Source organism: Geotrypetes seraphini, chromosome 7 (genome assembly GCF_902459505.1).
Source record: "Geotrypetes seraphini chromosome 7, aGeoSer1.1, whole genome shotgun sequence".
In the NCBI taxonomy this organism is placed as follows: domain Eukaryota; kingdom Metazoa; phylum Chordata; class Amphibia; order Gymnophiona; family Dermophiidae; genus Geotrypetes; species Geotrypetes seraphini.
Genome location: NC_047090.1, coordinates 177458452 through 177602630, shown reverse-complemented (window position 1 = coordinate 177602630; position 144179 = coordinate 177458452). Strand labels below are relative to the sequence as shown.

The following is a 144179-nucleotide window of genomic DNA, read 5'->3' as shown; positions in this document are numbered from 1 at the left end:
GTCTATTGCATAGGTTTTTATTATCGAATTGCATTTTTGTGTCTTTGTGCATTGTATTACTGTATTTATTTTTATAAACTAATACAATTGCAAGGAACAAATGTTGGCTCTTTTCATGCGCGTGCGTTGAGAGCAACGTCCAAAAAAGGCAAAAGCCGCCGTGGGTGAGAGACTCCGCCCCCACTCCCGCGCTTTCCCCGGCGCCCCGCCTCCTCGAGCCTTTCTGTCCCAAGGCGGGCGCCGTCCGATGACGCGTTTCCGGCGCCGCAGAGGGTTTTACCGGCGTACGTCGTAGAGGATGGTGAGTGAGTGAGCGGTTTTCGGGCTCTCTGGGCCCCGTCACTCCTCTTTCGTACCCCTGGGGGGAAGCGGCGCTTCTTGTTGACTCGGGCCCGGGTCAGCGGAGTTTGGGGAGGGGAGATGGGTCCGCGGAAGGCGCAGAGCCGAAAGTCGCGCACTCTGGGAGCGAATTTTGGCCCCGGTGAAGCTGTTCGGGCGGAGCCAACGTTTCAGAATGATTTTTTTTTTTTTTTTGGGGGGGGGGAAGCGATTCTCCTTGGACACCGTCGGTATTGGGGGAGGGGGGTGCCCGGAATTGGTTCCTATGCTGGGACTCCCCAGCCAGACAGTGACATTTGGAGGGAGATTTGCTCGTTGGGGATATTCTGGGGAGCCCCGGGGACAGGTTTGGGAACCGCAGTTGGACTATAGTGGACCTAGGATTCAGCTCATCTTAGCTTGATGGCGTAGATCAGTGGTTCTCAACCCTGTCCTGGGGGACCCCTAGCCAGTCGGGTTTTCAAGATATCCCTAATGAATATGCATGAGAGAGATTTGCATACCTGTCACTTCCATTATATGCAAATCTCTCTCATGCATATTCATTAGAGATATCTTGAAAACCCGACTGGCTAGGGGTGCCCCCCAGGACAAGGTTGAGAACCACTGGTGTAGATGCTTCAAACAGGGGTCTCAAATCCAGTCGGGTTTTCAGGATTTCCCCAATGAATATGCATTGAAAGCAGCGCATGCACATAGATCTCATGCATATTTATTGAGGAAATCCTGAAAACCCGACTGGATTGCGGCCCTCAAGGAGGGACTTCGAGACCCCTGTGTTAGTGTATCAGAAATTATCATATCAAGTGGTTCCTAAGGTCACAATGATCTACTGAAACTTTAATTTCAAATGGTCTAGACCAGGGGTGTCAAAGTCCCTCCTCGAGGGCCGCAATCCAGTCGGGTTTTCAGGATTTCCCCAAGAAATATGTGTGAGATCTATGTGCATGCACTGGCCTGGATTCCGGCCCTTGAGGACCGGAGTTGCCCACCCCTCCACTAGCCTCACAGAGCAGCAGTGGGATTAAAACAGGGTCTTAAAGTCCCTCCTCGAGGGCCGCAATCCAGTCGGGTTTTCCCCAAGGAATATGCATGAGATCTATGTGCATGCACTGCTTTCAATGCATATTCATTGGGGAAATCCTGAAAACCCGACTGGATTGCGGCCCTCGAGGAGGGGCTTTGAGATCCTTGCTTCAGGACATGCAGATATTTTGGGTCTGGTGCCTAAACTCAATTCCTGCAAAGGAACTGTAAGGTCTAGTAACCAGATTCAGTGGTACATATTCTCTCCGTGTACTTTTGGCTTGTTTCTGTTATAAAACAGTATACAGCTTGGTGCCTACCTATCTAGTTGATCATTTCAGATTTGCAGATCAAAAACATCATTGTGTAATAATGCTTTATTTTCATTCCCCAGTCAAAGGTTGTACTTATAAGCGCTATTTTCAGAGCCTTAGCCTAACAAGCAGCATGCTGGGAGAATTGCTTTAGTAAGTTGGCATCAGGTTCTATCTAGTTCTTATCAGGTTTTCAGAAAGAAGTTGAAGATGCATTTATTTGATACATATAAGTGAGCTTGTAATTCACTGTGTATGTACAGTTTCCTTGACTCTTGTAAATCGCTTAGAACTGAAAGGCATTGCGGTATATAAGTGGATTGTTATATTACACCTGCTGGATCAAAATCAATAACCTGATGAAGCTAGCCTAGCACGTTACTTTCAGGAAAAGATTAGGATAGGCAGTCACTTACACATACAGCAGACCCTCAATATTTGACAAAGCCGGTCCGCGAATAGGGAAAATCACAAATAATTTTTTGGGCCACCCCCTCCTGCGTCCCCCACCTTACCTGGTGGTCTAACGGTGACACGGGGCAGGAGTGATTTTCTTACTCTCCTGCCCCGTGCAGAGCTGTCATCAAAATAGCTGCCTTGAGTTCCCATTGTAGTCTCAAGACTTTGGGAACTCATAGCAGCCATTTTGATGATGGCTCTGCACGGGGCAGGAATGTAGGAAGATCGTTCCTGCCCCGCTAGACCACTAGATAAGCGTTTCTGCATTAAAAAACAAGAGACAAAAATCGTGAATAACAGAATTCGGGAGTAGGGAAACCGTGACTCGGGAGGGGGAGCTGTACTTTGGGAAACTACCTGATTAGATTTTTTTAGGTAATAGTAAGATTGAAGGAATACCAGCTGACAGATACTGGAAGGAATTATGTCGCCTCACAAGAAATATCTAATTTGCTGAGGAAACTCTCAAAAAAATTTAGTTGGCTTGGATATCTGTCTAGCTAATATGCTGAAACACACTCCACTTGATTTTTTGTTATGGTTGACAGACTTTCAGTCTCATTTTCAAAAAGGATAGACATCCAAAGGAAAGCATAAACTGCTACTTTGACATCCTACTAATCAAAAAACGTCCAAGTGGGCATTCTCAAGACTGACTTTATGAATATCTTTCTGGTTGTTTTGTCTCCAGCGCATCTAAATTTTAAGGGGGGGGTGTTAATAGGAATGTTTGGGGTGGGATTAGGGCAGGCTTAGCACTTGGACTTTCAGCAGGGATAATCAATCCTTGCACTTAGTTGTTATTAAAACAGGTCTAGCCCCAAACGTCTAACTTGTGCCCTGGACATATTCAAAAGGCAGAAAAACATTCAGGTGAACAGCATAGATATCGATCTAGAATATAGGTTTCAAAAATAGCAAATTGGAAAGTTGTGTTGAGAAAAATGTCTTAGCTGCTCCTTTATGCCACTTTTTGGACATTTATCTTTTCTGAAAATGAGCCCCAAAATGTATTGTCAGTAAGCCTGCATTTTGCATTTCCTAATGTTTCACATACATTGAGGCTAGTAATCTGTTCAGGATGACAGTTGTCTTGTACAGAACAGCCTGGTATTCCAGATGTGGTTTAACAGCTTTCCTATCTCTGCTGCCCAGAAGACATTTTAATACTCAGTTGACGTTTTCTTCTTTCAGGGTCAAAGTCAGAGTGGAGGACATGGTCCTGGAGGAGGCAAAAAGGATGATAAGGTATGTTCCTGCATGGTATCTGGTGAACTATAACCTGTTGTGGGGATAGAATTTGAATGAAGAAAACGTTCTTGTTCACATGCCTAACACTTTGCTTAAACAGTTTTAAATCCGGTTATCTTATAACTTGCTTTGAGGTCAGTTGTAAGATAGAAAGCTCAGTAAATAAATACTTCTGCTTGTGACTCTGGGCAAGTCACTTAATCCTCCGCTGCCTCAGGTGCATTAGATAGACTGTGAGTCCACCGGGACAGAGAAAATGCTTGAAGTACCTGTATGTAAACCACTTTGAATGTGGTTGTATAACTACAAAAAAGGTGGTATACACATCCCTATCACGTATCCTTTAATGGCCTGATCCATCTTTTACATAAATAAACTAAAACAATAGTATTGACGTGCACTATTAAACAGATGTACAGAGATTAGATACCGGTAATAATAGTATCTGCTGTACAAATGTGTTTTAATGTATTTTTAAATGACTCAGCAAGAAGACAGTTCTCTGCAGTAGAAATGCGTGTGCTCGGAAACACGTTTGAGAGCACACAAGCCTTGTAGCTTTAAAACAGTAACACTTCCATCGTTGGTTTTGTAACAAATAACTTTCACTCTATACATTTCGAACTTATTTTTTAAAGATAAAGAAATTTTCGGGCTCTGATTTAAACAATGTTCACTTTGTATTTTTTCCAACCCAAAGGGGTAGAAGATAGTTTTAAGTTTACGTTTTATTTAATGTTTGATATACCGTGTTAAAAAAAAATTGTCTAAGCAGTGTACAAAATCATAACTATTAAAATCAAAAGGGAAGACATATGACAAGACTTCGATGATGTACAGGATACAAGTGGGTTGAGGGAGAAATACAATTTATGATAGTAAAGAAAGACATAGAAGGTTAATACACAGGGAAAGGGATATGCTCTTCCTTCCAATGAGATCAGGCGTCTACTTATTGCAGGTGTCTTTGAAAAGGAAGGTCTTTAACCCCCCCACCCTCTTTTATGAAACTGCGATAGCAGTTTCTAGCGTGGGGAGCTGCACTCAATGGCCTGCGCTGCTCCCGACGCTCATAGGAACTCAAAGAGTGTTGGGAGCAGCATGGGCCATTCGGCGGGGCTTCTGAAGTTTTACTTGCAAGGGCAAGAACCAAGAGAGGCCAATCTTATCCTTTAAAATAAAAAAATACAGATTTTTTTAAAATTGTATTTTGATCAGCTTTCAAGAACTGTGCTCTCTTCAGCAAGTCGGAGAAGAATGTAGGGATGGAGATCTGATAAGTTCTGATCCAGGGCATCAGAACACAGGCAGGGCACACAGGCGGTTCTGAACACAGGCCAGGTCGGCACACTGACCTATGCCATGTGTGTGGATCTAGGCCTGTGTTTGGATCTGAGGCCCTGTTTCTCATTCCCTCTCCCTCCTGTCACGTATACATTCTAAGCAAGGACAAGGTTTGCACCTTGTGACAGAATGCTGAGGCATTCCTCCTCCCTTCCTGTCGCATATTAACCTGACACACATTTACCCTTATTCCTTATCTTGTTTAAGCATTCCTTATATGGGCAACAATCAGACTTTGCCTATGTGCCAAAGCAGACCCTGACTTAAGGCTAATCAAGAAAGCTTAAGAAGCATGCATTATAACCTTTGGACTGTAACATGCTATAGTAAGATTTGAGACATATCAGAAATGTACACATTGGGAATCACTTTATTGTAACTGTTAAGTATTCATATATCACACGAGATAGTAACTTTGAGAATCACATGAAATATGTAAACAATGTATTGACTTGGTCTAATCCTCACTGTAAATGCATTATGACATTATAACCTTGTAGAGCATTAGCTAAGTAATTAATGGAACTATGATTCTCAATAAAAGGGGGAGAGACCATCCATTTAGGTTGCCTTATCCCACTCTGAGCCTTGTGTGTGCAGCATCATTCCTACAGAAGAAAACTACGGCCAATGAATGCTTGAATAATGGAGAAGAAATGGAGTAGCCGTGGAAGTTTTCCTTGTTAGATTAGTTAAGGTAAAATTTTGTGCAAACAAAGGCATAGGTTAAAAGTTTATAACAGCCACTGAAATGTTCTCATACTTAGCACTAGCTAGCATAGTCCTTTCCTTTGTATTACCCTGGTGACGACAATTACTGTTAAAGGAAACAGCAACAAACTATGTGGTGTCCATTTGCTTTTAAAGGATAAAAAGAAGAAATACGAGCCTCCTGTTCCAACCAGAGTTGGGAAGAAGAAGAAGAAAACAAAGGGACCAGATGCTGCCAGTAAACTTCCTCTGGGTATGTACATCTGTAAAGACTTTGGAGCAGTACCATCTGCAACCTAAATTGAACCACTCAGACGGCAGGGTAAACCTTTCTGCTGCCTTTTCCACTGGTAAATTAGCCGGGGTGTAAACTCATTGGTGCATGTCAGTCTGGAATATGGATATGGGAACTTTAGTACTTTGCAGGTGTCAGCATGACATAGCGGTTGTATGGCTGTCAGCGTAGGAAGGTAATGTCCTGGCTGCTCATCAGGCAGGTCCATAGAGACTTTTCTTACGCTGAAGTCTATAATTCTTTTTATCCTGCTAGACTAGGCCTGCATTTCGGTGAAAATCTTTAATCGTGATTAGAGGACCAATAGCTCCCTCTTACCTGCCTCCAGGTCCAACATTTTATTTATTCAATTTTCAATATCATTCTCCCAAGGGAGCTAAGAACGGTTTACATTAATTTATTCAAGCATTTTTCCCTGTCTGTCCCGGTGGGCTCACAATCTATCTAATGTACCTGGGGCAATGTGGGGATTAAGTGACTTGCCCAGGGTCACAAGGAGCAGCGTGGTTTTGAAGCCACAACCTCAGGGTGTGGAGGCTGTACTTTTAACCACTGCATCACATTCTCCCCTTCTCTTTCCTTCCACCCTCTCATTGTCCAGCATCTCCTTTCTTCCCAGGTCCCTTCTTTCTCTCTTCTCTCCCATCTACCTCCCCCCTCCTCCAAAGTCTAATATCTCCCTCTTTCTTCCCTCACTCCCCTCCCACACTGCCTGCCTGGCTACTATTGAGATGCCAGGAACTCAAGCCACCCTGCTAGGCTCTGTGACCAATTGCGCTGAGGACAATGTCCCTGACCAAGCTGCCTGTATTGCTCAAGCTCTTGCAGAGCATCTCTTGCCACCTGAAGCTGCTGGCCAGCAAGTGCACCCCGGAGTGCTTTGCCAAAGAGCAGTTCAAGATGAGGGTGTGGTGCCAGGGCACCAGCTCAAGGCAAGCCTTGAGGAACTGAGCTATGACCGCAGCAATGCTCTCTCACTGCCTGCAGCCTGCTGTGAAGCTTTCCCTCTGATCTGCTTGCCCTGAGGAATGGCAGGCGTGTCGGAGGAAAAACTTCAGACCAGACCGTTCCTTTTTCTGAGTGGTCAAAGGGGTTGTGTCCAATACTTCCTCTAAGGGGCGTGCAAATGTTTTCTCATGTGAGCGAGAAAAGTCTAAAATAATTTTTTAATGTGAGCAACAAGTTCTGAAAACCAACAATTTTCCGGATTTGCTAGTATTTTTTTGTGAGCGACCAGGTAAAATCTGTGAGTGAACCTCCTAAAATGTATGAGCAATTTCTCACGTGCTCAGCTTATGTGACAACTTGTGTCCATAACAATACTGACAAAAGCATAAAATTAGCTGTCTTTATAGCAGGCCTGGGAAAATGCTTAGTGATGTCACAGAGCACCTGTGCTGTGCCCTGACTGAAATTTAGAAAGCCTTGCTTTTAAAAAATAAAAGCTAGTTCTAATTATTATATCACATGCTCCAATGTATAATATCTGAAATGATATACTGCCAGCTTTTACTGTGCATTTTCCAAAAAGTCTTTACAAATGGTTTTTGACACATAACCAATATATTCAAATAGTTTATAAACTAAACATAGAAACATAGAAGATGACGGCAGAAAAGGGCTACAGCCCATCAAGTCTGCCCACTCTGCTTACCCACCCCCCCTGTCTATGCTCTAATGACCCAATTTCCTTATCTTGACCCTCGTAGGGATCCCACATGGGTATCCCATTTATTCTTAAAAGTCTGGCACACTGTCTGCCTCGATCACCTGCACTGGAAGCTTGTTCCAATGATCAACACTCTCTCCTCCTCTCCCTATTGGCTAAGGCTCTTAACATTTGCATCTCCTCTTCCTATAGGCTAAGGCTCTTTACACCTGCATTGTGATGTCATAGAACTTTCTGATTATAGAAACATAGAAACATGATGGCAGATAAAGGCCAAATGACCCATCATAGAAACATAGAAGATGATGGCAGAAAAGGGCTACAGCCCATCAAGTCTGCCCACCCTGCTTACCCACCCCCTGTCTATGCCCTAATAACCCAATTTCCTTATCTTGACCCTCGTAGGGATCCCACATGGGTATCCCATTTATTCTTAAAGTCTGGCACGCTGTCTGCCTCGATCACCTGCACTGGAAGCTTGTTCCAATGATCAACACTCTCTCCTCCTCTCCCTATTGGCTAAGGCTCTTAACATTTGCATCTCCTCTTCCTATAGGCTAAGGCTCTTTACACCTGCATTGTGATGTCATAGAACTTTCTGATTATAGAAACATAGAAACATGATGGCAGATAAAGGCCAAATGACCCATCATAGAAACATAGATGACGGCAGAAAAGGGCTACAGCCCATCAAGTCTGCCCACCCTGCTTACCCACCCCCTGTCTATGCCCTAATGACCCAATTTCCTTATCTTGACCCTCGTAGGGATCCCACATGGGTATCCCATTTATTCTTAAAGTCTGGCACGCTGTCTGCCTCGATCACCTGCACTGGAAGCTTGTTCCAATGATCAACACTCTCTCCTCCTCTCCCTATTGGCTAAGGCTCTTAACATTTGCATCTCCTCTTCCTATAGGCTAAGGCTCTTTACACCTGCATTGTGATGTCATAGAACTTTCTGATTATAGAAACATAGAAACATGATGGCAGATAAAGGCCAAATGACCCATCATAGAAACATAGAAGATGACGGCAGAAAAGGGCTACAGCCCATCAAGTCTGCCCACTCTGCTTACCCACCCCCTGTCTATGCCCTAATAACCCAATTTCCTTATCTTGACCCTCGTAGGGATCCCACATGGGTATCCCATTTATTCTTAAAGTCTGGCACGTTGTCTGCCTCGATCACCTGCACTGGAAGCTTGTTCCAATGATCAACACTCTCTCCTCCTCTCCCTATTGGCTAAGGCTCTTAACATTAGCATCTCCTCTTCCTATAGGCTAAGGCTCTTTACACCTGCATTGTGATGTCATAGAACTTTCTGATTATAGAAACATAGAAACATGATGGCAGATAAAGACCAAATGACCCATCATAGAAACATAGAAACATAGAAGATGACGGCAGAAAAGGGCTACAGCCCATCAAGTCTGCCCACTCTGCTTACCCCCCCCTGTCTATGCCCTAATGACCCAATTTCCTTATCTTGACCCTTGTAGGGATCCCACATGGGTATCTCATTTATTCTTAAAGCCTGACACGCTGTCTGCCTCAATCACCTGCGCTGGAAGCTTGTTCCAATGATCAACCACTCTCTCTGTGAAGAAATACTTTCTGGTGTCGCCATGAAATTTTCCGCCCCTGAGTTTGAGCGGGTGCCGTCTTGTGGCCGAGGGTCCCTTGAGAAAGAAAATATCATCTTCCACTTCGACACGTCCCGTGAGGTACTTAAATGTTTCGATCATGTCTCCCCTCTCCCTACGTTCCTCGAGAGTGTAGAGCTGCCATTTGTTCAGTCTCTCTTCGTACGAGAGACCCTTGAGCCCCGAGATCATCCTGGTGGCCGTCCGCTGAACCGATTCAATTCTGCGCACATCTTTACTGTAATGTGGCCTCCAGAATTGCACACAGTACTCCAGATGAGGTCTCATTGTAAGGTTGTTGTTTTTTGTTTTCTTTTTAAAGATGTGTTTATTCATCTCGCTTCATTTACATTTCTGTTAACGTAGGTGTTGTCAATGCATTTTAACATCAGGTGCACTGCCAGCCCAGACTGAGATGTTGGACACAAAGCAGCATTTATGTGTGCTCATGCAGACTACTACTATTTATTATTTCTAAAGCGCTGAAAGGCGTAGGCAGGGCAGTATATTTTAGCATACAATAGACAGTCCCTGCTCAGAAGAGCTTACAATCTAATTTAGGCAGGACATTTCGGGGTTGGGGAGATTATACAGTAAAGGAAATGATACAGTGGGTCTAGGTATCTGACATTTTAACATACAATAGACAGTCCCTGCTCAGAAGAGCTTACAATCTAATTTAGGCAGGACATTTCGGGGTTGGGGAGATTATACAGTAAAGGAAATGATACAGTGGGTCTAGGTATCTGACATTTTAACATACAATAGACAGTCCCTGCTCAGAAGAGCTTACAATCTAATTTAGGCAGGACATTTCGGGATTGGGGAGATTATACAGTAAAGGAAATGATACAGTGGGTATAGGTATCTGACAGAACAAAAGAATTGCCACTGCTGGGTCAGACCAGTGGTCCATCGTGCCCAGCAGTCCGCTCATGCGGCGGCCCTCCGGTCAAAGACCAGTGCCCTAACTGAGACTATCCCTACCTGTGTACATTCTGGTTCAGCAGGAACTTGTCTAACTTTCTCTTGAGTGGGAGTTAAGAGTTGAAAGCAGTTTCAAAAAAGTGGGCCTTTGGCTTGGATTTGAACAGTGCCAGGGGTGGAGCACGACGTATTGATTCAGGCAGCCTGTTCCAGGCATACGGTGCTGCAAGAAAGAAGGGACGGAGTCTGGAGTTGGCAGTGGAAGAGAAGGGTGCAGATAAGAGGGTCTTGCCCGATGAACGGAGATCACGGGGAGGAGCATAGGGGGAGATAAGTGAAGAGAGATGTTGGGGGGCTTCAGAATAAATGCACTTGTAAGTTAGCAAGAGGAGTTTAAACTTAAGCCAGTAACAGTCAAGAAACTTGCTGCTTCATATTTCCAAGAAATCTGGGCCCTTTTCAGGGATTGAGTTCTCCTGAAGTGGTCCATGAGCTCAGACGACTGGTAGAGATGCCTGCTACATGTGATAGTATTTAATTCTGCCAGGAATGGAAGACTGAGTTGAGATGGAAAGTGAATTGGATCTCCCGTTAAGCAGTTGATCCAATTCTGAGAAACTAGTCAGCTTCAGCATCCCCTGCTTCCCTCTGTCACTGGGAGAACTGGGTTTAATTCCCACTGCAGCTCCTTCTGACTGGGCAAGTCACTTAACCCTCCAGTATCTCATGTTCACAATAAGTACCTGTATAGAAAGGCAGTTTATTAAATCGCATCCCCTTTCCCCTTGAATGCTTTTTGTTTGGTTTTTACCTCTGGGGGGTAATGGTGGTGAAATCTGTTTTCTCAGTTACGCCTCACACGCAGTGCAGACTGAAGTTACTGAAATTAGAGCGAATTAAAGATTATTTGCTGATGGAAGAAGAGTTTATCAGAAATCAAGAACAAATGAAGCCACTAGAAGAAAAGCAAGAGGTGAGTTAATTGGAAATATTACCACTAGAATGAAGTAATAGCAGTTAGATGTTTCAGATCTTAACACGGTTTCAGGGCAGCAGGCAGTATGTACAGTATATATATATTTTTTAATGAATGTTTACAGATTTACAGCTTGTAGCTCGGTTTGACCAGGTGACTCCGTAGTTGGTAGAAAATAATATCTCGGGAATTTTTTTTAAAAGCCCTATTCTGTATAGATCTTGTTTCACTCTTCTAATTAAATCAGTGATTAGATGGGCTTTGTTCAGTGAGCTGGATTGATGGCGACCATCTTTTGTTCATTGTGAGGGCCAATTTTAATAGGACATCTAAGCCCGACTGAACATTTCCCGCAAAATGTCCAAAGTCGGAGGTTTTCTATTTTAATATTAATTGTTTTACATATTACATATATTTACATGTATTACATAATATTCAAGATATTACAGAATATGAATATAGAATGATATGTTGTATTTTAAATGTTACATTAAGGAAAATCAAGTGTGTATTTATAAGATCATATGTCTTTTTCTGTTACACATGTTGTAATATGTAAAAATGAATAAAAATTTAAAAACCAAAGTTGGAGGCAGAGAAATGACCATTTTTAAATGGGATGTTTTTTTTCTTACCAAACAAAAACTTGAAAAGGAGGAAATGGGGGTATAGTCTTTTTAAAAAAAATTATTTATTCATTTTTAAATCTTACATCAAGTGTACAGACATTAAATCAATACAATTAAACACATCACTTGACAATCTTTCTATTTTATCTTATAATAAATAAAATTACTACCCTCCTCCATCACACCCTCTATTTTTTCCCCAAATATGAATATTAATATATAACCCCCTCTTCCTAACATTAAACGGTGTATATTTCAATACAAATGGTATTTATTCATTACAGTAAGAAGTTAATGGCTCCCAAATTTTATTAAAATTCTTATAATTCCCTTGTTGTATAGCTATTGTTCTTTCCATTTTTAAATGGGGGTATAGTCAATCTAAATACCATTTACAAAATCTCCCCTGAAAAACACAGTGCATCAAACAGTTTCCTGCTATGTGAGCCTTTGCAGCCCTGAAGAAGTGACATGTCGACCACGAAGCAATCGTAGGCTGGCTGCATATAGAGTTTGTAGTTGCTGCTAGGACAGTTTTGCACAGTGGAATTAGAAATAGGATTGATTTCTCATGGTTTTCTTTTGGCACTTCTCTAGATATATATAGTAGCCACAAAAGTGTTTTTCTGCCTATGATGGATGGATGGTTGGGTGTTTTTCTCCCCCCCCCCCCCCCCGTATAACTGAGGCTTTTTTCTTTCATTGGCTTTCATATAATAATAACTTTATTCTTCTATACCGCCATAGTCGTGAGACTTCTAGGTGGTTCACACTGAAGAGAGCTGGACAGTCAGCGAGTTACAATATGTAGAAATCCGGGATACAGTATTTAGAAAACTTACAAAAAAGCACATAGAATCTTACAAAAGGTCCGAGATACAGTATATAGAATCTTACAAAGAGCATATAGAGTCTTACAGAAAGGTAGAGAGGTACAACATAACAAAAAGCAGTGAAATTAATGTTAGGCATTTCAGACTTATAAACAGGAGTGGATATATGTAGTGTTAGGTGTAGATACTTTTTTAGGTGATGATTCTGTTGAATAAGGCAGTTTTTATGGCTTTTCTAAAGGCCTTACATGTCAAGTCTTGCTCCATTTATGTAGTTGTCTAACCAGTGTTGTTGTTTGTTAGCTTGGTACCTAAAAGTTCTATCCAGGAAGGTTTTGTATCTGCAGCCGGTAATGCTTGGGTATGCAAATAGGTTGCTGTTTCTGGTTTGTCTCGTAGGGCTGTATAGAGTGAAGTGAGGTAGCAGGTATCAGAGTTCAGTGCTTGTGGCTGGATCTCTTGTTTGTTTGTTTTTTAAATCCCCTACTTGGACGTTTTGGCCTCCAAAATGTCTAGGCCACCAGGACATTTAACTTTATTCGCCATTTTGGACCAGAAAAACATCCATGTTTAGAAACGTCCACATCAACACCATTTAGATGTGGGAGGGTCCATCATTGTAATGCACTGGCCACATAGACATCCCAATAGAGCACCTTAGAAGGAACTGTTGTGAACGTCACATAAAGGGTGTCAGATATACATATCAACATAACCCCCTTATAATTTATGGTGGTCCCTCCAAAACTACCGCAATAGCCCTTATGGCTGCAGGTGGCACTTATATGGCAGTATAGTAGGATTTAGGAGGACTCGCACCCCCGAAAATATAAATAAAACAGTACATACCCATCTCTAGCACACACCATCTGGTATGGGAAAGGTTAGTAGAGCATCACAGAGGTGTCTTAATGAGCCATAGAGAGGAGGACCCAGGCTCTTAAGACACTCTAACCACTACATTTATGGTGGAAAGTGTGAGGCCACCAAAATCCTACTATACTGCCATATAAATGCCACCTACAGCCATAAGGGCTGTTGAGGTGGGAGACAGGTAGGTATAGTAGGTTTTGGAGGGATCACCATAAATTATAAGAGGGTTATAGTGAGATGTATATCTGGCACCCTTTAGGTGAAGTTCACAGCAGTGCCCTCTAAGGTGTTCCACTGCTCTATTGGGATGTCTGTGTGGCCAGTCCATTACAATGCTGGCCTCTCCCACAGCCACCAAAATCTCTTAATATTCCAATATGTATTCCTACTTTTTGTAAAAAAAATTCATAAAGATTTTATTATTTCTCTCTGTATTGTGGTAACAATGCTGCCATGGTAAATTCACCAAAGCCAATTTAATTCCTATGGACTTCAGTGCGTTTACCACGGCAGCATCACTACTGCAGCTTTGGAAAAGGGGCCCAAAATGAAGTAAGAAAGTTTAGAAAATATTTATGGCCTGGTAAGACTGTGTCTGAATTCAAGAAAGCATGGGACAGGCACATAGTAGATACTGCGGATGGGCAGACTGGATGGGCCATTTGACCTTTATCTGCCATCATGTTTCTATAACCATAAAGCTCTGTGACCTCACAATGCAGGTGTAAAGAGCCTTAGCCAATAGGGAGAGGAGATGCAAATGTTAAGAGCCTTAGCCAATAGGGAGAGGAGGAGACAGGTGATGCTGTAGATGGGCAGACTGGATGGGCCTTTGTCTGCCATCATGTTTCTGTGTAAGAACATAAGCTGTGTCAGATCAGGCATTGAGTCCAGCATCCTGTCACAACCACCTGGCAAATTCCAAAAAAGTAGATCTATTTCTCATAGTTATTTACAGTGATGAGTAGAGATTTGGGAGAACCATCTGCCTAATAATTTGTGGACTTTTCCCAATTTTAATACACATGTGGATTTGGGATGGGGGGATTCTTGGTTTTCCACTAATAATATATTTATGAATGACATAAGATATTATTTTCATGTGGTATATTTTAGTTGTATATGAATTTGGGAGGAGGGTGGGAGTTAAATCTTCTTGTTGTATGATATTGTAGATTTTCAAGTGATGTTGTACTATATTTACTGTACACTTGTTGTAAGTTATAAAATGAATAAAGAAATTAAAAAAAAATAAAATAAGAGGATAAAAAAAAATAAATTTGTGGACTTTTTTATCTAGGAATTTGTCTAAATCTTTGTTTGAATCTTGTAGTGCTAGTCACAAATGTGCACTGCTTTTAGGTTTGTAGAATGCTCTTTTGATTTAATGGTTTTAAAAAGGTTAAACAACCATCCTTTTATAATCTCTTTTTCAGGATAGTTAATTGTTCTTTCTCTGCTTTACAGGAAGAGAGGTCCAAGGTGGATGACCTTAGAGGAACCCCTATGTCCGTGGGTACATTGGAGGAGATTATTGATGACAATCACGCTATTGTGTCTACCTCTGTGGGATCAGAGCACTATGTCAGTATTTTGTCTTTTGTGGATAAGGATCTTCTGGAACCAGGTTGCTCTGTTTTGCTGAATCACAAAGTAAGTTGTTTTTTGTTTTTATTTTAACTTGAAGTTTGATTTGAAACAACACACGGAACCAACTTGCATAGCAAGTGGTAACAATCATAATTTACATATCAATTCCAAAAGCTTTTAAACCTTGTACTCGATAACAATTGAATAATTTATCATTTATAATATTACAAAAGTATAAAATGAAAATCAATATGAGATTAACACCTTCCTCCCCTCACCCCCTCTGCATCAAATTTTTTAAAGAATGAGCTCTTTTGTAACCAAAGATGCAATTAGCAGGGAAGAAATGCTCCATAGAATAGCACTTGGTCACTTTACTGTGAAGTATTCAAAGGCAAGAAAATAATACTCGAAATGAAGATCAGACATGTCAAAGCACTCATTTCTCAGTTGTCAATTATGGATGCAAAAGCTGGACACTACGGAAACAAGACAGAAAGAAGACTGACTTATTTGAGTTTTGGTGTTGGAGAAGGATTTTATTCGTGCCATGGACCACGAGAAGAATTAACAAATTGATTTTGGAAGAGATCAAACCAGCTATGTCACTAGAAGCCCAAATGATGAAGTTATGACTTGTCTTATTATGGTTACACCATCAGAAGAGAGAGATCACTAGGAAAGGATGACATGGTTAGGAAGCACGAAGGAACCAGACAAAAAGGGTGATCTGAAATCAGATGAAAGCAACCATGGGGATGACTCTGGAGGACCTTTCTGGACTACCACAAAACCAATTTCATTTTAGATCTGTAATTCATCAAGTCGCTAGGACTTGAGCACAAGTTGATGGCATCTAAAGAAGAGCTGCACATTGGGAAGAATAACCTGAATCACAGTTACCGAATGCTAGCACCCAAGAAAAGGATCTGGGTGTCATAGACAATACAATGAAACCTTCTACTCAATGTGTGGCGGCGGCCAAAAAAGCAAACAGAATGTTAGGAATTACATTACATTAGGGATTTCTATTCCGCCATTACCTTGCAATTCAAGGCGGATTACAAAAGAATTATCCAAGATGTATTACAACAAGAACTTACAAAAAAAAAAAATTGGTCATTTTCAAAAAGAGTGAGAAATGGGTAAGGTTATTTGTTTGGGGTAGTTGGCTTTAGTGAGAGGTAGAGTTTGAGACTTGTGGTATTATTTCTTTTTTCAGAGTTTTCTTGAAGAGTATGGTCTTTATTTCTTTTCTAAAAGTCTTGTAGTCGAGGGATGCCATCAGTAGATTGGCAATTTGGTTGTCTAGTTTGGCTGCTTGAGTGGCCAGGAGGCCATCATATAGTTTTTTTCCGTTTGACCTCCTTATGAGAATGGGGTGTGAGTTTTCCTATGTCTGGTTGCGGTGTTGTGGATGAAGCGGTTATTCAGATAGTTTGGACTGTCTCCATATAAAGTCTTATATAGTAGGCAGTAGAATTTAAATTGTATTCTTGCTGGGATCGGAAGCCAATGCAATTGGAGATATGGTTCTGTAATGTGATCATGTTTCTTTAATGAGTAGATGAGTCTTAGTACTGTGTTTTGGATAGTTTGTAGTTGTTTTGTTATGGTTGTAGGGCATGGGAGGTAGAGGATATTACAGTAGTCAAGTAGGCCTAGTATTAAGGACTGAACTATGAGCTGGAATTGAGTTTTCTTGAAGAATTTCCGAACTTGTCTTAAGTTTCTCATGATTAAGAATGACTTTTGTATTGTTTTATTGATTTGCGGTTGCATGGTGCAGCATCTGTCGATAGTTATTCCTAGCAGTTTTAGGGTGGTTTGTATGGGGTAGTTGATTGCGTTGATTTCAATGTTGGTTATGGTTGGTATTTTGTTGTTTTCTAGGAGGATGAATTTCATTTTATCTGGGTTCAATTTCAGTTTGTGATCTTTCATCCAGGTTGCTATTGATTTTAGTGTTTGGTATATTGTGTTCGTCATGGAGAGTTCAGGTTGATCGAAGGGTATGAGAATGGTAATGTCATCGGCATAGCTGTAGGAGGTTATGCCTTGTTTGTCCAGGTGAGAGCTGAGGGAGGCTGTATAGAGATTAAAGAGAGTCGGGGATAGAGGGGATCTTTGGGGAACTCCGCAAGAGTTTGACCAAGGTTCAGATTTTTGTTTGTCTGATTTTACTCTATAGGTTCTTGATTTAAGGAATCCTTCAAACCATGTGTATACTTTATCTGTGATACCTATTGTATCCAGGATTTGTAGTAGAATGTTATGGTCCAACAAGTCGAATGCAGCAGTGAGGTCTAGTTGTATGAGCATCATTTTTTTTCCGGTGCTGAGATGTTGTCTGGCTGTGTCCAAGAGAGATCCTAGTAGTTTTTCCGTGCTGAAGTTGTTTCTAAAGCTGGATTGTGTGGGATGGAGAATGTTATGGTTTTCTAGGTAATTGGAGAGGAATTTGGCAACTAGTCCTTCTATTATTTTGACGTAGAGTGGAATAGAGGCAATGGGTCTGTAGTTGGCTGTTTGGTGTATCGGTCCATTGGGGTCTTTGAGGATCGGGGTGATGATGATTTCGCTGAGGTTGGTAGGGTAGTGGCCATTTATTAGCAAGATTTGTATCCAGTTTAGAAGAAGAGCGCGGAATTTTGTGCTGGATGTTTTTAGGAGATATGGTGGACAGTTGTTGAGGTCACAGGATGCATGGCTGTATTTTTTGTAGTATGTGTTGAATTCAGGCCATTGTATGTTGGGGAATTGAGACCATATTCTATCTGCTGCAGTAGAATCTCTATCTATGGGAAGAATTGTGAATTCGTTAGGATTGGTAGAGGTGTCATTGAGGGTAGCTCTTCCATTGGTAATTTTATTTTGGAAGTGTTCTGCTAATAGAGTGGCTGAGGGGGGGGGGTAGTATTGTTAGTGGTCAGGTAGGGTTTGGTGTTGGTTAGGGTTTTTAGAATTTGGAATAGTTTTTTGGTGTCTTGGGTTTCAGTGCCTATTAGGTTGGTGTAGTGTGCTTTTTTCTTGTCCTTTAATTGTGATTTGTATTGTTTGATTTTTTTTCCAGGCAGATTTTGTATGATCCGAGTTCGATTTTCTCTCTAGTCGTCTACATTGTCTTTTGAGTTGTAGCAGTTCGGAGTCGAACCATTTATCTGATCTCCTGCTGGGTCTGGATTTGGTTTGCAGTGGGGCTAAATCATCAAGGGTGTTGGAGCAAAGTCTTTCCCAGTGTAAGATGAAGTCCTCGGGGTTGTTTTCTAGAATAGTTTCATCTATTTTAGACCAGAATATGGAGGGTTCGATGTGTTTGCGTGAGGTGTATGTTACTTTATTGAGTTTTGGTATAGTTTTTTTGTTGTTTTTGGTCCAGTTGATGTTGATAGTGTAGGTGTAGTGGTCTGACCAGATGGATCTGGACCATGTTCTGTTAGATGTATGAATTTCTGTTAAGGATGGTTGGTGGGTCATGAAGGCTGCAATATCAAGTTGGTGGCCTTTTTCATTAGTTGTTTGTGGATTTAGCATTTGGAAGGATAAGGCTTTGAGAAATGAGAGAAAGTTGTCTACTTGTTTGGATGATTGATCATCTAGGTGTAGATTTAGGTCTCCTAGGAGTAGATTGTAGGTTGCTATTAGTGAGTTTTGGTATATGAAGTCTTCCACTTCGGTTCTTGCTAAAGACCAGTTTCCCGGCGCTATGTAGCGGAGCATGCAGTTTAGTGTGTATTTTAGTGTGGTGCTTGAGAGTTGGCAAGCTAAAAGGTCCATGTACAGGTTAGATGTTTTCTCAATTATATTAAGGGTTAGATCTTGTTTGATTAAGATTGCTAGGCTTCCGCCTCTTTTTTTTTTTCTCTGCAGACCACTGTAATTTTGTATCCTTGTGGGCAGACTTCAGTTATTCTGGGGTCTGAGTCGGAGGTTAGCCAAGTTTCTGTGAGGAAAAGACAGTCCAGGTTTTCTTGTGTTATCCAGGTTTTTATAAGCTCTGTTTTTGGACCTAGCGCTCTGATATTTAAGTAGGCGCATTTGAGTGTGGATATCTCTGTGTGATAGTTGTGGATTGTGTTTGGATATATAAGTGATTTGGTGTGCCGGTGTGGTTTAGTCTTAGTGTATGTTGGTCTTCTTCCCCATGCTGTGGTAATGGAGTGTAGAGTGTTAGATTGTAGGTTTGAGTTTCTGTCACTTGATGTTCTCTTATTTTGGAAGAGAGATTTATTTATATCTGTAGCGGGTGTAGGGAGGAGGTTATTTGCTGCTGTCTTCCCGCTGGTTAAAAGAAGGATTAACAGTATGAAGTGCTGGGCTTGTGAGGTTAGCTTCATTTTGGGGGGTTTTTTTTTGTTTGTTTGGTGGTTGGTGGTTGGTGAAAGGTGGTAGAAGGGTCTTTGGTGGTTTGGCTTCTGTTTTTCGGTTGGTTTTACGTTTGGTAGTGTTGTGGGGGTCAATCGCTTCTTGGTCACTTCACAAAGGTGCTATGAGATATTCATATGAGCTATGAATTATTAAAAAAGGGATGATTAACAAGACTAAGAATATTATAATGGCCCTGTATTGCTCCATGGTGCGACCTCATCTAGCGTATTGCGTTCAATTCTGGTCTCCTTATCTCAAGAAAGATATAGTGGCGCTAGAAAAGGTTCAAAGAAGAGCGACCAAGATGGTAAAGGGGATGAAACTCCTCTTGTAAGACTAAAACGGTTAAGGCTCTTCAGCTTGGAAAAGAGACAGCTGAGGGGGAAATAGGATTGAAGCCTACAAAATCCTGAGTGGAGGAGAACGGGTACAAGTGGATCAATTTTTCACTGTCAAAATGACAAAGACTAGGGGACACTCGATGAAGTTACAGGGAAATGCATTTATGTTCAAGCAATCATAACAATAATTATGTTCAAACAATAGCATAACAATCATAAACAGACTTAACATATCAAAGTCGAGCAAGAGACAATGGTACATCTACAACAGCAGTGAGAAACAGTCGTCAGTTTTTATACATAATATGCAAACATCACCTATCCAGCTATTCCCCACTAACAGTCCTGGGTCCAGAAACAGAAACATAGCACACCAGGGCTCTGGACTCTTATGAGCCCTAGAGTAGGCCATCCATCAGCCCTCCCCCCTACTCTGACAGGAAAACTGTTATAGCAGATGCAGAATATACAAAAAGAACACCCCTCCCCCCAATAAAGAAAGAACACCCTCTCCCCACCCAAATAGCACAGTTTCATAGCCAAATCAAAATGGACCATCATCCACTAGAACTATCCCCCCCAGGTACTCTCCACCCAGTCAACTGCGAACAGCCCAGATTAGGACAACCACATTAGTATTGCACTACGGCCTTTGGGATGCAAGGACTGTAAGTAGGGTTCCCAGGTGCTCATAAACAAAAGCTTCCTTGACCCCATGGCATCCCTTGCCTCCCAGATGACAACTGATGCAGCTGGTTCCGCCAATGCCAGAACGCCGGGGGGTCTCGGACTGTCCAGTATTGTAGGATACATTTATGGGCCAACAGGCTCATTGTCCTACAGAGAGTCAGGCTTCCCCGAGGCAAATGGCCATAATCCTCAGGCAAATCCAGAAATAAATTGGGTAGGTGTACTCCGCAAGACTGCGCCAACCAAGCTGGACATGTAAGAGACTATACGTCTCCAAAAACAGTGTATGACTGGGAAAGACCAAAAGGCATGTCCCATGGTGTGCTTCCCTTGTCCACACTTGTGACAAACAGGTGTAGGGAGATCTCCACAATAGTATAATTGTTTGCGAGTGTAATATTCTCTTAATGTCACCCTATAATGTTATCCCTCAACCAAGCACATGGCGTCGCCTGAAGAGTGCAAGCAACATCCCAGTGTCCCAAATTAACCTGTAACTCCGTCGCCCATCTGCCCCGAATAGTTAGATAGTCTTTATTGAGCTATAAAACCTGCAGACTGTTATGAAGTCGTGATACCAATATGGGGGGGGGTCCCCTCCTCCTGGAAGAAAAACCCCCTTCCCCGTAATCTAGCCCCCATATGTTTACCTAATTGTGTTCTGTCAAGGGATCCCACGTAATGCTCCACTTGATGACATGCAAACTGCTCTCCCACCACTCCCTGCAAGTCAGTACGGGACATTAACTCCCCCTCCTCCCCCTGGAGGTGTTCCAACCTGGAAATACCTCTCGCTTACCATGACAAATCCCCGTCTCCCAGCCCGGCTGATAGGCTGGATTGCCCGTAACGGCAAGAGATCAGTGACCCTTGGGTTCCCCTCCCTCCCCAAGCATTTCAGAAGTCAGCGCCAAGCATCTTGCAAAGAACAAAACACTTGCTCGGAAGCGGGCAGGAACTGCACTCCTGGGACTATGAAGCAATGCAAACACATTAACCCTTTCAGGACCAAGGGACATATTTGTCCCATAACTTTAAAATCCTATAAATTTTGATTGGGATAGTCTACAGTTCTAAATTTGATATGTACGGATTCCATATGATACTGCCTTTATGTAAACAAACTGGTTCAGACATTCATTCATTAGCGTCGTTGCCAGATTGACGAGAAGATTCACTTGCCACACTGTCCATAAGCCAGAAGTGTGATTTTTTTTTTTTTTAAATAATGATATTTCACAAAAAAAAATCAATATTTTGGCATCTGCAAGCCCTTTTTACCATAAAAATGTCGTCAAAACCACAAAAATTGGCCTACGATCCTTATGGTCCTGAAAGGGTTAAAGGGAGCAAAAAACTCCTGTTCCATCCGAAGAGGGGTATAGCAACAAGTCTGATTCACCCAATCCCCCAAATGTCGTAGCAAAACGCATAATTATAAACCTTGAAGGGAAATACATTTAAAACTAATAGGAGGAAATTTTTTTTTCACTCAGAGGATAGTTAAGCTCTGGAACGCATTGCCAGAGGATGTGGTAAGAGCAGATAGCATAGCTGGTTTTAAGAAGGGTTTGGACAAGTTCCTGGAGGAAAAGTCCATAATCTGTTATTGAGAAAGAAATGGGGAAAACCACCGCTTACCCTACCAGCCTACTTGAACAACTGCCTAACTTGAAACAATTCATCCAGACCAAGGAGAACACAGTCGCCCTTCCCCCCCCCCAAATTAAAGGCATAAAGCACAAGAAAATGCACCTTGGGCTACTGGACACACAAGCAGTGAAACTAGACAACCCATTTCTCCAACGTGCTGATCTCAACACCAATCTACAAAACCTTCAGAAGAGAAACAAAAACCGTGGTCTTCAGGACAGACCCATGATATAACCGATTACCACCTCCTATCCCCAGCACCTAAGAAATGCCAACCCAATAACCATCTTGTAATCTTTTTTTTTTTTTTTTTTTTTAATTCTTTATTCATTTTTAAACTTTCATCAAGTGTACAAAAATTCATAATAAACACAATTAGTCTGAGCACTTTAACATCTTATCATTATAACTTATAAGTAGAAATGTAACCCTCACCCCACCCTCCCTCAAATCCCTCTATTCATTATAAGATCATATATTTGAAACCCTCCCCCCACTCAATACTAAATGGTGTATAATTAATAGAAAAATGGCATCTAATCATGACAAAGAGATGTTAATGGCTCCCATATTTTGATAAAATTTTTATAATTTCCATTCTGTATTGCTATTGATTTTTCCATTCTATATATATATGACATACTGAATTCCACCAAAAATTAAAATTAAGTTTACTATAATCTTTCCAGTTATTAGCAATATGTTGGATGGCAACTCCAGTCATAATCGTTAAAAGTTTATTATTACACGATGATATCTGACTCTTTTTTTCTCATAGACATTGAAACCATTCATTGAAACCATCTTGTAATCTTAACTGGACATGGCCAGAATGGCTCTTTTTGTAATCCGCCTAGAACCTTAAGGTATTGGCGGAATAAAAGACACTAATGTAATGTAAAGTTGCTCTGCATGAGTTTCTTTCAGTTCACAGGGCTTTTTGGTTCTGAGCATTCGTGTAACCACTTTTCTCCATCTTTCCTTGGTGGGAATGGAAAATCTGGCCCTGCGAGAAACAGCGTGATGGCTCCCTCCAGACGCCTGTCATACCACTCTTTTTCCCTAGAGCCTTGATGTCCCCCTTTTTCTTGTAAGACCAAGAATGTGCCCCGTTCTGGACAGTCAAAACGTACAAAGGCCTTTGGTTATGTTCTGGGCATTGCCAAAGAATTTAACCATGAGTCACTGTTAGCTGTTTAAGCCGTACTGTAATGACATAACATAACATTGTACTTATTAACCGCTTAACCATAAGTTCAACGCGGTTTACAAAAGATTATTAACAGTAAACATGATCCATGGAATAGAATGAGTTAATTAGTCAAGTATTTGGAAAAAAGATCAGTCTTATACTGTATTCGGAAGTGTTTATAGGAATGAGCTGTGAGCAACAATGATCGAGACCTGAAGTTATGATGCCGTTGTACAGAGCCATGGTGAGGCCTCACTTAGAGTACTGCGTTCAGTTTTGGAGACCTCACTACCGAAAGGATGTGCTGAGAATCGAGTCGGTACAGCGAACGGCCACCAGGATGGTCTTGGGGCTCAAGGATCTCACGTATGAAGAAAGACTAAAGAAATTGCGGATGTACTCACTTGAGGAAAGAAGAGAACGGGGAGATATGATTGAAACGTATAAGTATATCACGGGGCACATCGAGTCAGAAGATGATATCTTCCGGCTCATGGGACCCTCGACCACCAGAGGGCATCCGCTGAAAATCAGGGGAGGGAAGTTTCATGGCGACTTCAAGAAGTATTTCTTCACCGAGAGAGTTGTGGATCATTGGAACAGACTCCCACTCCAGGTGATAAAGGCCAGCAGCGTGACGGATTTTAAGAGAAAATGGGATACTCACGTGGGATCTTTAAGGGAGTAAACTCAGGGGGGGGATACTTGGAATGGGCAGACTTGGTGGGCTATAGCCCTTTTCTGCCGCTTTTTTCTATGTTTCTATGAGTTTTAGATTAATTGGACAAAGTACTGTGGTCTCTGATAGTACTCTTCAGTGAACAGGAATAAAGACTGACATTTAATACGATACATTTGATTTGTTAAGTGAAATGTCTATTCTGTTTGTTTAAAAAATAAATCTCCGTATGTTGTAAAAATACATACAAATATGGGTGTGGATGGAGGATTAGCTCCATGGCCTAATGGTTAGAGAAACAGGCTGAGAACAGAGGAAGTCTGGTTCAAATACCTTGTGATATCGAGTGAGTCACTTAACCCTTCATTATCTCGGGTAGACTTACAGTCTGAGTCCTCAAGTCTTTATCTGCCATCATTAATTGTGTTATAGCTGAAAAGGAATGAGCTAAATCTAGAATCCCTTTCCCCTTAATATGTTTTGGCCCTTTAAAAGCTAGTCGAGAAATGTATTAAATAAGTCCACTTCCACTAAAAAGATACCAGTAGTCTAATTCAGTGTTCTTCAACCACCGGTCCATGGACCGGTGCCGGTCCACAGGGCCAGCACGTGCATCAGGTCCAAAACAGTGTTCTTCAACCGCCGGTCCACGGTGCGATCAATGCGGTGTTATCTTCGAGCCAGCTCCCTCTTCCTAATTGATTCAGTGCACAAAGCCACGGGCAGCGGCTCCTACGTGTGTCCTGCGCCTGAACCGGAAGCCTTCTCTCTGACGTTGCAACGTCAGAGGGAAGGCTTCCAGATGAGGCACGGGATGTGCAAGGTGCAATTAGTACTATTATGGGGGCGGGGTCTGGGGTGGAGATGGGCGGGGTCTGGCCCACGATTTAGCCCAGTGTTCTTCAACCGCCGGTCCATGGACCGATGCCGGTCCACAGAATAATTTTTTTATTTCTGCCGGTCCGTAGGTGTAAAAGTGTTGAAAAACACTGGTCTAATTGTTGGTGCAGTGGGCTAAGAACCTGGAGAATTGGCTTCAGTTTCCACCCCAGCTCCTTGTGACCTTGGGCAAGTCACTTAACCCTCCATTACCCCATGTACAAGACTTATATTGTGAGCCTACCAGGGACAAAAAAAGTACCTGCATATAATATATGTAAAACCACTTTGGTAGTATCTGCAGAAAGGAGGTATATCAAATTCATGACCCTTTACCTCTCCCGCCCCTGTTAAGTGGTTAGTAATGGTGCAGTTTGGGCAAGAGCCCGATGCCCCAATGGAGTGGTTACCTTTTATAAATAATCTGCAAAGTGTGAACTAAATACTGTTACTACTTAGCATTTCTATAGTGCTAGGCGTACGCAGTGCTGTACATCAAAAATGAAAGACAGTCCCTTCTTGGAAGAGCTTACAGTCTAGTTAAGACAGGCAAACTGGCCCAAAAGGTGCATCTATTCACAGTCTCAAGTGGGGGAATTACAGAGGGAATGAAAGGACAGGTATGGGTGCTTAGCAGGTGGGTTGGAGTCTCAAATTGAAAGTGGGATTTGAGCATGGATTTGATTGATTGAATGGCTGCTTCCTTCTCTTGCTAGGTCCATGCTGTGATTGGTGTTCTTATGGATGACACAGATCCTTTAGTCACAGTGATGAAAGTGGAGAAAGCACCCCAGGAGACTTATGCTGACATTGGTGGCCTGGACAACCAGATTCAGGAAATTAAGGTAGATGAAAGAATGGATTCAGGAAATTGTTTTTCCCATTGCCTATGCCAAAAGTATGTTTGTTTTATAACAAATTTTAACTGGACATTTTTTTTTTTTAATTGAAGGGACTACACCAGCAGAACAAGGATGAAGCCTGTATGTCTAACACAGGGGTCTCAAAGTCCCTCCTTGAGGGCCGCAATCCAGTCTGGTTTTCATGATTTCCCTATTGAATATGCATGAGATCTATGTGCATGCACTGCTTTCAATTAGAGAATGACACGGTGACAAAATTCATCGCCATTCTTGTCCCTGTGGATAACTGCAGGAAACCATCTTCATGTCATTCTTTAAGGAGAGAGGAAAGAATCAGAGTATAATTGGGCACAACCACTGACCCGCAAGCTTTGCTTTGAAGAATGCTGGTGTAGAAGGACCGAGGTTGAAACAGACACTAGAAAATGACATGGGATTATTTCCCGCGGTTATCCACGGGGACGGTGATGAATTTTGTCACCGTGTCATTCTCTACTTTCAATGCATATTCATTGGGGAAATCCTGAAAACCCGACTGGATTGCGGCCCTCAAGGAGGGACTTTGAGATCCCTAGTCTAACACATTTATTTTAATAGAACATTGAGATTGGAACGCTCTGTTCACAGTGTACTCAATTTTAAAAGGCACTCTCCATCCACCACCCGTTCATCCCTCTCTTTTCTTCATTTCTCCCTGCTTTTCTCTGTTTGCTCTTTTTCACTGGTACATGCGGGTAGAGTTTTAGAAACGTAACTAATGTTGCCAGGAATTTTAAGCTCAAAACTCTGCATATGCACAGATGGAAAAAGAGCGTAAGGTTTTCTTGCACTTCAGTGAAGAACACACACCAAACATCTAGGCATAAGACCAAAAGAGCCCTGAAAAGGACAGGCTCAAAATGTATTCATTTCTATATAGAGATACAGTAAAACCTTGGATTGCAAGTAACTTGGTGTGCGAGTGTTTTGCAAGACGAGCAAAACGTTTTACACTTCTCCCTCCGTATTCGCGGTTTCAGCAATCGCAGTTTTGATTATTCATGGTTTTTAGCTTGCTGGCTCCACCCCCCCAAATTACATCAGCTTGCATAGAGAAATTGCCGATTCCAAGCGTTTACAGAGAAAATCGCTGATTCCCAGCACTTTCTTCACCGTGTGTTGCCTCTCCTTCAGGAACAGGCCAGGTTTCCCACCATGTTATTCGCGGTTTCACCATATTTACGATGGTTTTTAATAGAAAACAGCGAATAACATATGAAAAAGTTATTTGTGGTTTTTCTGTATTTGCGGTACGAATACGGAGGGAGAAGTGTATTAAATTTTAACTTGATAAATGAGTGAGGTCTTGCAATACGAGTACATACAGTATATGCACGTCATGTCATCACAACTGAGCTGATGGTTCTTCTCTCTCTTGCGCTGCAGGCGTGTAGTGACTGTTCTGTAGAGTAGTTTGTATTAAAGTTTTTAGATTGTAGAATGAATCATCTGAGTTTCCATTACAGTGGTACCTTGGATTACGAGCATAATCCGTCCCAGGAGCATGCTCGTAATCCAAAATGCTCGTTAATCAAAGCAAGTTTCTCCATAGGAAATAATGGAAACTCGATTTGATGCATTCCCTCCCTCCCCCGAGAACCGGCATTGCTCCCCTCGAAGGCCCCCCCCCCGCGATCAGGCACCCCCCTGCGATCCGGCACCCCCCCTGCCTCGAACCGGCACCCCCCCCCCGGCCACGATCCAACCCCCCCCCCCGACACGATTGGGCACCCCCCGACACGATCCGACATCCCCCCGACACAATTGGGCACCCCCCCGCCGCTTCTTACCCTCATCTGGGCACTCTTGAAAATCGGCCTTCTCCTCTGCTGGGCCTTGAGCATCTGAGCATGCTCAAGGCCTGCGAGTTCACGTTCTGAACGTGAACGTGAACTCGCAGGCCTTGAGCTCAGATGCTCAAGGCCCAGCAGAGGAGAAGGCCGATTTTCAAGAGTGCCCAGATGAGGGTAAGATGAGTGCCCAGATGAGTGCCCAGATGGCAGGGGAGCGTTCTATTTTGAACGCTGGAGAAAGCATATCCAAAACAACATGACCTAAATAACTAATTGAAAGAAGCTAAGTTATTTTTTACTATATAACTTATTTTGAATAGTTGAAAAGTGCATTTAAGTATAAAAGTATATATATAAAAAAATGAACGCAAAAAAAGTATAAAAAATATGACTATGATAAAGATATAGGGGATGATTTGATAGACCTTTGAGGTGTTTTTCACTTCAAGTGGTCAATCTGACACCCCATATTCAGCATATTCCATATCACTGGAATTTTGTTACTTATGTAATGTTAGCACCTAGAGCATTATTCCAGTTACAGCTTCATATCTTTCTAATTTGGTGCTATTCTATGCCCCAAGGCGGTTATTACGATCTCTGAATGACAGTAGGTAGTCGTTCCTCATATTTCGAAGGCACATCTTGCGTCAACTAGAGATTGTGCTTTTTTTTTTTTTGGTTCCACGGTTATGGAATAATCTGCCCATAGATTTGAGAAAAGAAGAATCATATAAATTGTAAAAGACATTTAAAAGCACATTTTTTCCAATTGGGACTGTGATCTCTGTTTTATTGTTTTACTATTAGAATTGTTACTGTTGAGATATTTGCTATCATATTTTATGATAAAAAAACTTTTTAACTTTAGTTCTTAATCTTTCCTTTTCTATTTTTAATGGAGTTCTTTTCTTGATGAATATGAATTGTGTTTTGTAAACCGCTTTGATCCTGTGAGGCTGTTATGCGCTATATAAAGTTCTTAATAAACATAATTGGGCGCTAGTTGCCTTTCCTATTCTATAAAAGCCAGGCACCTATTGCCAGACACCTAACGTTTCTGTGGGTGGAGCGTGACTTAGGCACCGCTAAGCGCGATTCTCCAAAAACTTAGGCGTGTAAAACCGTGGCCTACATTTCAGGCGCTACTAGCTGCAATTCTACAAAGGGCGCCTAAGTGTGATCGACACGCAGCCGGTGCCAGTTTTCTAGGCGCTGGACGATTTAGGCGCCATTTATAGAATCAGCCCCCAAGGGTTTACACTGACCCTAAATGTACAGTGGTACCTCAATTTGCGAGTGTTTTGCAAGACGAGCAAAACATTCGCAAAATCGGCGCCTTGGAAACCGAGCTTGCCTCGATGTACGAGCGCCTCCCCCCCCACGATCCGACATCCCCCCCCCCCGCACCTATCCACCCACCTGAACACATTGCTTAACCCCCATCTGGCACCCGGCACTAACGCACAGGACATGCCGGTGCCCGAAGATCTGCCCTCTTCTTTTTGCTGGGCCTTGAGAATCTCAGAGAGAGCGGGAACTCGAAGGCCTTGAGCATGCGCAGATGCTCAAGGCCCAGGAAAAAGAAGAGGGCAGATCTTTGGGCACTGGCATGTCCTGTGCGTTGGTGCCGGGTGCCAGATGGGGGGGGGGGTTAAGCGGTGTGTTCGGGTGGGTGGATGGTTGCGGGGGGATGTCAGATCGCGGGGGGGATGGCGGATCATGTGGGGGGGGCCTTCGTGAGCGGAGAGAGCAATACCAGTTTTCGGGGCGGGGGAATAGAGCAGTACCGCTGGCCTCGGGGGGGGGGGGGGAACGAATCAAGCGAGTTTCCTTTACTTTCTATGGGGAAACTCGCTTTGATATATGAGTAATTTGGTTTACGAGCATGCTTCTGGAACGAATTATGCTCGTAAACCAAGGTTCCACTGTACAGTGGTGCCTCACACAACGAACTTAATCCGTTCCAGGAGCAAGTTTGTTATGTGAAACGTTCGTTGTGTGAAACGCGTTTTCCCATAACAATACATGTTAAAAAAAATAATTCGTTCTGTAGCATAAAATATGCTAAGATGACATAAAAAAAGATAAATTTTTGGTTATTATTTTTATTTAGATACATCTAAAAACATAATTGTTTTTTAAAACAACACACATTTTTTAAATTTAAAGACAGACTAAGTAGAGTCTAATTTTACAGTGAGAGGGCAGAGTCTCAGCGGCAAAAACTGGGACTTAACTGTTCATTTTTTTTTTTTTTCTACCGTGTTTCCCCGATGATAAGGCAGGGCCATCAAATAAGACAGCCCCCCCTTTTTAGAAAAAAATGTAAAATAAGGCACCCCCCCGCAAATAAGCCACCCACCGATACCTGCGCTTACCCGAATCGGGTGGTACGGTGGGTGACTCCGTGTGGTCCCTGGCACCCCCGACACGATCGGGGCAAGAGGGAGCTCAAGCCCTCTTGCCCCCCCGACTCCCCGACACGATCGGGGCAAGAGGGAGCTCAAGCCCTCTTGCCACCCCCCGACTCCCTGACACGATCGGAGCAAGAGGGAGCTCAAGCCCTCTTGCCTCCCCCGACTCCCCGACACGATCGGGGCAAGAGGGAGCTCAAGCCCTCTTGCCCCCCCGACTCCCCGACACGATCGGGGCAAGAGGGAGCTCAAGCCCTCTTGCCCCCCCGACTCCCCGACACGATCGGGGCAAAAGGGAGCTCAAGCCCTCTTGCCCCCCCGACTCCCCGACACGATCGGGGCAAAAGGGAGCCCAAGCCCTCTTGCCCCGCCGATTCCCCAACTCCCCGACAATATCGGGCCAGGAGGGAGCCCAAGTCCTCCTGGCCACGGCGACCCCCTAACCCCACCCTGCACTACATTACGGGCAGGAGGGATCCCAGGCCCTCCTGCCCTCGACGCAAACCCCCCCTCCCCCCAACGACCGCCCCCCCCCCAAGAACCTCCGATCGCCCCCCCAGCCGACCCGCGACCCCCCTGGCCGACCCCCACGACACCCCCAACCCCCTTCCCCGTACCTTTCTGTAGTTGGCCGGACAGACGGGAGCCAAACCCGCCTGTCCGGCAGGCAGCCATCGACGGAATGAGGCCGGATTGGCCCATCCGTCCCAAAGCTCCGCCTACTGGTGGGGCCTAAGGCGCCTGGGCCAATCAGAATAGGCCCGGGAGCCTTAGGTCCCTCCTGGGGGCAGGGCCTGAGGCACATGGTCGGGTTGGGCCCATGTGCCTCAGGCCCCGCCCCCAGGAGGGACCTAAGGCTCCCGGGCCTATTCTGATTGGCCCAGGCGCCTTAGGCCCCACCAGTAGGCGGAGCTTTGGGACGGATGGGCCAATCCGGCCTCATTCCGTCGTTGGCTGCCTGCCGGACAGGCGGGTTTGGCACCCGTCTGTCCGGCCAACTACAGAAAGGTACGGGGAAGGGGGTTGGGGGTGTCGTGGGGGTCGGCCAGGGGGGTCGCGGGTCGGCTGGGGGGGCGGTCGGAGGTTCTTGGGGGGGGGCGGTCGTTGGGGGGAGGGGGGGTTTGCGTCGAGGGCAGGAGGGCCTGGGATCCCTCCTGCCCGTAATGTAGTGCAGGGTGGGGTTAGGGGGTCGCCGTGGCCAGGAGGACTTGGGCTCCCTCCTGGCCCGATATTGTGTGGGGAGTTGGGGAATCGGCGGGGCAAGAGGGCTTGGGCTCCTTTTTGCCCCGATCGTGTCGGGGAGTCGGGGGGGGGGGGCAAGAGGGAACCAGGCGGAGAGAGGGCAGTTAAGCGCAGTGCCTGCGCGGAAGGATGCAGCTCGGGCGACTTCGTTGTGTGAAACAAAGTTCGTTGTACGGATCAAGACATAAAGTTCGTTGTGCGCAGCGTTCGCTGTGCGAGGCGTCCGTTATGCGAGGCACCACTGTAGTTAGTTATTGCAGAAATGGGAATTGGGGTTTAAAAATGTACATCAGACCTATTGGGGGGGGGAGCCTGAGAGCAATTTAAGCTCCCCTTCATAGCTCCAGAGCAACGTTTGCCCTGCAGCTTCTGAGACGTTTTTCCCTTGTCCAATTATGCCTGTTTGAAAATGAAGGTTAATGCTAATAAGGAGTTAAGCTATTGAGCATTTTTTGTGCTACCAGCGCAGATTTCAACTGGAGAGATATTGATAGATTGATCATCGGACCTATTGTTGCACACAGGGAATTTGGCTTCATCCTGTGGGGCAAAATCAGCTCCGCTGGAAGTCTTCTGGGGTGTTGTTTCAGTCAGAATAAGGATATAACTGAAAGAGGAATGTGAAATTTAAAGTGTGGGGGGGTGCAAGATGATTGCAAATTTTCCTGTGGCTGTATATCAAAATTGTAAGGGCCTTCTTAAACTACACTGAGCCGCCGATTATTCAGCCACTGCCTGATAAGTTCTGCTGAGTATCGTCTCTGATGGCCACAGCGCTGCGCTGCCTGGGTTGTCTGTCGATGGAGTAGGGGAGGGGCCAGTAGTTATGGAATCGCCCCCACATTTGGTTCTGGTGCCCGCATAGTTAAGCAAACAGAGAGGACTGCTTTGTCCACTTAACTGTTCAGGTAGAAGCACTGAATATCAGCAGACGTCCACGTAACCTCCAGGTCACTGCCTGGCTCGAGTTATTCAGTGCAGGTACCTGGACATGGCTCTTGGCGGCTTAGAAAACCATTGATAGAGCTTTCTCGTCTTGCTGGACTGATCTTTACCTTTCATACAACAGAATATGGACTTATTACTTAACTAAGAAGTATTTTCTTTGCAGTTAGAAGTAATTCTGGACTTTCTGTAACTTCAGGAATCTGTGGAACTTCCTCTGACTCATCCTGAGTATTATGAGGAGATGGGTATAAAGCCACCCAAAGGAGTTATTCTGTATGGCCCCCCTGGCACAGGTATGCTTCATCAGTTTTGTACTATAGAAAGGAGTGTAGAGTACACTTCCCCCTCCCCATTCGCGGTTCCTGCACTCGCGGTTTCATATAATTGCGATTTTTTTTCTGGGGAGGGGGAAAATAAAAAAAACTGTCTTAATGTTAAAAAAAAAAATCCATCTTTTTTTCCTCCCTGCCACCTTCCCGGCCTTACCTGGTGGTCTAGAGGGCTTTCGGGGCAGGAGCGATCTTCCTACGCTCCTGCCCCGTGCAGATCGCCATGAGGAAATGGCTGCTGGGAGTTCCTGTAGTCTCTCGAGACTACGTCGGGAACTCCCTAAAGCCATTTCCAGTCCAGATGCGTGGATATACACTTCCCTGCTGGCAGATGGAGACTGAGAACTACTGGTTTAACACCTCCACTCTAAAATGGATCCAGTGCAAGCCACAACTTGCCTGTGTTTCTCAGTGTCCAGCAGAAGATAGGTGAGCTAAACTGTGCCATCAGGATCTAGCTTGGTAGAATCCTTTTTGTGGCAATCCCCAGTTGAGCTTCTCACTGCACAAGTCTCTGAGGCCAGGGACTGCAGAGGATTTGTTGCAAGCACCACTACGTAAAGGAGGAGCCAGCAGGGCTTGTCCCGTGTGATTCATTTTCGGCTTCTGGATCATTTGAGAAGCATCCCTTCAGCTTCTTGTAAGGGGGTACCTTTTAAAATTGTTCAAACATAGAACTGACAAGGAATGCTATGATGATCTTACAAAGAGGGTCATTCCGTTGAGACCTTGGGCTGCAGGTCTTCAGACATTTTGACAGTATTCCACAAAGGCGTCTACTAAATAAACAGTGACGGGTCAAAAGCGCGCAACGACAAAGGCGCGACGACAACCCAGCGCAGACAACTGAGCGCAAGGTGGAAGCATGCCGAAGAAAAACAGTATCTTAAAGGGCTCTGACGGGGGGTGTTGGGGGGAACCCCCCCCCCCACTTTACTTAACGGAGATCTCACCGGCGTGGGGGATTTGGGGGGTTGTAACCCCCCACATTATACTGAAAACTTCACTTTTTCCCTAAAAAAGTTAAGTTTCCAGTAAATGAGGGGGGTTACAACCTCCAACAACGCCGGCGCAATCTCTATTAAGTAAAGTGGGGGAGTTCCCCCCCCCCACACCCCCTGTCGGAGCCCCTTAAAATACTGTTTTTCTTCGGCGCGCTTCCGCCTTGCGATCAGTTGTCGGCGCTGGATTGTCAGCGCGCCTTTGTCGACACGCGCTTTTGTCTATGAACCAAATAAACTGAGGCCCAAATTCTGTAACCGGCGCCTATCTAGAAGGAATAACAAGCTCAATTAAGCTTTATAATCAGCACTCATTGAAACTTAGGCGCCTATTAAGAGAGAGCGATTCTGTAACAAGGCGCCTCTAAAAATTTAGGTGGCTTTAAAAAAATAGGCGCTATGCATGTTAGGCGTGGGCGTGGCTTTGTGTTAGAATCGCTGCTCTTAAGCGTGCTTAAGCACTCGCATGGCCGCCTGACTTTTAGTTGTGCCTAGAGCTGGCCTATTTATTGGCCACCGGTGTGGGCCCCAAAGTGACGGACTGGATTAGGAACTAGTTGAGTGGAAGGCGACAGAGAGTAAATGATACATGGAACTCACTCTAAGGACAGGGACACCAGTGGTGTGCTACAAGGTCGGTTCTCGGACCTGTTCTTTTTAACATTTTTATAAGAGAATTGCTGGTAAGGTTTGCCTCTTTTTCAGATGATATCAAAATCTGCAATAGGGTAGACCATAGTAGGCTTAATTTTAAATTTTGGTGGAATTCGGTATGTCACATATACAAAATGGAAAGATCAATAGCGGGGCAAAATGGAAATTATAAAAACTTCATTAAAATTTGGGAACCATTAACGTCCTTTTGTCATGATTGATGCCATTTTTCTAATATTTCTATATTTAATATGTAAGATAAAGGTGGGGTGGGGGGAGGATTTCTATTATATGAAAAAGAACATTACTAGAGGGATTTCAGGGTGGGAGAGGGAGGGTTATATTTGCAATTATAAGATATAACGTTACGATGTACAAGTGGTTAAACCTATGTTACTGTGTTGTAATTTTTGTACACTTGATGAAAGTTTTAAAATCAATAAAGAATTATTTAAAAAAAAAAAAAATAAAATTCTGCGATAGGGTAGACATCTCTGGTGTGGATAACACAAGGAAGGACCTAGCAGAGTCAAAAAGGAATGGGTTTAAAAAAAAAAGCTAGAAACGGTTGTGGTTATGCTTGGTTCAATTAGGGGGAATGGATATGAGAGGGGACCTATTGGAGGGGGCTGATGGTTTTTCTTGTCTGGGGGGAGGGTGGTCTTTAAACATAGAAAGATGACGGCAGAAAAGGGCTACAGCCCATCAAGTCTGCCCACTCTACTGACCCCACCCCCTTAAGTCTATACCCTAGTGACCCTATTCCTTATCTTCATCCTCGTAGGGATCCCACGTAGGTATCCCATTTATTCTTAAAGGCTGGGATGCTGCTGGCCTCGATCACCTGCACTGGAAGCTTGTTCCAATGATCTATCACTCTTTCCGTGAAGAAGTACTTCCTGGCATCACCATGAAATTTCCCTCCCCTGAGTTTGAGCGGATGCCCTCTTGTGGCTGAGAGTCCTTTGAGAAAGAAAATATCATCTTCCACCTCGACACGTCCCGTGATGTACTTAATTGTCTCAATCATGTCTCCCCTCTCCCTACGTTCCTCGAGAGTGTAGAGCTGCAATTTGTTCAGTCTTTCTTCGTATGAGAGACCCCTGAGCCCCGTTGATTGTCAGAGAGTATCAGAGTACAGCTCTCTGATGAGTGTGCCTGCTGGTTTCTTTATACTTGGGGGTTGGGGATTGTTTAAGGGGGTATTTCCTTCCTACTGGTTATTGGGTTTGTGAGAATTGTTACCTGCTGTCTCTATTTGACTGTTCCTACTCGCTGTGTTCGATGGGGGGGATCTCTTTTCTTGTGGTGGGGGGGAGTGCTCGGAGAGGTGCTGCAGGGTGGGGGGGGATACATTAGGTTTGAAAATTTTTGATGACTGCCTATTTGCTGTATATTACTCCTTACATGTTGGTTTTGGAGTTTTTCTGTCGTCAATAAAAAATGATTTGACCTAAAAATAAAAGCTAGGATGATGGTAGCCTCACTAGCCTCCTCCATTTTTCTTCAGGCTCCAGAGTGACTAGTTTAATTGAAGAGTTTATGTTGGTTATTTGTTTGTTGCCATGAGAGGATTAGTTGTGTATTACTTTATTAGAGAAATATGGGCTGGTTGTGGACTGTACAGGATAGTTTATAGGGTGCAAACCTTTAACCAATAGTTCTCAGTCTCCATTTGCTGGCAGGAGAGCATAGATCCATGCATCTGAACTAGTCTGAAGGGACTCGAGGAAAGCTAATTTCATTCTCTTTGCTCTGACTTTGCCTAGCATGTTACACTAACATTTAGCTCTCTGAAATTTGGAAATACAGTGGTACCTTGGATTACGAGCATAATCCGTTCCAGGAGCATGCTCGTAATCCAAAATGCTCGTATATCAAAGCAAGTTTCCCCATAGGAAGTAAGGGAAACTTGCTTTGATATGTTCCCACCCCAAACCTTCCCCCCCCAGGCCAGCAGCGCTGCTCCCCTCCCACGAGAACCGGCCCCCCCCACCGCCATCGGGCACCCCCCCCCCCGGGCACCACCCCCCCCGCCGCGACCTGAGGTCCCCCCAACCCACCCGAACCCTCTTCTTACTTTTCTGTAACCTCCGCAGCGGCACCGGCACCAGCATGTCCTGTGCGTGGTGCCGGTGCCTGAAGATCTGCTTCCTGTGCAAAGCCTGAGAGTTCACGTCGAACGTGAACTCTCACGGCCCAGCACAGGAAGTAGATCTTCAGGCACCGGCACCACGCACAGGACATGCTGGTACCGGTGCCGCTGCGGAGGCTACAGAAAAGTAAGAAGAGGGTTCGGGTAGGTTGGGGGGACCTCAGATCGCGGGGGAGAGGGTGCCGGTTCGCAGGGGGGGCGCTCGCAAATCGAAGCGCGCTCGGTTTCCGAGGCGCCGATTTTGCGAATGTTTTGCTCGTCTTGCAAAACACTTGCAAACCGGTGCACTCGTAAACCGAGGTACCACTGTAGTATTATACTGAAGATTTAAATTTAGAATTGCATCAGTAAAAATGTACTTTTTTTCTCTCTCCAAAAAAGGTAAGACTTTATTGGCCAAAGCAGTAGCGAACCAGACGTCGGCCACGTTCCTCCGTGTTGTTGGCTCTGAGCTTATTCAGAAATATCTGGGAGATGGGCCAAAGCTGGTGCGTGAGCTGTTCAGAGTGGCTGAGGAACATGCGCCATCCATTGTGTTCATTGATGAAATCGATGCCATTGGTACAAAGAGGTAAAACAACAGAATTCCTTTTAACAGGAATTGCCTTAGGTTCCAAATGCTGTTCTGTTTGATTTCTATTTATCACTTTTAAAAATGGACCAACACGGCTATCACACCATTTTAAACATAATCCTGTAAGTTGGTTCTATCGTAAATCTCAGGTATCTCCAAATTATGGCCCTCATTCCCAATCAAATCTGACTCGCAGAGCAATTTTTGTCCACACACTCCTGAATTGGGTTTTTTTATGGTTCACTGTTTGAAGAGTTGCCATAAGTGGTTTATCAAATAATTTGAACCTTGGAATGTGCCTTTGTGGACATCACTGTTTCCAGACACAGCTCTGCATGTCTCGTTCCATTAGGCTTCCCTTTATTCATCTTTCTGTCCACACTGTTTGTTTCTTCACACTTTTTTATGGTAGCACCATCTCTCTGTCTAGTATAGCAATGGCCACATCAGAGACGCAGATTTCCTTTTAATTAAATAAAAGTACAGTTTTTCAAAAGCAAGGCATATTTTCACCTGACTTGCTGTGCTTAACCTCCCTTTCTCCCCAACTCCTCAAAGGTACGATTCCAATTCCGGTGGGGAGCGAGAGATCCAGCGTACCATGTTGGAGCTACTGAACCAGCTAGATGGCTTTGACTCCCGAGGAGATGTAAAAGTTATCATGGCCACAAACAGAATAGAAACTTTGGACCCAGCATTAATCAGACCAGGTGTGTTGCATTAATTATCAGATCCACAAGGAACGCTTTTGACTGTAGTGTGCAGTTAGTTATTCAGGTGAGGGTTTATGTTTGAATATTCTATTTTTATGATAAAACAAGCCATTACAATGCCTGAGTCCGTCTATATAAAGTTAAAAGATCAAAATGTGGATAAATATTCTTTCCAACTGTAATAACATCCACTTTTACTGATATGCAAAGTCTTCCGTAAGTGCTTGCTGTGCCATATATCCATGAAAGGCAGTTCTACCATAGCTTAAGAGTTTATTTTTTTGTACAGCCTCATCTTATGTTTGCATCTGAATAATTATAGAATGGATGTATGTCCATCTCGTGTGCCTGTTCAGGTGGGATGCGGATATGTGTATTTGTGTGCTGCATACCCTATTGCATTTGAACAGACATAAACCCTACCGCGATTCATCCAGAGGGGCTAAAACTTCTGCAGAACTGCCTAGAGCAGTGGTCTCAAACTCAAACCCTTTGCGGGGCCACATTTTGGATTTGTAGTACTTGGAGGGCCGCAGAAAAAATAGTTAATGTCTTATTAAAGAAATGACAATTTTGCATTTATCCCAGGACAAGCAGGCAGCATATTCTTAACGCATGGGTGACGTCACCGACGGAGCCCCGGTACGGACCTTTTTAACTAGAAAGTTCTAGTTGGCCGCACCGCGCATGCGCGAGTGCCTTCCCGCCCGACGGAGGAGAGCGTGGTCCCCAGTTTCTTCATTTCCGCGGAGTGAAGAAGACGCATGTGTTTTCAACGGCCGTTGAAAAACTAATTTTTGCCTTCCCGCTCGCGTATTTTTTCACTTTTTTTCCTTTTTTCTTATCGGTTTCCCTTTATTTTTGTTTTCAAAAAAAAAAAAAACTCGTCGAGTTTTCCTTATTTTTTCAGGCCGGCCCCGGCGGGTCCTGTTGCCACCATACAGGCCTCCGGGTTCGATTTTGCGGAGGCCGTGTTTCCATTCATGCCCCCTCAACCGGGTTTTAAGAAGTGCCAGCGGTGTGCACGCCCAATCTCCCTCACCGACCCACACAATTGGTGCCTCCAGTGCTTGGGTCCAGAGCATCGGGCTGACACCTGCACCCGCTGTGCTACGCTTAAAAAGCGTACTTTGAAAAATCAGCAGATCCAGCAAAATATTTTGTTTGGTACCGGATCTGCCATGGAACCGGCTGCGACGTCGACGGCACCACAAAAGTCGGCACCGACGACATCAACACCACCGGACTCTTCCTCGGGGTCGTTGGGCCCAGGTAAGCTGGCTAAGAAGCCTCCCACTTCCCTTGAGCGCCCTCCTGCCACGGTTGCGACACCGGCCCTCCCGGCACCGCACCGGCCCCGAAAACGCTCCGCTCCGATCTCGGTGAGTGCCTCATCATCGGCCTCCTCATCGCCGGAGCGTAGAGCGGCACCTATGGTACCGAAGAAGAAAAAAGCGGTACCGGTGCCTCCCCTGGACGACCGCATCGCGGCCATACTCCAAACACAGTTACAGGAGCAGCTGCAACAACAGCTCCAACAACTGTTGCCGGCGTTGCTGGCACCGCACCTTCCGGTACGGGACCGGTCCGAGCCTCACACTGTCCCATCGGTGTCGACCCCCTCGGTACTGATTAATACTTCCATGCCGGTGCTCTTGGCAGAAACACCTACCTTGATGCTGCCGACCCTGTCCGGTCCCAGGAACGACATTGGTCTTCCTCACCCGGTACCGCCTCGGTGCGCTCAGGCAAATCTCTTTCAAAGACCCGCCATGCCGAGCCCTCCACACCGATGTCCAAACGTACAGACCCCGACGTTAGGGACCCAGATTTGTGGGAAGACTCCCCTCACGGTACCGAGGAGGACGCTTCGTCAACCGACGAAGAACCCTCCATGACCGACACCGTCTCTAAACCAGAGCAATCCTCTTTCTCCAAATTCCTTAGGGAGATGTCAGCAGCTCTTTCCATTCCCTTAGAGTCCGACTCTAAAAAGTCTCAGGCTTTCCTCGATGCCCTAGACTTTGAGCAACATCCCAAAGAATTTCTGAAGTTGCCCGTCCACGACATCTTACGGGAAACTTTCTATAAAAACTGGGAAGCTCCCCTCACGGTTCCTGGAGCCCCTCGTAAATTGGATAGCTTGTACCGGGTTATTCCAATCCCAGGGTTTGATAAACCTCAATTGCCCCACGAGTCCCTCCTGGTGGAATCTACTTTGAAAAAATCTCAGGGTTCCAGTGTATATGCCTCCACCCCTCCTGGCAGAGAGGGAAAAACCATGGATAAATTTGGTAAGCGCCTTTTCCAAAATGCCATATTAGCCAATAGAGCCAACAACTACACCTTCCACTTCTCCTTCTACATGAAGCATCTGGTGCAACAGCTCTCCTCCTTACAGAAATACCTTCCTGAACGTAAGGTCCCTCTTTTCCAGCAACATATTTCCAGCCTCCTCCAACTCAGGAAATTCATGGTTCGCTCCATCTATGACTCATTTGAGCTGACCTCTCGCGCATCTGCCATGGCGGTGGCCATGCGACGTTTGGCATGGCTGAGAATCTCTGACCTGGACATTAACCACCAGGACCGCCTGGCTAACGCACCTTGTCTGGGTGATGAACTCTTCGGAGAGTCCCTGGACTCAACAACCCAGAAACTCTCAGCACATGAGACCAGTGGGACACTCTGATTAAACCTAAAAAGAAGACTCCACCTGCTCGCACCTACAGACAGCAGTCTTCCTACCAGCGCAGGTTCTCGGCCAGACCTCTCAACCCGCCTCAACAGCAGCCTCGCCGACCTCGTCAACAGCATCAATCTCAGGCTCGCTCACAGTCTCACCAACCTGCCAAGCCTCTCCCTCCGTCAAAACCATCTCAGCCCTTTTGACTTTTTCCTCCAGGGCATAGCCAGTCTCCCATCATCATTGCCTCTTCCTCAGCCTATCGGAGGTCGCCTCCAAATCTTCCTCAGCCGTTGGGAGGTCATCACATCAGACCAATGGGTCCTCAACATCATTCGCCACTCTCTCAACTTCCAGACTCTTCCACCAGACAATCCTCCCGTAGAGTCTGCTTCTCACTCCTCCCAAATCCCCCTCCTCCTGAGGGAGGTCCAATCCCTCCTTCTTCTCAATGCCATCGAAGAGGTGCCTCCGGACCAAAGGGGTCAGGGATTCTACTCCCGCTACTTCCTGGTTCCCAAGAAGACAGGAGACCTTCGTCCCATCCTCGATCTCAGGGACCTCAACAAGTGTCTGGTCAAGGAGAAGTTCAGAATGCTCTCCCTTGCCACGCTTTACCCTCTTCTCTCTCAACACGACTGGCTATGTTCCCTGGACCTCAAAGAGGCCTACACTTACATCCCAATCAATCCGACTTCACGTCGCTACCTACGGTTTCAGATACAGCACCGTCACTATCAGTACAAAGTGCTACCTTTTGGCCTCGCTTCATCGCCCAGGGTGTTCACCAAGTGCCTTATTGTGGTGGCGGCCTTCCTCAGGTCTCACAACCTCCAGGTGTTCCCCTACTTGGACGATTGGTTGGTGAAAGCACCTACGTCTCCACTTGTGCTACAAGCCATTCATCACACCATCTCTTTCCTCCATCTCCTGGGGTTCGAGATCAACTACCCCAAGTCGCATCTGCTTCCCACACAGCGACTTCAGTTCATTGGAGCAGTTCTCGACACCACACTAATGAGGGCGTTTCTCCCCTCCGACCGTCAACGGACCCTGCTCCACCTCTGTCGTCAGGTGCTCCTTCATCACTCCATTCCTGCCCGACAGATGATGGTCCTCCTGGGCCACATGGCCTCGACGGTCCATGTGCTTCCTCTGGCGCGACTCCACCTCAGGACACCTCAATGGACTCTTGCCAACCAATGGTCACAGACCACGGATCTTCTTTCTCATCCCATCTCTGTGACATCGTCTCTTCAGCAATCTCTTCAATGGTGGTTGAACTCCTCAAATCTTTCCAGGGGTCTACTCTTTCATCTACCCCCTCACTCCATGATCATAACCACGGATGCCTCCCCCTATGCGTGGGGAGCTCACCTGGGAGATCTACGCACCCAGGGACTCTGGACCCCTCAGGAGCGTCAACATCACATCAATTTCCTGGAACTCAGAGCCATGTTCTATGCTCTCAAGGCCTTCCAGCACCTTCTCTGCCCTCAGGTTCTTCTCCTGTGCACAGACAATCAAGTCGCCATGTACTACATAAACAAGCAAGGCGGCACCGGATCTCGCCTCCTTTGTCAGGAGGCTCTCAGCATCTGGACCTGGGCCACGGCCCGCAATCTCTTCCTCAAGGCTGTTTATATCCAGGGCAAACAGAACTCCCTGGCCGACAATCTCAGCCGCATCCTTCAACCTCACGAGTGGACTCTGGACCCTTCAACACTCCACTCCATCTTTGCTCGCTGGGGCACTCCGCAGGTGGACCTCTTTGCAGCGCCTCACAACCATCAGCTGCCCCAGTTCTGTTCCAGACTCTTCTCTCCTCATCGTCTGACCCCAGATGCATTCCTGCTCGACTGGACGGATCGGTTCCTCTATGCCTTTCCTCCACTACCTCTGATGTTGCGGACGTTATCCAAACTCCGCAGGGACAGGGCCACCATGATTCTCATCGCTCCTCGGTGACCTCGCCAACACTGGTTCTTCCTCCTGCTTCAGCTCAGCTCCAGGGAGCCCATTCCTCTTCCTGTGTTTCCTACTCTACTTACGCAGCAACGTCAGTCTCTACTGCATCCCAATCTGTCTTCGCTCCACCTGACAGCTTGGTTTCTCTCGGGCTGACCTCTCCAGAGAATCTGTCTCAGCCTGTCCGTCGCATTTTGGATGCCTCCAGGAAAATGGCCACCCTCCAATGTTACCATCAGAAGTGGACCAGGTTCTCCTCTTGGTGTCTCCTGCATCATCACGATCCCACCTCATTAGCGGTGGAAACTGTACTGGACTATTTGCTCTCTCTGTCCGACGCTGACCTCAAGTCTACCTCAATCAGAGTCCACCTCAGTGCCATCACTGCGTTTCATGAGCCTATCCTCGGAAAACCTCTCACGGCTCATCCACTGGTTTCCCGGTTCATGAGAGGCCTCTTCAATGTCAAACCACCTCTGAAGCTTCCTCCTGTCATCTGGGACCTGAATGTGGTTTTATCAGCCCTCATGAAACCCCCTTTTGAGCCTCTTGCCACAACTTCGCTCAAACTTCTAACATGGAAGGTGCTTTTCCTCATTGCCATCACCTCTGCCAGGAGGGTTAATGAGATGCATGCACTGGTCGCCGATCCACCTTTCACTGTTTTTCACCATGACAAGGTGGTTCTGCGTACCCATCCTAAATTCCTTCCCAAGGTGGTCTCGGCTTTTCACCTCAACCATTCCATTGTGTTGCCTGTCTTTTTCCCTAAACCCCATTCTCATCCTGGGGAACAGGCGTTGCACACGCTGGATTGTAAGTATGCCCTTGCATACTACCTTGACCGTACCAGGGCTCACCGCTCGTCCCCTCAGCTCTTTCTGACCTTCGATCCTAACCGTCTAGGTCGTCCTGTCTCTAAACGGACGCTTTCCAACTGGCTTGCTGCCTGTATTGCGTTCTGTTATGCTCGGGCCGGTCTCTCACTGGAAGGTGCTGTCAGGCCCACAGGGTCAGAGCTATGGCTGCTTCTATGGCTTTCCTCCGTTCCACGCCCATCGAGGAAATCTGCAAGACTGCCACTTGGTCCTCAGTTCACACTTTCACTACTCACTACTGTCTGGATGCCTTCTCCAGACGGGATGGACACTTCGGCCAATCTGTGTTACAAAATTTATTTTCCTAATGGCCAACCATCCCTCCTCCCTCTCTGTTAGCTTGGAGGTCACCCATGCGTTAAGAATATGCTGCCTGCTTGTCCTGGGATAAAGCACAGTTACTTACTGTAACAGGTGTTATCCAGGGACAGCAGGCAGATATTCTTACGTCCCACCCTCCTCCCCGGGTTGGCTTCTTAGCTGGCTTATCTTAACTGGGGACCACGCTCTCCTCCGTCGGGCGGGAAGGCACTCGCGCATGCGCGGTGCGGCCAACTAGAACTTTCTAGTTAAAAAGGTCCGTACCGGGGCTCCGTCGATGACGTCACCCATGCGTTAAGAATATCTGCCTGCTGTCCCTGGATAACACCTGTTACGGTAAGTAACTGTGCTTTATAGTTTATAAAACTTTCCTTTAACAGTTAAAAGGAAAGATATATAAACTATAAAGAGTTTTACCTCATGCAAAATTGTCATTTCTTTAATAAGACATTAACTATTTTTTCTGCGGCCCTCCAAGTACTCTATTTTTTTTCTGCAGCACTCACATTTAAAGTTCAATATCTTTTCTTTCTCAAAACTGGCACATTTCAATCACTAAATTGAAAATAAAATCATTTTCCTACCTTTGTTTGGTAATTTCATCAGTCTCTGGTTGCACTTTATTCTTCTGACTGTATCCAATACTTCTTCCCTTTTTTCAGCCTCCTGTATGCTTCCTCTCCTCCAGACCTCATTCTCTCCCCCAACTTTTTCTTTCTTTCTCTGTCTGTCTTTCTCTGATTCCGTGCCCCATTTTTTTGCTTTGTTTCTGGTTCTCTGTCCCCCCTCCTTCTTTCTTCCTTCCTCCGTGCCCCATTTTTTGCTTTTTTTTCTGGCTCCCTGTCCCCACCCCACCTTCTTTCTTTCTTCCTCCTTCCTGCCCTCCCCCATGCCACCGCCGCCGCGGAATAGGCTGCTGCCGCTATCGGGAACAGGCAGAGATCTCCCTGCTTCTCTTCTGCACCGGGCCGACCAACTCTCGCCGCCCGACATCAATTCTAATGTTGGAAAGGACGTTCCGGGCAGCCAAGCAGCGATTGGCTAGCCAGAACGTCCTCTCGACGTCAGAATTGACATCGGGCCGCGAGAGTTGGTCGGCCCTGCAGGGAACAGAAGCAGGGAGATCAAAGAAAAATGGTGCCGGCCTGATCCCCGATGGCAGCAGTGAGAAGGGAAGGGAAGCAGGTTCGGCACCACTACTCTAGACGAGCCGCACTCTAGGGAGAACAGTGGACCACCCCCCCCTTGGTATGCCACTGGAGCAGCAGCGTGTCTGGCCGGCTCGTTCGTTCAAAGCCGCAGGTGGCGGCTCCTTGCGAGATCCGTGCCTGCGTCTGAAGCCTCTCTGATGTTGTGACATCAGAGAGGCTTCCGATGCAGGAATGGATAGCGCAAGGAGCCGCCAACCCGCGGCTTTGAACGAATGAGACGGCTGCTGCTCCAAAAGGAAAAGAATGATGCCTCCAGACCGCAGGCCGCAAATAAAACCTGGAGAGCCACATGCGGCCCGTGTTTGAGACCGCTGGCCTAGAGTAAATGAAAAGCTGCAGAGTGAGGCTGTGAACAAGTTAGGCAGTGTTCCTATTAGCACGTTCAAGCTCAGAACTAAGGCGCCCTGCTCTTATTCAAGGCCACGAAGGTCGGTGCAGTGAGACTCAGAGGAGCCTTGAGTAAGCTACAGCTTCTGATGAAAATGCCAAAGGGGTCGGTTGGAGGGAGTTTTGAGAATAGCTTAGTGCCCAATGAACAAGCCGCTGGGGTTCAGTACGTACTGATAGCCCCTAAGCATTTTTAAACAATCCCATATACCCACATAACACCCCTTCCTTTCTCTAACCCCACACTCTGTCTCTTCCTCTGCTTCTGACATAGCAATGAGAGCAAGAGAGTGACTGTTGGGGATTGAAAGAGAGAGAAAGGGAGTGCTGAAAGCAGACTTGGAGACGGGAGGGAATTGACAGAGGTGATTACTTCTGGGAAGAGGGAGTGTTGGAAGTGGAAAGAAATAATGAAAGACAGAAGCCCTGATTGTATCAAGTCCGCCTAAAGATAGGCGCCAATATTGGCAGTGATTCTGTAAAACTTAGGTTCCCTTTGTAGAATCTGGCTTAGAGTTGCCTAAGTGTGATTAGGCAATGCTCGGTGTTCTTTTAGGCATCCCCAATTTATGCCAGGAATATCAGAGCCTAAAGCACCAGATTCACAAAGAGGTGCCTAACTCATAATCCGCCCCCAACCTTGCCCACTTTTAGTGTAGGCGCTTTGGGCTAGGCAACTACCGTATTTTCACGCATATAACGTGCGCGTTATACACGATTTTACAAACCGTGCATAACCTTGCGCGTTATACAACTTTTTTTTTTTACATAGTTCCCCCTCCCCCCCGACGCCCGATTCATCATCCGGAAGGACCGCTCGCACCCCCACACCGAAGGACCGCTCGCACTCCCACCCGAAGGACCGCTCGCACTCCCACAGCCTCCCCCCCTCCCGCAAGAAGAAGCTGTCTTCGGATGCCAGCTGCTTCCTCTGCCGGCGGTCCTGCCCCTTCTCTGAGCCCTGCGCTGCTTCCTCTTCCGGTGGTCCCGCCCTTTCTCTGACATCAGAGAAAGGGCGGGACCGCTGGAAGAGGAAGTAGCGTAGCGCAGGGCTCGGAGAAGGGGCGGGACCGCCGGCAGAGGAAGTAGCTGGGCTCACTGGCATCCGGAAACAAGGTAGACAGCTTCTCCGAGGGGGAGGGGGAGCGGTCCTTCAGGTGGGGGTGCGAGCGGTCCTTCGAGGTGGGGGTGCGAGCGGTCCTTCCGGATGATGAATCAGGCGTCGGGGGTGGGGGGCATCAGGCTTTCAGGATGGGGACAGGACTTCAAGGGGGGACAGGACTTCAAGGAGGACAGGCAGACCTTCAAGGGGGGACAGGCCAACGGAGAGTCGGGGCAGTGAGAGGAGAAGTCGGGGCAGCGAGAGGAGAGTTGGGGCAGCGAGCGGAGAGTCGGGGCGGCATGCGCGGTATACGCTTGTGCGCGCTATATTAAATTTTTTTTACATAAATTTGTGTTCCCTGCGCGCTATACCCGTGTGCGCGGTATATGGGTGAAAATACGGTACTTTTTTTATAAACTTGAGTTTTTTGAGATAGGTGCTTAACTTTCAATTAAAAGTCCAATTAAATTCAATTGTGAGGTGCTGAGTGCCAGTATCGGCATCGATTAAGCCTATTGATCAATTAAGTTAGGCACCCTTCAAAGAATCGGGGCCAGAGAAGGATACATTTCACCACATGGGAGGAAAAGAGAAGGAGAGATCATGGGGCTCCCCTTCTGGTTAAGTGTAGCTGGGGGAGATCTACATTTGAAGTGGAGCTGGTCACACTGTAGCCTTTATGGGGCAAGAGTTCACAAGTAGAGAATGACATGAGGTAAAAATCTGGCCCTGTCACCGGACCACGTCCCTGTCCCCACAGCATCCACCTTTCCCTCTCGCCACGTCACTGTCCTTCGGCACCCCTCGCACTGTCCGTGCATCTCCCTCCTTTCCCCTTACCTTCGTGGCACGTTTTAAGATTTGGGTAGCTTGTTGAAAGCCGCCGAAGTGTGCGTGCTTGTGTGGGCGGAAGCTTCTGACCGGAAGTTGCCAGAGGAGACGCTTCTGCCCACACACGCACGCGACTGCGCTTACACTCTGGCAGCGTTCAACAAGTCTCAAACCTTAAAATGCGCCGCGAAGGTAAGGGGGAGGGATGGAGATAGATAGATTCGGGTAGGTAGGAAGGAGGGAGGGGGCCACGCGCAATCAGTGACCGTGCGCGTTCCCTCCCTTAACTGCAGGGACAAGGCCATTCACTGCTCCACAGGGCGGTAGATGGCCTTGTCCCTGTACCTGTGGTGAGCACCTTTCCCCCTCCACCGTTTTGGCGGCTTATTCTCAGCGAGCCGTGGGTAACATCCACCGTGTCATTCTCTATTCACAAGTATTTGTTCTCTTTCTCCATGTGTCAGTAAAGGGACATTATTCATTTGGACTGGGTCTGATAGGACTTAAACAAAATGAGCAGGTAAAACCAAATTTTTCTGTTCAGTTTGTAGTAGACTATTTGCTGATGTGTTAAAGCGCATTCTATATTTTTTGGAAAAACAGTCCAAATATTTAAGCCTTCAGTGCCCTTCCCTTTTCTGGCACCACTAATTCTTCTACGGATCACAGTCCTTTAGTTACGATAAGCATTGGCCTTAGTGATATGACTTTTCTTTAGAGAGATTAAGTTGGATGTCTTCCAATACACAGGGCGCATTGATCGAAAGATCGAGTTCCCTCTACCAGATGAAAAGACCAAGAAGCGCATATTTCAGATCCACACAAGCCGGATGACATTGTCAAATGATGTAACTTTGGATGATTTGATTATGGCCAAGGATGACCTATCTGGAGCAGACATTAAGGTGAGAGTCTGGAGCATCTTTGTTGCTTGCTGAAACCCTTGTTACAAAAACAAGATCCCCAACCCAGCTTCATAACTTAAACTAGAGGTCTGCACAGGAACCCCCCCCCTAACCCACGGGGACCCCCCTCTGGCCAACGGGACTCCCAGGGGGATGGAAAGCTTTGGAAGCAGAGTTCGTCCATATAATATAATAGACACGTCAGCCTTAGTAAAAGAGGGGGATTATAAGTTGATTACCTGAACAGAAAACAAAAGAAGGGTTCTACCAAAGAGATTCCACAAGGAAAACAGCAGCGCAAACAAAAGAAACTGGAATTGATTATCTTGTCAGAAGTAATTGCTGCTTTTTATGGGGACGGGCGGGGATGGAGGTAATTCCTTGCGGGGACGGGTGGGATTTCTGTCCCCGCACAACTCTCTAACTTAAATTCACTTTGGTTCTGGTTGAGCTCAGGTTTCTGTTAAGGTACAGCCTGAATTATTTATTTTAGTATTTATAGCCTAAGTGATTTATATTCAGATAGTCTAGTATTTTCCCTATCTGTCCCGTTGGGCTCACAGTTTATCTAAAGTACTTGGGGCAGTGGAGGATTAAGTGACTTGCCCAGGATCACAAGGAGCAGTGCAGGGTTTGAACCCACAACCTCAGGGTGCTGAGACTACTGGCTGATTTCAGTGGCTTCCCTTCCACATTCATATATGTGATTGATGAGGCCTCTTCTAGTTATGTGTGAAACCTAAGGGAGCCTTTTGGCATAGCTGAGGATTTTCATTGTCATCTGAAATTGATATCGTATCAATAACTAACTCGCCTCCATCTACCACGCTAGAGGAAAGACTATTATTTTATATGGGCATTGTGGCATATATCGGTGTAATCTGTAGTGTGCACTTAGTTATTCTAATTTAATGTAATGTAGGACACTTGTCACAGTTCCAGATACCAAGTCCGTTCAGCGTAGAAGTGAAATAAAAACAAGTTTCAAAAATAGAATAAGCACAATAAAACATCATGCAGACAATCAAAGCTGTAGAATATAAGAATAGCCTTACTTTTGTGGCTTCGTTATAATTTGTCTTATTTTTTTATTTTTATTTTAATTTTCCGTTGTTTTAGTACACACTCATCCGGAGGGTGAGGAGAGGGGTATATCTTTTGTCTGGTTTTATTCCCTGATGAATATGTTGGATGGGGGAAGGGTTTTTATTTTTTCTGTATTATTATTGATTATAAGTGCTTATTATGATTATTAATATATGTATGTATACACTTCTCCCTCCGTATTCGCTGTGATAGGGGATTAACAGAACTGCAAATACAGAAAAACCGCAAATAATTTTTTCATATGTTAATTTGCTGTTTTCTATTAAAAACTATTGTGAATAGGGTGAAACCACAAATAACATGGTGGGAGACCTGGCCTGTTCGTGAAGGAGAGGCAACACACGGTGAAGAAAGTGCTGGAAATCAGTGATTTTCTCTATGCAAGCTGACATAATGGGGGGGGGGGGAGGGGAGGAGCCAGCAAGCTAAAAACCACGAATAATCAAAACCACAATTGCTGAAACCGCGAATATGGAGGGAGAATGTATTGTTTTGCACTTTTGTTAGCTTTGAAACCTTAATAAAGATTTTTAAAAATAGCCTTACTGGGTCAGACCAATAGTCCATCTAGCCCAGCATCCCTCAGAAAGAAACCATTCAAAACCCACTAATATCATCCCGTTAGTACCGGAGGTTCTTATTTCAAACTCATTATAAGACTTGCTTCATTGCTAGCAGCCACTCGCTATTAACATATGTCATAAAATACACAGCAGTAGCAAGATTAATATTTCTGCCATTAACCACCTATGTCAGGAAACAGCAATCTGTGGCTCATAAGCCACATGCAGGTCTTCTGTCATGACTGCGACTCTCCAGGCCCCAACCTCACGATGCCCCCCAGGCCTACCAAGATTACCTGGTGGTTCAGGTGGGGGGGTCTTCATAGCAGGAGCACAGCCCTCTCACTCCTGCCACCTCGCAGCTGTCTTCTAAAATGGCTGCTTTGACCTCTCGGGATACTAAAGGAAATGCCTCAAGCAGCCATGAAAGGTTATTGCAGCCAGTTTAGAAGGCAGGAACAAGAGGGCCATTCTTCTGCTACAAAGAGCCGCTGGACCACCAGGTACCTTTGAAGACCTGGGGGGAACATGGGGTTGGGGGAGAGATTAAAGAGTTGGGCCTGGAGAGGGGAGAGAATCCCATCTATGGCGGAGGAGGATAGGAAGGGAAGGAAGGTGCAGAGACCTGCAAGGGGTTGGAGGGAAGAAAGAGGGGAGAGAAGCTAGACCTTGGGAAAGGAAGAGAGAGTGAGAGATCTGGAAATATCAAACTCCCTTCTCTACCCATTGCGGCTCCTTGTAAATCTTGGGTCAAATTTTTAGAATAAATTGGCTCTTAAAGCTTGTCTACCATGAACCTATGTTATTCAGGTAAGATAACGGATAAAACTAATAAGTGTCACAATAGAGAGATCAGATTTGATTTAACACATCTTTAAATCTAGGTTAGCTGCAAATGAAAGCTGATGGTTGTGGATTGCAGCCTTGGTTCTAGTGGATATATATTTTTAAATCTTGAAAAATTAGACTAGCAAGGTTGAAAAAAAGACTACATTCCTTATGGAAAATTTGGTTAGTATTCTTCTAAATGATGCTGATGTACTATAGAATCTTCACCTGAGCTGCCATGGGAAACAGGGGCCAGTGGATCATCCGACAGATCCCAAGATTTAAATGACTTTGGTGTTAAAATTCTCAATCATGATTTAGACTTGATATATACCACAACTTAATGCACTCCCCTCTTAATCTCTGCAGGCAATTTGCACTGAAGCAGGACTCATGGCTCTGAGAGAACGAAGAATGAAAGTGACAAACGAGGACTTCAAGAAATCAAAGGAAAATGTACTTTATAAGAAACAGGAAGGCACACCGGAGGGGCTTTACCTCTAGTTACCCTCCGTTTTATTTCCTTAGATGGATTCAATGCGTAAAAGGGGGCCTCAAGTGTGCTGTAGTATTATGTGAGCAAAATAAAACCTTTTATGCTTCCTCCTTAAGCATGGGTTATTTTTCTGTCAAACATTTTATTTCATAATAAATATGACTCCAAATTAAAAATGTGTTTATTTCTGCTCCTTGGGAATAATTAGTTCCCTAATCCAACTGTTAGATGTAAAGTCACTTAGTAGTAGTGAGCAGTCTTTGCTTGTTTTATTTCTTGGGGAAGAATGAGGCATGAGTAGTTTACATTGAGGCCAGCAGCGTGCCAGATTTTAAAAGGAAATGGGATACACATGTGGGATCTCTAGGGGGTAAAATCAAGGGGGGGTGGGTCATTAGAGTGGGCAGGCTTGATGGGCTATGGCCCTTTTCTGCCGTCATCTATGTTTCTAATGTTAGAGAAGAGGGAACCAGGGAAGTCCAGTTCAAATCCTTGTGCTCTTAAGAGAGCCACTCAACTCTCCATTGCCTTAAAATTGTAAGCCCTCTGGCTCAGGGGAATACCTACTGTACCTGAATTTAATTTGTCATGAGATACAATTGAAAAATGGTATGAGCTAAATCCCTTAAGTCAAGGTGTGAGTGCACCTGATGCAGAAATTGATTGACCTCCACAATTTTTCAAAGTTGTTTTGGGATTAATAGTTGCCAACTTGTGATAAGTTTTACTAATGTTTTTATAACTGGTATATTACTTATGAATTGACATGATTTTTTCTAGTGCTTAAAGGAAGGTCTGTCCCCAGGTTAAGAACGAGTAATGGTTTTTAAAATTGTTAAGTTGAATTTGTATGTAACCCAGATCCTGTACAGTACAGTCTATAACATTAAAGAAAGTCCTCAAAATAAAATACTGTAATTTAAATAGTTGTTGATTCACTGCTCTGAGAGGAGGCAGGCGTCGTCGGTGCTGAGCACCGAAGGAAGTAGTCAGGAGGACAGCAGGCTCGGGGTAGCGGCGAGAGTTCGCTCCGCCCCCCCCACGCGTCACAGGCAGCGCCGGACTCCCCCTTAAAGGGGAGGAGCCAGCGCGGCACACGCGGTGCCGAAGAGAGAGCTGAGAAGGGGAGCAGGAAGCGGTTGTTGATTCACTGCTCTGAGAGGAGGCAGGCGGCGTCGGTGCTGAGCACCGAAGGAAGTAGTCAGGAGGACAGCAGGCTCGGGGTAGCGGCGAGAGTTCGCTCCGCCCCCCCCACGCGTCACAGGCAGCGCCGGACTCCCCCTTAAAGGGGAGGAGCCAGCGCGGCACACGCGGTGCCGAAGAGAGAGCTGAGAAGGGGAGCAGGAAGCGGTTGTTGATTCACTGCTCTGAGAGGAGGCAGGCGGCGTCGGTGCTGAGCACCGAAGGAAGTAGTCAGGAGGACAGCAGGCTCAGGGTAGCGGCGAGAGTTCGCTCCGCCCCCCCCACGCGTCACAGGCAGCGCCGGACTCCCCCTTAAAGGGGAGGAGCCAGCGGCGCCCAGCCGTTCGGCGCCCGGCGAAGGCGCGCGGCAAAGGCGCTCGCCTTAGCGAGAGCGCCTTTGCGAAGGGCCTCAAGAAGGGCCAAGTTACTACACCCAGGAGCACCAGGGAAAGACTGAAGGGTACAGAAGAAGCAGGCGCAGAAGGAAAGAACACACACAAGCAACAGTAAGGTAAGGTAGAACACAGCACACACAAGAAGTAGGCAGTAAGGCAAGAAGCAGGTGCAGAAAGAAGCAGGCTCACAAGGAACACGTAGTCTTAAGTGTTATATTAAAGTAGGAACAACTATGGAAGCAGAGGGAAACCAGAAGATGAGCTTTCCAGTGTTCTGCACCGACTGTCATATGTATGACTACCTCCCCTCGGGGAGACAGTCGTATGTATGCGGTCGGTGTAAGGAGCTGGAAAGCTTGAAGAAGGAAGTCAAGCGACTAGAGGACAGGATACAGGAGCTAGAAGGACTTTACACCACGGAGGACCCAATCAGGACAACTGAAGACTTCATGAGCGAGAGGCACATCAAGGAGGAAGTCAGGGAACTCGAAAAATTCATTGAGGAGGCATACAGAAAGAGGGTGGAAGAGAACGAACTTCAGATGAAAGAAGAAGTTACAGCAACATCGAAGGGAGAGCAAGAAACAGAAGACCACAAAGAAGACACCGATGGAGGAAAAACGCAAGAAGGCGAGAAATTGACCAGTCGATGCCCAGAGGAAGAAAGAGAGAAACATACCGAGGACATCGACCTGAGACCGAAGCGAACATTGAAGAAGGGAAGGTCAGCGATCCTAGTGGGGGACTCGATCCTGAGGCAGGTGGACAGCCACATAGCAGGAGGGAGAGAGGACCGACTGGTGACCTGCCTCCCGGGAGCGAGAGCCAAGGACATCGTGGACAAAATTGGAAAGATCCTGGAAGGAGCGGAGACGGAAGAGACTACAGTAATGATCCACATCGGAACAAACGATGTCAGCAGGAGGGACTATAGAAGAAACACACTGATAGAACAGTTCAAGATTCTGGGAATGAAGCTGAAGATGAGGACCCAGAAGATAGCGTTCTCAGAGATCTTACCGGTGCCAAGGGCAGATGTGAAAAGACAAGAGGAACTACAATCAATAAATGCATGGATGAGGAGATGGTGTGAGGAAGAAGGATTCCAATTCGTGAGGAACTGGACGACGTTCTGGGGCAAGAGCAAGCTCTACAGGAGAGATGGACTGCACCTGAGTGCAGCGGGAACTAGACTTCTAGCAAACAACATCAAGAGAGGAATAGAACAGGCTTTAAACTAACAAGAAGGGGAAAGCCGACAGTCAACCAAGCGTCGATGATTCGGAAAAAGGTATCTTGTGAAGATACTAAGGAGATAAAAGGCTGGGATGGAACAAGGGACAAATTACAGGAGTCGACTAACAAAGGAGAGGAGATTAGAAAGATCATAACCAAAGAGAAGAATCTAATGACCAAAGAGAAGAATCTAATGACCAAAGCACAGGGAAGGGAATTGAAGGCAACAAAATTCCAGGAGCTAAATTGCATATATACTAATGCAAGGAGCCTAAGAAACAAAATGGGAGAATTAGAAGCCATGCATTGCAGAGAACATAGACATCATTGGAATCTCCGAAACATGGTGGAATGAGGAAAGCAGATGGGATACAGCACTGCCGGGGTACAAACTCTATCGCCAAGACAGATTAGGACAGAAAGGCGGAGGAATAGCACTATACATAAAAGAAAACATACAATCAACAAGAATGGACATAGCAGAGACGGTCAACAAGCTAGAATCGCTATGGGTTAAAATACCAGGAAGGAAAGGGCCTGAAATAAAGATAGGTCTATACTATCGTCCACCCGGACAAACCGGAGAAATCGATGAAGAAATGGAAGCCGAGATGAAGCGAGAATGCAAAAGCGGTAACACAGTTATTATGGGAGACTTCAACTACCCTGGGATAGACTGGAGTCTTGGAAGCTCAAGATGCGCCAGGGAGGCAGACTTTCTAGAGGCTGTACAAGATTGCTTCATGGAGCAGCTTGTTAGAGAACCGACGAGAGGAAATGCCACTCTCGATCTAATCCTAAATGGGCTAAGGGGACCTGCAAAGGAAGTGGAAGTAGTGGGACCGTTGGGAAACAGCGATCATAATATGATCAAGTTCAAGGTGGAAATAGGAATACTGAAAGGAAAGAGAACCATAGCGACAACTTTTAACTTCAAGAAGGGAAACTACGAAGCAATGAGAGGAATGGTAAAGAAGAAACTTAGGAACACTTCCAAAAAATGGCATACGGTAGAACATGCCTGGTCCTTTTTCAAGAATACAGTGAGCGAGGCGCAAAATCTGTATATCCCCAAATTCAGAAAAGGGTGCAACAAGAGTCGAACAAAAGACCCGGCGTGGATAACTAAAATAGTGAAGGAAGTGATAGGCAATAAGAAAAACTCATTCAGAAAATGGAAAAAGGACAAATCTGAGGGAAACTGGAAAGATCACAGAAAGTATCAAAAAGAATGTCATCGTGTGGTTCGAAAAGCCAAAAAAGAGTATGAAGAGAGGCTAGCCAGGGAAGCACGAAATTTCAAGCCGTTCTTTAGATATATTAAAGGGAAACAGCCGGCTAGGGAAGAGGTGGGACCACTGGACGACGGAGACCAGAAGGGAGCGGTGAAGGAAGAGAAAGAGGTCGCAGAAAGACTTAACATGTTCTTTTCATCGGTATTTACAAACGAAGACACAACCAACATACCGGAACCTGAACAAATCTTCAAGGGAAATCATGCAGAAAAGTTAACATCCATGGAAGTGAGCCTTGATGAGGTGCGCAGGCAGATAGAAAAACTGACAAATCGCCGGGACCGGATGGAATCCATCCAAGGGTTCTGAAGGAACTAAAGGAGGAAATAGCAGAACTACTGCAGCAAATTTGCAACCTATCTCTGAAAACAGGTGTGATTCCGGAGGATTGGAAGATAGCCAACGTAACGCCCATCTTTAAAAAGGGATCAAGAGGGGACCCGGGAAACTACAGACCGGTGAGTCTGACCTCGGTTCCGGGGAAAATGGCGGAAGCACTGATAAAAGAAAACATCGATAAACATTTTGAAAGAAACGAACTTCTGAAAACCAGCCAACATGGTTTCTGCAGGGGAAGATCGTGCCTGACTAACTTACTGCACTTCTTCGAAGGAATTAACAAACAAATGGACAGAGGAGACCCCATAGACATCATATACCTAGATTTCCAGAAAGCCTTTGACAAGGTGCCTCATGAACGTCTACTCCGGAAACTGAAGAACCATGGGGTGGACGGAGACGTGCATAGATGGATCAGAAACTGGTTAGAAGGTAGGAAACAGAGGGTAGGGGTGAAGGGCCACTACTCAGACTGGAGAAAGGTCACGAGTGGTGTTCCGCAGGGCTCGGTGCTCGGGCCGCTGCTTTTTAACATATTCATAAATGATCTAGAAACAGGGACGAAGTGTGAGATAATAAAATTTGCGGACGACACCAAACTATTTAGTAGAGCTCGGACAAAGGAGGACTGCGAAGAATTGCAAAGAGACTTGGACAAACTAGGGGAATGGGCAGAGAGATGGCAGATGAAATTCAATGTTGGGAAGTGTAAAGTATTGCATGTGGGAAGCAAAAACTCGAGGTATAATTATGTGATGGGAGGGAAGTTTTTGAATGAGAGTGCACAAGAAAGGGACTTGGGGGTGATGGTGGACATGACAATGAAGCCGACAGCACAGTGCGCAGCTGCCGCTAAGAGAGCGAATAGAATGCTAGGTATAATCAAGAAAGGTATTACAACCAGAACGAAAGAAGTTATCCTGCCGCTGTATCGGGCAATGGTGCGTCCACATCTTGAGTACTGCGTCCAGTATTGGTCACCGTACCTTAAAAAGGATATGGCATTGCTCGAGAGAGTTCAGAGGAGAGCAACACGACTGATTAAGGGGATGGAAAACCTTTCATATGCTGAGAGATTGGAAAAACTGGGACTCTTTTCCCTAGAAAAGAGAAGATTAAGAGGGGATATGATAGAGACTTACAAGATCATGAAGGGCATAGAGAGAGTAGAGAGGGACAGATTCTTCAAACTTTCAGAAAATAAAAAAACGAGGGCATTCGGAAAAGTTGAAAGGAGGCAAATTCAAAACTAATGCTAGGAAGTTCTTCTTTACACAACGTGTGGTGGACACCTGGAATACAATTCCAGAGGAAGTTATAGGGCAGAGTACAGTACTGGGGTTTAAGAAAGGTTTGGACAAATTCCTGCTGGGAAAGGGGATAGAGGGGTATAGATAGAAATTTACTGCACAGGTCCTGGACCTGTTGGGCCGCCGCGTGAGCGGACTGCTGGGCGCGATGGACCTCGGGTCTGACCCAGCGGAGGCATTTCTTATGTTCTTATGTTCTTAAATAGAAAGAAAAGATCGTTATTCATAAGAATAGCCTTACTGGGTCAGACCAATGGTCCATCAAGCCCAGTAGCCTGTTCTCACGGTGGCCAATCCATGTCCCTAGTACCTGGCCAAACCCAAAAAGTAGCAACATTCCATTTAGAATCCTAAAGAATAGCAAGATTTTGGAATCCCAAAGAGTAACAAAAGATTCCGGAACCTCAAAGAGTAGCAACATTCCATGCAAGCAGTGGCTTCCCCCATCTCTTTCTCAATAACAGACTGGACTTTTCTTCCAGGAACTTGTCCAAACCTTTCTTAAAACCAGCTACACTATCCGCTCTTACCACATCCTCTGGCAATGTGTTCCAGAGCTTAACTATTCTCCGAGTGAAAAATTTTTTCCTCCTCTTGATTTTAAAAGTATTTCCCTGCAGTTTCATCGAGTGTCCCTCTCCACCACCAAATCCAATATTTCTCACTCCCTCCCTATGCCCATCAAGTCTTCCATTTCCACCATTTTCTTCAAACCGCTTAGAACCTAACGGATGTAGCGGTATATAAGAAATAAATTACATTACATTACATTACATTACATCTCTTTCCCTCTCACTCAGACACTCATGCCGAATTCTCCCTTTCTATTCCCTCCCCCACCTCAGCATCTCCCTCCATTCGTCCATCCTATGTCTCAAGTTGGTGCTCCCGCCCTTCCTTCTGTGACCCTGCTTCTCACTGTGCCAATGCCCCCCTTGTCATCCTTCCCTCCCGCCTTCTGTGGTTGAGCAGGAACCCTTCCCTTTGATTTTAAATAAACTAGGAGCTCTGTACTGCTGTTCTCAAAACAAAAAGAAATCCAACAAGTCTGCAGCAAAAGTTGAACACCAGAAACAAAAAAAGGACTGCAGAATGAAATGTACAAGGTACAGGAATGTTTATTAAAAGTCTATACAAAATTGTAATCCAAAAGAATGGGAGTACAGACCCAACATGGTCCATGTTTTAGAGAAACACTCCTTCCTCAGGGGTCTGAAATATCCTACGTGATAGTCATATGGAGAACATAGTTGTATAAAATGATAAAATTTGTGACTCAAAGGCAAAGCTTCTTCCGGGCTATCGTACTTTCGGTTGCAGTCATCATACTGTGTGTTAACAGAGCACTGGCAAGCCCTGGAGGACCCTCTGAGGGTAGCCAAGGCTGTGGCACGGCTGTACCCCTATGGCAGCTTTCAGCAAATGTTTGTCTCACCCAAGGTGGATTCGATGGTGGCACAGATCACCAAGCAAACATTGCTCCCTAGTAAGGGAAGAGTGGTTCTAAAGGATGGGCAGAACTGCACGTTCTTTGGCACACTAGACCAGTCATCTTTGCAAAATGATGCCTCGGGAGGTGGCTCAGAATATTGGATGGTTATACTTTTTTTTATAAAGAACTCTGGGTTTGTATTTTATGAGACAGATAAAGGCACCTTTTCTTTGCAATCCAGTAGAAATTATTATCCAAAAGCAGTTTTGGAGATGAATCTGATTGTACACCAGTACAGTGAGATTGGCAAAACTGGGCCTCTTCTCCTGAGACATTCAAAATACTGAAGTGAATAGACTTAGTAGATAAAGATAGACTGTTCAGACTCTCCAAGGTAGAGAGAACGAGAGGGCACTCTCTAAAGTTGAAAGGGGATAGATTCCGTATAAACGTAAGAAAGTTCCTTCTTCACCCAGAGAGTGGTAGAAAGCTGGAACCCTCTTCCGGAGGCGGTTATAGGGGAAAACACCCTCTAGGGATTCAAGACAAAGTTGGACAAGTTCCTGCTAAACTGGAATGTACGCAGGTGAGGCTGGACTCATTTAAAGCACTGGTCTTTGACCCAAGGGCCACCGCGTGAACGGACTGCTGGGCATGATGGAACACTGGTCTGACCCAGCGGCAGCAATTCTTATATTCTTATGAACAGGGACAAATTTGTCCCCGTGTCGTTCTCTAACACAAAATTAATCCTATTTATGTGCCTATTTTGGAACTTAAAGAGCTAAACCAGAGGGAAGGAAAAGCCTCAGATTTTCAACCAGGAGCAGTACGGAGACAGGACAAGACTGGGTGAGCTCTGTTTGAGAGAGCTGGCAGCGGACTTCTGTGCAGAGAGGGCATTCTGAGCAGTGGGAGTTGACTGCACCATTTAGCTGCAGGGGGTTTTCCCTGTCTTATTTGGAGCAGTAGACACAGCTATCTGCAGTTCTCTACACCAGTGATCTCCAACCCTGTCCTGGAGGACCACCAGGCCAATCGGGTTTTCTGGATAGCCCTAATGAATATGCACGGAGCAGATTTGCATGCCTGTCACTTCCATTATATGCAAATCTCTCTCATGCATATTCATTAGGACTAGCCTAAAAACCGGATTGGCCTAGTGGTCCTCCAGGACAGGGTTGGGGACCACTGCTCTACACTAGTTAGAGCAGGGGTCTCCAAAGTCCCTCCTTGAGGGCTGAAGCCAGTTGGGTTTTCAGGATTTCCCCAATGAATATGCATGAGATCTATTTGCATGCACTGCTTTCAATGCATATTCATTGGGGAAATCCTGAAAACCCGACTGGATTCAGCCCTCAAGGAGGGACTTTGGAGACCCCTGATTTAAAGGATGGGTCTCTGCCCCTGCTTAGATTCCTTGCACCAAACTTAAACGTGGTTTGAGGTGGAAAAGCTGGAGCTGCTTTTGATGAATAGAAGTTGTAGGTAGCAGCACAAAATGATCTTTACTTGTGCTCAGCTAAACCACATCATGCTACCAAAAGAAAGGTTTGGACAAATTCCTGGAGGAAAAGTTATTGAGAAAAAAACATGTAGGAAGGTACTGCTTGCCCTGGATCAGTAGCATTTAATATTGCTCCTCCTTAGGTTTTGGCCAGGTATTAGTGACCTGGATTGGCTACCATGAGAACAGGCTACTGGGCTTGATGGACCATTGGTCTGACCCAGTAAGGCTATAGGCCATTACCGAGATGGCTTGGGGAAATCCACTGCTTATTCCTAGGATAAGCAGCATAGAATCTGTTTTACTATTTGGAATCTGGATTGGCCACTGTTGGAAACAGGATACTGGGTTTGATGACCTTCGGTCTGTCCCAGTATTGCAATTCTTTTGAGCAAATTTTCCAACAGAAGAGGTAAGAGTCCAACTTGTGCAAGAACTCTTTCTTCAGTAGTTGGTTACTGTATCAAAAATTGCCCCACCCCCCAAAAAACAAAACCATCAAAATAACATAACTATGTGCACAAAGAAATTAAAATAATGCACACAATTGTCCCTGTCCGTAAATAAAACATGGGTTAATATGGCAGGGAGAAGCAGAAACAAGATGCTGCAGGCATCTTTCAATCATGCAATTAAAAACATTTTTTAATTCACATGATTTATGAAGACTGAAAAGAGATTAAAAATTGTAACTAATGAATGAGATTGCAGAGCATGTGTTATATGAAAATATCTACCTCTACTCTATCAAACTGGACTTTAAATGAACCCAATCTCCGACCCCCTGCTGCTGAGAACCTTACTCTGGAACCCCATTGGCCCGTATCCATGACCTGCCCATTCCAGGGACTCAAACTGGCCACGCCATGCACTTTTGTCTAATTTAAGGTGATGTTTCTTATGATATTGCACTTAAACAACAAAAGTAAAGGAACAAACAACACCATCAAATAAACATTTATCCATTAAAGGTCTATTATGTACATTACAATAAAATAGAATAAAAAATCCTAGCCCTGATAAACTGCAAGTTAACTTTTTACAAAAACATACATGTATGCTATTTACAAATATATTTTTCATTCAAGCAATTGCCCATCACATTTCAACAAAAGTTATGGAATTAAAGTTGTCAGGCTTAGGGCTCCTTTTACTAAGCTGCGTTAGGGCTTTAACGCTAGGAATAGCGTGCGCTACATTGCCGCGCGCCCTAAACCTTAACGCCAGCATTGAGCTGGCATTAGTTCTAGCCATGTAGCCGCGGTAATTTCCTGCGTGCGCTAAAAATGCTAGCGCACCTTAGTAAAAGGAGCCCTAAGTATCCAGCCGCATACTTAGGGCTCCTTTTATCAAGCCACACTAGCGGTTTAACGCGCGTAATAGCGTGCGTTAAACCGCTAGCCGCTAACGCCTGCCTTGAGCAGGCAGTAGCTTTTTGGTTAGCACGTGATTAAAAGTCGCCCTTAGTCTGATGACAGTTTTAACCTGTTTATTCCACATGTAAAAGAATAGACGCTCAATTGTAAGATGTATATCCCCAAAGTAGGTAACCGCAGTCCAGCAAAAGGAGACCAGGGATTATGGCAGACAGAACACATTTCTTTCATTTGTATTTCTACTTATCCACTCCCCGATCTGAAGCCTGCTCTGTCACCTGTATTGTACTCATCATGGCTTGGGAAATTCAGAGTGCATTGTGCTGAACCTCTCCACCCTTACCCCCATTCCCTCCCTCCCCCCCCCCAAATACACACACACTATATTTACATTGAATTAGAGAATTAAAGCTGTGTCCCTGCAATGACAGAATCTACCACTTAAAGTGGCTGATATGTTGTTCTATTCCTGTACAATGCATGCGGTGGCTTCACTGTAAATCAGTAAGTTAGTTTTGAAGTGTTCTTTAAAACCAACATTTTGGCAATGTGGTAGAAGCAGAACCTTTCGAAAAATGCAGCTCACTGTGTCTGCACATGGATAAACTGTCCCAAGATGTCACCAAGTCGGAAGACCGAGCTGAAAACATCCAGGACCCTAGTTTTCAGCATTGGAAGACTTCCCCCTCTATTGTCCTTTCCTTCTCACAGTGGGATGGACTGGCTAACACAATGGTCCTGGGAAGCAGGAACTCGACGTTCAGACTGTTCCTTCCAGGCTGTGTTGTCCTGCCTTTTTCAATTCAAGGTACTTGAGCTTTTAGCACATTTCTAAAAGCTCAGAGGCTCTGTCTGGGTCATGCTGCACTCCAGTTTCTGTTCTTTCTTCCCTCCCCCCCTTCTCTTTTTTTCAGTCTTCCAGCAGCAAGTCCAGCTCTTCCAGAGGCATGCGCAAACGTAGTTCTTTCTCCGTCATAAGATCCAGGATCTCCTGGAGCTCATCAGGGAAGTACTCGACTGCATCCAAGTACAGCACCTGCCGGACAAAGTGAGAGCACCATTAGAATCTTGTCAAATCTCTTCTGATAATAACAAACTTTTGATGATTCTTACGGGTGTTGCTATTCAACAAAAGACATGCAATTGGAAAGATTATACAAGATTGAATTATAGTTTTTGGTGGAACTCAGTATGTCATGTATACAAAATGGAAAAAATGTTAGCAGTGCAAAAGGGATATTTTAATAAGTTTAAGGATGTGTGGGGGCCATTAATAAGCTATTATAATGAATAATGATTATTTTTCCCTATGGAGTATTAATGTTGATTGGGTTGGGGGGTGGGTCTTTGTATTTTATTATTAAGGGTAAAAATGTTATTACATGTTATAGTACATGATGGTAAGGGATAAAACTAATTTTAGAAATTGATGTAGAATTTCAAGTGATGTGATTATTTTAAATGTGAAATATTTTATGTACACTTGTTGTTAAATGTAAAATGAATAAAGATTTATATATATAAAAAAAAGAAATCTTGTACCTAGCACACTCTTAATGACTGACAGACTGAACTCTCCGATCTCAATAGCTAAAGGGTCCATACCAAATAGAGCTAATTAACTCGCATGGGAGAGAAACAAAGAGAAAGGACCTGCCAACCCTACAAAGGTAGCATCGAGGGGCATCAAGAACAAGAGAGCATACAGCTGTGCATTCATTTGCAATGGTGTGAAATGAAGCAATGTCATACCTAGCCCAAAGCACAGGAAACAAAACAAAAAGAAAAGTTCAAGTTTTCCCTGTGTTGTTAATAAAGTGTCCAGGATCTAAAGTACTGGCAAATATTACTTTTATGAGGGTTCTTCAAAAAGTTGCTGCACTTTCCTAGTTTTGCAGGAAATGGTTGAGACGGGAGAAGTGGTAACAGGGCGTGTCATGTGATTAGGCAGCCAAGCTGACTCACCTTGCAGGTAGTGGGAGAGCTGTTATGCTGTGCTGAAGACGGCGGCTAAACTTACAATTTGCACCAAAAAAGGAACAATGATCCATTGTACGTTTTGTTTGTGGGCAGGTGTACTGGGAGCAGAAATTCATTGCCGCATGTGTGCTCAATATGGGGACAGAGATCTCTCTCGTAGTCCTTTTATGAGTGAATAGAAATGTTTGAAAATGACCGTACAAATGCTGCTGATGCAGAGCACGCTGGACGTCCAGCGACAGCCACTGCCATGCAGAATGAAGAAACAGCTGTGGAACTGAGTAACGAAAACAGAATGACGGTTGATCAGATGAAAGAAAAGCTGAATGCCAGTGTTGGATCTGCCTAGTCCCTGATTTATGGCAGCCTTAACTTACCTAAAGTGTGTGCCAGGTGGGTACCTAAGCAACTGCCAGAGGAGCTTAAGGGTAAGCGCTTAGACATTTGTTCCCTTAAGGGTGTGCAGGGAAAAGAATGGTGTGTGCTCTTGACAGAGAATGTTCTAGCTCTTTAAATCAACGCTTCTCAATGCAGGCCCTGGGGCACAGCTTGTCAGGTTTTCAGGATACCCACAATGAATATGCATGGGAGAGATGTGAATGCACTGCCTTCTTGGGATGCAAACCTCTCTCAGGCTTATTCATTGTAGATATCCTGGAAACCTGAATGGCAAGGTCTGCTCCAAATCAAAATTATTAACATGAACTTGGATGGCAATTACTAAAGGAAGATTTCAGGATATCAGTAAGCAAAGAGAAAACAGTCCGTTTTCTTCTGTCTCCCATTTAATCCTAGTGTTCGCAACTGAATCCCCTATCTCCCATCTCTCTATATCTTCAGATCTGCCCTCTTCTTTCCCTTACCCAGACATCCACTGCTCCTTCGTTTTCTGTCATAGCAAGATTTCCCCCTGCTTCTCCCCCTAACCGAATCTGTACTCCTCTCCCTACCAACATTAGCTCCCTGTTCCCTTCTCCCAGTCCGCAATCTCAGCATCAGGTCGCAGCTCCCTTTCTCCCAATCCCTAATTCCAACATTAGCTTCAAACTCCCTCATCCCAACCCCCAGAATCAGCCTCCAGCGTCCAATCCCCAGTTCCAGCATCAACTCCTACCTGTCCCAGTAATACCATTGTGGACACAGCAGTGGAATACATCCCTTCCCTCCAGCCTTTCTGCTGCTCCACTTCCTCGGGTTGCCTGGGAGGTTTTAAACATGAAACAAGGCATGTCCCTCAACTTGCACGTCAAACCTGCCCCAAAGTAAGAAGAGAAGCAGCCCAGCAGCAGAAAGCAAGGGACATACATCTGCTGTGAAGGGGCAATCTTAAGCCAAGCTTTCTGCACCCAGAAGCTTGGGCACAGAGAATGACACGGGGACAAATTTGTCCCCGGCCCCACAGGAACTCAATGTCCCCGTGAGTTTTGTCGCTGTCGCTGTCCCTGCCCCATTCCTGTAAACTCTGCCTTAACCGCACAAGCCTCAAACTCTTACGATTTTAAAGTGTTTGAGGCTTATGCGGATGAGTTTGGAACTTGCAGGAATGGGGCAGATACAAGAAAAGAACTCGCGGGAATGGGACGGGGAAAAATTTGTCCCCGTGTCATTCTCTATTTGGGCTTGCCTCTTAAGCCAGTCCTGATTGTTCATAAAGGTATTCTATAAAGACGCCGGGGCCACACCGAAACCAGCGGCAGGCAGCAGAAGCCGTGGCAGAGACTTAAGAGTACAGCTCCGCCCCTCCCCCGATCCAGCAGGGTTCTATACCATACTTGATATCGGATCTGAGAATGGTGGCAGTTGACCGTTTAATGCAGCTGATGCATCGAGATGTTAGTGGCGGTTGTCTGGCTGTTGCAGAGGTCATCTGATCCAAATGACTAGCCTGCATTTTGGCACTCATTACTACTTCCTGGGAAACCTCATGGCTGAAATTTTGTGTGTTGGCTTGGCTGCATACGTCAGGGCTCAAGGAGCATACCAGCTTTCGCTCCTTGGCATATCGTTCTTTATGAACTTCTAACATCAGATCCTATTGTCTGACTGGAATTTACTTTATTTCATTTATTTTATTTTTATTTATTGTTTTCTCAGGTACTTTAGCTAGATTGTGAGCCTTCGGGACAGCTAGGGAAATCCAAAGTACCATTTTTATTTATTTTATTTTAATGTATCTTTAATCTATCTTCATTGTAAACCGCTTTGAACCTCACAGTATAGCGGTATATAAGAAATAAAATCAAAAATCAAAATAATGAAGTAAAGTGAATAAATGAGAGCCCATCAATGATCAAATGTGATATGAATGCTTTGATCAACAGGTATAAAGAGCCCTATATACTAATCACTTTTTACATTACATTACATTAGTGATTTCTATTCCGCTTGTGCCTTGCGGTTCTAAGCGGATTACAAGTTAGAAGACTGGACATTTCCAGTAGCATTGCAGTACATGTAATCAAGAATGCGTCAAGTTACAATTGTTATTCTGGACTTTTCCAGGAGAAATTGATAGCAGATAGTAGATAGTGATAGGTTGTTTAGACGAATAGAGATAATATTGTCCGGATTCTGTTGTTTAGACAAATAGAGATAATACTGTCCGGATTCAAGGTGTTGCTTTTTCTATAAACCAAAAAAAAATCCATTAGCACATCTGCCTCAAAAGGTCAGGTGGTGAGTCTGTGCCAGGAACAGGATTCTCACTCAATGATAAACAGTCCTTTTCTCTTACCTTGGCCCAGGGACAGCTCTGAAGTGCTTTATAAAACAGTCCTTTACTTCTTTCTTTATTTCCTAATGAAACCTGGAGAATGGAAAAGTTAAAAAAAAAAAGTTTGCAAATAGAAGAGAAGTAAGACACAAGACTTTCATGTCATCAACCAACAAGAAGCAGCATTCAAGGAACTGGGACCCAGAGGGTGAATATCCAGGTTAATAGTATAAACTTTTGGCATGGTTGAAAACAATTGAAGAATGAGAGAGAAAGAGGTGCAGAAAGAGCTCACACCCTCTACTCTTCCAGAGGCTATTCACTGCCCAAATACAGTCCTACAGCTCCCAAACTTCACCACTTGTTTTTCATTTCCTTGTCAAAAAAAAAAAACCAGGAAACCGACCTGAACCAAGCCAAGCCATATCATATGCCATCAGTTCCAGTCTCCAAGTATCACTGCTTCACTTTCATTGCTCGATATCAGTCTGGGAGGACCAAATGCAAGACATGGAGAGAGAGACACCTGCAATGGTGGTCCTGGCCTCACTCCCTCCTGCTGTTATGGCTCTTTCACAGATGAGCATCGATCTCAGCTGCGAGGGCAGTGCATCAGAGCTGCTTAAAGGCTTTCCTTAACAGTACAGCAGAAGGACTCTCTCTGAGAATATCTTATGTTTTTCATAAAAAGTGTGGCATAAAAGGGGAAGGAAAAAAAGGCATTTGTTTTCCTTTCTATATGGATATGTATAAGCGCTATAGCTCAATCTGCTCTTCTGCATGCTGCCTCTAGAGTAGAACATTTCACTCCTGGGCAGAATCAGAACACACTTCACACCAAAACTACTTCTGGCCAGGTAACATAGTAGATGAAGGCAGATAAAGACCCCAATGGTCCATCCAGTCTGCCCAACTTGATTCAATTTAAAGTTTTTAAATTTTTCCTTCTTAGCTATTTCTGGGCAATTGCATCCAACCAGTAATCCCTGCCTCGCTTTTCTAACATACAATTGAAAAAAATTAAGGACTAAAGATGCAATTGCTCCTGGAGCAAAATGCTTATACCACAACTCAGCAATTAATACAGACCAAACACACAAACCACACTCTTCACCACTGAGGGGAAGTTTAAAACTTTGGAAATTCTTCCATGAGCAATTAAAAACTAAAACAGGAGAAATTATTCCCTCACCATGAAATGTAAATACAGCCTCCACAAGAGTGGGCAGTGAGCCCCCTGCTGGCTTCCAATGGCATGTTCAAATAACGCTTGGATCCGATTTGTCAGGCCCGTCTCGGGGATTGTCGCATGGATCTCTCCCGCATCTTTCCTACAATAAAGAACAGAAACACAATTGTAACAGAGGGGTGGAAGGAGGCTGGCATATACTGCAGCAGTCTCTTTCCTCATGAAGTTGCAAACTTTTCTAAATGCAATTGGCCTTCCTGCAGAAGCCCTTATCCGATACCCACAGCTGGCATATTCTGCATTTGGGTTTAAAATTATTCATCTTTTCCAAATCCAAACTCAAAGAGAGTTACTTATTTAGTTACAGATGGTAGCCCCCTTTCCTGAGAGGGCTTACAATCTAAGATGTACCCGAGGCAAAAGAGGGTGGTGTGGCATGTCCGAGCTCATAAGCCATGTCAGTGAATAAATAAACACCCCCCACACCCTACTCACTCCTCTCTCCATATTCGCAGGGGTTAGATGCAAAGCCGGCCCTTGAATAACTTTAGGGCTGACTCTGACCCACCCCCACCCTCCCTTCCAGACTTTTTTTTCCCCCAAATTCTTTATTCATTTTTCCATCTTACATCAAGTACACAATATTACATCATTTAAAACTTGTACACATCACTTGAATTTCTTTCTATTATCATCTTAAATACATAAATTTATTCTCTCCCTACCCTTCCCACAAATATTTTAATAAAAAATATCGTATAAATATTATATTCTTATCTATTGATTAAACCTTTAATAGAACTTTATACCATCCCCCCTCCCCCCTATGTATAAATGTACTTTCAGTGATAAGATATTTGATTAGAAGGGAAAGGGGTGGGATTTTATTTCTGATTATTACATAATATATCAATATTTGAATGAATTCACAATAAAGATGATTTTATGTATTATTGAATTGGGAGGGAGGGAGGGATGGGGGATTATTATATTCAATAAGAATGATATAAATTTAGATTTCTTACATAATATTTAACATTATAGAATACTAATTTTCTAATGAAATGTTAAATTTGATGCTAATATGTGAGTTAATCAAGTGTGTATCTTTAAGTTTTATATGAGTTTATTTGATACACTTGTTGTAACATACAAAAATGAATAAAGAATTATTTAAAAAAAAAATTTTTCCATCTGTCCAGGGTTGCAGGAGTAAGAAATTTCTAAATCGTACTTTGGCAGCTCTTCATGACAACGAATTCCGAATATTGTTGCTTACTACCCATTCTTATGGCCATTTTAGAAAACAACTGAAGACCTATCTTTTTTCTAAATATTTGACGGTTTAATGAATCATCTTATTTCATGTAACATGTTTATTTTTATAACTTTTTGTAAACCGCGTTGAACTTCTGGTTACGCGGTTAATAAAGCACAATGTTATGTTAATCACTTCATCATAATTGTATTTTATCTTTACTTTTTGTAAATTTCTACACACATCCAGGGTAGGGTGGGAGGGGAGGGTTATTTCTTTGTTGTATTCCTTGTTTATAGATAGCTACCAAAACAAAACTACTTTGGCTCGGCCCAAAATTAGATCAGCTCCCCACCCTCTTCCCACTATCCTCTGGCACCAAACTGCAGCTTGAGCACTCAAGCAAAGTTCTGGGAATCATAATTGACTCTACACTGTCCTTCAACGATCACCTCAACTCCTTAGTAAAAAAATGCTTTTTCAACCTTCACATGTTAAGGAAAGTCAGATCCAGCTTCCACCAACAACACTTTGCTGTCCTCGTCCAATCCATTACTCTATCCAGACTGGATTACTGCAACTCCATCTACTTAAGCCTAACAAAGAAAAAAGTCTTCTCAGACTGCAGCTAAACTAATCTTCGCAAAAAGCTAATTCGACCACGTCTCCCCGCTTCTGTCTAAGCTTCACTGGCTCCCAGTTCTCCTCAGGGTTCACTACAAATGCGCCTGTCTAGCCTTCAAATCTCTTCACGGCATCCTTCCTCCCCTCTTTCCACTATCTTGGCTCTCCTCGAATCCTAACTCCACCAGATCCACTCAAAAATTCAAACTATCCTTCCCCTCTTTAAAAGGCATATCCCATACAGGCAAACCTGGAACATCCCTCCTCTTCAGGATCACCGAGTTGTGGAACAGCTTTACTGCCCCTCTTCGGAGTTCGACCTCCCTCCAACGCTTCAGAAAACATTTGAAAACTTGGCTTTTCTCTAAAATGTAACTACTCCCTCCCTCTCCACTATACTAAGTCCCCTCTTTCTTTCCTTTTTACTAAGCCCTTCTTCTTTCCATTGGAGTTCCTTTCTTTATTAATTCCTGTAAACCGTGTCAAGCTCCACTTCTGTGGAGATGATGCGGTATACAGGGGAAATCAGGGGAGGGAAATTTCGGGGTGATGCTAGGAAGTACTTCTTCACCGAAAGGGTGGTCGATCATTGGAACGAGCTGCCTCAGCGGGTGATTGAGGCCAGCAGCGTGTTAGATTTCAAGAGAAAATGGGATATTCATGTGGGATCTCTAGGAGAGTAAGAATCAGGGAGTGGGTCATTGGTATGGGCAGACTCGATGGGCTATGGCCCTTTTCTGCCGTCAATTTCTATGTTTCTATACAAACTTAAGGTTTAGTTTAGTTTAATAGTAATGGGGGGTTATTCTTTATGCAATTTTATTGATTGAAAATAAGTGCTTACTGCAATGGTTAATGTATGTATAGTGTTCTGCACTTTTTACTGATTTGAAAATAAAGATTAAAAAAAAAATTCCCCCCCACCTTGAACAAAAAGAAAATCCCCTCCAATCCCCTTGCTCCCATAACAACAGACCAGCAGGTTACAGTAAATAAGAAGTAGCCAAGGCCCTGCAAAACTTTCATCAGCTGAAATGACCTTACAGTCAGCTAAACATGGCCACAAGTTAAGCAGCAGATTTACCTCTGAACTGACTCCACAAGCCTTTTTCTGGCTTGCTCGGCCTGGATCGCGAAGAGCCATGGTTCAAGGCACACGGTGGATCTTCGGACACGGTCAAAAAATCTCCTCATTTTACTAGCATTGTGGGATTTACTTTCCACTTCCACGTAGGACTGCCACAGAAACCGGTTCCCAGGATACAAGGTCAGAGCCTCCCTGAGTGTCTCTCTCAAAGGATTCAAGGGGTGCACGCCCATTTTAAGGTGGTACCTGAGTAAACTTGTTTGCATCGCGGAAAGCGTTTCAAGGGCAGCCCAAGAATTTGGTGTTTCATTAAATTCTCCAGCTTTCAGGACACTAACACTGTCCCGTTTATCAGTAAAAAGTCTGAAAACCTGAACTGCAGCATCAAGTCCTACAGTTAAATACTGGAAGAGTGCAAAACAACCCACCAAGCTCACAAGCTGGACAGGAGGCTTTCCGAGGCCAGAGGACAGACTTTCCTGCAGACAGTCTTGCACTGCATGCTCATATACCTTACGGGCTTTCAAAATGCTGACTGAGAACATCTGCCCGTTGTAAGGCGCATAGGGTCCGTTGTCAGCCAGCTTAGTCAGGACGTGGACAGCACGCGAGTTGACGGCTCCTTCCAGGGTGTTCAGCAGCCCCACTTCCAGTTCAGCATAAAGCAGACACAGGTTCAAAAGGCCGCGGTTTTTCATGCCGCTGTTTTTACCCATGCTGATGGCTGTATCGAAAACCTTACGGGAATCATCTATATTTCCCAGCAGCCACTCCAGGTAGGCATATTCCTTCCAGAGGGAAAGATTGTTTCGGTTCTCCGCTTCCTTAAGAAGATGTTTTGCTAGCTTTTTACTCTTTTTCCCTTGAGACTTGAGGTGCTTTTTGTCTTTTACTCGTAAATACCATGCAATCTGAAAAGGAGAAGAACATCATTTTTAAAAAGGACCCTGCATTTTCTTGTGCAGTTTTCAAAGTCAGTAATTCATTTACCATTCAAAGGAATGAAAAAAAACAAACTTAAAGGACAGCTGGCAAGGTCCAGCTAGATGCCGTATCACTCACTACTGCTATCAGCTCTGCTCTTCATCCAGCGAGGACTGGGAAAGTGGCAGAAACCATCGTGCACCCTTCTGCCCCAGTCATCTCAGGCCTGGCCAGCCAGCTCTGACATACAGATTTGAATCCAGACCCCTCCAACTGTGCTACATATACAACTGCACAAGCCAGATTTTATAATATTTTTCACAAAGGGAAATTTTCTACATTATCTTGACTGTACTTATTTCTGCTTAAATTTGAGCATTGTTTTGTCCATCAGTATGAGTTGTACTTCTGTTATAATTTGCTCAATAAAAATTATTTAACTATAATACTTTTCACAATATATATCAATTAAAATTCTAATACAAATAAGGTAATCAAACTGTTGTATTGTACACGTCCCCCTCCAAATCCGCGGTTTCAGCATCCGCGGATTCGGTTATTCGTGATTTTAAACAACAACAACAATTTAATTTGGGGGGCTATTTTAAGCCCTGTAAGCCCCCCCTTAAGCCTTACCTGGTGGTGTGGTGGGTTTTCGGGGTAGGAGTGATCTTCCAGCGCTCCTGCCCCGTGCAGATCGCTCACAGGAAATGGCTTGAGAGACTACGGGAGCTCAAGGCAGCCATTTCCTGTGAGCGATCTGCACGGGGTAGGAGCATGGAAGATCGCTCCTGCCCGGAATACCCACTAGACCACTAGGTAAGGCTTAAGGGGGGGGGGCTTACAGGGCTTAAAATAGCCGGAGGGAAGCGGGGGGTTAGGGGCAGAACCGGCCTGAATATTATTCGCGGGTTTTTAGTATTCGTGGGCCGGCTATGCCCCTAACCCCCATGGATACGGAAGGAGAAGTGTATATGTCTGGTATGTGAGAAAGACTGCAAGTCTTTCACTGAATTATCAACACTTTTGCAATAATACAAGTGAAATTAAGCTGTATGATAGACTCTAATAGGGTTGTGCTGATGTTTAAAAATGAAACATTTGTGTCCTTTCTAATCTGAAAGACCATCACACACAAAAACATCAATTATATTTTGTTTCCGTGAACTCTAAAACCATTTAGTGCACATTAAAATCAAAAGTAAAAAAAAAAAAAAAGGAACCAAAAAAAGTTGGAACCTAATGCGTACTTAAAAGGTCCTTTTACTAACATACACCAACAGATTTAGTGCAACGTAATGATTACCATGTGCTAAATGCCACACAGCCCACGGAATTTAATGCACACTAATCCATTAGCGGATCTTAATAAAAGGGCCCCTTAGAATCTAATGTTACTAATTTTATGTAAAGAGAATGATGTTATGATTTTCAAGTGATTTGTTAATTGTTGGTATGATTTTTGTACACTTGTTGAAAGATTAAAAAAATGAATAAAGAATTTTAAAAAACAAAAGAAAGAATCACCCGCATTAACCTGTTGACCACGTGATGAACCCTAGAACACTGAAGCCTTCTCCAAGCCCAATGCCGCCGAGATTACCTAGTAACATAGTAGATGATGGCAGATAAAGACCCGAATGGGCCATCCAGTCTGTCCAACCTAATTCAATTTTAATTTTTTTAAATGTTTTCTTCTTAGCTATTTCTGGGCAAGAATCCAAAGCTCTACCCGGTACTGTGCTTGGGTTCCAATTGCCAAAATCTCCGTCAAAACCTTCTCCAGCCCATCCTCCCCCATATACAGACCGTGCAAGTCTTCCCAGTACTGGCCTTAATTCAATATTTAATATTATTTTCTGATTCTAGATCCTCTGTGCTCATCCCCGTCACCGTTTTACTCTCCACCACCTCTCTCGGGAGCGCATTCCAGGCATTACATTACATTAGGGACTTCAATTCCGCCTATACCGCATCCACCACCCTCTCCGTAAAGTAAAATTTCCTAACATTGCCTTTGAATCTACCACCCCTCAACCTCAAATTATGTCCTCTGGTTTTACCATTTTCCTTTCTCTGGAAAAGATTTTGTTCTACATTAATACCCTTCAAGTATTTGAACATCTGAATCATATCTCCCCTGTACCTCCTTTCCTCTAGGGTATATATTAGTGCTGCCTGATTCAGGAAAAAAAAAATTTTTGATTCAATTCGATTTTCCAGCCCAATTGAGTGTTTTTTTAAAAACATCCTGGTGAGTTTATTTTATAATTTCTTCACCCTTTTATAGTCTCTTCACCCCCTTTGCCTTATCCTAACCACACTGGCGCTGTGGTGTAAACAAACAAAAAAGACTTTTCCTCTCTCTGTTAAATCCTAGCTCACGTTTGCGGTCTAACACCAGCTCTGGCAAGATACATGTTTCAAATCTGACATATTGTAATCACAAAGCAGAAAATAAAATGATTTTTTTCTACCTTTTGTTGTCTGGTCATTATTCAAATCTTGTTGGTCCCAGGTTCTGGTTGTCTTCTGATAACTTGCTTGCCAGGGTCTCCTTCTTTCTTCGTGCTAATCATCCATCTGCTATCTCTGTCTTCCCCTTCCGTTTCCCTTCCCTAGAGGTCTGGCATCTTTCCTTTTTTTCATCTCCATCCACAGATCCACCTTTTCTCAACTACCCTTTCATCCAGCATCTCTCCCTCCTTCCCAACTACCCTCCTATCCAGTATCCCTGTCCCCCCTCCACACCATCTCTCCTTTTCTGTTCCTTCCCTCCCTAAATCCCATTGCCCATCATCTCTCTCCCTCTCCTCTATTTTTAGACCCACTATTTCTTCCCCCCCAAGTCTAGCATATGCACATCTCTTTGAACCCCCTTCCCTCCCTCCCTCCCTCCGTGTACTTTTACACCAGGGCCCATTCCCCTGAAGGTTTGTCCCCCATTGAAGGTGTGTGTCCCCCCGAAGACCTACATCCCACCTCTGAAGGCCAGCACCCAAGGCCTGCCTGTCCCCCTTGAAGGCCTGCACCCAAGGCCTGCCTGTCCTCCCTAAAGGCCTGCACCCAAGGCCTGCCTGTCCCCCCCCCAAAGGCCTGCCTGTCCCCCCTAAAGGCCTGCAACCAAGGCCTGCCTGTCCCCCCAGAAGGCCTGTACAAACCCCCCCTGGGAAGACCTGTACAACCCCCCCCCAACGAAGGACTGCACCCCCACAGAAGGCCTGCGTCTTCCTTCTGGCCTCAATTTACCTAAATCCATCAGCCTGCATAAGATCGCTAGTGCTAGCGATCTTTGCAAGCTACCGTTGTGTCTTCCGAGCTGTCTTCTCTCTGCTGCGGTCCCGCCCCTCCTCTGACATCAGAGAAGGGGCGGGACCACCGCAGAGAGAAGACAGCTCAGAAGACCCGACGGAACCTTGCAAAGATCGCTAGCACTAGCGATTTTATGCAGGCTGGTGGATTTAGGTAAATTTGATGCCGGAAGGCCAGGGGGGAAGACGGACACTGCAGCACTTCCCCGACTGACCCTCCCCCCTCGCCCTCTAAAGCAGGAGCGGCAGCGGCCGGCCAGCAAAAGCAGCACTGCCGCTCCTGCTTTAGTGGGTGAGGGGGGAGGGTCCGAATCGGGAAGGAGAAATTAGGTTCTTACCTGCTAATTTACTTTCTTTTAGCTTCTCCAGACCAGTAGAGGTTAATCTTTACGAATGGGTATATATCCAATCATGACCAGCAGGTGGAGACTGAAAACAAAACTGTGGGACAGTATATAATATACTCCCTTCTCTATTTACCTCAGTCTGCCGAATAGCCAAGCAGAACCAAGAACTGGAAAACAGAAAGAAAACAATACTCCAAACAGGAGTAACAACTAACATACCCAAATGCTGTTGGAAAATGCAGAGGAGAAATACCCGAAGGAAAATGTCCCCACAGCTCGCCAGCTAAGCCAGCCGAGCCACAGCCGCTGTTCTTTAATTCTCCCCGGCCCTAGAAAAATACTAGAACCCGCAGCAAAAAACAAAAACTGCCCGTGAAACAGCCCCAACAACAACAACAGACAGGGTGGGGACCTCTACTGGTCTGGAGAAGCTAAAAGAAAGTAAATTAGCAGGTAAGAACCTAATTTCTCCTTCTTTAGCACTCTCCAGACCAGTAGAGGTTAATCTTTACGAATGGGACGTACCAAAGCAGTCCCTCACACGGGCGGGCCCCCCGAAGGGCTGACACCAGAACACACACATACCGAACACCGCGTCCTGACGCGCCAGAACATCTACCCGAAAGAGTCTGACAAAGGAATTCAAGGAAGACCAAACCGCAGCCTTACAAATGTCCACTGGAGGCACGAGCGACGACTCAGCCCAAGAAGCCGCCTGACCCCGAGTAGAATGAGCTTTGAGAAACTCCGGAACGGGCTGCTGCCCCAGAAGAGAAGCGGAAGCAATAGTCTCCTTGATCTAGCATGCAATAGTAGCCCTAGAAGCGCCAGCCCCCCTAAGAGGACCAGTCAGAAGGACAAAGAGATGATTTTAGTTCCTGATCACCTGTGTCCATTGCACATAAGAGCGAAGGACCCGACCAACATCCAACTTGCTCAGCTGTCTTTGCTCAGAAGAGCCCTCCCAACTACCCAAGACCGGGAGGACCACAGATTGAATGACATGAAAAGGAAAAACTACTTTCGGCAGAAAAGGAAGGAACAGGCCTCAAGACAACCTGCTCCCTAGAAAACTCCAAGAAGGGAGCCCTACAAGAGAAAACCTGTAGCTCAGAAACACGCCTAGCGGAAGAAATGTCCACCAAAAAGACCGTCTTCAGAGTAAGGTCCTTCAAAGAGCAGCCGCCCAACGGTTCGAAGGGCGGGTGCATCAGAATAGAGAGAACCAGACTGAGATTCCAAGAGGGAATAGAGGACCGCACGGGAGGCCTGAGCACCTTGGCCGCCCGCAAAAAGCGAATCACATCAGGAATGGCTGTCAAACGCTGACCCGTCACAAACCCCCGAAAGAAGCCGAAGCCAGGCCTCTATCCAGGCCATCTTGCAAGAACTCTAGGATGTTAGGCACAGAAACGCGAAGAGAGACCACTCCCCGCATCTGGCACCACCCCTCAAAGAAGTGCCAAATCCACACAGAAGCCTGAGAGGTAGAAAGCCTCCAGGACCCCAAGAGAGTAGAAATCACCCTATCTGAATACCCCTTCTTACCAAGGCGACCCCTTTCAAAAGCCAAGCCGTAAGACAGAAGGGAGACGGGTCGAACATGGGAATGGGACCCTGCGTCAGAAGGTCATACAAGGGAGGCAGAGGAAGAGGATCCGCCACCAGAGTGTCACCAGATCTGCGTATCACGGATGTCGAGGCCAATCTGGAGCCACCAGAACCACCAGACCCGGATGGCGAACAATGCGGAGAAGAACTCTGCCCACTAATGGCCACGGAGGGAACATGCACAACAGCCCCTCTGTTGGCCATGGTTGAACCAGAGCATCCAGACCCTCGGCAAGTCCATCCCTGCGACGACTGAAGAAGCGGAACACCTCGGCATTGCCACTCGTGGCCGTCAGGTCCATCAGGGACTGACCCCAAGCCTGCATTATCAACTGAAAAGCCACAGGGCTAAGACACCACTCTCTGTGATCTAAGATGTGACTGAGGAAGTTCGCCTGAACATTCTCCACCCCGGCCATGTGAGAGGCCGAGAGGTCCAGAAGGCGTGACTCCGCCCCAAAGCATGAGCCGAGCCGCCTCCTCCGCCACCTGAGCGCTCTTGGTGCCTCAACGATTGACATAAGCCACCGCTGTGGCATTGTCAGACCGGACTCTGACCGACTTGCCCATCAAGAGGGAGCGGAAGGCTAACAGCGCCAGAGGGACGGCTCTGGTCTCCAACATGTTGATCGACCAGGACGCCTCCTCCATGGACCAGGTGCCCTGAGCTGAGTGACCTAGACACTGAGCCCCCCCAACCGAGGAGACTGGCATCCGTGAGAAGCACCGTCCACTGCGATAGATCCAGACTCATCCTCTGGATCAGATGAGAGGTCTGGAGCCACCAAAGAAGACTGCAGCGCGCCAAGCCTCGCAGAGGGACAGGGACCTCCAAACTGAGCCTCTGGGGTGACCATCTACGGAGCAGAGCATACTGAAGAGACACATGTGGGCCCGCAACCATCTCACAACATCCAGGAACGCTGCCATCGACCCCAAGACTTGGAGGAAATCCTGCGTCCGAGGACACCGGGACGCCAAAAGAAAGCGAATCTGAGATTGCAATATGCTTACCCGGGCCTCTGGAAGGAAGACCTTCCCCAAGGAGGTGTCGAACAGAACCCCAAGGTACTCCAGATGCTGAGCGGGGACCAACCGACTCTTGGAAAGGTTGACCACCCAGCCCAGTGACCGGAGAAACTCAACCACCTGAGCCGTAACTCGGGTGCTCTCCTGCAACGACTTCGCCCGAAACAACCAATCATCCCGGAAGGGGTGCACCAGAATGCCCTCTGACTGCAATGCCGCCGTGACGACCACCATCAACTTGGCGATCGTCCGGGGAGTCGTGGCCAGGCCCAAGGGAAGCACACAGAACTATAGTGATAGTGCAGACCCAATATCGCAAAGCAAAGAAAGAGCTGAGGAGAGGCCCGAATGGAAACAGGCAAGTAGGCCTCTGCCAGAGCGGGAGAAGTCAGGAACTCCCCCAGCTGAACAGCCAGAAGGACAGACTGCAGTGTGTCCATGCGAATAAAAGGGAATTCTGAGAGTCCTGTTGACCTCAGTTTAAACCAAGGATGGGCCGAAAGGTCCCCTCCCTTTAGGGCCCCATAAAGGAAATGGCATACCAGCCGATACCGCACTCCTGAGGGGACACTGGACAACTGCTTTGAGATCTAGCAAGCGCTGAAGGGTCTGGCGAAAGGCTAGCGTCTCCCATGCCACCTGACATGGAGAGGCTAGATATGATCCGGCAGAGAGCGGGCAAAATTCAAGTACATAACCGTCCCGCACCACCACCAGGACCCACTGATCGGACATGATCTTGGCCCACTTGGGAAACAAGTTGCGAAGCTGGGCACCCAAGGGAACCAAAGGGAGCACCGGCAATACAGGGGGAAGGTCACCTGAGGTTGCAGACAAAATGGAGGGGCCAGACAGAGAAAATGGCGAAGTTCCCGCCAAAAATGCTCCCTCCATGGCCTGTAGCGGCTGAGAAGGCTGAACAGTCCCAGCCGCTAAAACAGGCAAGTCGGCATCAGCTGTCAAAAAATCAGCTGAGAGGGAATCCTTCGGGGAATCCCTCCGTGGGCGGTTGGGGAAGACCGGGCTTCCCCACTGCTCCCAGCCGACTCGCGAGGCACCATTGGCGGGGAGCTCTGGACGCCTGCAGCTGCTGCCGACGGAGCTCCACCACCTCACCGGGCCAAACTACCGATTTCAGTCCGGCCGCGAGTGCCTCGCGGCTGGACCTAATTGTGTCCCACTCCCCCGGAGAAGGGCACAATTGCTCCAGACGCGACCTAGCTAGAAACAAAGTGCCGGTTAGAAGAAAAAATACAGTAAAAAACATTAAACTGACAGGGAAGCATCCCTTCAGACCGGCACTACCTCAGGATTTTTTTTTTTTTTTACAGAACAGACTCCACAGGCTCTCGAAGCAATATGCCTTGCTTGATTTACGGGGCAAGGCTTACTGCTGAGGCTCCTCTAAAAAAATGTGGGGAGGTGGAGGAAGTGGGGGGAGGGACCCCGCTCGAGACCCGCCGGGTTTGACACCCCCGAGGTCGGACGGACCCCCAAACAGGGCCCGCCCAAGCTCCGTCCGGCCAAAAACAGGGACTATAAATCCCCTAAACAAATTCCAACAGCCCTACCAAGGGAGATGGGTACAGATCACTCAACACCTGCTGGAGACTGAAAGAAGACTGATGTAAATAGAGAAGGGAGTATATTATATACTGTCCCACAGTTTTGTTTTCAGTCTCCACCTGCTGGTCATGATTGGATATATACCCATTCGTAAAGATTAACCTCTACTGGTCTGGAGAGTGCTAAAGAAGCCGATTTTTTATTGTTTTAAATCGATTCGAATCGGTTCACCCGAAGTGAATCGGTGAACCGATTCGAATCGTGATTCGGGCAGCACTAGTATACATATTCAGGGCTTAGATTAATAAGAGACAAAGAGCCTCAAGGAGTGTAGGCTCTGCTCTGGGAAACTGAAGGGTCAGTATATATAAGGGAAACATGAAAGCATTTCAGTGGGAGTTTGAGACAAAGAGGTGACAAAGCAGTTTGAATTTCTTTATAGTGGGAAAGAAAGTCAAGGTCTTTGTTGAGTAGGAGACAGATGACAAACTGCTTTATCACCTCTGTCTCAAACTACCACTGAAATGCTTTCATGTTTCCCTTATATATACTGATTTTGCCAATATTTGCTTATTTCTGATCTGAGGAAGAAGGGATTACCTTCAAAAGCTAATCATAAACTACATTAAGGGCTGCTTTTACAAAGGTGCACTAGCAGTTTTAGCGCGCGCTAGCTACTACCGCCTCCTTTTAAGCAGGCAGTAATTTTTCAGCTAGCATGCACTAATCTTGAGCGTGCGCTAAAAACGCTAGCGTACCTTAGTAAAAGGAGCCCTAAGTTAGTCCAATAAAAAAAGGTATTTTTTCCCTTTATTTCTACATATTACCATACAATAAATGTATATCACTTTGGTTGAACCACAGAAAGCCATGACCCTACACACCTTTAGCATGATAAACTGTTCGAGCTGTTATGTTTGACTGTATTAAAGTACCTTTGATATTTCATACTGAAACCAACAGACTAAGAAATGAGACTTCGCCTCCCCTGAGAAGCAAGACTGTGCCAACCGGAAAATGTTCTGTAGGAACTCCTCTCCTTCCTTAGGATGCCCTGTCTGTCGTCTCCCTGTGACCATTGTCTCCATATGGCCAAGAGTGCCAACTCCAGAGGACAGGCAATCAAAAGGGGTCAGTGTCCTCTCAGAAGCGTGCCCACAGTCAAAGACAGAATTCTCATCCATTGCTAGGTATAAGCAGGAAGCAGGAAGATGGCATCCACATGGAACCCCCAAAAATTGTAGGAATGCACACATCAGCTGAAATTTCAGCTCAGAGCTGGAAATTCGGAACAAAGATGGACCCAGTTCATCAAACAACACCTGCAAAAATAGACCAAATACAGGTAAGGGAACAGATCATCATGTTTCCTAATCATTGGGATCAAATAAATCATTTAATGGAAAATTATGTAGCATTATCATACGACACAATTTTATTTGGCATGCTGATGAGAGCTAAGCCTCAAATATCTGCTAATAATAATAAGCTTTTAATGATATTGACAGGAGTTGCCATTCAACAAATAATGTATAACTGGAAAGATCATACTAGGTTGAATTTCTGTTTTTGGTGGAATTCAGTGTGTCAAGTGTTTAGAATGGAAAGAGCGTTGGCAATTCAAAAAGGATGTCATAAGAACTTTAAGGATGTGTGGGGGCCATTTTTAGATTTTTATAATGAATAATTTACACTTTTCCCAATTTTTAATTCTTACATGTGGATCGGGGGAGGGGGGGTTGGATTTCTATTAATAATATATATGAATGATAAGATATTATATTCATGTGGTATATTTTTTGTTGTATATGGAAGTGGGAGGGGGTGGGGATTATATCTTTTTGTTGTATGATATGGTAGATTTTCAAGTGATATTGTATTCTAATTGTTTGATATTTACTGTACACTTGTTGTAAATTATAAAATGAATAAAGAAATAAAAATTTTCTTTTTTTATAAACCCCAAAACAAAACAACCTCCTCCATCATACATTTCTCACCAATACCAAAAGGTTAGGGCAGTGTCTCTCAAACTGTGTGCCACGGCACAGTGGTTTGCCCCAAAGAGACTTCAGGTGTGCCACAAGAGATTCCAGAATTTTACTTTATTTTTAAACATTCCCTTCATAAGTAAGGGAAAGGGATTGGGACTTGTATACTGCCTTTTTGTAGTTTTGCAACTGCACTCAAAATGGTTTACATACAGGTACTTCAAGCATTTTCCCTATCTGTCTAATGTACCTGGGGCAGTGGAGGATTAAGTGACTTGCCCAGGGTCACAGGAAGCAGTGCAGGATTTGAACCCACGACCTCAGGGTGTTGAGGCTGTAGCTTTAACCACTGCGCCACTCTAGAAATCAAAATGTAGTAAAAGTGAGCCAAGTATAGGACAATCCAGCCATTGCGACATCACTGATGAGGTTGGCTCTTATTGGTGGAATGAGGCATTATGACATCACAATACCAGCTATGCTTATCAGAGGCTGAAACTTTTCACACTACTTATTTATTCATTTTTCTAGTATATTCTCCCAAGGGAGCTCAGATCAGTTTACATGAATTTATTCAGGTACTTGAGCATTTTTCCCTGTCTGTCCCAATGGGTTCACAATTTATCTAATGAACCTGAGGCAATGGGGGGATTAAGTGACTTGCCCAGGATCACATGGAGCAGCGTAGGTTTGAGTCCACAACCTCAGGGTGCTGAGGCTGTAGCTCTAACCACCACGACACACTCTCCTCCTAGGTGACATGTACGTCACGTACACAAGAGTCTGTCAATGTTATGAGTGTAACGATACAACCATCCAGACAAGCATCATTCTTTGACGTGATTGGTCCTTGAGAACGAACGGCAACTAATTTTATTTTTATATGCAGTAATTATCCTAACTTGAGCAACAAAGCAATCAAGGCTTTTTTACCATTTGGATCATCTTCTCTTTACGAACTTGGATTTTCTATCTACTTTAGTTTTACCGTTGTTACAATTACCTATACATAGGTTAAAGAACTTTAAATAAATAATCCTCAAATTTAATTTTTTGTTGGCTTTGCAATTTTATAATTTCAATTATAATGTGCCGTGAAAAGCATTTGTTCTGTTTAGTGTGCCGGAGCTAAAAAAGTTTGAGAGACACTGGGTTAGGGCATATATTCGGTACAAAAGATTAAGTGGGAAATAGTTTATTTATTTTTTTTATATACCACCATACCCAGGAGTTCTAGGCGGTTCACATCAATCAATCATTATACATACAGTACAAATAGATATTTAAAATTTAAATCGTCTAAAATTTCAGCAAAGTTAAAAGCTTACAGTGGGAAGAAACAAGCAATTTAAAATGAGATAAAAATTATAAGTAATAAGATACATTAGGTTGTCAGTCTACTGAATAATTGAGTTTATATCTGTTTTCTAAAATCAAGAGAAGAGGACGCTTCTAACGCAATTTTGGCAAGCCATGTATTCAGTGTGGCTGCCTGAAAAGAAAAGGTTCTGTCGAGGAACCTTTTGTAATGACAGAATTTTATTGAGGGATAAGCAAACAAGTGTACTCTTCGAGAGCTCTTATTAATGTAACTCAGGGTAAAATGAGGGGTAAGATAGCCTGGTAGCATGCCAAATACTGCTTTGTAGCAGATACATGAGAACTTAAATAAGACTCTGGATTCCAATGGCAGCCAATGAAGCTTTTGATAGAATGGAGTAATATGCTCCCATTTTTTTTAAACCAAAAATAAGGCGAACAGCCATATTCTGAACTACTTTCAACTTTTTGAGAATTTTCTTAAAAGCACCCAAATATATGATGTTACAGTAGTCCAGAATACTTAAAATGGAAGATTGAGTTAACAAGCGAAAAGAGGCTTCATCAAAGTACTTTCTGATGGTGCGGAGCTTCCAAAGCACTGAAATGCTTTTTTAAAATATTAAATCAGAATGTTTTTCCAATGTGAGATGTTTATCCAAAGTTACTCCCAATATTTTTAAAGATTGTTCAATAATGTAATCCATCCCATTTACATGTATCATTGTTTCTTTGATTTTATCATTGGGAGTTGCTAAAAAAAAAAGTGTGTTTTTTTCTGAATTTAATTTGAGTTTGAAGGCAGCCATCCAGAGTTCAATCTGATTTAAAATAGTTGATAATGAATTTGTAGACTCAGATGACAGACAGGTTAGCGAGATGTCTATAGTGATATCATCCACATAAATATAGAATTTAAGCTTTAAGCTCTGTAAAAAAATTCCCAAAGAAACAAGATAGATGTTAAATAGGGTGGGAGACAAAGGGGAACCCTGAGGAACTCCGCAGGAATTAACCCAGCGGTAGGACAGAATATCATCCTTAAACACCCGATAAGATCTTTTGCCCAGGAACCCACGAAACCAATGGATTCCAAGCAATCCAGAAGAATGTTATGATCGACCAAATCGAATGAACTACTTAGATCAAGTTGCAAGATCATAGCGCTTGAACTTTGACTAAATAGTGAGTGCTGGTAGTCAAACAGAGAAGCTATGACTCTTTCGGTGCTGTAACCTGATCGAAAACCTGACTGGTTATCATGCAAGATGTTATACTTCTCCAAGTATGTGGTTAGTTCAACATTTACCACCCCCTCCAATAATTTAGTGGCCAAGGGGATATCAGCAATAGGTCTGAAATTGGATGCAATATTAGATGGTTCTTTAGTATTTTTTCTAATTGGTGTGATCACAATTTGACCTTGTTCCACTGGAAATTTTCCTAAGGATAATAAAGAATTAACCCAAATCATCAATTTCCTGGGATGTACTAGGAGGGGCCTAATGCTCCGATTGGCTCAGGCGCCAAAGGCCTCTCCCCGGGAGGGGCTTTAGGCACCTGAGCCAATAAAAACCTTAGGCCTGTTCCCAGGGCATCCTGCCGTTAAGTTCTGCATGGGAAACAACGAGTTTCCTTGCTGTGCATTACACGGAGTGCCTGCAGGTGAGAGTAGGTCCAAGGCTTGGTCGCTTTGGTCCATATAAAGGGCCACATAAGCCGTTCAGCAGGGCCCACTAGCGAAGCAGGCCCGCCTGCTGTGGCTCCTTTTAGAGAGCTGTTGGAGAGGCCCAGATGTGGTCAGTGGGACTTGAGCAGTTGATGCAACGTCCTATGGTGAGGAGAAGGGGACACCAAGGATCCTTCCTTTTTTTCCAGGTTGGGCTGGCGAGCGGTGGAGCCCGAGATGGTCTGGCAGTCGGGGTCATGGCTGGCCTCTACATGAATCATCTGTTTTATTGCTGCAGCCCCATAGGAGCTCACCAGTCAGGCAGTCATCTTTGCCCAATGATGTCACTCCCTCTGCCACCAAATCACTTTAAATTACAAATACCTTCAAACGCTGTATGCAACAGTTCAGTAATTATTCTAAACAACTTCTCTTCCATTCCTTTTCGCAAACAAATTTCAAAAACTTCCTTGGACTGCATATGTTTGAGGGGTCTCCACAAAGATGAAGGGCCAAGCATCTGCTATTGAAGAAAAGCCTTCCCAGCACAATTCTTGGTTCTAGGACAGGCTTGTCCCAGTTCAGTCCTTGATGGCTGCAAGCAGACCAGGGTTCAGGATATTCCTAACAAATATGCATGAGAATGACCTATATGTCCACTATATTCATTTTTATGGAGATTCTCATGCATATTCATTAGAAAGATCCTAAATACCTGACCTGTTTACAGCCCTTGAACTTGCAGGCCTTTTCTAGAAGCTTATTCCAACATACAATGCACATTCTGGAAATTAATGTATTTATTTTAAATTCATTTCACTTATACATTTTCAAAGGACATTGTTTATTTGGTGGATAGATCAGGTTGAACTCAAAACAAACTCATGAATCCCAGACCTCCCTCCTCTCGCCCACTTACCTGTCTCTCTGGGTCCTCACAATCCTCTTCTGACTGGCCTTTTGCTTTGTCAGGTCTCCAGGGTAGCCAGTGTTTAGCTTCACGTGCACACTCCATCTCCAGCCAGATGCGCCATCGAGGACAAGTTTTATCCTTTATTTCTGGTTCATCCTCCGCATTATCTTCTTCTTCCTCCTCATCTAAAAATAAACCCCACACATCACCCATGTGAACTTGCCACCCACTTTCCCCCACAGTATCTGGCCTCTCCAGCTTAAAGAAACAAATAGGGAAAGGAAATGAGATTTGATATACCACCTTTCTGTGGTTAAAATCAAAGCGGTTTACATATTATATACAGGTACTTATTTTGTACCTGGGGCAATGAAGGGTTAAGTGACTTGCCAACAGTCACTAGGAGTTGCAGTGGGAATTGATCCCAGTTCTCCAGGCCTGTGTCTCAGTCTGCCTGGCTGACATTGCTGCCTGGATGTCTCACCGCCACCTAAAAGTGAACATGGCTAAGACCGAACTTCACCTAACTCACCTCCCCACCACCATTCTCTATTTCTGTGGACAACACTCTCATCCTTCCTGTCTTATCTGCTCGCAACCTCAGGGTTATCTTTGACGCCTCTCTCTTTCTCCTCTCGGATCCAAAACAAACCGCTAAAGCCCGTCACTTTTTCCTCTATAATATTACCAAAATCAGACCTCTCCGAGCACACTACTACTACTGCAACTTGCTTCTCTCAGGACTTCCGCTCAACCATCTCTCTCCTCTTCAATCTATCCAAAATTCTCCTCCATGACTTATATTCCGCAAGAGCCGCCATACTCACATTACCCCTCTCCTCAAGTCACTTCATTGGCTTCCCATCCATTTCCGAATACAGTTCAAACTCCTCTTACTGACCTACAAGTGCATTCACTCGGCAGCCCCTCAATATCTCTTCTCACTTATCTCCCCCTATGGCCCCTCCCTCAAACTCTGTACCCTAGACCTCCATTGCTAACTCCAGATTCCCTTCAGCCTACAGATTCAATATCTGTAGAGAATCCTCCGATGGCTTGACACCCAGAACTGCGTCAGCAAGAGGAAGAGATGGGAGTGAGCAGCCTGCAGCCTGAACAAAGGTAAGGAGGAGGATCTGGGAGCAAGCAGCCCACAGCCCGCATGGAGGAGGAGCACCACATTGCTGGCAGCGATCAGGGCCTTCACTGAATCCCCTGAAGGCCCTGAACGCACACCACTGGTGAAGGAAGACAAAGACTCTGAAGATAACTAAAGTGAATCTATGAAGGAATTACCAGAAACTGTACATGAGAAGGCAACCAGAGACTACCATAGGTGACTTCATGAGGAGAAGCATCAGTGATCCTGAGGGTTTGCAAGGATAAGCTTAGGTGACTATGACAGAAGGTCCAGAAAAGTCCAAAAGGATAAGAGCTGCTGATGTTGTAAATATAATCCAAGACAATACTGCAAAGAAATCCATACGTAGTCCCTAGATGGCAAGTCAGAAACACTCATAGAACTGATTCTAGCACATCTTTTGAGGTCAAAGTCAATCAATTTTATGAGTAGAACCAGCTAAACCTGTGAGTTTAAGCACAGAAGATCTACCGTATTAGGAAAAAAGACCTGCCAATTCTGTATGGATGAAATCCTACTTATTCTGTGAACATAAGGCCTTTCCATACAGTGTCTGTGCAGTTAACCAGTGCAGCTAACCAGAAAGGATTAGCGACAAATTAGGCAATCCTTTGAAGTAAGATGAACTGAGCTCGAGATGCTAAGCTGAAAGAACAGCAATTCCATATTAGCAACACAGGGCCGGAGCAAAGCATATGGAAAAGAATCACAAATCTCACTTAGGAAGAAGATGGGTGTTAGCCGAGAAGGAAAGAATACCAAGCTTTGAAAATGAAAACGCAGCAGAGTCTGTGAAGAATAGATAAAGGGAAAAACCGAAAAGTTGCAATAGCTCTCAAATACAAAGCAGATGGCTGTCTGCTGAAAAAGAGATGAGAAGCAAAGCTAGAAAACAAAATACCAGAAGAGTATAAACAATGCAGATGCTATGGAGTGTGACTGACAGGCTGTTGAGAGAAAGAGAGCGAAAGAGAGAAAGAAAGATAAAAACATGCACTTTAGTATCACTGGGCATTTCAGGAGTAGTTCTGGTTTACATCATTTCTGAATCATCGCACTTTTTGAGTAGAACAACTGTCGTCATCTTCTTCCGTCTGCCCCCTTATCTTTAATTTCAACAATTTTTATTGATGACTGCACAACAATCAAGAAATGCCATGGTTCAAAGCGTACTCTTTTATAGGTCATACAGGACTAGATATTATCGCCTCTTTCAGATTTATACATCAGTAAATGAGAAAGCCTCAGTCCCACCACTCCACTGATGTTTCTTTATCAACTGCAGGAAGAATTACATGGCAACCTTCATCATTGGCTACTCACATTTTTAAGTTATCAGCTATCAAAAAGATTTTTTAAAATATAATTTATTCTATATATCTCAAAATATGTACCTCTTTATCTTTTTTACTTTTTATAACGAGATATTACGTGGAGTCGGATGGCAGCAGCTATCTTGGGAGGCCCTTGATAAAGCGCAATAGCGCGAAACATGTCGGGTCTGGCTCCCGGGCTTTGGCGGAAACTAAGATAAGTACATTATAAAAAGTAAAAAAGATAAAGAGCAGCTTGTTAGAGAACCAACGAGAGGAAATGCCACTCTGGATCTAATCCTAAATGGGTTAAGGGGACCTGCAAAGGAAGTAGAGGTAGTGGGACCGTTGGGAAACAGCGATCATAACATGATCAAGTTCAAGGTTGAGGTAGGAATACCGAAAGGAAGAGAACCATAGCGACAACTTTCAACTTCAGGAAACTATGAAGCAATGAGGGAAATGGTAAGGAAGAAACTTAGGAACACTTCCAAAAAATGGCAAATGGTAGAACATGCCTGGTCTTTTCTCAAGAACATGGTGAGCGAGGCACAAAATCTGTATATCCCCAGATTCAGAAAGGGTTCCTCTATGAGAAAATACCCACTCAGGCCATCTCTTCCATTACCAAACTCTTAAACTCCGCCCTACATTCGGGCCTTTTCTCCCTAGAAATGGGCCATATCGCCTTAACCCCTCTACTGAAAAAACCTGACCTCGACCCTTCCACACCATCCAGCTATCGCCCAATAGCAAATATCCCTCTCCTAACCAAGATGCTCGAATCCATCATTTAGACCCAACTCTCATCTTATCTTGAGAGATTCTCCATTCTCCTACCTTACCAATATGGCTTTCGTCCCAACTTCAGCACCAATCCCTACTGACCTCCCTAATTTCTAAAGTTCAACATCTTCACTCTCGCAACAAGTTTGCCGTCCTCCTGCAATTCGACCTCTCTGCTGCTTTCGACGTTGTCCACCACGATATTCTAATTTACCAACTCTCTATTGGCATCTCCTCTACTGTCCTTGAATGGTTCTCAAAATTCCTTTGTTCCCGATCCTACATTGTCAACATGAATGGCAACTCATCCTCCCCCTGGAAACCAATCTGTGGAGTCCCGCAAGGTTCACCTCTATCTCCTATCCTTTTCAACATCTTTATGTCCTCTCTAAAACTCCTCCATCTATCCCCCCTTGAAACAATTTACACTTATGCTGATGACATCCTTGTCCTCCTCGAGACCGACTCGAACCTTACTAATCTCTCAGAGAACATATCCTCTTGTATTTCGAACCTCCAATCTTGGGCCCACACCGTCCAAATGAAATTGAATGAATCCAAGACAAAACTACTTTGGCTCGGCCCAAAATTAGCTCAGCTACCCACCTCAATCCCACTGTCCTCCGGCTCCACTCTGCAGCTCGAATTCTCCAGCAAGGTCCTGGGCATCATCATTGATTCTACATTGTCCTTCAATGACCACCTCAACTCCCTGGTAAAAAAATGCTTTTTCAGCCTACCCATGCTGAGGAAAGTAAGATCCTGTTTCCAGCAAAAGCATTTTGCCATTCTCGTCCAATCCATCATCCTCTCCAGACTGGATTATTTCAATTCTATCTTCATAAGCCTAACAAAGAAAAACCTTCACAGACTCCAACGGATTCAGAATGCCGCGGCTAAACTTATCTTTGCAAAAAGCTAATTTGATCACGTCTCACCGCTCCTGTCCAAGTTTCATTGGCTTCCGATAATTTCCAGAGTCCACTTCAAATGCATCTGCCTAACTTTCAAGATCCTCCACAGCATCCTTCCTCCATTTATTCCACTTTCTTGGAACTCCTCAAATCTTAATACCACCAGAACTACCCAAAAATTGAAACTATCCTTCCCCTCATTAAAAGGCATTTCCAACCCAGGAAAGCTGGGGACTTCCCTCCCCTTCAGATTCACCGAGCTCTGGAACAACCTTACCTCCCCTCTTCGGAACCTGAGCTCTCTCAAATGTTTCCGTAAACATCTGAAAACCTGGCTTTCCTCAAAAATGTAACATTCCCTCCTCCTTGGATATCCTAGTCCTTTGATATCTTAGTCCTCTAAACTCTCTTCTTTCCTCCTATCTTTATCCTTTCCTTGGAGTTCCTTTTTTCATCTCAATTCCTGTAAACCGTGCCGAGCTCTACAACTATGGAGATGGTGCGGTATACAAACCTAAGGTTTAGTTTAGTTTAAGAGTCGAACAAAAGACCCGGCGTGGATAACTAAAATAGTGAAGGAAGCGATAGGCAATAAGAAAAATTCATTCAGAAAATGGAAAAAGGACAAAACTGAGGGGAACTGGAAAGAGCAAAGGAAGTATCAAAAAGAATGTCACCGAGTGGTTCGAAAAGCCAAAAGAGAGTATGAAGAGAGGCTAGCACGAAATTTCAAACCGTTCTTTAGATATGTTAAAGGGAAGCAACCAGCTAGGGAGGAGGTGGACGACAGGAGACAGGAAGGGAGTGGTGAAGGAGGAGAAAGAAGTGGCAGAAAGACTTAACATGTTCTTTTCGTCTGTATTTACAAATGAAGACACATCCAACATACCGGAACCTGAGCAATTCTTCAATGGAAATCAAGCAGAAAAATTAACATCCATGAAGTGAGCCTTGAAGATGTACGCAGGCAGATAGAAAAACTAAAATCTGACAAATCCCCGGGTCCGGACGGAATCCATCCAAGGGTTCTGAAGGAATTAAAGGAGGAGATAGCGGAACTACTGCAGCAAATTTGCAATTTATCCCTGAAAACAGGCATGATCCCGGAGGACTGGAAGATAGCCAACGTTACGCCCATCTTTAAAAAGGGATCAAGAGGTGACCCGGGAAACTACAGACCGGTGAATCTGACCTCGGTTCCAGGGAAAATGGCGGAAGCACTGATAAAAGAAAACATCGATGAACATTTTGAAAGAAACGAACTTTTGATAACCAGCCAACATGGTTTCTGCAAGGGAAGATCATGCCTAACGAACTTATTGCACTTCTTCGAAGGAATTAACAAACGGATGGACAAAGGAGACCCCATAGACATCATATTTCCAAAAAGCCTTTGACAAGGTGCCCCATGAACGCCTACTCCGGAAACTGAAGAACCATGGGGTGGAAGGAGATGTACATAGATGGATCAGAAACTGGTTGGCGGGTAGGAAACAGAGGGTAGGAGTGAAGGGCCACTACTCGGACTGGAGGAGGATCACGAATGGGTCCCACAGGGCTCAGTGCTCGGGCCGCTGCTATTTAATATATTCATAAATGATCTAGAAACAGGGACGAAGTGTGAGATAATAAAATTTGCGGACAACACCAAACTATTTAGTGGAGCTCAGACTAAAGAGGACTGCGAAGAATTGCAAAGGGACTTGAACAAACTAGGGGAATGGGCGACGAGATGGCAGATGAAGTTCAACGTTGAGAAATGTAAAGTATTACATGTGGGAAACAGAAACCCGAGGTACAACTATACAATGGGAGGGATGTTATTGAATGAGAGTACCCAAGAAAGGGACTTGGGGGTGAGATAGATAACCTGGACATACAGATGGATAAACTGGACATACTGGCCTCACTTGTGTATGCTGGACACTACAGACATTTTTAACCTATATTTTCCTATAGCCTGGCCCAGCCTGTACCTTGCTATCTGTGAACACATGTATCCTTTGAAATGCTAACCCAGCTGGCCTTTGCTGCAAAGTTCCTGTCTCCATTCCCTGCTGGGAGGATACTTCTCCAAGGTTCTGCTGAGCTATTATCAGTGCTGTATGACTTCACATATGCCAAGCACCCTGGAAAGTCATAAAACATTTATAACAAGCAATAATCCCTGCAGGATGACGGGGGAGTAGAGATGAAGGAGTGTGGTATCAAGACAGAACTCTTACCCAGGCTGGACATTTGCTGCCTGTCTCTGAAGCAAGTTATAGGAACCAAGTATAGCTGGGGTGCTGGAGGTCACCCCCTTGCCAACTTTCTGTATAAGATTATCTACAAGGTCGCCATCCTGAAGATGTACAGCGTTATAAAACCACAAATTAGCATCTGCAAGGTGATAAGGATCTCAGAGCTGGAGGAAGAAAGTTCAAGAAGAATTCTCTGCTTCTGCTCGGGGCCCCCCTCCTGGGGGGGGGGAGAAGTAAGAGAGGCGTGGACTGGGGGGAGGAATAGTTAGGTATACATTTTTGTACCAATAGGGAAGTACATGACCAGAGTTCGGGGATGTGCTTTTTGAAACAAAGGAAAAATTTCTCTATATAACAATCCACGCATCACAGGTAAAACCAGAGAGAGATTCACTTGAGTATGCCAGCAGGGACATGATAGCCCCCTGCTTGGCATATGGGTGTAAGTTCTACTCTCCATTGCATATTCTGAACTGACAATATATTTCTTTCTGCTATGCCTTTGCTGCTGTAATTTTGTAAGTCTTTATACTAACAATAAAAATATTGTCTGTTTTGGAAAATACAATGCTGTCTCATAGTCATTCCAATGAGGTAAACGAAGCAGCATTTACTTCAGGGGTAATGGTGGACATGACAATGAAGCAGACAGCACAGTAAACAGCGGCCACTAAGAAGGCAAACAGAATGCTAGGCATAATCAAGAAGGGTATTACAACCAGAACGAAAGAAGTTGTATCGGGCGATGGTGCGTCCGCATCTGGAGTACTGTGTCCAATATTGGTCGCCGTATCTTAAGAAGGATATGGCGATACTCTAGAGGGTTCAGAGGAGAGCGACACGTCTGATAAAAGGTTTGGAAAACCTTTCATACGCTGAGAGATTGGGAAAACTGGGACTCTTTTCCCTGGAGAAGAGGAGACTTAGAGGGGATATGATAGAGACTTACAAGATCATGAAGGGCATAGAGAGAGTAGAGAGGGACAGATTCTTCAAACTTTCGAAAAATAAAAGAACAAGAGGGCATTCAGAAAAGTTGAAAGGGGACAGATTCAAAACGAATGCTAGGAAGTTCTTCTTTACCCAACGTGTGGTGGACACCTGGAATGCGCTTCCAGAGGGCGTAATAGGGCAGAGTACAGTACTGGGGTTCAAGAAAGGATTTGTCAATTTCCTGCTGGAAAAGAGGATAGAGGGGTATAGATAGGGGATTACTGCACAGGTCCTGGACCTGTTGGGCCGCCACGTGAGCGGACTGATGGGCACGATGGACCTCAGGTCTGACCCAACGGAGGCATTGCTTATGTTCTTATGTCCTAATTTGACCCTAATGTAGTTACACTTGGCGTGGGAGGAAGGGAAGATATTATTAATATGAAGAGAGTAAGGTTACTGGGCAAATAAATATCGCTATGTTTTCTTGAATAATCATTGAGTGGGGGAGAGAAAATGAGTGGTTATATATATATATATATATATATATATATATATATATATATATATATATATATATATATAATTGTAAGTGGATGTGCTTTAATTGATGTTTTCTGTTATATATTCATGTATTGCACTTTTGAAGTATGGAAAAATCAATAAAGAATTATTTAAAAAAAAAAAAAACAAACACATAGGATTCTTCGTTCTTTGATGGTTAACAGACTTGTCATTCTACACCCTTCTAAAGCTAAGTGGGAATCTACGAGGAATTCAGCTTTTTATGCAGTTGCTTTCACTGTGGAATTCTCTATCACTCATATTCATCTTTTCACAATGCTTTAAAAACATAACTGTTTGAAAAGGCTCTTTCATTATATTGATTTCTGGAGTGCTGGGAGTATGGATGGGCACAATGTTGGACTGAAAGGATGTACTTGTATGGCTGATTCTTTCTTTTATGTTAACAGAGTTCTGCTTTTCCTTTCTTTTATATATATTTGGTATTTTATTGCACACTGCCTTGTCTTGCTTTGAAAAGGTGCAGTATATTAAATCTAATAAACGATAAATGATCTGTAAGGCTGATCATGTGATAAATGCCAACAGGCAAGCTTACCAAAGTTACTGACAACAATCCAGCCTCCTCTTTCTTGTTGACGCATCCACGCATTCCAGCCTTTGGCGCCTTTTTCCCCAAACCGAGGCTCTCCGCTGTCCCAGAAAGGTTCAAAAAACTCCACCTGCACAAGAAACAAAGGGCCAGTAATCATTGAACTGCACCGGGTATGATTAGGGACCTTACAGGACTGCTGGCTGGGAAACTCCATAAGGGATGAGATGGAAAAATATTAAAATTTAATCCAGCCAAGTCTAATCTTTACTGTAAAGCAGGGGTGTCCAACCATTTGGCTTCCCTGGGCCACACTGGCTGAAAAAATGTTTCTGGGACCGCACAAATGCGCAAACGCTGCAGCAAGAGAAAGGAGGGAGCCGGCAAGACGGTAAACACCCGTGGGCAGCAGAGGAAAACACTGCATCGCCCTCGACTGGGGCCGCACAAAATACTTCACGGGGCCGCACGTTGGACACCCCTGCTGTAAAGCAAGATCTGTAAACTAAACCACAGCATATACAGGGAGCTTTAATTTCACCAACACGAATCGCTCTACCCTCAAAAAGAAGTGTTCACAATTTGCAATATGTGCTGGGACAGAGAGAATAAAGGTGAGATATGTAGTGAGCATGAATCTGGAAGCAACATGAGAGCAGAGTGCTTGGCTGCGCTACTAATTAAATACGGAAGGAATTACTCAAGTAGCGACAGCTAGCCTCCTCAGTATGGCGGCTGCCTGGAAACAGCGAGAGCTTCCTCTTTTGGATGGTGTTCTTGAGAGAATGATGTCTAAACTAACTGCCCTTCATAGAAATAGGACATTAGATCATTGATACTTGCCTTTTGAAAATCAATTTGGGGTCAAATAAATAATTTATTGGAAAATCTGGTGGCTAAGAGCCAAATATCTTCTAATAATAATAATAAACTTTTATTCATTATGATGGGGGTTGCCATATAGCATATTAGGAAAAATTATATATATAGTAATGTATGAAGGAATATAAAGTGTGTACGTAATGAAATTGTATAAATTTAAGTGATTCACTTGTTGTTATGTGAAAAATGAATTTTAAAAAACCTTAAAAACGAAAGGAAAAATTGGGACCGGCTGAATTATAGTTTTTGGTGGAATTCTTTATATCACATCTTTAAAATGGAGAGGGTAATAGCCATACAGCAGGGGAATTTTAAGAAATTTCAGGATGTTTGGGAGCCATTAACAAAATATTGTAAAGAATGAATATTGGGTTTTCTTTTTGAACATACACGTCCAAGTTGGGGGGGGGGGGATACTTTATGGTTTCTTATATTAAGGACAGTTGTTGGGTATGTGGGAGGGAGGGAGGGATATTTGATCTGAATGAGACTTTGATAGAATATTAAGTGATGTTATAGAATATGAATATAAGAATGTTATGTTGTACTTAAAGTGTTACATGAAGGATAAGATCATATGACTTTTCTGATGCACTTGTTGTGATATGTAAAACTGAATAAAGAAATTAAAAAAAAAGTGATGTTAAAGTGTAAAATGATTTTATCTTTTATTGCACTTATTGTAAGTTTAAAAAAAAAAAAAAAAAAAAAAAATGAATCGATGGCACATTTTTCCCCTTAAATATGCATGTCCGAGGGGGGGAGAGGGGAGGGTATTTTGGTTTGATTATTAAAGTAAGGTATATAGAAATGGGGATTATTGTAGGTTTTCTTTTTTTTTTTTTATTCTTTATTCATTTTAAATCTTGTAACAAGTGTACAGTAATATATCATTATAACAAATTAAAACACTTGAAAATCTTTCTAATATCATATATACTTGAATTTTTAACCATTCCCAACCACCTTCAATTAATTCAATTAAACATATCTAAAAGAATATACTGAAGTAAGCATTTAATAAAAATTCCAAAACAGCCCCCCCATCTCCCTAATTATACACATATTATCTAAGGAAAATGATTGTCTACCCATTACAATAATTTTCCAAAGGCCCCCAGATCTTCAAAAATTTATTGCAAGACCCTTTCTGCAAAGCAATTGCTCTTTCCATCTTATAAATATGGTATAGTGAATTCCACCAAAAAGTATAATTAAGATTATCTTTTATTGCACTTATTGTAAGTTTAAAAAAAAAAAAATGAATCGATGGCACCATATATTGTAATGATTAAATATTATTTTTCCTCTTAAATATGTATGTCCGAGGGGGGGAGGGTATTTTGGTTTGATTATTAAAGTAAGGTATATAGAAATGGGGATTATTTGTATGTTTTCTTGAATTTAAAGATTGTTATTGATTAGGGGGGGTTAAATTCTGATATGGATTTTAACAGAATATTAAGTGTTTGTGTCTTAGTCTAAAATGTTATATATGCTGTTACACATATTGTAAGTTTTTAAAAACGAATAAAGAATTAAAAAAAGAAAAATAATTAATAGGCTCTCTCACTTATAGAAGGTTTGGGCTCCCTTGCTTGCTTGGAGTGAGAAATTTCAACCCGTGATACTTTAAGGATTTCCCTCTATTGCTGGCGATCACACTACCCACATTAACTATTTTGAGCCTGTTCTACCAGATTGGGGGGGTTGGGTAGGGGGATACTGTAGGAATTGTCTTGATGGGTTCGTAGACGCTATCTAGGAAGGAGAAATTAGGTTCTTACCTGCTAATTTACTTTCTTTTAGCTTCTCCAGACCAGTAGAGGTTAACTTTACGAATGGGGTATATATCTAATCATGACCAGCAGGTGGAGACTGAAAACAAAACTTTGGGACAGTATATCCTAGCCCCTCCTCTCTATTTCCCTCAGTCTGCCGAATAGCCAAGCAGAACCAAGAACTGGAAAACAACAGAGAGAAAAAACAATACTCCAAAAGGAGTAACAAATAACATACCCAAAATGCTGTTGGAAAATGCAGAGGAGAAATTCCCGAAGGAAGAATGTCCCCACAGCTCGCCAGCTAAGCCAGCCGAGCCACAGCCGCTGTTCTTCAATTCTCCCCGGCCCTAGAAAAATACTAGAACCCGCAGCAAAAACCAAAAACTGCCCGCGCAACAGCCCCAACAACAACAACAACAGACAGGGTGGGGACCTCTACTGGTCTGGAGAAGCTAAAAGAAAGTAAATTAGCAGGTAAGAACCTAATTTCTCCTTCTTTAGCACTCTCCAGACCAGTAGAGGTTAACTTTACGAATGGGACGTACCAAAGCAGTCCCTCTCACGGGCGGGACCCCCGAAGGGCCGATACCAGTACACGCTCACCGAACACCGCGTCCCGACGCGCCTGCACATCAACCCGATAATGACGAACAAAGGAATTCAAGGAGGACCAAACCGCAGCCTTACAAATATCCACTGGAGGCACGAGCGACGACTCAGCCCAAGAAGCCGCCTGACCCCGAGTGGAATGAGCCTTGAGAAACTCCGGAACAGGCTGCTGTTTCAGAAGATAAGCGGAAGCAATCGTCTCCTTGATCCAGCGCGCAATAGTAGCCTTAGAAGCGCCCGCTCCCCGACGAGGACCCGCCAGGAGGACAAAGAGATGATCGGACTTCCGGAATTCCTGGGTCCGCTGCACATAAGAGCGAAGGACCCGACCGACATCCAACTTGCGCAGCTGCCGTTGCTCAGAAGAGCCCTCCCGACCACCCAAGACCGGGAGAACCACCGATTGATTGACATGAAAAGGAGAAACAACCTTCGGCAGAAAGGAAGGAACAGGCCGCAAGACGACCCGCTCCCTAGAAAACTCCAAGAAGGGAGCCCTACAAGAGAAAGCCTGCAGCTCAGAAACACGCCTAGCAGAAGTAATGGCCACCAAAAAGACCGCCTTCAAAGTAAGGTCCTTCAAAGAACAGTCGTCCAAGGGCTCGAAAGGCGGACGCACCAAAACAGAGAGAACCAGATTAAGATCCCAAGAGGGAACCGAGGGCCGTAGGGGAGGCCTAAGCAACTTGGCCGCCCGCAAAAACCGAATCACATCAGGAAGAGCCGATAAACGCTGACCTGACACCAACCCTCGAAAGGCCGACAGGGCCGCAAAATGAACCCGGAGAGAAGACCAAGCCAGGCCTCTATCCAGGCCATCCTGCAAGAACTCCAGAATGTTAGACAGATAAGCGCGAAAAGAGGTCACTCCCCGCGCCCGACACCATTCCTCAAAGAGACGCCAAACCCGCACATAAGCCCGAGAGGTAGAAAGCCTCCGGGACCCCAACAGTGTAGAGATCACCTTGTCTGAATATCCCTTCTTGCTAAGGCGACCCCTTTCAAGAGCCACGCCGTAAGACAGAAGGGAGACGGGTCGAACATGGGAATGGGACCCTGCATCAGAAGGTCGTCCGAGAGAGGCAGAGGAAGAGGATCCGCTACCAGGTGCCTCACCAGATCCGCATACCACGGACGGCGAGGCCAATCCGGCGCCACCAGCACCACCAAACCCGGATGGGGAACAATGCGAAGAAGCACTCTGCCCACCAGCGGCCAAGGAGGGAACACATACAACAGCCCCTCCGTTGGCCACTGCTGGACCAGAGCATCCAGACCCTCGGCCAGACCGTCCCTGCGACGACTGAAGAAGCGGGGCACTTTGGCGTTGCCACCCGTGGCCATCAGGTCCATCAGGGGCTGCCCCCAAGCCTGCACTATCAACTGAAACGCCTCGGCGCCGAGACACCACTCTCCTGGATCTAGAAAGTGACGACTGAGGAAGTCTGCCTGAACATTTTCTACTCCGGCTATATGAGAGGCCGAGAGGTCCAGCAGATGGGATTCCGCCCAAACCATGAGCAGAGCCGCCTCCTGCGCCACCTGAGTGCTCTTGGTGCCCCCCTGACGATTGACCTAAGCCACCGCCGTGGCATTGTCCGACAGCACTCTGACCGACTTGCCCAGCAACAGGGAGTGGAAAACCAACAGCGCCAGACGGACCGCTCTGGTCTCCAACACGTTGATCGACCAGGCGGCCTCCTCCGCGGACCAGGTGCCCTGAGCTGAGTGACCCAAACACTGAGCCCCCCAACCCAGGAGACTCGCATCCGTCAGGAGCACCGTCCACTGCGGGAGATCCAGACCCACCCCCTGAACTAGGTGAGGGGTCTGGAGCCACCAACGCAGACTGCAGCGCGCCAAGCCTCGCAGGGGGACCGGAACATCCATCCCGTGCCTCTGGGGAGACCACCTCCGGAGCAGAGCATACTGGAGAGGACGCATGTGGGCCCGCGCCCACCTCACCACGTCCAGGGACGCCGCCATCGACCCCAAGACCCGGAGGAAATCTCGCGCCCGAGGACACCGGGACGCCAAAAGCAGGCGAATCTGAGATTGCAATTTGCTCACCCGGCCCTCTGGGAGGAAGACCCTCCCCAAGGAGGTGTCGAACAGCACCCCTAGGTACTCCAGACGCTGAGCCGGGACCAACCGACTCTTGGAAAGGTTGACCACCCAGCCCAGCGACCGGAGAAACTCCACCACCCGAGCAGTAACCCGGGAGCTTTCCTGCAACGACTTTGCCCGAATTAACCAGTCGTCCAGGTAGGGGTGTACCAGGATGCCCTCCGACCGCAAGGCTGCCGCGACGACCACCATCACCTTGGTGAACGTCCGAGGAGCCGTGGCCAGCCCAAAGGGAAGCGCACAGAACTGAAAGTGCCGACCCAAGATCGCAAAGCGCAGGAAACGCTGATGAGAGGCCCGAATGGGAACATGCAAGTAGGCCTCCGTCAGATCGAGAGAAGTGAGAAACTCCCCCGGCTGAACCGCCAGAATGACCGACCGCAGAGTTTCCATACGGAAAGAGGGAATCTTGAGAGCCCTGTTGACCCCTTTCAAATCGAGGATGGGCCGAAAGGTCCCCTCCTTCTTGGGCACCACAAAGTAAATGGAGTACCTGCCCGTGCCCCACTCCGGAGGGGGCACCGGAACAACTGCCCTGAGATCTAGCAAGCGCTGAAGGGTCTGGCGAAAAGCCTGCGTCTTCCCCGGAGTCTGACATGGAGAAGCGAGGAAAAAATCCGGCAGAGAGCGGGCGAACTCCAGGGCATAACCGTCCCGCACCACCTCCAGGACCCACTGATCGGACGTGATCTCGGCCCATTTGGGGAAAAATTCACGCAGCCGGGCCCCCACCGGAACCAAAGGGGGCGCCGGCAAGGCGTCATTGTGCAGGACGGGAAGCGGGGGAACCGGCGGAGGGATTCCCTGCCCCCCGACGGGCCCCCCGAAAGGGCTGCATGCGCTGGAAGAACCGACCCCGGGAAAATCCCGGAGACTGGAAAGAAGCAGCCCCACGCCCAGGGCGATACTTGCGAAAATCCCGCAAACGCCCCCGGGCTGCACCCCCCCGAGACGCCGGACGGGCACGGTCCTCCGGCAGACGGGGAACTTTCGAGTCCGACAAAGTCTGAATCAACTTATCCAAGTCCTCTCCAAACAAAAACGACCCCCGAAAGGGAAATTTAGTAAGCTTAGCTTTGGACGCAGCATCCGCCGCCCAAGCGCGCAGCCACAACACACGCCTTGCGGCCACGCCAAAAGCCATAGACTTAGCCGAGATCCGCACCAAGTCATATAGAGCATCTGAGAGGAATGAGGCCGCCATCTCAATCTTCGCTACCTCCTGATCCACCAGAGACCAGTCGTCAGACTCTCGATCCAAGACCCGCTCCGCCCACCGAAACACGGCGCGAGCGACCAGTCCCCCACAAATAGCCGCCTGGACCCCAAAGGCAGAGACCTGAAAATTTTGCTTAAGGATGCTCTCCAATTTGCGCTCCTCAGAGTCCCGCAAGGCAGAACCGCCCTCAACAGGCACGGTATGCCGCTTGGAAATTGCCGAGACCACCGCATCCACGACTGGCGAAGCTAACGTAGCCCGATCCCCTTCCGGAATGGGATACAGGCGAGCCATGCTGCGCGCCAGCCGAAACGGCGTCTCCGGCGTTTTCCACTGCTCCAGAATAATATCCCGAATATCCTGATGCATAGGAAAAGAGCGGGAAACGGAACGGATCCCCCGTAACAGGGGGTCCCCCACACGCGGAGTCTCCGGCGGCGCGTCCTCAAAACGCAAAACCGAAGAAACCTGCTGAATAAGGTCAGGCAGCTCATCTTTCTGAAAAAGGCGCACCACGGACGCCTCGTCACTGGAGAACGGGAAATCCGACAACCCGCCGCCAGCTTCCGTCCCCTCCAGAGAGTCCTGGAACTCCTCAGAAGGGTCCAGGTCCTCCTCCAGACCGACCCGTTCCTCCGACCACAAATTCTCGTCCCACGACACCCGCGGACGCTTGGACAAGGGAGGCGGCGGAGGGGACGTCACGCCAGACGAAAGAGGCAAAGCCGCAGGGAGCGCGGAGGAAAACCCACCCCCCGAAACCCCCTGGGCGCAACCGGGACCCCCAGCCGCCTGAAAATAGGCTCTGCATAAAGAAAAGAAAAATTCAGGAGAAAAACCCCCCGAGGGTCCCAAGGGACTCCCTGCCACAGCAGGGGACCCAGCAGAACCTTGCCCCTGCATAGTCAAAACAGGGGGAAGGTCACCTGAGGTGGAAGACAAAATGGAGGGGCCAGACAGAGAAGATGGCGGTTTTCCCGCCAAAAAAGCTCCCTCCATAGCCTGAAGCGGCTGAGAAACCTGAATAGTCTCAGCCGCTAAAGCAGGCAAGCCGGCATCAGCTGTCAAAAAATCAGCTGAGAGGGAATCCTTCGGGGAATCCCTCCGTGGGCGGTTGTGGAAGACCGGGCTTCCCCACTGCTCCAAGCCGACTTGCGAGGCACCATCGGCGGGGAGCTCTGGGCGCCTGCAGCCGCTGCCGACGGAGCTCCACCACCTCACCGACCCAAACCGCCGAGTTCAGGCCGGCCGCGAGTGCCTCGCGGCTGGACTAAAATTGTGTCCTACTCCCCCGGAGAAGGGCACAATTGCTCCATACGCGACCTAGCTATAAAAAAGTGCTGGTTACATGAAAAAATACAGTAAAATACAGTTTTCTTAAAGGGAAACAACCCTTCAGACCAGCACTACCTCAGGATTTTTTTTTTTTTTTTTTTTTACAGAACAGACTCCACAGGCTCTCGAAGCAATATGCCTTGCTTGACTTAGGGGGCAAGGCTTACTGCTGAGGCTCCTCTAAAAAAATGTGGGGAGGTGGAGGAAGTGGGGGGAGGGACCCCGCTCGTGACCCGCCGGGTTTAACACCCCCGAGGTCGGACGAACCCCCAAACAGAGTCCGCCCAAGCTCCGTCCGGCTAAAAACAGGGACAATAAACCCCCTAAACAAATTCCAACAGCCCTACCAAGGGAGATGGGTACAGATCACTCAACACCTGCTGGAGACTGAAAGAAGACTGAGGGAAATAGAGAGGAGGGGCTAGGATATACTGTCCCAAAGTTTTGTTTTCAGTCTCCACCTGCTGGTCATGATTAGATAAATACCCCATTCGTAAAGTTAACCTCTACTGGTCTGGAGAGTGCTAAAGAAACATTGTTTAGTCATGTAATGAAGATATCATGAGTGGAACCCATGGTGTTATGTTGGCTGTTCTGATATGCAACATTGTTCAGTATGCATTTTGCTATATATGGTTCAATAAAATTTGTAAACTTGTAAAAAAAAAAAAAAAAAAAATGGAAGGAAATGACATTTTTAAAATTACTGTATATTTATTTTCCCACAATCCTTTTTTTTTTTTTTTTTTTTTAATTTTATTTATTAAATTTTCAATTTTTACAATAATTGAATCTCAAGTAATATAATTAATTACTATATATCATTGTATCTATCATTAATACAACTTATTTTATAAACAGTATATATTATAAATTATATATAATCAAAAGTTATAAATCCCTCCCCATTTTACAATTAATGATTCTAATAATTATACATATCCCACCCCATTCCTATATAAGTACTGTAATTGTGCTAAGAAGTCTAATCATTAGAATAATTAGTCAATGGTTGCCAAATTTTTTTGAAATTATGAAAATTCCCATGTTGTAATGCTATTACTTTTTCCATTTTGTAGATATGACAGACAAGAGTTCCACCAGAACGTATAATTTAATTTGGTATAGTCTTTCCAATTTTGAGTGATTTGTTGCATGGCGACTCCTGTCAATATTAATAGCAGCTTATTATTGTTTACTGAGATCGGACTCTGAGTTCTCATTGCAGTTCCAAATAATACGGTGTCATATGAGAGTCCTACATGATTTTCTAGTAATTTGTTAATTTGGGGCCAAATCAGATTCCAAAAGTCATTTACACAGGGACAAAAAAAAATTAAATGATCTAATGTTCCTACTTCTATCCTACAATGCCAGCATCTATTGGATCTAGTATTATCTATTTTTTGCAGGCGCGTAGGGGTCCATAACACTCTATGTAATAAAAACATCCATGTTTGACTCACAGATGCTGACTTTGTAGATCTTAGTCTCCAGGACCAAAATCGTGGCCATTGAGATGCAGAAATTGTCTGTCCAATCTCAATACTCCAAATATCCCTAAGACCAGTTTTCTTCTTTTTATTTAAAAATCCATATATCAATTTGTACCATTTTGCGGCTTGGTGTCCCAAGAAATCCGCCTGGAAACATAAAACCGGCAGACTATATTGAGTATTAAGATTTTTCCATTCAGAGAACCCTACCTGAATGGCCTGCTTCAATTGCATCCATTTAAAATATTGTGTTTTATTTAAGCCAAATTTATTTTGCAATTGTGAAAAACTAAGCAGTGAACCGTCTGAAATGACATCATTTAATGTTCGTATTCCTGCACTTATCCATTGTTTCCAGACGATCTTAAATCCGCCAATTTTGATCCTGGAGTTTACCCAAATAGATTGATTTAGTGATTTACTAATTGGATCTGGTGATAGGTTATTAATATATCTTAATGTTTTCCAAGTGTCTATTAAAATTCTGTTATCTTTGTATTTTCTAGGCATTGTTATACTAATTAAATGATCTAAATGTAATGGGAACAGGAGCCGCCATTCTAAATATAGCCAATCTGGTACATTCTCCATGAGATCTGGGAGGATCCAATACATACCCTGTCTTAGAATATAGGCTTGATGGTACCTATAAAAATTTGGAAAATTTACCCCTCCCTCCACAATTGGTCTTTGTAAAGATACTAAAGCTATTCTGGATCTTTTCCCAAACCAAACAAATTTTGTAATAATATTGTTTAATTTTTTATAAAAGGACCCCTGAAAAAATATTGGTATCATACTCATTTGATAACAAACCACAGGCAATATCATCATTTTAATTGTTTGAACTCTTCCCCACCATGAAAGATGTAAAGGATTCCATTGTTCACACATTTCTGTAATTTTTTTCAATAAAAGTTTTTCATTTTCTTTGACTGTATCATCAATTGTATTTTTAATCATAATTCCTAAATATTTTAAACCTTCCTCTTTCCAAATAAATGAATATGAATCAAATAATCCTTTGGTACAATGAACATTAATAGGAAGAATTTCTGATTTACTCCAATTAATTTTATATCCAGAAAATTTTCTAAATTCCTCTAGAAGATTAAGTAAACTTGGAATAGTATTCCCCGGTTCTCTTAAATATAATAAAATATCATCTGCATATGCAGAAAGTTTATATTCCCAGTTAGAAAATGGTATTCCTTTTATCTCCTTAGTTTGATTAATTGCAATTAACAAGGGTTCTAAAACAACATCAAAAAGTAAGGGGGACAAAGGACATCCTTGTCTAACTCCCCTTTGCAAGTTAAATCTATCTGATAAATTGTTATTTATATATAATCTTGCACCAGGAGAGCTATACAAGGTTTGAATCATTTTAATAAAACCGGGGCCTAAACCAAACCATTCTAGAGCTTGATACATAAATTTCCATTCTACTCTATCAAATGCTTTTTCTGCATCTAAAGATATCATAAATGCAGGATCATTTATAGTTTTTGCTAGGTTTAAAGAATGAAATGCTAATCTAGTGTTGTGTGATGAATGTCTTTTAGCAATAAATCCTGTTTGATGCACATCAATAATGAAAGGAAGAGCTTTTGCTAATCTTATTGCTAGTACTTTAGAAATTAATTTACCATCTACATTTAATAAAGAAATAGGCCTGTAATTTGAAACCAAAGTAGGATCTTTGTGTGGTTTTGGTAAGACAATAATTAATGAATCAGCCATAGTACCTGATATATTTCCATTATTCATTTGATACTGATACAATTTTAATAGATATGGTAAAATAATGTTTTGAAATGATTTATAAAATTCAACCGTATAACCATCACCACCCGGAGCGGATCCAACTCTAAGAGACTTCAATGCTGATTCTATTTCTTTTATAGATATAGGTTCTTCTAAACTTCCTTTTATATGATCTGGAACATTTGGTCCAATAAATGAATTTAAAAAATTAAGTCCATCTGGTTCTTTATTTTCATAAGATTCAGAAGAATATAAATCTTTATAAAAATCAAGAAACTGTATTAAAATGTCTTTATTGTTAGTGTGTGTATTACCTTGTATATCTTTTATTGCGATAATCTTGGATTTTCTTTTTTTTGCTTTAAGAAAATTTGCTAATAATTTTCCAGCTTTATTTGAATTTCCATAAAATTGAACTTGTCTATTAAATAAATCTTTCCTCACAAATTGAGAAGAAATCTCATTATATTTAACTTTTAGTTTTAATAAATCTTGTAATGTATTATTTTCCCATTTTTCAATTAATTTATTTTCTAATAATTTAATTTGTTTTCCTAATTCAAGAAACTGTTTTTTATGTTGTTTATTAATATATGCTGAATATGAAATAATATTTCCTCTCATTGTTGCTTTAAAAGCGTCCCATAAAATCTCAGCATTAATATTATCTGAATCATTAATTTGAAAAAATTCTTGTATTTTTAATTTTAATTCTTCGAGGAAATTTGAATCCGCTAAAAAATTATTATTAAATCTCCAAATTGAATTGAAATGTTCAATATCATAATTTTGAAGATTAATCCACACACCAGCATGATCCGAAATTATAATAGGATCTATTACTGCTTTTAACACACGCTGCGCTAGGTTATTAGAAACAAATATATAATCAATTCGTGAAAAGGATTTGTGGACCTGAGAACAAAAAGAAAATTCCTGATCATTAAAATGAAGAATACGCCATATATCTATTAAATCACACGATTGAATCAAATTATCTAAGCCTAATGATTTCATAATTCTACTTGGTTTTTTATCCAAAATTGGATCCATTACAGCATTGAAATCCCCTGCTACTATTAAATTAGATGTAGCCAGTGGTAAAAGTAATTGTTGAATTTGTTTGAAAAACTCCATTTGATTCTTATTAGGAGCATATAAATTGAATAAATCCATGGTTGTATTTCCCAGATCCATTTTGACATGCACCCATCTACCTAAGGGGTCATAATTTATTAATTTGAAATTCGCATTACATTTTTTGTTTATCAGAATAGCCACTCCAGCTTTTTTCTTTAAAGCCGGTGCAAATAAACAATTAGAAATCCAACCCCCAAATAATTTTTTAGATTCAATTTCAGAAAGATGCGTTTCTTGAATGAAGTAGATGTCCGCATTTTGATTTTTAAGGAACGATAATATTTTCTTCTTCTTAATAGGATGATTTAAACCATTGACATTCATAGAATAAATTTTTATATCCATCTTATTTATCATTAAATTTTAACCAATATTCTATGATAATATACATGATTAGATCTTAGCACAATTAATATATATTGATCCCCATTCCCACCCTCTATTTTCCCTCCCCACCCTCCCATTATCAATGTTTGACTTGAAACACACATTGGTCATGCAAAACCTAATTCCCCTCCCCCAGGCAACTAATCATTCATAAATTATTTTAAAAGTAACTTCTAATTCAATACATTCCATATTTCTTTACCCACCCTATATATTCATTTAAACCTTCATACAATAAATTAAATATATTTCATATATAGCTCTAATTCCATATATCAAATTCTCATATATATAAATTAGATATATCTATTCCTATAAAGATAATAGTAAATATTTTAATAAAATCATTTTATATCAAAAATATTCTATAATTAATATCTATATTATAATAGTTTCCCATTCATTTAACCTATTCCAAAAAAAATTTTCCCATTAATATTAGCAGTATTAAATATAGATGCAATAATTCGTATCAATTATAATTGGATAAATCATATTAATATTTTCAAGTCTTAGCTATAACTAATATATTATCCCTACAATAAATTCAATATATTTCAAATATATCTCTAATTCCATATATCAAATTTTAATAAAATAATTTTAAACATTTTTAAATATCATCATTTATAGTAACCTAATATGTATAGGTAATTAAATAAAATATATTTTTATATCAAGAAGATTATATAATTAATATCAATGTTATAATAATTTCCCACTCATTTAATCAATTCCAAAAATTTTTTTTTTTCAATTAATATTAGCAGTATTAAATATAGATGCAATAATTTTATAAATAGTATTGATTTCTATTATAATATAATTTTATCATAACATCCAATATATATATTAATAATAATTAATCAAAAATTATAAAATGTTTTTTTTTTTTTTGTTTTTTTTTAAATGGATGGAATAAAATCAATAATTAATTAAAATCATAACATCCAATATATTATAATAATATTTGAATCAAAGATTATCAACATTTAAAAAAAAATAATTTATTCTGTTAGTGGTCATTGTCTTCTTCTTTCTTTTTAACCATCTTCTTTTTCCTTATTTTATCTTGCATTTTCTATATCCTATCTTCAGATGAAACTTTCATTTTATTCTTATTTTATGTAGACATTGGTTCCTCTTCTTTTTTTTTCCCCCTTTTTTTTTGTTTCCATTTACTTATTCTGTTTTATCATGTAGACATTGGTTCTTCTTGTGTCAAAAATTCTTTCAGTTTTGCTGGATCTTGAAAATACATAGATTTATTCCCAGTAGAAATTCTCATTGTAGACGGATAGTATAGACCATACATGTAGCCCTTTTCTTTTAATTGTTGTCTGAATGTGAGGAATTGTTTCCTTATATTTGCAGTATATTTAGCAAAGTCAGGAACCAAAATCAATTTAGATCCTTTATAGTTTAGGTTTTTATTTGCTTTTGCCACTTTTAAGATCTCAAATGCTTGTTGGTATCTTAATACTTTAAAGATCAGAGGTCTAGGAGCTGCCTGGTTTGTTGGTTTTCTTGTGGGGATTCTGTGGGCTCGTTCTATCTCCAACGGCCATTTAGAATTTAGCTGCAGCAGTTTAGGCAAAAGATTTTCCAAAAACTGTATAGGGTTTTCTCCTTCAATATTTTCAGCTAAGCCAAGGATTCTAATATTCTTTCTTTTTCCTCGATTCTCCATATCAATTAGTTGATTTTTTAAGGCTGTAACATCTTTTTTTTCCTCTTCACACTTTTGTGTGAAAGTTTCCAACTGCCAGATTCTTTCCTCTATCACAGACATTCTCTGCCTGTCAGTTTGGATCTCCTGTTTCAGATTGATCAGCTCCTCCTTAACTTCTGATATTTTGTTGGCATTATCAGTCAACATTATTTTGATTTTAAATAATTCCGCCATGATGTCCGATTTTTCATTAAGTTCCTCAGCTTCCAGCGGGATTGGTACACTGGACGGCGATACGGGAGTTACCTTCGACCTTTTCGCCGACACTCCCGATGTACAAGGTTTTTCATTCTTTCCTTGCCTTATCGCTGCCATCTCCGACGTTGATTTTTATTATTTTTAAATCGGGCGAGTGAAGTAAAGAGTTTTATTTTTATTCAGTTGTTGCCTGGGACTCAGGAGCGCTGCAGTTAAGCTGCCATATCGTGCGCGCTCCAAGCCACAATACTATTGCACATTTGCTAGGGAACAATCAATTCCAATAAAATTAAACTTTTTTTTTTAATACTTTATTCATTTTTGCAATATAACAACAAGTGCATCAAAAAAAAAAAAAATCAAATGAACTTATAAATACACACTTGATTATCTTTCATATAATACATCAAATACAACGTTCCAATCCATACTTATGTTCCACAATATCTTGAATATTATGTAATACATCTAATATCTAAACAATTATTATTAGAATAGAAAACCCTCCCATCCCCTCCCCTCCCGTTACAGAAAATTAAAAAGTACCACGGCCTGAGTTTACAAAGATAACCAAGAGGCTAGAGAGAAATTAAAGCTCCTACCTGCCGCTTTGTTGACATGTCTTTGACGCTGTCAGGTTTGAAGAAGGTGAAATCGCTCATAGCCTGGAAGAGGGAGATGGCTTTCTCGGACTGGCCTGCCTGCCGGAGGAAGTGGCACTGCTGCAGGAAGATAGCTGAAAAGTACATGAGAGAAGGTCTCTAACAGGGCAGAGGTAGGCATCATTCAACACACCAGGAAATCCAACACAAGAGAAAATGCTTTAGAAATACATCTTCTACAGAACTAATCTGTTCAGCAACGTAGGAGAAAAGAAGTTCAGTCTTGGCCATGTTTAATTTTAGATGACAAAGCTCTAAACATGTTTACAAATGAAAACAGAGGACAATCTAGCTCAGTAGAAATTCTTATTGGGAGGGGGGGGAAGTTAGAAATTAAAGAACTTAGGCCCAGTGTTCCAAGGCATCCATCTGAATAACAGCAGCTGTTATCTGGATAAATGACAGCACTGTCCACATAGTACTACTAAAGAACCTTGCAGTCTGTTTTGGTCCTATCTGATAATGTCAGAGCGGTGCATGGGCAGAGTAAGGATGAAAATGGTGAATATTAGGAAAGCATCTTTTTCATTTTTTTTTTTTTAATGTTTTAAATTTTTTATTCATTTTCATACATTCACAAGTGTAACATAGAAATTTAAAACAATCTCATAAAACATACACTTGAATTCCTTTCATGTACCACTGTAAATACAATATATTATTCTGTATTTATGAACAAAAATAACTGCAATATATGTATTACCTAATCTAATATAATAAAGAGCTAGCCGCGCATGCGCACTCCTATTTGCGTGTTCTGTGCGGTGTAGGTCTGTGGCCGCAGGAGTGCGCATGCGCGAGTCCCCAGCCTTGGCCGCGGCTTGAGAGCTGCATCGGGCGACAGGAGTGGCTCTGGCAGCGGATGGCGGGAGGAGGGCTCATGCTCCTGCCGCCGCTGCCGCTCCTGTTCACAGCGGTCTGCACATCGCCGACTCACCCCCTCCCGCAACAACCGCTACCGCTCCTGTTCTTCCCCTCCCTCCAGTCACCGCTGCCATTCCGACTCACCCCCTCCCGCTCCTGTTCTTCTCCTCCCTCCAGTCACCGCTGCCATTCCGACTCACCCCCTCCCGCAACAACCGCTACCGCTCCTGTTCTTCCCCTCCCTCCAGTCACCGCTGCCATTCCGACTCACCCCCTCCCGCGACAACCGCTCCCGCTCCTGTTCTTCCCCTCCCTCCAGTCACCACTGCCATTCCGACTCACCCCCTCCCGCGACAACCGCTACCGCTCCTGTTCTTCCCCTCCCTCCAGTCACCGCTGCCATTCCGACTCACCCCCTCCCGCGACAACCGCTACCGTTCCTGTTCTTCCCCTCCCTCCAGTCACCGCTGTCATTCCTATTTAAAACGGCCTGCTGAGGTTCGCGGCCGGCTGTAGCGAACCTCGCAGGCCGCTCTCCACGTGGTAGCACGTTCTCTCTGACGCAATCGCGTCAGAGGGAACATGCTACTGAGGTGAACAGCGGCCTGCGAGGTTCGCTACAGCCGGCCGTGAACCTCAGCAGGCCGTTTTAAATAGGAATGGCAGGGAGGGGAAGAGAAAAAAGAAGGGCCATGGAGCAGGCAGGAAAGGCGGCTGTTCTGGTGGGAGGGTTGTGCTGACTGCAGATAGCGGAGAGTTGGGCCAACCTCTCCTTCCTCACCGACGCCAAAGAAGTTGCAGGCCCCGCTCCCTGTCGCGCTCTGAGCACTCACGATTGGCTGAAGAGTGTCGTGCCAGTGCTGCAGGTACAGGGGGATGCTTTTGTTGGAGAGGTGTGCTGGGGGGTAGACAGCTTTGCTAGGGGGGGGAGGGAAAGGGGTATGCTGGAAACAGACAGCTTAGCTCTGGGGGGGGGGCGGGGGAATGACACAAGGACACAGAATGACACACAGGGGGCCATTGAGACAGACAGAAAGGAAGACATTCAGGCAGCGTCCAAGGAGAGACAGCCAGTGTCCAAGGAGAGAAAAACAAATAAACATAGACAGACAGACAGCGGCCAAGGGGAGAGAGAGAAAGAAAGAAAGACAGACACACACATCTATTCTAGCACCCGTTAATGTAACGGGCTTAAAGACTAATATGTATAATAATTGTATATATCTTTTTCATTTTTAAATTCTGGTTTGCAAATCACCTTATATTAACTTAAAGACTACTATAACAAATTCCTGTAAATAAATAAAATAAACCACTCAGGTGAAGTTAGGACAGAAAAACAGATGTCCTAAATGTATCCAGTTAACTATCCAGGTAGTCGTTTGGATATCAACGTTCTCTGTATAGCGACAGCACTGGCCACTCTACCTGAATATTTAGCACTGCTCAGCATTCAGATAACAATGAATTTAAGGGCTCCATCTACGAAGGTGGGTTAGGGCCTTAACGTGCGGAACAGCGCGAGCTAGCCACTACTCCTCTTGAGCAGGCAGTAATTTTTCAGCTAGCGCGCTAATCTGGTGCGTGCACTAAAAACGTTAGCACACCTTTGTAAAAGGAGCCCTAAATGCTGCAGCCAGCATTTTAAACAAAAGCTGACCAGAGTTTAAATCCTAACTTGCATACGTATCTAGGCAAAGGGGACCACGAAACAAAATTAGGGGACAAAGGTGTGCCATAAGGATCGGTGTTCGGTCCGATTCTGTTCAATATATTCAGGGCTGTGGAGTCGGTAGTAAATGTTCCGACTACGACTCCTCAGTTTTTTGTACTTCCGACTCCGACTCCAGGTACCCGAAATTTCCTCCGACTCCGACTCCACAGCACTGGTTAATTTTCAGATCGTTAAAATGGAATGTCAAGTTGAGAGAAATGAGCATTTTCGACACCACCTTCTTTTTGCTTTTAATCAAGGTTCTAAGGCCGCAGAAGCTGCTCGCAACATTTGTGCTGTGTATATAGTGGGTGCTATAGCTGAAAGAATCGCTCGTGATTGGTATGCCAAGTTCAAAAATGGAGTCGGTAGATAAATGTTCTGACTCCGACTCCTCAGTTTTTTGTACTTCTGACTCCGACTCCAACTACCCGAAATTTCCTCCGACTCCGACTCCACAGCCCTGAATATATTTGTGAGCGACATTGCTGAAGGGTAAGAAGGTAAGGTGTGCCTTTTTGCGGATGATACCAAGATCTGTAACGGAGTGGAAAATATGAAAAAGGATCTGCAAAAGTTAGAAGAGTAGGACTAATGTTTGACAACTAAAATTCCATGCTAAGAAGCGCAGAGTGATGCACTTGGGGAGTAGAAATCCGAGGGAACCATAAGTGCTGAGAGGCCGATATGCACAGATGGGGAGAGGGACCTTGGGGTGATAGCGTCAGAGGATTTGAAGGCAACGAAACAGTGACAAAGTGGTGGCTGTAGCCAGAAGGTTGCTGGGCTATACAGGTTGGAAAGAGGCATAACCAGCAGAAGAAAGGAGGCGTTGATGTCCCTATACAGGTCGTTGGCGAGGCCCCACCTGGAGTACTGTGTTCAGTTTTGGAGGTCATATCTGACAAAGCGGTCCAGAGAAAAGTTATGAAAATAGTACGGGGCTTGCAAGAAAAGATTGGAAGACCTGAATATTTATACACTTGAGGATAGGAGGGACAGGGGAGATACGATACAGACATTTGAATACGTGAAAGATATTAATATAGAAATAAATCTTTTCCAGAGAAAGGAACATGGCAAAACTAAAGGGCATGACTTGAGGTTGTAGGGTGGCAGACTTAGGAGTAATGTGTGGAAATTATTTTTCTTTTTTAATTCTTTATTCATTTTTAAACTTTCATCAAGTGTACAAAAATTCATAATAAACACAATTAGTCTGAGCACTTTAACATCTTATCATAACTTATAAGTAGAAATGTAACCCTCACCCCACCCTCCCTCAAATCCCTCTATTCATTATAAGATCATATATTTGAAACCCTCCCCCCACCCAATACTAAATGGTGTATAATTAATAGAAAAATGGCTTTATTATACTCTTTATTATAAATTATAAATAAAATATTATTAATAGATGGTATTATTACATGAAAACAATGTAATAAAGGGAAGGGAAAAAGGTTAATAATTTAAAAAATAATTGATAAAATCATTACAATATATATGTTGTATAACTTTATAAGAAAAATAATTACAGTTATATGATATATAAAATCATAAGAAATATAAGATAAGAAATGTTATGTATAAAATACATTATAGAAATATCAAGTGTATTATTAAGATAATTGTATGAAAATTTATGACACTTGTTGTTAAATGAAAAAAAATCAATAAAAAAACTTAAACGTAATAGAAAAATGGCATCTAATCATGACAAAAAGATGAAATTCTTTTTCAAGGAGAGGGTGGTGGATGCCTAGAATGCCCTCCCAAGGAAGGTGGTGAAGATGAAAACGGTGACGGAATTTTAAAAAAGTGTGAAATGAACACAGGGGATTTCTAATTAGAAAATGAATGGTATAAAAGAAACTAAGGCCGGTACTGAGTGTCCCACATATGGTGATTTGGTTTAGGATGAGCTGGGAAGGGCTTTGATGGAAGCTCCAGTGAAAGGATGGTTAGGATAGGCTGAGTGGGCTTCAACAACAACTCCAGCAGTAGGAACCTAAAGATAGACAGTACCGGGAGGACTTCTATGGTCTATTGCCTAGAAATATTAAAAGAAAAGGATTTTTAAACATGATGTGTAATGAGTGGGACTGTTGGGCAGACTGGATGGACCATTCAGATCTTTATCTACTATCATTCACTATGTTACTATAAGGCAGGGGTGTCCAACCTGCGGCCCCGTGAAGTATTTTGTGCGGCCCCGGTCGAGGGCGATGCAGTGTTTTCCTCTGCTGCCCCCAGATGTTTACCATCTTGCCGGCTCCCTCCTCTGTCTTGCTGCAGCGTTTGTGCGGCCCCAGAAACATTTTTTTCGGCCAATGCGGCCCAGGGAAGCCAAAAGGTTGGACACCCCTGCTATAAGGCATGCTGTTCTTACCAGACATGGCTTCCTCTGTGCCTGGAAGTAGGGGGTGGGACACCATACTGCCATCCTGCACTGCTGCCAGGGTGCTCAAACATTTCCCATAGGTACTGATGACTTTGGACATGGAAAAGGTGCTGAAATGGCTCTGGGCAAACAGGAGATACTTTTGCCACAGTACAGCATCGTTAGGATGCAGAAACACCAACTTCTGCCACTCCTTCAGGAGCACAGCCGGCTCCCAGAACTCTTCACACAGTTTCAGCCTTGTGAGCTTCAGCTCCACTTGGTGCGGATTGCTCTCAATGGCCCTGTCTAGGATCGAGAGTTTTTTCTCCAAGATCAGCCTCAGAGACTTTCTTCTGCTTTCTAGCTGTTTCTCATCGATGGTGTACATACTGGGTCCCTTCATCAGTTCATCCTTAAGAAACAAAGGAAAAAGTCAAGTTAACAAGTAAGTATGCATCACTAGGTAGGTAAGTTACATAGGGAATACTTAAAAAAAAAAACAAAAAACAGAACAGCATCAACAAGGCTTCACTGCTTCTACAAGAGGGCAGAACTTTTTTTTCCTCACCTCTTGTAATATCAGCCATCTTTATTATTAATTCAAGAAACAGCAGAGCCTTAAGGGCTCATCAGATGTTACTATGATCCCCTTTACAAAGGGGTGCTAAAAATGTTCTCAGCCCAACCAAGAAGAGAATGACATGGAGCCATGAAATTTAAGTTATTCCACATATTCACCCCTAAGTTCAACACACTTGGCACATCCTATCTGAAGTTTATGTAGCCTTTCCAAAAAAAAAAAAAGACTCCGATGTCTGGTCACTGAAATACTGCTCCGCTGCTGTAATCACATCCAAAATCACTCAAACTTTGACACCCTTTCAAACTCTTTTTAAGGTATGAAAACAGAAAATAGTCAAATGGAGATATGTTGAGTAGTGTGGATAGTCTATAATCCCAACTGCGTCAAAATATCCAACGTTTTACCAGTCTTGTGAGAAGGTGCATTGTCTTGCAAAAAGAGAACTCCGTTCCGCAGCTTCCTTCTCCTTTTTTTTTTTCCCCAATGCCTCCTTTAATCAGCACAAGTTACAGTAGTATTCTGCATTGACTATTTTCCAAGGGGACAAACACTTTAAAGTCATTACAAAACCTCCCTGATCCCAAAACACTATGGCCATGACCTTTTATGCTGACTTTTGGGTCGCACAGTGGTATAAATTAATATCTGGATTTGTTAATAAAAACCCAAAAACTGGTCTTCGGGACATTTGGAGCATTGAGATCAAGCATCAAATTAATGCATCTCAATGGCCACGAATTTGGTCTTGGAGGATGAGATGTACAGTGTCTGCATCTATGACACAAACTTGGTTCTTTCTTTTGCATAGAGCTTTTTGGACCCCTGTTCGTTTACAAAAACTAGATAGCTCTAAGTCTAATAGATGTTGGTACTGTCATCTTGAGGCTGGGACATTAGATCATTTTTTATTCTATTGTCCATTTATATTATTATTTTGGAAATCAATTTGGCCTCAAATAAATAGGATGTTAGAAAATCTGGTGGCCTTGACATATAATACTATTTTATTTGGCATGTCAATGAGAGCAAAAAGTCAGATTTTGTCAAATAATAACAAGCTTTTATTTATTTTGACTGGAGTTGCCATTCAACAGATTACATTCAATTGGAAAAATGACAGATTAAATTACAATTTTTGGTGGAATTCTGTTTGTCATATATATAAAATGGAACGCACAATAGCAATACAGAGAGGATATTTTGGCAAATTTCAAAAAGTTTGGGAACCATTAAAATTTTGCAATGAGTAATGAACATTTTTCCCAAAGTAAGATATTTGAAATGATGGGATGTGGGTGGGTAATATTTTATTAAATCCTATAATGTATAAGAATATATAAATATTTTTGATGTATTAGGGATGGAACTTTTGTAAAGGGAGGGAGGGGAAGGGAGGGTTGTCTGACCTGATATTAATTGTCTTAGGTGCTAGGAATAGTATATAATATTAATATATTATAGAATATAGGGATTGACTGGAATAGGAAAGGGGGGATCAAGTGTATTTATATAAGTTTGAACGATTTTTTCAAATGCACTTGTTGTAATATGTAAAAATGAATAAAGAATTTAAAAAAAAAATACATTCATGGATTTCCGTTGGCGTTTTCTTTTCTTTTTTTTTCCCAATTCTTTATTCATTTTATAATCTTACAAGTACACAATATTACATCATTAAAAATTTTGACACATCACTTGAATTTCTTACAAATGTCATCGTAAATACATAAAATTAATCCCTTTCTACCCACCATTCCTTCAAATATTTCAATCAAAAATATCATATAAACTTATTTATTGATTAACCTTTAATTAGAACTTTATACCATCCCTCCTCACTCTATGTATAAATATACTATCAGTGGAAAATGATGTCTAATCATCACAATAATTTGCCAATGGCCCCCAAATCTTTTTAAAATTATTATAATTCCCATTCTGTAAAGCAATTACTCTTTCCATTTTATAAATGTGGCACAGTGAATTCCACCAGAATGTGTAACTAAGATTGTTGTAATTTTTCCAGTTACTGGTGATATGATGCATGGCAACTCCTATCATTATCAATAAAAGTTTGTTATTACTTGATGATATTTGACTCTTTGTTCTCATTGACATACCGAACAGAATAGTATCATATGATAGAGCAACATGGTTTTCTAATAAACAATTTATTTGAGACCAAATTGATTTCCAAAAAGCCATGATATAGGGACAGTAAAATATTAAATGGTCTAAGGTCCCTGCTTCTAGATTACAATGCCAGCATCTATTAGACTTAGAGCTATCCAACTTTTGTAATCTAACTGGGGTCCAAAATGCTCTATGGAGTTTTCTTCTGCAGGAATAGGAATTTCATGACAGCTTGGAGATCCACACTTGAAAATTCCATATTTTTCATTGACACAGTTCAATCAATAATCTGAAAATGTCAAAACACAGAATTAAGATTTTGCAAATTGGCACTTAGCAAAATAAAATAACACTCTTTCAGCTACAGTAATGTAATGTAATGTAATTTATTTCTTATATACCGCTACATCCGTTAGGTTCTAAGTGGTTTACAGAAAATATACATTAAGATTAGAAATAAGAAAGGTACTTGAAAAATTCCCTTACTGTCCCGAAGGCTCACAATCTAACTAAAGTACCTGGAGGGTAATAGAGAAGTGAAAAGTAGAGTTAGAGGAAAAATAAAAATAAAATAAACATTTTAACAAGACTGCATTGATCTAAATACTTTGGAAGGTAGAAGAGAGGAGAGAAAGGAATAGAAGCAGAAGGGGGAGCCGTTGAACAGTAGAATTCTGGAGAAATTTAAATGATAGAAATAGAACAAAACAAAGACAAAAGGCAAAACAATAGATAAGATTAAAGATAAATCATAAGCTGGAAAGAAAAATAAAATAAAACTTTGTCTTCAATCCACGGTTTCAGCGTCAGTGATGAAGTGGAGCAAGTAAGTTTAGGAGGAGCGATTGACGTTTCCAGAAAGGGCTTCTTCAGGGAAGAGACTTGGCAGACAGTCCCAGGATGCCTATGTCTCCTCCCCTGCGATGTTCTCCCATCCATGCATTCCCTCCCAGACACACTGCCCGTGCCCCAGCCGCTCCAGTGGCAAAATAACACTCATAATTTAAGAACTTCTCAGCACCCCCTCATATGCACCATTTATACCTGGCATGGATAAGCCTGACTTACCTCTGATCCCTGGAGTACAAAGATTCCATAATCCATTTGAACTGAAACATTCTTTCCAGTTCATTAAAAGGCAGCTTATCACAATTCAAAGAAACATAAATATACAATCTTAGCTTTTAAATACAATATAAGTAAACCAATAAAAAGAATCCATAAAATCACAAGTACAGTCTGTTTGTCTCATTTTCTCTGCAGTAACACACACCTGAAAAGCAACAAAGGCCAACCAAGTCTGGACATCCTCAGGACTCTCTCTCAGCTTGCGGTTGAACTCTTCCACCTTTGCCTTCAGTGTATTGTTTAAATCATCACTGGAAGCCGGATATTTGGCTTCACTCTCAGGAAGCCCCTTTCCCTGGAGCCACAATGTAGTGGACATATCATAAACTCCCAGGGGATTAACCCAGGCAGTGGATGGACAGGCAGCCTTCCCATCTTCATCCCCTTCCAGAAGCGGTATGAGTGTGCTGTCCCAAAGGGGGGTAGCCCGAGTTCTGCTATACACTGGAGTCCCGTCTGCAGCGAGTAACTGTACCCCACTTTTAGTAAAGTAACGTTCTGCCCGCTTGTGGAGCGATTTCTTTCCAGTGGCAGAATCTTCCCAAGTTATACATTGCTTCTTTGGATTAATACCAAGACAGGTGTTCCCTTTCCTTTTATACCTATAGGTTTATAAAAGGTACTTTCAGTACATTTTAATCAAATATAACAAGAAGCATGAAAATAAAAGCATATTTTCAAAGAAATCAGTTGAAAAAAAAGTCCCATATACACAAGGGTAGAAATTTGCTCTTACATATGTTTATAGACTGTGTATGTGACTATGATCATTCAAACAGCTCACATTTTCAGAGTATTTCGATAATCATCATCCTATACAAGATAAACAGCACAAAATCAGTTAGGGAGACTGCATCATGCAGCAACAATGAAGACAGTCAGTAAAAGTAGGGACAGAAGAGATGGTTCCGTTTGGTATCTTTAGGCAAAGTGTAGTGAAATAAAATGACTCAACACTGCCAGCATTTTGGTACTAGGATAAGTACCTTCTTCAGGAGTCAAAAAGAGGTAAGCAACTCTTTCAAGCCGAGAAGTGCTCAGACTTTTGTGTTTATCTTATAAGAATAATCTGTGAAGACATTCGCTTTCAAAAAAACGTTTTCTGCTTTGCAAGTGGATTACATAGTAACACAGTAAATGACGGCAGACAAAGACCCGAATGGTCCATCCAGTCTGCCCAACCGTACCATCTCTTTAAATTACTGATTTAATTTAAATGATCCTTTTCCCTAGATATTTCTGGGCCAGAAACCCAGAGCTCTGCCCGGTAGTGTGCTTAGGTTCTATCTATTGAAGTCTCCATCAAAGCTCACTCCAGCCCATCTAAACCATCCCAGCCATCAAAGCCCTCCCCAATCAAAAAGCCATATACGTACATAGACTGTGCAAATCTGCCCAGTACTGGCCTTAGTTATTCAAGATATACCATTATTTTCTGATTTGAGCTCCTCTGTGTTCATCCCACACTTTTTTTTTAAACTAGTCACCATTTTCCTCTTCACCACCTCCCTCAGGAGCGCAAAACAGAAAAAAATTTTTTTGAAAGCAAATATCTTCACAGATTGTTCTTATATGACTAACACGAGTTTGAGTACTTCTCGGCTTGAAAGTGTTAATTACCTCTTTAGAAGGTACTTATCCTAGTACCGAAATGCTGGCAGTATTGAGTCATTTTATTTCACTACACTTTTGAATAAAGAGCCCAAACAGAAGCATCTCTTCTAATCCCTACTTTTATTGATTTTTATCCCCCTAGGGACTCCTTTCCACTCTTTGATCACTTCAATGAAGGTGACAGCTCCCCAAAACTGAAGGCTTTTGATATAACTGACTCAAAAACCAACAGATTCTATATACCACAATGTCAGCCCGATCTTCTCATCGCTTTAAAATAAGAGCAGGTTTTGCATTTGTATTTTCGGCATTTAAATGATCAGTTTTTGGGGCAAAAATTCGTATATTTCCCGATATGGCTCAAAAATCCCAGCGGTGGAGAAAGGAACTCTTGGCATTAAGGCCAAGAGTCCTAGTCTTAGGTGGAACTTTTTTGTTAAAATTTCCAACAAAATGTTTCATCACTTATCAAACTAAGAAGTTTCTATTTTTTGAACCAAAACAGCTGTTAAGAGTTTATTGAAACAAGAGAAGGAGGAGCATATGTAACAAATGATGTATTACCAGCTTTAGGTAATGCAGAATCTTGCCGCTTTTTTATTGTTGTATGACAATGTCATTGGAGATTTTATTTTCCGGTTGATGTTCTCAAATATTGTGGACTAAATATCCTAATAATTTGTTTTCCTCTTTTTGGGTGTTCCTACTATGTTTAATTGATCTATTCACATTGTAATTATTCTGCTTGATTGTAACAAGAAAGTAGTTATAAATAAATAATTTAGAATAAGAGCAGGAAGCAGTGCTCTCAAAGTCCTGAAGGATCTCACACATCATACCTTGCTATATGTGCTCTGTAAAGGGACTTGTATTCCCAGTTAGCAGGGTCAGGGTTCTTATCAATTCTGAAGGCCTCACCATTCACAGATTCAATATCCTCGAGCCAAACCAAGTGATTTTTTACACTATTTGACAATTCACTGTTCTGTCTGGAAGAAAAAGATAAAACAGGTTTTAGAAATGCATTTAGTACTTGAAATCTAAAATCTTTTTACTCCAGATGCAAATTGTACAAACACACAGGCCTCAGAGATTGCTAAAGCATTTCTTACAGGGGACTATGCAGCACAGGACCTCCAGAGGCACAATCATCATTCATTTCTGAAACAAACACCAGTAACCTCATTTGCAAGCCTGAAAATTCTTAAACCTCTGGCCTGAAAAAGGGATTCGATTTGAAACAGAGTAAAGGCAGGTGATGTATTGTGTATTGTAAAGTGCGAAAGGGAAATCAAATATTAAAAGAGGGAGTTTCCCAGATCACAGTATGGGCACCAAGATCCCAGAGGAAGCTCTGAAAATTCTGCAGGCATTGAGTTTTAAAGGAAAACAGTTTAAACATTTATCTACAAAAGCATACAATACCACAATCTCAGGTTTATCCACTTTTTGCACAGGGAGTTTCCCCACTTTAGATAAAATTGTGCTGACTAGGTAGAAAGTCTCCTTTAAATATTTTGATAATATTCATTAGCAGTGGGCCTGGGTGATTTTCAGGGCTTCAATGGGACATATATAACACCACTACTGTGCATGTGCCAAAGCCACTCTCCCTACCACTAACTTTCAGTTCATCACTTGTCATTTAGTGCAGTGGTTCCCAACCCTCTCCCAATCGGGTTTTCAGGCCCTAATGAATATGCATGGAGCAGATCTGCAAGCTTGTCACTTCCATTATATGCAAATCTCTCTCATGCATATTCATTAGGGCTAGCCTGAAAACCTGATTGGCCTGGTGGAAAAGCATTCATTTAACCCCATGCTCCTACTCTGGCTTCTGGGCTTCTCTCGCCAACTCCCAGGCAGCATCCCTCTCAGTGTCCTTTGCATGGTCTGTCTCCGAGCTTGATTCACTGCTCCTCAAATCTGTCTTCTTTTTCTTTTTTCTCTTGAGATGCCTGTGCTTCTTTTTAGTCTTCTTTTTCCCGGTTGATTTTTTGGTTCCTTCATCTGCATCACTTTCTTCTGACACATCAGACTTTAAAGGACACCTGTTTAGGAAATAAGAGAAGCACTCATATAGGTTTCAAGGCAACTTCCTCCCTGGCCACATCCGAAATGCTGCCGAGTTGTAATTCTTAAGAGAGACATCTCTTGGAAACTATTGAAAAGAAACAGTGTACTGTAGAAATTAGTAAGGGGATTAGAAACTAGGAAGCAAATGCTGAAATGCTGGGGCATAGTAATATATTTAAACTGGTTTGGGGCCTGATGACATCTTTTATTACTTCTCTGTAGTTGTTTTTTGTCTTTAATTTCTGTGCCATTTCCTTTCACATCCAGGGTAGGAGGGGGGTGGGATTGTACTATTGTATTATTTTAAATAAGTATAGGTTATTGAAAGTGTATATACATTTGTGTTATTGATTAATTGATGGGTGGGTGGGATAAATGATTGATTTTTGAATATCTGTAAGTTGAATGTGCTTTCCTTGACTTGTTATATGTTCTTATACCTGTGTGTTGCACTGTTAATATTTGAAAATTAATAAAGTTAAAAAAAAGAAACTAGGAAGCACCCAAATTATAATTTCTGCTCTACCACTTTCTCTAAAGGAAGCTGTTCCATCACTCCTTCTACCTCCACTCACCCCACTCCAACTGAGTAATAAAAAAAGGAACCTCCCTCTTTCCTTCAGAAGATACCACCCTTCAGCAAAACAATCACTGCAACATTCAGTATTTGAACATTTCTGAAGCAATGAATGAGAAGGGCAGGATTTTGTAGATCTCATTCATATTCCCCCTCTGCCAAATCTTTTCCAAGCTGAAGAGCCCCAACCTCTTTTCCCTTACTTCATATGAGAGGCATTCCACCCCCTTGATCATACTGCAAAGTCTATAAGTTTCAGGTGTTGCCCAATTTCCTGGTATTTTATATTTCCTTTTTATTTTAAACTTTGAGATCTCTCTGGCACAACTAAGTGAATCATGCTCCAGATTACCTGCCCTCCCCTGATCCAAACAAAATAATGATATCTAATATGTCAGATTGCAAGAAAGCTAACTGGAATAAGTGCATCTCAAAAGACAGTTGGTTCTCCAGTAACATTTATAAAAGCCCCTATATTGCCCATCTCTGTCTCACTGGTGAGGGTTAGTGATACTTCTCTGAAAAGCACTACCTGGGGAGTGGTGATGGCGCAGAAACTACGGGCTGTACTATCTGATTGTGCAATGTCTCTGCCTCTGTGCTACGAAAGCTTTGGTTGCTCAACCAGTCCAACTCTGCACCTGCAAGGGGATGCAAAAATAAAATCAAGTTCATCGTGCTCTCTCATGCCAGAGATACTACAGAAGACACCACAAATGACTGTCAATGGCAGCAATCATTCCATTATATTCTAGCATAGGGGTGCGCAACTTCAGCCTAGGTCACGGGGGTCCCACGGGAATCCCCCCTAACCCACGGGACTCCCACGGGGACACCCCTCTGGCCCATGGGACTCCCACAGGGACCCCCCGCTAGCCAACGGGACTCCCACGGGGATATAATATAATGGACACGTCAGCCTTAGTAAAAGAGGGGGTTTATAAGTTAATTACCTGAACAGAAAACAAAAAAAGGGTTCCACCAAAGAGATTCCACAAGGAAAACAGCAGCGCAAACACAAAAGAAACTCTGGAATTGATGATCCTGTCAGAAGTAATTGCTGCTTTTTATGGGGACGGGTGGGGATAGAGGTAATTCCTTGCGGGGATAGGTGGGGACGGAGAGGATCCTGACGGGGACGGGTGGGGATGGAGAGGATCTTGGCAGGGACGGGCGAGATTTCTGTCCCCACGCAACTCTCTACTTCAGCCCTCAAGATTCACAAACCAGTTGGGTTTTCAGGATCTCCCCAATGAATATGCATGAGACTATCTGCATGCAATGGAGGCAATGCATGCAAATAGATCTCATGCATATTCATTAACCAAAAATACCCCAGCGGGACTTATCACAACTACATAAATAGTTCAAATAAAATTATATAACCTCAAAAAAAGAACTATCAATTTTCTTAGAAAAATATCATTTTTTATATCATAATATTCATACAGATGTACTTCATTCTTATTAAATGTGAATTATCATCAATAAATTAACACAATATCACAAATCATTCACACAACATATATTCTAAAGCCCTCCCAATATATATCAGTGCAAAGAGTTCATATACACCAGCCATCCAAGTGGTTGTAAAACAAACAACTGTCCTTATCTTCACATCAATTGTCATCATGCAGATTTCATGCATCCAAATATATCATATGATCCTTGTAAGTCTTCCATCTAAATGTCGCAATTGTCAAAGCTCAACACAGTTCTGTGTTTCGCCAAATAGGCGCCTTCAGGAGCTTAAAATGGTGAAGGATCCACTTTTAATGCTCCCAGTAATCTTCATAACATTCACAACGACAGCAAACAATATTGAGACATTCAAACCAGGATCATGGGATCAGCTTCCTAAACATATTCATTAGGGAAATCCTAAAAATCCAACTGGATTGAAGCTTCAAAGTCCAAAGTTGCCTACCCCTACATATATATAAATACCATTTGAAACAGTCATTAACATTTTCTGACAGCTAATAAAATTGTAGCACGGATGGGCCATTTGGCCTTATCTGCCATCATGTTTCTACGCTGGTTTTAGAACAAAAAAACTAAAACCATGCTGATAAAATCCGCAGTGAATTTATCTTTCCCTATCCCCTTACTTTAACACATACCCAGGACAGGATAAATAAGCAGACCGTGTCGGGTTCTAGTTTCTAACATTGCTAACCACATTGTGGAAAACAATAGTTTTGTGTCTTCATAAAGTTCCTGAATCACGTACATCATGTCTGTAGTTTTCCTATTTTGATTAGTCATTTAGTTACGTACAGTGGTGCCTCGCACAGCGAACGCCTCGCACAGCGAACGCTGCGCACAACGAACTTTATGTCTTGATTCGTACAACGGACTTCGTTTCACACAACGAAGTCCGGGGTTCCTGCGGGGTTGGATCGCAGCGGGGTTGGTCGAGCCGCGAGGGTAGTCTCCTTCTCCTTACCTGCCCTGTCGCAGCACACAGCCGAACGGAAATCTTCCCGATGTCAGCGCTGACGTCGGAGGGAGGGCTTAAGCAAAGCCCTCCCTTCCTCCGACGTCAGCGCTGACATCAGGAAGACTTCCGTTCGGCTGTGTGCGGCTGCGGCAGGGCAGGTAGGAAGAAGGCAATGGCGAACGAAAGAGGGGGGAGGGGGCGGTCCGCCCCGAAGAATGTGCACAGCTGGTCAGGTCCCCCGATCGACCGACAACAGGCCCGGCCGACAAACCTCCCTGCCCTGTAGCCGCGAATCTAAATTACCTCTTACAGCAGCTTCAATACTCCAGCTGCTGTAAGAAGGTAATTTAGATTCGCGGCTACAGGACAGGGAGATTTGTCCGACCGGGCCTGTTCTGTTGTCGGTCGGGTGCAAAAGCGCCACAAAGGTGGAGGCAGGGAGGGAGGAAAGGTGGAGTGGAGAAGAAAAGACGCTTAAGGGGGGAGAAGGCCGCTGAAAGCACATGTTGGAGCAGGGGATGAGAGGGAGGGAGAGAAGGGGAAATATTGGACAAGGGCAGAAGGGATGCTAAATCATAGGGTGACAGGCAGAGAGAACAACAGGAAAAAGAGTGGAAGCAATCTTGAACCCTGAGGGTGAGGGCAGAGAGAGGTGGTGAGATGATTGATCATGGGGAGAGGGACAAAAGGGAATAGAGATGGGATAGGAAGATAGTGGAAGTAAAAGGACAGGGAGATGTATGTTTTTAGATGTATCTAAATAAAAATAATAACAAAAAATTTATCTTTTTTATGTCATCTTAGCATATTTTATGCTGCAGAACGAATTATTTTTTTTTACATGTATTCCTATGGGAAAACGCGTTTCACATAACGAACGTTTCACATAACAAACTTGCTCCTGGAACCAATTAAGTTCGTTGTGTGAGGCACCACTGTACTCTGTAACTAGCCAGTACACTTACCCCTTCATATTTGCAGTTTTGCGGTCCGCAGTTTCGGTTATTTGCAGTTTTTTGATCAAGGGCCCCGCCCCCAAATTTATGTCACAGGAAATCACTGCTCCCGCATTGCATAGAAAAATCACCGCTCCCACCTGCACTTTCTTCACAGGAACAGGTAAGGTTATTCGCAAATAACATACAAGAAGTTGCGGTTTTTCTCTATTCACTGCCTTGCTGTTCCCCTATCACCACGAATGCGGAAGTGTACAATTTTTCTGGATTCCTGTAGCAGGACTCCTGTCAGCAAGGCTAACGCTACTAGTCCTTGCTCTTCTTGTGGTGCTTATGATGTTTAGGGCAGTTAGCTTAATAACATTTAACAGGCTCTACGTCACCTCTGCAGAATTTCTCTCACAAGAAGCAGCTCCATTCTAATAGCCTGACTTATCACAGATCACTCTGGAGAGCGGTCTGGGAGCTTATGATTAAGGTCAGGGTGCAAACAGAACACATCGGGAAGAGGTAAAACGTGGACCTCACGGATCTCAACTGCACATCCTTAAAAATCTGAAGTCCGCGCCACTTTAGTCTCAGCATAGGTTATGGCTCCATGACACTTTAGCTCTGACGGACTCCAATGCTTCTCCCTCCCTATGATGAGACTAAAAGTGGCCAAACTTTTGTCCTGAGGTCTGTGCCACTTTTAGGGCTCTTTTTACTAAGATGCACTAGCGGTTTCAGTGCGCACTAAATGCCAACGCCTCCATAGAGCTTGCGTTAGTATTTTTCGTTTAGCGCTTGGTTTGCAGGCGCTAAAAACGCTAGCACACCTTAGTAAAAGGAGCCCTTAGTCTCAGCATAGGGAGGGAGAAGCATTAGGCTCCGTCAAAGCTAAAGTGTCATGGAGCCATAACCTATGCCTGGGATAGGCAATTCCGGTCCTCAAGAGACGGAGCTAGTTCAGGCTTTCAGGATATCCACAATAAATATGCATGAGATAGATTTGCATCTCAAAGAGGCAGTGCATGCAAATCCATCTCATTCTTTGTGGAAATCCTGAAAACCTGACCCTGCTCCGGCTCTCGAGGACCGGAATTGCCTACCCCAGGCATAGGTTATGGCTTCATGACACTTTAGCTAAGATGGATCCTAATGCTTCTCCCTCCCTATGATGAGACTAAAAGTGGTCAAACTTTTGTCCTGAGGTCTGTGCCACTTTTAGGGCTCTTTTTACTAAGGTGAGCTAGCGGTTTCAGCGCACACTAAACGCCAACGCCTCCATAGAGCTTGCGTTAGTATTTTTCATTTAGCGCTTGGTTTGCGGGCGCTAAAAACGCTAGCGCACCTTAGTAAAAGGAGCCCTTAGTCTCAGCCTAGGGAGGGAGAAGCATTAGGGTCATGGAGCCTTAACCTAGGCCCATGGTTCCCAACCCTGTCCTGGAGGACCGCCAGGCCAATCGGGTTTTCAGGCTAGCCCTAATGAATATGTATGAGAGAGATTTGCATATGATGGACGTGACAGGCATGCAAATCTGCTCCATGCATATTCATTAGGGCTAGCCTGAAAACCCGATTGGCCTGGTGGTCCCTCCAGGACAGGGTTGGGAACCACGGGCCTAGGTTAAGGCTCCATGACCCTAATGCAGTGGTTCCCAACCCTGTCCTGGAGGACTGCCAGGCCAATCGGGTTTTCAGGCTAGCCCTAATGAATATGCATGAGAGAGATTTGCATATGATGGAAGTGATAGGCATGCAAATTTGCTTCATGCATATTCATTAGGGCTAGCCTGAAAACCCGATTGGCCTGGTGGTCCCTCCAGGACAGGGTTGGGAACCACGGGCCTAGGCAGAGCTAAAGTGTCATGGAGTCTTAACCTAGGCTGAGACTAAAAGTGGGCGCGGATTTTTAACGACGTGCAGCTCAGGTCCGCGTTTTATTTGACGTCTCATCAGGTACCCGAGGGGGCCGGGTCAGGCCTTCCTGAACCCAGAGCAGGACCGAGGCTCGGAGGCCGCTCACACTTACCTCTCTTCCCGCTGTCACCGCCGGCTCGGGTGTCACTCGCCAGCCCCGCGAAGGCCGGAAACAGGGCCATGACGGGACTTAACCGACTCTCTTGCTACAAAGATAGAAACTCCCGCGAGCCCCTCGCGCGCGTTCACTAGCGTCGCGAGACTAAAGACGTCACTGCCGTTCGCAGGGGAGGCCGGGAAACTTCTGCCCCGCTCCCGCAGCAATAACCTACTCCCCCCCCCCAACAAATTATCCTCCTTTCCCCCCGACCATCCGCTTATTAGCGTCGCTGCCTGTCTTAAACCGCCGCTCTCGCTACCGCATCCACCTGCCACTAGTCAGAGTCATGTGACGCAAAACGTCACTGCTTCGCTGGGATGCCGGGAAACGTAGTCCTGGCTGTCTCTGACCCGCTCCTACAGCTCTCTTTTCCCTCCTCTCTGTTTCTCTTGTAGTTGCTGGATAAAAACGTCATGATCTTGTTTGGTGATTAGTCATGTGACAATAAACGTCACTGCTTCGCTGGGATGCCGGGAAACGTAGTCCTGGCTGTGTCTGACCCGCTCCTACAGCTCTCTTTTCCCTCCTCTCTGTTTCTCTTGTAGTTGCTGGATAAAAACGTCATGATCTTGTTTGGTGATTAGTCATGTGACGATAAACGTCACTTCTTCGATGGGATGCCGGGAAACGTAGTCCTGAGCTGTCTTTGTCTCGTTCCTAGAGCCCCCTTTTCCCTCCTCTCTCGTTCTCTTGTAGTCGCTGGATAAAAACGTCATGACCTTGGCTGGTGATGCCGGGAAACGTGGTCTTTCCCTTAGGTATAGCAGTGGTGAAAGTTTTGGGGAGGGTATTAATAAGCATGAATATTTGAAAAATTTTAAGTGATGTCTATATTGTAAAATGAATAATTTACTCTGTATTTCACTTATTGTATATGTTTTAAAAATGAATAAAGAATATATATATAAAAAAGGTATAGCAGTGGTGGAGGATGCCAAGAAGTCTCCCAATGAGATATCTGAGAAGACAGAAACGTTTTATTGAGGTAGAGAACATCAATGAAGCCCCTCGAGCTATTAAAAGATGGCCTTGATGCTCTTGTCTTGAATAACAAAGGCTCATCACCAGCCGGACTTCTGGATCGTTTTTATATTTGAGGTGGGAGGGGGCAAAAGCTCTGCCTCGGACCCTACCCCCATAATACTACTAATTATAATGCCATTTTTCTAGTCATTTTTCATATACCACAATACCACAAACAGTTCAGAGTGGTTTACAGAGGAAGAGACTGTATACAGAGAGCTATATTATATATACTTTGTAAGGACTCTGTCAGAGCCATACTCCAGCTGATGGGGACCTTCAAACTATGTCAACTGAAGACTTCCTCTGAAGATGTTCAAAATCCCTTTTACCAAGCTTGACAGACAGCAGCAACAGCGTCCCTAAGACATAGATGCTGGTATCTCAGTGGCTCATGGATGCTGCCAGCAACTGCTACGCTTGGAAGAAGGGAGTTCTGGCCACCTTTGGAAGAGGACCTCAGCTGGCGGTGCTTGGAGTCCCCACTAGCTACAGCAAGAGTCAGCAAGTACTTCAGCACTGGAGAAATAAAACCAGAAATGCATTTACTGTTCTGTTGAACAGAATATAAAGACATCTGCTATATACATTTCCCAAAGCTAACATATTTCAGTAAATAAATTACTTTCTTTACTTCTGTTGTCTGTAGATTTATTTTTCCATCAAGTTGGTCCTAGTTTCTCTTTTTTTCTCTTTTCCTTTCTTCTGCACTTCTTCCTCTCTCTCCTCCACCCCCCACCCCCCCCATGTGCAACATCTGCCCCTCTCCCCCCTCTACTGCTTAGGAAGTGACCCCCTCGGCCTGCCCCGGAAGTCATCATTCTGCAGTGACTTCCTGTTCCCGTGAAGAGGGGTACTGCAGAATGAAGGGTTCTGGGGCAGAGGTTGCCATACTAAGGGTTGGACAGCTCTACTTTGTTCCTGTAGGCCTCCTCTAATTAGACCAATTCCCTAAGTGCTAGGAGCTCTTTGCACAGAGTGCACACATATGACTTCTCACCAACTGGGAGGTAATCAAACATGTGACATTCAGTGCAAAAGACTGGATAGCTCCCTTCTTGCTGTTGGACTACTGCCGGCATCTTATTATTGGTGATTTCAAGTCCCCTAAGATTGCTAGTTTTACTCTAGGATATGCTAATATTTAGTTTTTATTATTATTTTAGGTTAGAATGTTAGTAGGTTTCCCTCTATGGCTCTCAGTAACAGATAAATGGCCCATCCAGTCTGCCCTTCTGCAGCATCCACTATCTCCTCCCTATTGGCTAAGGCTCTTAACATTTGCATCTCCTCTTCCAATAGGCTAAGGCTCTTTACACCTGTATTATGAAGTCATAGAACTTTATGGTTATAGAAACTTAGATTGCTGGAACCTGCTGATCAATACTGTTTCCCGACATCCCCAGCCAAGGTTATGACGTTTTTATCTAGCGACTACAAGAGAACGAGAGAGGAGGGAAAAGGGGGCTCTAGGAACGAGACAGAGACAGCTCAGGACTACGTTTTCCGGCATCCCAGCGAAGAAGTGACATTTATCGTCACATGACTCTGACTAGCGGCAGGTGAATGCGGTAGTGAGAGCTGCGGTTTAAGACCACAGTCAGCAGCGATGCTAATAAGCGGATGGTCGGGGGGAAAGGATAATTTGGGGCGGGGGGTTTATTGCTGCTGGAGAGGGGCAGAAGCTTCCCGGCATCCCCTGCGAACGGAAGTGACGCCTTTTGCCTTGTGATGCTAGTGAGCGCGCAAGAGGGGCTTGTGGAAGTTTGTATGTTTGCAGAAAGAGTATTGATCAGCTGGCGTGACAGCAGCTTGAGGGTTACGGCTCACACCAGGAATGTTACAGAGGTATGGGGAAAGGGAAGTGGCGTGGGGGGCAAGGGAGTGGCGCCACTTCCTGGGCGCTTCTCACCCTCACCACACCACTGATCCTCGGTAAGAAGCTGCTGGGGGAAGCACAGGCTTTCTCACCCCCACCCCCACCCCTTTGCTCCCAATTAGGATACAGTATTGCCACTTCCTGGGTAGATCCTGCTGGTGTGCTTCCCTCCCCCATCTCTTAAAGGGCAAGACTCCTTTGCGTTTCTTGATCTCCTTTTCCCCTCCCCCCCATCCTCACATGCATTCTCCTAATCTCACCGCCTCCTCCAAAGCCTCTGACATTTGCTAACACCGCTCTGCAAGGTGGGGCTTTTATTCCTGGTTCTTATATCACTTCTCGTAGGGCTTTTCACTCAACTGCCCCCATGCCCAGATATCTTAATATCACAGCACATGCCGTGAACCCTGGGCCAAGAGCTTTCTCAGCCATGACACCAGCTCTGAAGACCTTCAAGAACGCAATGGTGCTGCCCTCATCTTCAGCCTGCCTTGCTACCCTGCATTCCTCAGCTGCCTTGCCTCTCATCACTCACTCTGTTGCGCAGATGATAGCAAATGCCTGATCTGCTATGCTTCCATCAGTGGGCTCCACTCCAAACAGAGAGGCTGCTGAAAGTGTTCGTCCATACTGTACGCGTACAGCACTGATAACAGAGAGGGATTGTTACTGCCAGTCGGTTGACAGGGGAAAATACGTCACTACTTCTCTGCCACATACTTTGCCTTTCTGCAATCCTCTTCCCACAGACCACGTAAAGATGCGCTAAGGCAGTGGTCTCAAACTCGCAGCCTGCCAGGTACTGTTTTGAGGCCCTCAGTATGTTTATCATAATCACAAAAGTAAAATAAAAGTTTTTTGATCATATGTCTCTTTAGCTATAAATGACAATATTAGTATTAAGATTTAGGGCTACTTTTACTAAGCTGCGATAGCGTTTTTAACATGCGCATAATTTTAGCACGTGCTAAACCCACGCTACGCAGCTAGAACTAACGCCAGCTCAATGCTGGCGTTAGGGTCTAGCGCGCAGGGCAATTCAGCGCGCGCTAAAAACGCTATTGCAGCTTAGTAAAAGGAACCCTTAGTCAAAAAGAAAGATTTATAAACTATCAAAAGTTTTACCTCATGCAAAATTGTCATTTCTTTAATAAGACATTGACTATTTTTTTCTGAAGTACCTTCAAATCCAAAATGTGGCCCTGCAAAGGGTTTGAGTTTGAGACCACTGCGCTAAGGCCACTTTTTACTGCAGTTTTATTAGAGGGCTGTTTATGTTTGTTGATGGTACTTATGTGTTTAGTATTATAATTGGTTTGATATTTTTTAAATTATGTTACTATGTTGCACACTTATAGCTGACCACCAAAAATCATGCGCCCTCACCTGGAGTACTGTGTCCAGCACTGGTCGCCATACACGAAGAAGGACACGGTACTACTTGAAAGGGTCCAGAGAAGAGCGACTAAAATGGTTAAGGGGCTGGAGGAGTTGCCGTACAGCGAAAGATCAGAGAAACTGGGCCTTTTCTCCCTTGAACAGAGGAGATTGAGAGGTGGCATGATCAAAACATTCAAGTTAATGAAGGGAATAGACTTAGTAGTTAAAGACAGGTTGTTCACCCTCTCCAAGGTAGGGAGAACGAGAGGGCACTCTCTAAAATTAAAAGGGATAGATTCCATACACCCAGAGAGTGGTGGAAAACTGGAACTCTCTTCCGGAGTCTGTCATAGGGGAAAACACCCTCCAGGGATTCAAGACAAAGTTAGACAAGTTCCTGCTGAACCAGAACGTATACAGGTAGGGCTAGTCTGTTAGGGCACTGGTCTTTGACCTAAGGGCTGCTGCGGGAGCGGATTGCTGGGCACGATGGACCACTGGTCTGATCCAACAGCGGAAATTCTTATGTTCTTATGTAATAGCTTATCAGACAAACAGTACTGGAAACTTCAACTAATTGATATTATAGCAAGATCACCAGAAATGCCTCTCATGAGCCATCCACTTGTGCTTCACAAGAAAAAAACGCACTAAAATCGTTGTTCGATCTGTTATTCTCCCCCCTGACAGCAGTTTTTAGTGCAGGCCGGCGTGTTGAATGTTCTGCTCCCGACACTCATAGAGTTCATATGAGCATCGGGAGCAGTGTAGAGCATTCAGCGTGCTGGCTTGCGCTAAAAACCGCTATCATGGTTATGTAAAGGGGGGGATCTTTTTGCTAATTAAATCTATTATTTTTTTAATCTTGTTTTTTTTCTTTCTTGTAAACAATAAAATGGTGTGGAATCAAATGAGTGAAATATACTTTGGAAAACAAGCGTGGCGTAACGAGGGTGAGTGGCGCCCAGGGCGATGGTGCCCCTCTCCTGCCCTCTTCCCTGCCCCCCCCCCCTTGTACGCGTGTGTGTGCCCTCCCCCATACCTTTATAACTTCAGCGCGATCAGCCACCAACTTGCGCCTAGGAAGTGACGTCAGAGAGTGCGCCGAAGCTGACGCGGGCAGCAAGTTGGTGGCTGATCGCGCTGAAGTTGTTTTCCAAAGTATACCTCACTCATTTGATTCCACACCATTTTATTAAAAAAAATAATAGATTTAATTAGCAAAAAGATCCTCCCCCCTTTACAAAACCGCAATAGCGGTTTCTAGCGCAGGCCAGCACGCTGAATGCTCTAATATAAGCACATAAGTATTGCCTCTGTCGGGTCAGATCAGGGGTCCACCGCGCCCAGCAGTCCGCTCCCGTGGCGGCCCCCCAGGTCTGTGACCTATAATTGTTCCTTACCTAAATTATTCGTCCCCTATTCATTTAGTACCTGTACCTATACCCTTCAATCCCCTTCTTCTTCAGGAAGTCATCCAATCCCTTTTTGAAGCCCAATATTGTACTCTGCCCTATCACCTCCTCTGGGAGCGCATTCCAGGTGTCCACCACCCTCTGAGTGAAGAAGAACTTCCTAGCGTTCGTTTTGAATCTGTCTCCTTTCAATTTTTCTGAATGCCTCCTTGTTTTTGTTGGCCCGGTTAGCCTGAAGAATCTTTTCTTCTCCACCTTCTCTAAGCCTTTCATGATTTTATAAGTCTCTATCATGTCCCCTCTAAGTCTCTGCTTCTCCAGGGTAAAGAGCCCCAGCTTCTCCAACCTTTCAGCATACGAAAGGTTTTCCATGCCCTTTATCATCCTTGTCGCTCTTCTCTGGACCCTCTCAAGTATCGCCATATCCTTCTTAAGGTATGGCGACCAGTACTGGACACAGTACTCCAGATATGGGCGAACCATCGCTCGATACAATGGTAGAATAACCTCCTTCGTTCTGGTAGTGATACCCTTTTTGATTATGCCCAACATTCTGTTCGCTTTTTTTGAGGCTGCTGCACATTTCGCCACTGGTTTCATTGTTCTATCCACCAATACCCCCAAGTCTTTTTCTAGGCTGCCTTCCCCCAGTACCCTCCCTCCCATCGTATAGCTGTACATTGGGTTCCCCTTCCACACATGCAAGATTTTACATTTCTCTACATTGAAGCTCATCTGCCATCTTTTTGCCCACTCACTCAGTCTGTTAAGGTCTCCTTGTAATTCTTCGCATTCCTCAACAGTTCTGACTCTGTTGGAGAGTTTTGTGTCATCCACGAATTTGATAACTTCGCACTTTGTCCCTGTTTCCAGGTCGTTTATGAATATATTGAACAACAGTGGTCCCAACACTGACCCCTGTGGGACCCGACTTGTGACCCCTTTCCAGTCCGAGTAGTGTCCCTTTACTCCAACCTTTGTTTCCTATCCGCCAGCCAATTTCTGATCCATCTGTGTATGTCCCCTACCACCCTATGGCTCCACAGTTTCCTCAGTAGGTGCTCGTGGGGTACCTTGTCGAAGGCTTTTTGGAAATCGAGATATACGATGTCTATGGGGTCACCCTTGTCCAATTGCTCGCTTATCCCCTCAAAGATATGCAGTAGGTTAGTTTGGCATGATCTTCCTTTGCAGAAACCATGCTGGCTTGTTCTCATCAGATTATTATTTTCTAAATGCTCATTGATACTTTCCTTGATCAAGGATTCGGCCATCTTTCCCAGAACTGAGGTTAAGCTTACCGGTCTGTAGTTTCCTGGGTCTCCCCTCGATCCCTTCTTGAAGATAGGTGTAACATTCGCTATCCTCCAGTCCTCTGGGATTACCCCTGTTTTCAAGGTTAGGTTGCAAATCTACTGCAGTAATTCCGCTGTTTCGTCTCTGAGCTCTTTCAGTGTTCTTGTGTGGATTCCGTCCAGGCCCGGAGATTTATCAGCTTTTAGTCTATCTATCTGCTTGAGTACGTCTTCGAGGCTTATCTCCATGCATGATAGTTTTTCCTCTTGAACTCCCCTGAAGATTTTTTCCGGTTCTGGCACGTTGGATGTGTCTTCTCTTGTAAAGACGGATGAGAAGAACGTGTTTAGTCTGTCAGCCACCTCTTTTTCCTCCTTCACCACTCCCTTCCTGTTGCCCTCATCCAGAGGTCCCACCTCCTCCCTCGCCGGCTGCTTTCCTTTCACATATGGGAAGAATGGTTTAAAATTTCATGCTTCTTTAGCTAGTCTCTCCTCGTATTCTTTCTTTGCTATTCTGACCACTCGGTGACACTCTTTTTGTTGCTTCCTGTGCTCTTTCCAATTTTCTTCGGTTTGATCCTTTTTCCACATCCGAAACAACCTTTTATTGTCTCCTATCACTTTCTTTATTTCTGTTGTTATCCATGTTGGGTCTTTTGCTTAATTCTTTTTGCATCCTTTTCTAAATCTGGGTATATACAGGTTTTGCGCCTCGTTTACCGTGTCTTTGAATAAGGACCAGGCTTGCTCCACAGTCTGCGCTTTCTTGGAGCTGTGTTTGAGTTTTTTTTCCCACCATTCGTCTCATGGCGTCATAGTTCCCTTTCTTGAAGTTAAACGTTGTTGCAATGGTTCTCTTTCCCTTTGGTAACCCTACTTCCACTTTGAATTGGATCATGTTGTGGTCACTGTTGCCTAAAGATCCCACTACTTCCACTCCCTTTGCGGGTCCTTTCAGCCCATTGAGGATTAGATCCAGAATCGTTGACCCTCTCGTTGGTTCCTTGACAAGTTGTTCCATGATGCAGTCTCGTACAGCCTCCAGGAACTCTACACTGCTCCCGATGCTCCCCCCTCAACTCAGATTACAGAACTCACTAATGACATTCTGGAAAATGGTAAAGACCCTCCTCTTCAACTAAAGGTCACCCTCAGTCTATACCCAACCCCTTAAACCCCACCTCTACCCTTCTCTCTCCATTCTAATCTTCTGCCTAAATTTCTGTATAGTCCACTCTCAGCCTATACTCAAATAACTCGTATCTAAACTAAACTACTTATATTTAAACTACTGTTCTTAATTTGCTGTATAGTCCCTATATTTAAACTGCTGCTCAGTCTCGTATGTCCAAGTATTTAAATCTACTGTATAATCTTGTATGTCCAATTCACTCCATTGTGAATGTTTACTTGTAAACCGTTCTGAGCTACTGGGAGGACAGGATAAAAATCTAAATAAATAAATAAATATGAACTCTATGAGTGTCGTGAGCAGAGCATTCAACATGCCGGCCTGCGCTAAAAACTGCTGTCAGGGGGGAGAATAACAGATCGAACAACGATTTTGGTGTGTTTTTTTCTCGTGAAGCACAAATGGATGGCTGATGAGAGGCATTTCTGGTGATCTTGCTATAATATCAATTAGTTGAAGTTTCCAGTACTGTTTGTTTGATAGGCTTGATATTTTTTTTAATGCATAGTGCTATATTACATTAATAAATGAGATCAAAATGAAGGCTCATGGCGTCACAGTCCAAAGAAAATTGGTTCCCAATGAGTCAAAAGTCCAAAGAGACAGGAAGAAAAATCACTGCCTGAGAAAGAGTAGTTGACAGGCTGCAAAGTGCTCTATACCTCCAGTACATAGGCTGAGCTCCCATCAGCCTCTCTTAGGTCAATGAGACCAAGCTTAGGGTTAGGGTTAGCATTAAGGTTAGGATTAGTGCAAGCGATCAGGTGTTGTAATGTTTTTTCAAGAGCTTCTTCGTAGTTTTTATGCTGATCATGAATGTCAGTTCAATTTGCTTAATTGCCACTGGCAGAATGCACTTGGCTCTCAGTCCCTAGTAAGATCATGAGCAACACTGATTCCTTGCAGAGGCATATCTTAGGTTGTCTAGATCAGTGATTCCCAACCCTGTCCTGGAGGAACACCAGGCCAATCGGGTTTTCAGGCTAGCCCTAATGAATATGCATGAGAGAGATTTGCATATGATGGAAGTGATAGGCATGCAAATTTGCTTCATGCATATTCATTAGGGCTAGCCTGAAAACCCGATTGGCCTGGTGTTCCTCCAGGACAGGGTTGGGAACCACTGCTCTAGACCAGTGGTTCTCAACCCTGTCCTAGAGGACCACCAGGACAGTCGAGTTTTCAGGCTAGCCCTAATGAATATGCATGAGAGAGATTTGCATATGATGGAAGTGATAGGCATGCAAATTTGCTTCATGCATATTCATTAGGGCTAGCCTGAAAACCCAATTGGCCTGGTGTTCCTCCAGGACAGGGTTGGGAACCACTGCTCTAGACCAGTGGTTCTCAACCCTGTCCTAGAGGACCATCAGGACAGTCGAGTTTTCAGGCTAGCCCTAATGAATATGCATGAGAGAGATTTGCATATGATGGAAGTGATAGGCATGCAAATTTGCTTCATGCATATTCATTAGGGCTAGCCTGAAAACCCAATTGGCCTGGTGTTCCTCCAGGACAGGGTTGGGAACCACTGCTCTAGACCAGTGGTTCTCAACCCTGTCCTAGAGGACCACCAGGACAGTCGAGTTTTCAGGCTAGCCCTAATGAATATGCATGAGAGAGATTTGCATATGATGGAAGTGATAGGCATGCAAATTTGCTTCATGCATATTCATTAGGGCTAGCCTGAAAACCCAATTGGCCTGGTGTTCCTCCAGGACAGGGTTGGGAACCACTGCTCTAGACCAGTGGTTCTCAACCCTGTCCTAGAGGACCACCAGGACAGTCGAGTTTTCAGGCTAGCCCTAATGAATATGCATGAGAGAGATTTGCATATGATGGAAGTGATAGGCATGCAAATTTGCTTCATGCATATTCATTAGGGCTAGCCTGAAAACCCAATTGGCCTGGTGTTCCTCCAGGACAGGGTTGGGAACCACTGCTCTAGACCAGTGGTTCTCAACCCTGTCCTAGAGGACCACCAGGACAGTCGAGTTTTCAGGCTAGCCCTAATGAATATGCATGAGAGAGATTTGCATATGATGGAAGTGATAGGCATGCAAATTTGCTTCATGCATATTCATTAGGGCTAGCCTGAAAACCCAATTGGCCTGGTGTTCCTCCAGGACAGGGTTGGGAACCACTGCTCTAGACCAGTGGTTCTCAACCCTGTCCTAGAGGACCACCAGGACAGTCGAGTTTTCAGGCTAGCCCTAATGAATATGCATGAGAGAGATTTGCATATGATGGAAGTGATAGGCATGCAAATTTGCTTCATGCATATTCATTAGGGCTAGCCTGAAAACCCAATTGGCCTGGTGTTCCTCCAGGACAGGGTTGGGAACCACTGCTCTAGACCAGTGGTTCTCAACCCTGTCCTAGAGGACCACCAGGACAGTCGAGTTTTCAGGCTAGCCCTAATGAATATGCATGAGAGAGATTTGCATATGATGGAAGTGATAGGCATGCAAATTTGCTTCATGCATATTCATTAGGGCTAGCCTGAAAACCCAATTGGCCTGGTGTTCCTCCAGGACAGGGTTGGGAACCACTGCTCTAGACCAGTGGTTCTCAACCCTGTCCTAGAGGACCACCAGGACAGTCGAGTTTTCAGGCTAGCCCTAATGAATATGCATGAGAGAGATTTGCATATGATGGAAGTGATAGGCATGCAAATTTGCTTCATGCATATTCATTAGGGCTAGCCTGAAAACCCAATTGGCCTGGTGTTCCTCCAGGACAGGGTTGGGAACCACTGCTCTAGACCAGTGGTTCTCAACCCTGTCCTAGAGGACCACCAGGACAGTCGAGTTTTCAGGCTAGCCCTAATGAATATGCATGAGAGAGATTTGCATATGATGGAAGTGATAGGCATGCAAATTTGCTTCATGCATATTCATTAGGGCTAGCCTGAAAACCCAATTGGCCTGGTGTTCCTCCAGGACAGGGTTGGGAACCACTGCTCTAGACCAGTGGTTCTCAACCCTGTCCTAGAGGACCACCAGGACAGTCGAGTTTTCAGGCTAGCCCTAATGAATATGCATGAGAGAGATTTGCATATGATGGAAGTGATAGGCATGCAAATTTGCTTCATGCATATTCATTAGGGCTAGCCTGAAAACCCAATTGGCCTGGTGTTCCTCCAGGACAGGGTTGGGAACCACTGCTCTAGACCAGTGGTTCTCAACCCTGTCCTAGAGGACCACCAGGACAGTCGAGTTTTCAGGCTAGCCCTAATGAATATGCATGAGAGAGATTTGCATATGATGGAAGTGATAGGCATGCAAATTTGCTTCATGCATATTCATTAGGGCTAGCCTGAAAACCCAATTGGCCTGGTGTTCCTCCAGGACAGGGTTGGGAACCACTGCTCTAGACCAGTGGTTCTCAACCCTGTCCTAGAGGACCACCAGGACAGTCGAGTTTTCAGGCTAGCCCTAATGAATATGCATGAGAGAGATTTGCATATGATGGAAGTGATAGGCATGCAAATTTGCTTCATGCATATTCATTAGGGCTAGCCTGAAAACCCAATTGGCCTGGTGTTCCTCCAGGACAGGGTTGGGAACCACTGCTCTAGACCAGTGGTTCTCAACCCTGTCCTAGAGGACCACCAGGACAGTCGAGTTTTCAGGCTAGCCCTAATGAATATGCATGAGAGAGATTTGCATATGATGGAAGTGATAGGCATGCAAATTTGCTTCATGCATATTCATTAGGGCTAGCCTGAAAACCCAATTGGCCTGGTGTTCCTCCAGGACAGGGTTGGGAACCACTGCTCTAGACCAGTGGTTCTCAACCCTGTCCTAGAGGACCACCAGGACAGTCGAGTTTTCAGGCTAGCCCTAATGAATATGCATGAGAGAGATTTGCATATGATGGAAGTGATAGGCATGCAAATTTGCTTCATGCATATTCATTAGGGCTAGCCTGAAAACCCAATTGGCCTGGTGTTCCTCCAGGACAGGGTTGGGAACCACTGCTCTAGACCAGTGGTTCTCAACCCTGTCCTAGAGGACCACCAGGACAGTCGAGTTTTCAGGCTAGCCCTAATGAATATGCATGAGAGAGATTTGCATATGATGGAAGTGATAGGCATGCAAATTTGCTTCATGCATATTCATTAGGGCTAGCCTGAAAACCCAATTGGCCTGGTGTTCCTCCAGGACAGGGTTGGGAACCACTGCTCTAGACCAGTGGTTCTCAACCCTGTCCTAGAGGACCACCAGGACAGTCGAGTTTTCAGGCTAGCCCTAATGAATATGCATGAGAGAGATTTGCATATGATGGAAGTGATAGGCATGCAAATTTGCTTCATGCATATTCATTAGGGCTAGCCTGAAAACCCAATTGGCCTGGTGTTCCTCCAGGACAGGGTTGGGAACCACTGCTCTAGACCAGTGGTTCTCAACCCTGTCCTAGAGGACCACCAGGACAGTCGAGTTTTCAGGCTAGCCCTAATGAATATGCATGAGAGAGATTTGCATATGATGGAAGTGATAGGCATGCAAATTTGCTTCATGCATATTCATTAGGGCTAGCCTGAAAACCCAATTGGCCTGGTGTTCCTCCAGGACAGGGTTGGGAACCACTGCTCTAGACCAGTGGTTCTCAACCCTGTCCTAGAGGACCACCAGGACAGTCGAGTTTTCAGGCTAGCCCTAATGAATATGCATGAGAGAGATTTGCATATGATGGAAGTGATAGGCATGCAAATTTGCTTCATGCATATTCATTAGGGCTAGCCTGAAAACCCAATTGGCCTGGTGTTCCTCCAGGACAGGGTTGGGAACCACTGCTCTAGACCAGTGGTTCTCAACCCTGTCCTAGAGGACCACCAGGACAGTCGAGTTTTCAGGCTAGCCCTAATGAATATGCATGAGAGAGATTTGCATATGATGGAAGTGATAGGCATGCAAATTTGCTTCATGCATATTCATTAGGGCTAGCCTGAAAACCCAATTGGCCTGGTGTTCCTCCAGGACAGGGTTGGGAACCACTGCTCTAGACCAGTGGTTCTCAACCCTGTCCTAGAGGACCACCAGGACAGTCGAGTTTTCAGGCTAGCCCTAATGAATATGCATGAGAGAGATTTGCATATGATGGAAGTGATAGGCATGCAAATTTGCTTCATGCATATTCATTAGGGCTAGCCTGAAAACCCAATTGGCCTGGTGTTCCTCCAGGACAGGGTTGGGAACCACTGCTCTAGACCAGTGGTTCTCAACCCTGTCCTAGAGGACCACCAGGACAGTCGAGTTTTCAGGCTAGCCCTAATGAATATGCATGAGAGAGATTTGCATATGATGGAAGTGATAGGCATGCAAATTTGCTTCATGCATATTCATTAGGGCTAGCCTGAAAACCCAATTGGCCTGGTGTTCCTCCAGGACAGGGTTGGGAACCACTGCTCTAGACCAGTGGTTCTCAACCCTGTCCTAGAGGACCACCAGGACAGTCGAGTTTTCAGGCTAGCCCTAATGAATATGCATGAGAGAGATTTGCATATGATGGAAGTGATAGGCATGCAAATTTGCTTCATGCATATTCATTAGGGCTAGCCTGAAAACCCAATTGGCCTGGTGTTCCTCCAGGACAGGGTTGGGAACCACTGCTCTAGACCAGTGGTTCTCAACCCTGTCCTAGAGGACCACCAGGACAGTCGAGTTTTCAGGCTAGCCCTAATGAATATGCATGAGAGAGATTTGCATATGATGGAAGTGATAGGCATGCAAATTTGCTTCATGCATATTCATTAGGGCTAGCCTGAAAACCCAATTGGCCTGGTGTTCCTCCAGGACAGGGTTGGGAACCACTGCTCTAGACCAGTGGTTCTCAACCCTGTCCTAGAGGACCACCAGGACAGTCGAGTTTTCAGGCTAGCCCTAATGAATATGCATGAGAGAGATTTGCATATGATGGAAGTGATAGGCATGCAAATTTGCTTCATGCATATTCATTAGGGCTAGCCTGAAAACCCAATTGGCCTGGTGTTCCTCCAGGACAGGGTTGGGAACCACTGCTCTAGACCAGTGGTTCTCAACCCTGTCCTAGAGGACCACCAGGACAGTCGAGTTTTCAGGCTAGCCCTAATGAATATGCATGAGAGAGATTTGCATATGATGGAAGTGATAGGCATGCAAATTTGCTTCATGCATATTCATTAGGGCTAGCCTGAAAACCCAATTGGCCTGGTGTTCCTCCAGGACAGGGTTGGGAACCACTGCTCTAGACCAGTGGTTCTCAACCCTGTCCTAGAGGACCACCAGGACAGTCGAGTTTTCAGGCTAGCCCTAATGAATATGCATGAGAGAGATTTGCATATGATGGAAGTGATAGGCATGCAAATTTGCTTCATGCATATTCATTAGGGCTAGCCTGAAAACCCAATTGGCCTGGTGTTCCTCCAGGACAGGGTTGGGAACCACTGCTCTAGACCAGTGGTTCTCAACCCTGTCCTAGAGGACCACCAGGACAGTCGAGTTTTCAGGCTAGCCCTAATGAATATGCATGAGAGAGATTTGCATATGATGGAAGTGATAGGCATGCAAATTTGCTTCATGCATATTCATTAGGGCTAGCCTGAAAACCCAATTGGCCTGGTGTTCCTCCAGGACAGGGTTGGGAACCACTGCTCTAGACCAGTGGTTCTCAACCCTGTCCTAGAGGACCACCAGGACAGTCGAGTTTTCAGGCTAGCCCTAATGAATATGCATGAGAGAGATTTGCATATGATGGAAGTGATAGGCATGCAAATTTGCTTCATGCATATTCATTAGGGCTAGCCTGAAAACCCAATTGGCCTGGTGTTCCTCCAGGACAGGGTTGGGAACCACTGCTCTAGACCAGTGGTTCTCAACCCTGTCCTAGAGGACCACCAGGACAGTCGAGTTTTCAGGCTAGCCCTAATGAATATGCATGAGAGAGATTTGCATATGATGGAAGTGATAGGCATGCAAATTTGCTTCATGCATATTCATTAGGGCTAGCCTGAAAACCCAATTGGCCTGGTGTTCCTCCAGGACAGGGTTGGGAACCACTGCTCTAGACCAGTGGTTCTCAACCCTGTCCTAGAGGACCACCAGGACAGTCGAGTTTTCAGGCTAGCCCTAATGAATATGCATGAGAGAGATTTGCATATGATGGAAGTGATAGGCATGCAAATTTGCTTCATGCATATTCATTAGGGCTAGCCTGAAAACCCAATTGGCCTGGTGTTCCTCCAGGACAGGGTTGGGAACCACTGCTCTAGACCAGTGGTTCTCAACCCTGTCCTAGAGGACCACCAGGACAGTCGAGTTTTCAGGCTAGCCCTAATGAATATGCATGAGAGAGATTTGCATATGATGGAAGTGATAGGCATGCAAATTTGCTTCATGCATATTCATTAGGGCTAGCCTGAAAACCCAATTGGCCTGGTGTTCCTCCAGGACAGGGTTGGGAATCACTGGTCTAGATACACCACCATCTGTTTTCCTTCATGTGTGATAAAACCAAATTACTATAGTGAGCAATCCTACACTCTTTTTTTTCCTACCAAGGTAATTGTTATTCAGTAGCAGGAAACCAAAACATAAGAATTGCCATACAGGGACTCCATCAAGTCCAGTATCCTGTTTCCAACAGTGGCCAACCCACCCAGGTCCCAACTAGCTGGCAGAAATGCAGAGCTGACATTGTGATGTCATAAAGCCTCATTCCATCAATGCCTAGGGTTACCAGACGTCTGGGGAAACCCAGATATGTCCTCTTTTTTAGAGGACTGTCCAAGGTCCTGGATGGACTTTCCAAAACCTGTCCATTTATCCGGGTTTTGGAAAGCCCTGACGAGCTCAAGCTGCATCTGGAGGGCATCTGAGCATACACAGATTACGTCACACACATCCACACATGCTCCAGGCTGTCCAGACGCGACCAGAGCTTGTCAGGGAAGAAGAGAGGAGATTTGTGGGGGCAAAGCTGGAGGCAGAACTGGGAGGGGCTGGGGCGAAATAGGGCAGGGCCAGATGCAGAACAGGGCGGGGCCATGAGTCTAGATTTTTGCAGCCCGAAAAATGGTAACCCTACCAATGCCTATGAGTCAAACTCATCAGTGATGTCACAATGGCTTGATTATCCTATACTTGGCTGACATAAGAACATAAGAATTGCCATACTGGGACAAATCAAAGGTCCATCAAGCCCAGTATCCTGTTTCCAACAGTGGCCAACTCAGGTCCCAAGTACCTGGCTAGATCTCAAGTAGTAAAACAGATTTTATGCTGCTTATCCTAGGATAGCTTCTTTCAGACAGCAAAAATCAGCTCGAGAGCTCGTCTCAGTGGGTGCAAATAACACGGGGCTGGAAAGCCCGCGTGTTGGCCCGTCGGGACTGGCTCCCGGAGGGCTGCAGGGTGGGAGTTTTGGGGAGGTGCAGCGTGATTGGCCAGTTTGTCTCCTGCTGCGTGGAACAGTGGGGATAGGTTGCGGCAGGGGAAGAAGGGCGGGACTTTAGGCTGCAACAGCTGCTTCAGGACCAGGGTTTTTCAGGTCCTCAGCGGCGGCTTCCCCACCCTCTCTCCCTCATAGTTCTGGAGTTGGTTCCTGGAATTGGGAGCCCTGAGCTCACAGCGGCGGATATCAAGCTACCAATTGGGGCTCATCGTGAGTTGAGTGGATGGTAGGCAGCTGTTTGAATGGGAGTCCCTAGGCTGACTGGGGACCTATTTGAAGAGGGCAGGGAGGTCCCTGCCACCCCCAGACCCTTGCTGGGGCTGAGGCGGGATCATAAGCAAAAAGCTGCTTGGGTATCCTTCTGGTAGCTCGATTGTTGTTTTAATTAACTGTTTAATTTGTTCAATAAATAGAGCTGCAACTCGGTTTTACCAAAAGTAGAGTCTTGTGGTTATTGTGTATTGCTAATTGTTATAGGTTGGTTTAAGGGGGGAGGGGAAGAGGGGTTAGGAATTAAGGGACAACTGGGCCTTTGGAGGTCCAGATGTTAAATAAAATAACTTTGATTTATGGCCTCTGTGAAGAGGTTAGATATTGCTGTCCATTCACGCAGTAGGAGAATAGGCAGAATTATTACGAAAAGTACAAGAAGGCAGTGAAGGTGAGTAGATCAGGAAAGGCCTGAATGAAGAAGACAAAATGCAGAAATGACATCTTCTATAGATAAAGAAAGAAAGACTTGCAAAAGGTAAAACAGGTACAATAAATGGAGAAAGTGGGATTTACATATAGGAGGAGCAGAAAGAGGCAGAATCCTTAAATAAATTCCTTTGCTTGGTACCAGAAATTCAGGTATGTTCATCTTCCCTACCCCAGGACATTGGAATATCAGGCGGCGAAGATGAACTCCTGGATGAGTCCGTTGATTGCCCAAGCC

General features: G+C 44.2%; 2 protein-coding genes across 4 annotated transcripts; one reads left to right on the top strand and one right to left on the bottom strand.

The window, feature by feature from the left end:
- The first annotated feature begins 208 nt into the window (after positions 1-208).
- PSMC1 (proteasome 26S subunit, ATPase 1) lies at positions 209-50870 on the top strand. Of its 2 annotated transcripts, none has more exons than XM_033952895.1 (11): positions 209-301; positions 3333-3386; positions 5601-5697; positions 10829-10953; positions 14759-14944; positions 25400-25528; positions 32182-32278; positions 36506-36695; positions 37257-37408; positions 47546-47700; positions 50568-50870. In XM_033952895.1, the coding sequence occupies exons 1-11, from the start codon at positions 299-301 to the stop codon at positions 50700-50702; spliced, it is 1323 nt and encodes a 440-aa protein (XP_033808786.1). In that variant the 5' UTR covers positions 209-298; the 3' UTR covers positions 50703-50870. The 2 variants fall into 2 exon arrangements, with proteins under 2 accessions (XP_033808786.1, XP_033808787.1); XM_033952896.1 differs by lacking the exon at positions 209-301 and adding an exon at positions 1815-1832.
- A 9867-nt stretch (positions 50871-60737) lies between these two features.
- On the bottom strand, positions 60738-126796 carry NRDE2 (NRDE-2, necessary for RNA interference, domain containing). Of its 2 annotated transcripts, XM_033952852.1 has the most exons (14): positions 126575-126796; positions 121691-121799; positions 120335-120556; positions 119345-119494; positions 117037-117493; positions 113054-113459; positions 108024-108157; positions 92752-92875; positions 84305-84483; positions 79341-79727; positions 69615-70528; positions 66652-66790; positions 65481-65552; positions 60738-61802 (listed from the first exon to the last, which is right to left on the bottom strand). In XM_033952852.1, exons 1-14 carry the CDS (start codon positions 126642-126644, stop codon positions 61677-61679), a joined length of 3489 nt encoding a protein of 1162 aa, XP_033808743.1. In that variant the 5' UTR covers positions 126645-126796; the 3' UTR covers positions 60738-61676. The 2 variants fall into 2 exon arrangements, with proteins under 2 accessions (XP_033808743.1, XP_033808744.1); XM_033952853.1 differs by lacking the exons at positions 120335-120556; positions 121691-121799; positions 126575-126796 and adding an exon at positions 117628-117704 and having other exon boundaries at positions 119345-119477.
- Between the last annotated feature and the right edge of the window lie 17383 nt (positions 126797-144179).

Excerpts from the sequence above, each read along its gene's own strand:
- PSMC1 (XM_033952895.1), top strand. Across the intron at positions 14,945-25,399 it reads CTGTTTTGCTGAATCACAAA|GTCCATGCTGTGATTGGTGT; the intron begins GTAAGTTGTTTT and ends TTCTCTTGCTAG. Across the intron at positions 47,701-50,567 it reads TATCTGGAGCAGACATTAAG|GCAATTTGCACTGAAGCAGG; the intron begins GTGAGAGTCTGG and ends TAATCTCTGCAG.
- NRDE2 (XM_033952852.1), bottom strand. The coding sequence starts at position 126,644 with ATGGCCCTGTTTCCGGCCTTCGCGGGGCTGGCGAGTGACACCCGAGCC. Across the intron at positions 65,553-66,651 it reads GGCTGTATTTACATTTCATG|GTTTCATTAGGAAATAAAGA; the intron begins GTGAGGGAATAA and ends TCCATTCTCCAG. Across the intron at positions 61,803-65,480 it reads AGAGCTGTCCCTGGGCCAAG|GTGCTGTACTTGGATGCAGT; the intron begins GTAAGAGAAAAG and ends TTTGTCCGGCAG.